This window comes from Eublepharis macularius, chromosome 2 (genome assembly GCF_028583425.1).
Source record: "Eublepharis macularius isolate TG4126 chromosome 2, MPM_Emac_v1.0, whole genome shotgun sequence".
Classification (NCBI taxonomy): Eukaryota; Metazoa; Chordata; class Lepidosauria; order Squamata; family Eublepharidae; genus Eublepharis; species Eublepharis macularius.
The window spans coordinates 22,119,979-22,264,157 of NC_072791.1; the positions used below are offsets into that span (position 1 = coordinate 22,119,979).

At 43.8% G+C, this 144,179-nt stretch overlaps 1 protein-coding gene and 1 non-coding gene across 6 annotated transcripts; one reads left to right on the forward strand and one right to left on the reverse strand.

Moving 5' to 3' along the window:
* Positions 1 to 2,964: 2,964 nt before the first annotated feature.
* TRAF3 (TNF receptor associated factor 3) lies at positions 2,965 to 41,613 on the reverse strand. 5 transcript variants are annotated; one of them, XM_054971980.1, is made up of 10 exons: positions 41,360 to 41,613; positions 36,900 to 36,951; positions 32,728 to 32,832; positions 30,280 to 30,447; positions 27,484 to 27,564; positions 22,908 to 22,982; positions 19,823 to 19,915; positions 16,182 to 16,322; positions 9,403 to 9,577; positions 2,965 to 3,980 (listed from the first exon to the last, which is right to left on the reverse strand). In XM_054971980.1, the coding sequence occupies exons 1-10, from the start codon at positions 41,599 to 41,601 to the stop codon at positions 3,409 to 3,411; spliced, it is 1,704 nt and encodes a 567-aa protein (XP_054827955.1). In that variant the 5' UTR covers positions 41,602 to 41,613; the 3' UTR covers positions 2,965 to 3,408. The 5 variants fall into 5 exon arrangements, with proteins under 5 accessions (XP_054827955.1, XP_054827950.1, XP_054827951.1 ...); XM_054971975.1 differs by lacking the exon at positions 27,484 to 27,564 and having other exon boundaries at positions 41,360 to 41,601; XM_054971976.1 differs by lacking the exon at positions 22,908 to 22,982 and having other exon boundaries at positions 41,360 to 41,601.
* Positions 41,614 to 81,122: 39,509 nt separating this feature from the next.
* TRNAT-UGU (transfer RNA threonine (anticodon UGU)) lies at positions 81,123 to 81,196 on the forward strand. The gene has a single exon. It is a non-coding gene; the product is annotated as a tRNA-Thr (tRNA).
* Positions 81,197 to 144,179: the final 62,983 nt, after the last annotated feature.

Sequence of the window (144,179 nt, forward strand, 5' to 3'; positions counted from 1 at the left end):
AAGTGACTAAGAATGCAATCCTATGCATTGTTACTTGGGAGCAAACCTCACTGAAGTCTGCTGGATGAATAGATTACACTGTAAGGTTGCAGCCTTAAGAACACCTATTTGGGAGTAATTCCCATTTAACAGTAAGATTATCTTCTGAGCACACACACACATACAGGACTAGAAGAAACATACGCTTGAGTACCAACTGCTCACAAGTTAATGCCTTCCTATAGGGAAAAACTCTTGATTAGGAAGTCACACTTTTAATGTGATTACGGATTTAATCTGATTAACATTTTAGGCCTTGTTTAATCTTAGTAACAGCTGTTTTACTTAAATACGCTGTTCCTAATTACAATATGGTCTCACTAAATTTAAGCTTTGGAAAAATAGGAACCTTAGGGTTTATCAAAGAACTAAAACTCAACTGAGAACAGTAAACAGATGAAAACTGAGCTTTGTGCTCATAAACCGGAATTCTTCCCAGCCATTTCTGCAGGCTTGGGAAAAGGCAGATTACAGTGGATTGTATCCTACCGCCTCACACAACTCAAGGATAGCTCATTCCATCACTGCACGGTGCATTCTGCTCATGCAAATATCTCTGGAGTCAACTGAATACACTATCCTTAACTATGTAAGATGGCAGGCTATAACCTACCATGCAATGCTCCCAAGACAACACTGCCTAGGGGACCATAGGGTGGCAAGTTTCAACCCACTGGACTTTATTCACATTTCCTAGGATTTTTGAAATAAGAATTCTTTTAAAAGAATGCATTGGGCCTGGGATTACAATAAATTTCCCAGCAGTATCATATTCAAATAGGACATAAACTGTTCGTAGAAGATCGTACTTTAAAACTGTTTCATGGTAACATGCAGTAGCGATGGGTAGGTGAGCCCTTTGGACATTTCCACTAGGGAATCCTGTTTTCAGTAAAATTCTGTAATGCATATACAAAAGCTCAGCTGCCTACAGTCATGATTATTAGAATGAGTATCACAAGCCGAGTTAAATTATTTTCCCCTAAAGCAGAAAGTGATGGGTTTAAATCAGCCTGCGTAACACTGCGCCGTGTATTGTCTTTGGCAGGAAGTCCTCCTTTCTGGATCACAGCTAGAATTCTGCCTTCTTACTCTAATTTGTACCAGTTGACAGCTAAGTACCATAAGAGAGAGTACAGTACCTGGGCGGTGGAAGGCAGGAAGAGGAAGACGTGTTGCTACTGGATGCCTTGGCTGCCAAAAAGCAGGCAGTATTCGAGCAGGTGCCTGGAAAACCCATGAGGACCACTCAGCATGCACTGTATATTTATTAACAGAAAAATACTTCTGGCAGGCACTGCGTGGGAAGGCACAGCCATAAAAGACAATGGCAAGAGCAAGGAAACTTAACTACAAGGACATGGACATTCAACTGAGCCCTAGACACAAACCCCGGCAACAAACACCCGACCCTAAGAGGGAAGCCTGGCGGACGCAACGTGACTAGCTAGAGAACACAAGAGCACACAATTCCCTTTTCCCATTGTGCATGTCAACTTTTGTCTAGGGGAGCACTCCGGTGTTACACAGCACCCATGCAATAAAGCAGCACCCACATGGTTGGTGTACAGTCCAAGTTATGCCATTAGACTTACGAGTCGCACAAGGGACTATTAAAACAGAAGTCAGTAAGTTCTGTGGGTTGCAATCAGCATGATTCAAAGGCTGGAAAATGCTTTCTAGTAAAGCTCAGGTAGTCATTTATAATAGGAAGATCCTGCAGATTTCCGTGCAGGGAGGGGCATGTGTTGATCTGCCAGAAAACCACCATCAAGAATGTACTGATAAAATATATACTCCCTCACAATCCTGAACTGAGCCAATCTGGAATGATGTGAGCTCTGTCACCAGCCACCCATAAGCATGGTGTTGAGCAGCGGGTCTTCTACTGCATTAAAAACAGGGGGCGCTGCCAAAAGTCCCAAGCTCCATAGGAGCATCGTGCGCAAAATATAGCACCTGAATAAGTAAGTATTCCATGACACTGAATCAATGGAACCTCTGGTAAGCCAGAAGCACGGGGTCTCTTGGCTTCTATGTCCACATGCTGCAAATATTCATGGGCTCAACAGACCAGTCAGCACATTATGCCTAAAGTCCAGTTAAAATGACTGTTTCAGGTATCTGAAATTAAAATCTGAAATACAAAGCTATGAGCTATAAAGCAGCACGTCACAGCTAAGGCACATGAATGCATGCAAGCCACCGTCTTTCCATTAAGACACTGCTTTCCCCTAACGGGAGATCCTCTATAAGCGACACTAAGTAGAGGATGAATCAGCAGGTTTTCTCATATAGGTATTACTCAGCACTACGCCTCCTCTCTCAAACACCAAAAATATGTTGCACATTTATGCTTTAGCAAAAAATAGATATTATATATATATACACACTATATAGAGCTTGGTCTGAGCGCATGAGGCAGAACTTTAAAAACATACAGGATTCCATTTAGAACTCCAAAGTTCAACAAATGCCCTATTTTAGGGTGAAAATTATAAATCTGATAATGATGCACAGCATCCATGAGTGATTATTTTTCCTTAGTTTTGAAATAGTGTCATTAACTACGACATATATTGTAGGTTTACATTTCTAAAGAGAAATAACAGCAGTAGTTGAATAGTTTCTTTTCATATCACAAGTGATAACCTGTAGTTGATCTTTTTTTTTTCTTCCAAGAAATATCAGTCTATCAACAGTTTTAAAATAAAATGTTTTCTGTAGCAATTAATAGAACTCTAAACAAAAATATGACTCTGATTTAGACACTTTCAAGAAGATCTGGACAGTTTTGTCAAGGTCTTCTCACAAAGTAATTATTTTAAAACAGAGACCAGATGAGGCCTTAAAAATAGACAATATACTATATTTCAGACAAGATTGCACTTAGATTTTCAAAGTAATAATATCTTAACTGCAACATTACTTCATAATTTCTTCTTCTTTTTTAAAAACTTAACATGCTGACAGTTTCTAGCTAACCCACGTATGAACTTCGTCTCTTGTTTTCTAGTTAAAAAGGAAGAAAAGTCTGATGTTTTGTCTTTTCCCTTCCAATTGATTTAGATTATCAATAAATTAAGAAAAGCTTTTCTGACGTAATCTTTATCCCCACGGAAGATCAAGTCAGAACTTGAAGCGTTCCTACTAGTTTTAATTAGAAAATATACCATGGTATGATTTCTTTAATGGGTTGCTACGGTTTGCCATTGGACCCTATGCAAGTTATATGCCTCCAATCTCTTCCTTCTGGTTAACACACGGTGATCCCTCTGACCTTTAGGGACCTCTTATTGAAGACAGATTGATATAAAAAAGAGCTCCAAATGGAGTTGTCTTCTGTTGATTTGGCCTCACTGCTATACGTCAGGGGTCTGGTAGGTCAGATGTATCCACTATGACTTTAATAAAAATAGTATCATCTTTAATATAGGTTCCATTTTCTAGAACAGTTTGTGCAACAAAGACTGGGCAGCCAGAAGCAATATTCATTTCTCCGGTGGGTTTCTTGAAACTACTGCTGTTTGGATCTGGCTTGAAAGCATCTCCTAAATGACGCCGAGACGGTCCCTGATCCATCAGCATTAGGGTAACTTTCTGCTTAAACGGCCATGGAAGCAATGCATCGTATTCTCCCCGCATTATGACAAAGAACAAGGACAGGTGCGTCCCTTTGCCCATCCCATCGCCATTGAGGTAAACTCTGGCACACATCTTATAGCCAAAGTATCCTGTATAAAAAGGTTGGCTGTATAAGGACAAAGTCTTTCCCATCACGGCTTCTTGCTTCCGACGTTTGTAATCTCGGATTTTCCAGATTAGTATTCCATTGTAACTGGCAGTTTCCAGAACTTGAAACCGGAGGTCCATGTCGGCTAGTCGGATGTCATGAACACTCAGCATCTGATCGTGCCTGGACAGTTGTGATTCCAGCAAACCTAGAAGGGAGAGAGAGAAAAATCAAGGAACCCGTTTAGATTTCTTACAAGATACAAAGGCTGCAGTCCTAAAGTCACTTTCATGGAAATAAATCAAGATGGGTAACTGTGTAAGTCTGTCTGTAGTAGGAGAAAAGAGCCAGTAGCACCTTAAAGACTAACAAAATTTTGTAGTAGTGTATGAGGTTTCGTGAGTCACAGCTTGCTTCTGCAGATACTGGGATTTATTTCTGAGTAGACTTGCTAAGAACTGCACCCAAAAGCTGGCTCCCTCGGGGCTGTTTCCCTCCACTTATAGGAGCTGAAGGCGCAACATGAACCATATGATACACAGGTCTCCCAGCTTAAATATTATTGCTCATACAAACAGTTACTCCAAGATTAAGGCTCATGCCCACACCATAACCTAAAAAGCGCAAAGTTAAATAAAATTTACAACAAAAAAATTAATGAAATGATGTATCCAAAATACTTTGACCATATGTTTGAATGCTGCCATAAAAAAAAAGCGCATCTGGCCATGAATCTGTTGATGTTTGGATTACAACGAATCAATTGTTACTCTCTTCCCTATTTTAACTTTTTACTTAGTTTTGCAACTGTAACTTCTCCCAATCCCTAGTATTCTAAGTTTTCAAAGGAAGTGCGTGCATATTTTGTTCAGAGGGAGTGAAGATGTTCCACAACAGACAAAAATATGCAGGGCATGCCCACTTTAATAAGACTGTGGTGCCTCCCTAATATACATAAAATCTTTTTTTTCTTTCAGAGTCATTTTCATGCATTTGTTCTCATGGATTTAAAACATCCATCTACCTCCCAATAAAATAAATTCACTATCACTACAGGCTGTTTGTTAACATGTGAACAGAACTCTCCACCAAGACTCCTCACAAGGAAATGTCCAACTAACCTATGTAACTGAGGCTAAAAATCCCTTCTCAGTTGACATTCAAATTCAAAATGCAACATTCCTCCTAGAATCCCTTTAATCTGGCAGAACATAGTCCAATGGAAGGAAATAGACTGTAGACCCAAACCCACAGAGGTAGTACACAATTTATAAAGAATCCCCCTCTAAAGGCTGTACTCATTTCTTCCAACTCATCCATGGGAAACATTAGCTCATTGCAAGTGGAGGATGGAGAACCCCACGACTTCTAGGTGGTGACTGGTCTCTATTCCACCTTCTTCAAAGGCCTCTGACTTGTGAAGGGTTAGACAGGACTCAGAGCCAAGCTACAAGTGACGCCTGACACAGGTTGGACACTTGTCAGCTTCCCTCAAGTTTTGATGGGAAATGTAGGTGTCCTGGTCTTACAGCTTGGCTATCCATTTAACTGAAGTTTACAGAACCCCCCCACCACACACACACCCAGCAGAGGGGAAGGGGGGCACCTGGCGAGAGCCCAACGCCTGCACTCCCCTCCCAACCGCATGTTCTCCCTCCCATAGACTGCTGCTGTGTAAACTTCAATTAAATGGAGCCAAGCTGCAAAAACAGGACGCCTACATTTCCCATCAAAACTTGAGGGAAGCTGACAAGTGTCCAACCTGTGTCAGGCGTCACTTGTAGCTTGACTCTCATTTTCAGTATGTCAGCTTCTCTGGAAAGTATGAAGCTATCCATCTACCACAACCACCAATGACAGTCTCATGTGAGCTCTGGATTTACTGGTGACTGCTAAGTAATAAACGAGCAGCTCACATACAGAAAACAATTCCAGGTGAATTTGCCAGAATTATCTTAATATGCAAATTAAGAATGATCTTTAATATGCTAATTTGCCTTTGAACCAAATAATATTGTGTGAGCCTCTCAGAAAGGGTCCGTGTCATGTTGCTAATTTGTGGTTTCATTACTTTGTTCATTGAATAAGGCGATGACCTTTTGATTTTACCAAGTCTCATTGCACTGCTCAGATGAAACACTCGTCTGAACTAGACATGAAAGACTGTCGGCTGTACAGTCAAAGTAACCACAAATTGCAAATGGGAAGAATATTAAGCAAAAAACCCTTCAAATAATCTTGATTTTTTTTTTTTAAAAAAAATATCTTTTAAGTAAAGATTACTATTACAGGTTTTTTAAAATTCCATTGGGGGGAGGGGGAATCCACAAGCAATCTGAGGTGACCTAATGCTTACACTGGACAAACATGAACACTGATGGGGAAAAAGAGCCTACAGTTTACTCAAAGCATCTCTAATGGCCAGTCCGCGTGAAAGACAGCACAACATCTAGCGTCATCTAAGATCTGGATCCCACGTGGCAGTGTGGGCTGAAACCCTCACCTGATGACTGATGGTGTGAGCTAGAGGCCCCTTGGCTGTCTTCTGGGCCGATATCTGATCAATTCAGCCCACTCTCCATGGAAGAGGTGGACAGGATTCTGCAGACAGTGAGGCCTACCACATGTCTCCTAGACCCATGTCTGTCGTGGCTGGTGAAAGCCAGTGCCGACGGACTACGGGATTCGCTGGAAACTATTATTAATCTGTCCTTGGGCACCGGGGTCTTTCCTGGTGCATTAAAGCAGGGTGCGGAGAGGCCCCTTTTAAAGAAACCTACATTAGATCCCGCTGACCCGCTCAGTTACTGCCCAGTTTCAAATCTTCCGTTTCTGGGTAAGGTGATTGAGCGAGCGGTTTAAAAACAGCAGCAGTGTTTCCTGAAGGAGACCTCGGCCCTAGATCCCTTCCAGTCCAGTTTTCGCCCGGGACACGCGACGAACACATTGCTGGTCACCCTCATGGACGATCTTCGCAGACACCTGGATTGAGGTGGATCGGCACTGCTGATATTATTAGACCTTTCAGCAGCATTCGATACGGTCAACCACGATCTTCTGACCCACTGCCTTGCCGACATGGGGATACAGGGGATGGCACTACAGTGGCTTGTCTCCTTTCTCCATGGTCGGGGACAGAAGGTGGTGCTACGGGAAGAACTGTCATCCTGCCACCCACTGGTCTGTGGTGTGCCGCAGGGGGCAGTGTTTCCCCATTATTGTTTAACATTTATATGCACCCCCTCACCCAGTTGGTACAAAGTTTCGGACTTGGGTGTCCTCAGTATGCAGATGACACCCAGTTATACCTGCTGATGGACAGCTGGACTGGCTCGGCCCCAGATGTCCTAGAGCATACTTTTGAGGCCGTGACTGGATGGTTGAAGCAGAGTCGGCTGAAGTTAAATCCCACAAAGACAGAGATCCTGTACTTGAGTCGTGGGAATGTGGATTTGGGACCCCAACTCCCTACTCTTGATGGGGCGGTGCTTACACCAACCCCGAGGGCGAAGAGTCTGGGAGTGATCCTGGATGCCTCCCTGGGAATGGAGGCCCAGGTCGCTGCGGTTGCCAGGTCCTCGTTTTTCCATCTTCGTCAGACCAGGCAGCTTGCCCCCTACCTGTCGACCCGCGATTTAACTACTGTGGTTCAAGCAATGGTCACCTCTAGGTTAGACTACTATAACACGCTCTATGCAGGGCTTCCCTTGAGTCTGATTTGGAGGTTGCAACTGGTCCAAAATGCAGTGGCGTGGGTCATCACTGGAGTGCCGGGAAATGCACATATAACACCAGTATTGCGCCAGCTGCATTGGTTACTAGTGGAATACCTAATCAGATTCAAGGTTCTGGTTTTAACCTATAAAGCCCTATGTGGACTGGGACCAGCGTATCTGCGGGACTGCCTCTCCCCATATGAGCTCCAGAGGGCGCTTCGTTCCAGTGAAAAACTGCTATTAGTGGTCCCTTGTCCCAGGGAGGCCTGCCTAGCGTCGACCAGAGCCAGGGCCTTTTCGGTCCTGGCTCCAACCTGGTGGAACACTCTGTCTGATGAGACCAGGGCCAGGCAGGACTAGCTATCCTTTCGCCAGGCCTGTAAGACAGAGCTGTTCCGCCAGGCGTATGGTTGATGCTGGGCAGGGCCCCCCACTGGTTGAATAGAGGGGATCGTCCCTCCCTATCAGGAAATAGCTACCACCCGACCCTTTGTGATATTCTTTTAGGGGCGGTTGGATAATGGATTATATGAATTGTTTTTGTGCTGCTGCTGCTTTTTGTACTCTGTATTTTAGACTTTAAATTATATATTATTGTCTATTGGTTTTAAAGTTGAAATGTTAACTTTTTAAATAATGTTTATGATGTAATCCACCCTGAGCCCACTGATGTGGGGAGGGCAAAATATAAATCAAACGTAAATAAATAAATTTATTTATTGAATTTTTAGCCCGCCCTCCCCGCAAGCAGGCTCAGGGAGGGTCACAATCATAAATAAGATACAATAAGTAAAACCAATAAAATAACATCTCATGGATATCCACATTCCAAATGGGACACCCTCCCCCCTTCCCCTGCCCGCCATACACAAGGGAAGAAAAGGGTGGAGGTGTGGGTTGGTGAACTCTTCATGCATGGGGAGGCAGATGGACCGTATGCTCCCCCCCACTGACAGGAGACCGACAGGGAGGCTAATTAGATGGATCCAGTGCTGGCCTCAACCATATGCCTGGCGGAACATCTCTGTCTTACAGGCCTGCCGAAAAGATACAAGATCTTGGCGGGCCCGAATGTCTTCCGACAGAGAGTTCCACCAGGTTGGGGACAGGACAGAAAATGCCCTGGCCCTGGTTGAGGCCAGCTGAGCCTCCCTGGGGCCAGGGACCACCAGTAGGTGTTTACTTGCAGATCTAAGAGCTCTCCGAGGTACATATGGGGACAGGCGGTCCCTCAGGTATGCTGGTCCCAGTCCGTTTAGGGCTTTATAGGTCAGAACCAGAACCTTGAACCTGATCCGGAATTCCACTGGGAGCCAGTGCAGCTGCTGCAGAGTTGGAGTCACAGGTGCCCTGAATGAAATTCCTGTCAGGACACGAGCAGCAGCATTTTGGACCCGCTGCAGTTTCTGGGACAGGCCCAAGGGAAGCCCTGCGTAGAGCGAGTTACAGTAATCTAATCTGGAGTAATCCAATAAATAAATGAGCAGAGCTCTCAGTGAAAGGAAACAAACGAATCCTATTAGGCATGCAACTCTCATTTAACTGCTTCATTTATACCCCACCTTTCTCTCCAATGGGGATCCATAGCCGCTTAGCTTGTCCTGCCCTCCTCCATTTTATCCTCACAACAACCCTGTAAGGTAGGTTAGCTTGAGAGAGTGTGTGACTGGCTCCAGGTCATCCAGCAAGCTTCCCTAGCAGAGTGAGGATTTAAACCTGAGTTTCCTAGATCCTAGTCAGACACTTTGAAGTACCACTTCAGCACAGCGGCTCCTTTCAAGAGGCAACTGGGTTTGCTTTGCTGCTGTTTGAAGGAAAGCATCCTAAGAGGAAACTCTGCTCCAGAATGTTTAATTTCTCTGCTGACAAAACCTGCTAAGAGAGCACACTTCACCGCACTGTGTTCAAACTTACCTGCATTTCTACCTCCTTGCCCGGTACTCTTATCAACACTTTCCAGCTCAGTCACTCTGTTCTGGAGGGACTCCACACTGCTCTTCATACTATCTGCTTCTTCCCAATTCTGTCGGAAGGGACGTATCTCTTTGTCCAGTTCTTTCAGCTTCTCGGCTTGGCTGTCTATCACCCGCTTTATGAAAACAGTAGATAATTAAAAAAAAAAAGATCTCCAAGAAACCAACAAACAGGTAAAGCTGGTTACGTGTATTACATAAGAAAAACTATTATATATAAGCAGTTGGAATAAATAAAATGGCCCTGTCTAGTGCCAAACAACTGTTTAACCACACTGCAAGACTTCATAGCAGCATAACATGGTTAAGAAAATGTAACCGTTCTATGTGGGCCACACCTCTCCAACCGGATGTGCAGCTTTGGGTATGTTGAGCCTTCATATACAGAGGAGGCAAACCTTTGAATATCAGAGCTGGGAGGCAGCACCAAGGGGAGGGCCTCAGCTTCTACGGCAACTGTTTGGCCCTCTAAGGCAACTTGTTAGCTGGTGTGTAATAAGACGATGGACTAGATGAAGCACCGGCCTGATCCCCGGAACTCTTTTCATGTTCTTAACTCTAGCCCTCTATTTCACACAGCTGAAACAGAAACATTTATACAGTGCAAAGCAAATCTTAAATGCTACTTTGGCCACCACCTTCCACCCCACACTCACGACCACAGTGTTTATTCTATGTCTTCCTCCCCTGCCCCTTTTCCATTTCTGTGATGCCATCACACCATGCAACAAAAGATAAATTTTTGCCAGAGGTGGGCCAGGCTATGTCAGCAGAAGCAGTTATGTAACGTTCAGCAGGAAACCGTCTTGACATTAGTTATGTAACGGCACAAGCAGCAAAATGTGTCCAAAACGGCTGGGGCTGCAGGCATGCCCTGCCAATACTGGTACATGATGTGAGTGCATCTCGCTGTGCAGTTCGTTTTTAGGAACTCCTCCCACATCATCCGATTGGATTGTCCAATAATGTTGCAGAGGCAACTAAATGCAGCCGTCACAATCTCCAGTGTCAGCTAGTGTGCACCCTTGGTCACTATGCTGTTCCCCTCAACTGTGTCCCTGTAAGTCAAAGTATTCTGGGGAAAGTTTGGGGATTTTTTAAATGGACAATAATATCTAGCCATTTTAATACAATACAAAATAGTCTGAATCGCCCCACACAATTTGTAAGAGCAGGAATTTTAGCCAGAAGCAATCATAACCACACGTTTTAAATTACAGCGAATACAGTAATCCTTGCTACCAGCAAGTGTAATTCAAAACCAACTTTGTTATTTCATACACAATATCGAGCTTTAGATGCAAGCTTCCGTTGGAATAAAATCTGAATTTGAATTGCAGGCAAGAGAAGAACAATTATTGCACACGGGAGAGTTTCTCTGTCAGGTCAACGATTTGTCCATGGGGAACCATTGTGAAATATTTAAGAGATTCGAATACTGATAATAAACAATAAATATGAATACTGACAATACACCTGTAAACACGATCATTTGTGAGTCTCCTTTTAGAAACTGTATACTGGAAACTACAAACAATGGGCTAGATCCAGAAATAAGCTTGCAGAAAGAGTTGGTGGACTGGATCTTTCCCCTTTACCCAGAAGCCCACTCCTTGTTCTAAAAACCTTCTCCAAAGATCGAGGAAGCCCCGTGAACAACTACAGGCTTCAGTGAAGAGGAATGGGACAAATTCATCTCCTCTTCCCCCTTTCACTGGCCTCTTGCACCAGCGGAGGAAGCAGCAATTTTACCAATTCTCCCTCCCTAATGTGATGTGTTTCGTTCATGAGAGTCCCCCAGTTCTCAGAGGATTTCTGCTACAAGCAACAAGCTGCTGAGGGGAAGGCAGTAAAAGATATGCTCTACCATCTTTTCCCCACAAGTGTTTCTGCAGGATCTGTGACATGCTTGAGATCTGGCAAGTATCTGGTTTAGATAGGATGTAAGCCTAAGAGTCCCACACATACATCTATTGTCCCTTGACTAAGCTCTACCTAAAACCAAGCCTAGAAGAATTTTTCTCGAAGTGCCTAGAATTATATCCTATTATCCCCCCCCCCACAAAAACATATACATTCTTAAGAGAAACTATCACTCACCAGTCTGCTGATTAACCAGAGAGTACTCTAAAAACCCCTTCTAAAACAAACCCTAGTATTATTTGCCTATACTGTAACAATGTGTACAACATGGATTGAAAAGCCCATGTTGTGGTACTTAAGTATAACTGAACTTGTTTATAAAAAGAAACCAAGGTTTGCATGCCATTGAAAACATAAGCGAAATTAACTCTAAAAGTGGCCCAAAAAAAAAGGAAAGCAGAAATATAGAAGATTCTTTAGGAAAACGCATTTCTATTCTGCCTAGCAAAAGATACTATGCCATCCAGGAGGGGGTCGTCAATGTGACGCTCCTGTTGAGGACTCCTCTTGGCTTTTAAATGCCGGTTCAGCAGCAGCTGCCGTCACAGCTTACCTTCAATCACACAGTGAAGATGCTTGAGCACTGTGGCTGGCTCTGTCATTTTGTGGCTGTACCCACCGTGCTGTGTCAGAGTTCCAAAGGGGTTTGCAAGCTCAAAAATGTGGGGACCCCTGCTCTCCAGCATCCTTAAACTTGTACACTGCTCCTCTGTTTTCAAGGCATATCATAGGATTTTCGGGTTCAGAGGAAGCTGTCAATTGCCAGAATAAACCAAACAAGCAAACAAAGGCTTGTTTGGTAGGATGCTAGAAATGTCCCAGGACTTAGAATCATAGGGTTGGAAGGGACCTCTAGGGTCATCTAGTCCAACCTCCTGCACAATGCAGGAAATTGCCCTTTAATGGAAAGAAATGGCCTATAGGAAAAGAAATAGCCAAACTGCTTTTACAGCCAGGCTAATTCATACTGGATACAGCGATGCACGATTGGCTCTAACAAGCCCATGGGGAAAATGGCATTACTCAGGGGTCACTTTTCCTCATGGAAAGAAAGGTAAATTTGAACTAAGCACTGAACTTTTAATTAGACAATAGACATATACAGGGATACTGTTAATTCTCAATAATTTAACACAGCCATCTAATAAAATACCTGCTCACTGTATTAAAAACCATATAGCATCTGATGGAGGTGGAGGTGCAGCTTAACCATGCATGGTCACTCATATATGGAGAGTAGATGGTCAATACCCCCCTTAGAGACATAGGGGAGACCAGGAGAGAGGCTCATTTGATGGAATCTCTGATGCCCTCAACCATACACCTGGTGGAACATCTCCGTCTTACAGGCCCGCCTGAAGGAGACATGATCTTGGCAGGCCTGGGTGTCCTCAGACAGAGAGTTCCACCAGGTCAGGGCCAGGACCGAAAAGGCCCTGGCCCTGGTTGAGGCCAGTCGAGCCTCCCTGGGGCCAGGGACCACCAGTAGGTGCTTACCAGCTGATCTCAGCACCCTCTGGAAAGTATATGGGAAGAGACGGTCCCTCAGGTATATTGAGTGGCAAACTCTGATTCACACACATACACAAAATCACACACATACCAGAGACTTAAGAATGGGGTGTTTTTGCAATGTGTATTGGGAGAAAGCCTTAGAAAAATAGGAATGGTCAAGTCAGGTTGACCAAGGCCTTGGAAATCCTGCCAGTGTTAAGTAACTTGCATCACAAGCTCCAACCCTGCTCCGAATAATTATATTTGTCAGCTTGAGAAGCCAGTTTCTTTTGGGAGGAATGCATTTATACACAACGTTGACAGCACTGAGTGCCAGCCCCGCAAAAATCTTTTACTCATGTGAATCAAAGCAGAGAGGGCATCAACATCACCTGGCTCCTGGCAGACCTCTCAAATTGGGTTGAATCCACAAGAGTGTTTCTGTGGATGGAAGGCTGTCTAGGGAATACGACTTTCCTGCCTCTGTCCTACCAGTGTAACCAATCCCACCTCACCACATTCTGGTCCTGGGGGACAGAGGATCACGCTGGTGGATCTAACCCATTCTGAAAAGGGAAACTACCACTGCTTGTGAAAAAATTTGTTATAGGCGCAGTTCACGTGTAACAGCCAAATGTTGGTTTGATTGTTTCTGCCTCAGGCTCACACACTCCAGCTTTACAAACACACACACACACACACACACTTCCTCTATCTCTTCACTGGTTAGTTCGCCATTCAGGGTGAGCAGGGAAAGCTATAGTTTGCTTTAGAGATGGGCACGATCCACATTACGATCGAAAAAAACCCACGATAATGGCGATTGCGCGATTGTGACCTGGCGGATTGTGATCGGCCAAGGCTAACGATCCGGCGATCGGGAGAGGCCTGGATTGGGGCGATCGGGCTCGGATCGGGGATCCAGACACTCAGGTGCCAGTAATCTATTCCCCTGGCAATGGAGCCAGGGGAATGCCTGAGCTCTGTTTGCCCTCCTTCTGTAGCCCTGGAAACCCGAATGGAAGCCCAGCTTTCCTTGATCAACAGGGCTTCCTTCCAACCATGGAGCAGCAAAGCAGTCACAAGTTGGGAGAAGACACCCAGGGGAGGGAGGGGGAAGGGGGTGTTCTGTAGCCATGGTCACTCCAATCTCATCCCTGCAAACTCTGATAGGCAGCTCTGACGGCCAAACACAGACGGCCAAACACAAACACAGATGCCGCCGGCATCTCCCACCGTTCCTGTATCGCTGGGAACAGTGGGGCGCCTCTCCGCTTTTGCCTCCATGATCCACAATCCACGGCTCGGGAATGGGAGATGATTGGAGCGGATCATTAATTTGAGATCGTCGTCAGCGCCGATCCACAATCCACTGGATCATTAAAATTGTTTGGATCGTGCCCATCTCTAGTTTTCTTAGAAACCAAAATTACAAACCATAGCATGAGGCAAATCTTGCTTTCAGGCATGCCCTCTCCCCCTCTGCTAAGACCCTTTCCATCAGCAGATGAGTCAAGGGATGCAGTCCATTACGATTAAAAGTTCCCTTTGCATTTTTGCTCTTCTTAGAACTAGTGGTTTCAAGTACATTTTATTTTTCTTTAGATTATGCTTGCAGGGCAATCCTATTGAGAGCTACACCAGCCTGAACCCACTGAATTCACAGGATCGCACTGTGCCTTACTCCTCGGTTTTTATCTTACAAGATGTTCTATAAAAGATTAGTGATGTAAAAATTGCCCTGAAAAGCACCAGCTTTGCAGAACTCAATTTAACACAGCTGAGGATAATTTTGTTCTTCCTAATTACAACATCTGAAAATTCAGAAGACGCTCCACATCCACATTTTCGATGTGCTCATTTTCTTTCTGTTCTGGTGTCCGACCTTTACAGATTGCTGACCTGCTTTGCAATACCTAATGTGAACTAAGCCCGTCTTTCTAAAAACTATTTTTTTTTAAAAAAAGTTGCATAAATACTCAATTGGAATAGTTTATTTTATGTGCCAGCCACACCTACTAAAAACTCGCAAACAATCTGATAAAAAGGCTTTTAACCAACTGTATTAAGGGAAGGAGATGCTTGACAATTATGATGTTGGCCATGGGTCAGTCTGGATACGTTGGTCCCAATCTTCTAAACCACAGGAATACACTGTGGGCTTGCGCTCCCTACTTCTCCCTCACAGGTTGTAATTCTGTCACTCCCTTCCTGGTTCCCAGCAAACTACGGTTTGCCATTACATGAAGTATAGTTTGCCTCTCCCTAGGAGGAAACAAACATAATTGGAGCAGTGCATCTCCGTTTCCCAAGGAAGGTGAGATGAAAAGTCATGGATCTCCATTGCAATATTGACAAATATTGATAAAGGTTAAGTTTTTTGTACTCTGTTATTTTAACAACTCTTGTAGTGAACAGTTGTAAAATCCCCTCGAACTTATCATTTCCTTCCCTCTCCTTTTTCTCTCTGTACCCTTTTTTATTTTGATAAAAGAAGAAGAAAAAAGAAAAAGTCATGGATCATGCACAGGAAAGAGAGAAGAAACGTTCTTCTAGATCAGACCACGGGTCCATCTATCCAGCACTCTTTTCCCCACAGTGGCCAACTGGATGCCTCCAATCATTCCGCAAGCAAGAAAAGAAGCTATTGTCTTTCCCCTGTGGCTGCCCATTTGTTCACAATGACACCCCCAGTATCCAATTGGATTTCACAGTTTCATTATTTGTCCTAACAAGTAACGCACCTTCTATGGAAACACTTGGGTGGCTTGGGTAGCGTGGCCAACCTTGAGAACAGAAATACTGGATTAAAAAATTGAACTGAAATTTAAAACTCTCTTCTTCTCAAAAGCCTTCATATAATTCTCATATTTTTATACATAGCTTTTCCTTTTTTTTTTAACTGAAATGCAATTTTCCAGGTGACAAGCACAAAACATATGTAGTGGCTTGGTTCAGATGCAATACGAAAGCACGGATTATTTTAACTCTGGTTAGTTTGTGAAACTAGAATCCAACTGGCAGACCATCATTCAACTGGTTCCCCTTGATAAGCACAAGTTCTATTGCCTTTGTTGCTTCCACCACCTAGTCTACAGAGACCCAGCCGAAATCTTGGCCTGTACTGCAAAAGGAATAAAAATAGGGAGGAAAGAACTCATTATCCCAAGGGAGGGAAGTAACCATCAACGTGTGTCCCTGTTTTTAAACCCATCAACACTACTAAAAATGCTAATAAAACGGCAAAACAGGGAACACTCTTGCGACGGTTGTTTAACAGGCGGAGGAGTCTTAAAATCTTACCTGCAAGTGATGTATTTTAGATTCATTACTCCGTAGCATTTCCTTTTGTCTCTCAATTTCTATTTCAAAGGTACAAATTTGATTATGTAAAGTTTGTATACTCTTGTTCTTTTCCAAGCTTTCATTCTGGAGCATGGCCACCTGGAAAAAATTCTACAATTACTCCTGCCAAACTTTACAAAGAAAAGAAAAGAAAAAAGAAAGGAAAGGAAAGGAGGTATCTGCTGCTGTCTCCCAAAAGCAATGGAGAGAGAGACCCCATACAAATGTTATGTGTAGAATACTGCCTCTCTCTTTCTCAAAGTGTTTTTTTCCTCTCTTCCTCTTAGAATTAAATGGGAAAAGGCACACCATTTGTAATAAAAATCTTACTTCTAAACATGGTGCGCTTTATTAATTTCCTCCTGAAACAGAAATTTATTGAATTTCAGATGGGGGGAGGGGGGGGAGAGACAACTCTGTTATTCAGCACCAATTCACGCTGTCCATCCAAGGCGTCTGTATTAAACGGGCCAGTGGAAACAGGCCTTATATATGACAGAGAAAGATTAAAAACTGTCACACTTCATTTGGAACTGAAAAGAACAAGCACACCATTTGAGTGTGACTGCAGTAAAGGAAGCCAGAAACAGCCAATAATGATAGTTGTAGATTAAAGCAGTACATTTAAGAAACAATATGAAAGAGGAAATGTATCCTCTATGAGAAATAGAGGTTTTTGTTTTTCGTTCCCCTATAAGACTGGGGCCATGAAGAACTACTAACTAGCGTGTTTTATTCGCTGCAAGAATCTTTTACTCTCTTCATCAGTGCTTTTGTTCCTTAAATGTCTCACATCTGGAACACTGTCCTCTTGACCCTAGCAAAATGTGCACTTTACAATCATCATTCATCAGTAAAACAATAAAGATAACAGCTAGAGAGGATGTTCGCATATCTGAAATAATACCACACACTGCCAAGAAGCACCAATGATGGGTCAATCCAAAAAAGGAGGAGAAATGGCTCAAAATACATTAAGAACCCAGTTTGGACCACCACGGGTCTAACCCTCGGTTTGTATTCACGCCACTCTCCTTCCTCCCCTCAGTAATGTTGCCTCCTTTTCGTTGCTCTCCCAAACTAGAGTTACTGCATAGTATGTTAAAAATGATAGTCTAATCTGAACTTTCTCACTGTTTCTTAGGCATATCTTCTTCACAAGTGAATTCAGCATGCACTCCAAAGTCTTTCGAGGTATCACTAGAGGGGCATACCCATATAACATGCCATGGAGTATTTGCATGCAAAACCGGGGGGAGGGGGGGGAAAGAAAAATTAAAAATCTGACTGACTCTGGCTCACTATAACAGGAGCTATTTTTGCATCTTTTCAATAATGCCAATCAGAAAAGAAGTACATTACAAACTTATATACTTGCTGTATCCATTTCTTAACCCAAACTCTATCTTTAAATAACCCTGGAAATTGTATTTGACAGCGCACTGACAGAGATACCCCGCTGTGCTTACGGAACTACAGATCCCAGATTTTCATGGAAAGAGGGAATGACTGTTAAATTAGCTTATTATGTCTATAAGCAACCAACCAACAGAGGTTTCTGCTATTTTTCTGGAATTATTAGCATAATTAGATATTAATCAGAGACCATCATAATTGTATCATTCTTTTCTAGACACATTGTGCAGAACTAGTAATCCTAGAAACTGACAATCTTCCTGGATTTCCATTGAATCAGTTTGTTTATGATACACTAGAAGAGATCAGAAAGGCAAGAAGTGCCCAATTCAAGCAGAGTTTAATCCAAGAGGCTGTTTCCAATCAATAAAGTCCTTCATGATCTGGTGTCCACATGTCTGGAAAGCTCTTCTCTGAGAAGCGTTTCTCCTCAGTACTCATCACCTGAAAAGTCTAAATATCTTCAGTTACTTCATTTTTCTGTTCCAGTTCTTTGGAACAAGCTTAGTGTGGAATTCTGTAAGGGTTCCTCTTTTGCGTGTCTTCCAGGAGGCGACATAAGACTGTTCTTTTGTTTTGCTCTTCTGTTTCTTTGTTATAACTGTATTTTTATCATCCTTTGGATAAGGATAAGCTATGGTGATGTTTTTTTTAACTGAAGTTATTGCAATTTATGAAAATGAATTCTAACCCAATGTTATTTGTTAGCTGCTGAACATATGGAGAGGAAGGATATAATTTTTTAAATAAACAAATGTGAAAGGATAGTGTTTTCAATGTTATTTAAAATTCACTAACCAAGGTTCGCTACAGCACCAAATTTGTTGCATTTGGCCTACAAAACTTCACATTTTCAGTATAAACAACTCTCCATATATGGTATGTATGTTTTCTGGATGCTTGGCCAAATCAGCTTGCATTAAGTCCAAAGGACACGGCACCTTACCCTTAAAACAATGCACTGCATATACCATAAAAACAACCCACCACACAAAAGAGTCATAAGAATCTTTTGGCCGTTTATTTTTTTTGCTCTAAGCAATAATGTGGACTATTGTTAGAAATTAGCTCCCAAGTAGAAAATGAATCAATTTATGCCTTAGAGGAAAATCACAAGTCTCAACAAACTTCTCTGAGAAAAAAAACCCAACCAACAAACAGGACCATTGATTAGATAGAGCTGTTCTCTATTCCCGGATCACAAATAATTTTTTTAAAATCCAGTTATCAATGTTGTATCTAGTCCTGCAGTATTTTTCATACTTGCTTTTCTTTATGAGAAATGGAGGAAAACCATCATTCGCCAATTAAACATGCCAAGGATATACAGGTAGGCAATCAATGAACACAAGCCCTTTCCAAGATTGTTTAAATTTAAAAAAAAAATTCTGTTTAAACTCTGAAGCTAAAACTTTCTCAGGGGGAGGGCCCAGGTGTGTAAAGGAACTGAGCTAATTATGAAGTGAGGTGGAAGAAGCAGGCACAACACATTCAATTGTAAGCCACCATTTTATATTGTAAACTGCTTGGAAATAGTTGGTAGAAAGGCAGCAGACTGGATTAGAAGGATATCATCTGCTAACAGCTGTACTTTCCCCTGGCCGAAGGAGCCTTTCCTTTGCGCATGAGGCCATTAGCAGAAGAGATCCACAGGATCCAACACAATACAAAAATATAATTAACTAAGAGCTAAAATACACAGGATGAATTACATGAGGAAGCTCAAGTGAAGGGAGAGGCAATGTTAGCTGGGAAGCCGAGTTCTAAAAGACGATCAGAAGGCTTTGTCAATTTCCTCTCTCTACAGAGCCACCCAGATGGCTCCTCAGAGGGTTTATTTCATCTTTGCCTCCAAGAAGGGGAGGTGAAACTGACAGAGGCTTTGGGAGGCAAAGATGAAATAAACCCTCTGAGGAGAGTTCTTCTTTGACAGCTTGGTAGAGAGGGGAAATTGACAAAGCCTTTCCCATTGTCTTTTAGAACTCAGCTTCCCGGCCAACATTGCGACTCCCTTCACTTGAGCATCCTCGTGTAATTCGTCTCATGTGGTTTAGCTCTGAGTAAATAAAAATATTTCAGTTTTTGGACCCGAAAGGATAGTGTGATCACAATTCCCAGCAATGTAACCCTGCTATATTTATAAAATAGAAAGCAATGAAAGATAAGAGGAGTATGAGAGGTACCTTATTTTCTAGACAATTACTCCACTCTTTCAATAAGTCTACATGCTGCACTGCTGATGTGGCTTCATGTGCTTTAACTTGCTGATTTGTTCCCTGTGACAAAGAACGTAAATGTTTTAGCCAACTTCATTTCTCATTCGTCTGCATCACCCCACATCACCCCCAAACACCCATAAAACAATAATGAATGCTTGAGCCACTGATCTAAGGACCCTTTTTTAAAAATATATATATATATATGCAGAATGAACTTTCCAATAGGAAGGGTTGTGAAGAAAATTCATCCTACATTTCTTCCAAAAGCAACTACTGTACACGGACCCATGTCAAGAAACAAAAAAAGTTCATTTGTGGGTTTCAAAACCATTCGTTTAACCAATGAAACAACATGCACTTTGAAAACTCCTTCAACACAGTAAAGACTCCCTCCACCAAACCCTGCCCCGTAACAAAATCCTATTTGTTTCACAGGTCTGGGATGCTGTACATTAAAATGTGTGTACTAGAAACAGTGGCACCAGCCCTACCTTCCCAATGTGTTTCATATATTCCTTGAGAAAACTAGTCCCGTCACCTGTCCTCTGCGACATCTTGGGTTCTTTCCACCCCAACTCTTCCTCCCACTCCCCCCACCCCCAAGTCCCACACTGCTCTTCTCTACTGCAGTCAGAATGGTTGCATTTCATGCAGCCCAGCATTCTGGAGTTTTTGAGAAAAGTTTCAACTGTGATGATCCAAGGAAACTGGATGCGGGACTGTCTTATATCCTCAGAACCGGCTCAGAGGTTGAAAGGGACAAAAACAACAACGTGCATAGCATGCACTAAAGAGCCGCTGACCCTTTGTCCTGGTTGTCTTCTAACCTTGAGTGAATTGTTCTTTAAGGTTAAAGGGTATTGTAGAGATTAAGTTCACTGTGGAAGAGGGAAGCCGAGAACAGTTTGCCTGGAGGCAATTTTGTTCTTTAGAGGCAACCCCTCTATTTGCAAACTGTCTTTCCAAGTAACAGAACGTATTAAAAAATGAAAAAAGTGATGACATCTGTATTGTTATTTGTAAGTAATTATTTTTCAACATGCCACATTGAATTCATTTGCTTTTCTACTACCTTCCATCATTGCCCTGTGAAAAAAAGGAATGAGTGTGAGAGAGAACCATAAAATGGAAACAGTCATCTCTCTCAAGCCAAAGGAGACGGCAGCCATAGCTCTGAAGTCCTTTCCCAAAGGCCTTGCTTGATCTACAGAGCTAATGCCACAGAAGCAGAACTTGGTGGATTGTACCCTAAAAACTTTCAGAGAATCAAAAAAGTGTTCCAGATGCGCGTGATGTTTATATAAAGGTGATTCCCCCGTTCCCGAGTGAACAGAAAACAAATATTGGAATTGAATTAATCATCCTTGAAAAAGGCAGCACTGCTTTAAACAGAGAGCAGAAGAATTTTTCCATCCTAGAAAGTTCGCAAACCACTTTTGCTTAACATTTTAAGTATTCAGAAATGTTGCCATCCTAGCACTAACTACCGCATGGTTACACACAAAACATAAGCAATATGTATGGAAGACGAAGACCACACTATAATTCATTTCATTCACACTACTTTTAGAGTATTTATCATTTTTTTTTTAAAAAAATTTAAAATGGTCACCTATATTGCATAATGTTCTAATGATCCTCGATAGACATGTTCTGATTAATGTTTTCAAATTCTATAAACACACACACACACACGTACAGATACATAAAAATAATGAACAGAGATGAGACAAAAGCAAGCAGTGCTACAAGACAAAACTATTTCTAAGAGTGAGAGCGATTGTGTTTGTGTACAAAATGTTGAATGCTTTTGGTTCATCGCTAAACAAGTTCTCAGCATCAGATCCAAGGCTCCCTGGAAGCAGGCAGTCCAGTGATGCTCTTCACTGAACATTCTTATGGCTCAGCGGTACAGGACATGCTTTACATGCTGAAGGTCCTGTCCCAGGCAACTCCAGTTAAAAGAACTCTGACAGCAGGGGATAGAAAATACTCTTCCCTGCCTGAGCCCCCAGAGAACAAAGAACATTGTTGAGTTAGAGGGACCAGCGGTCCAAGCTTCATAAACGTATCTTGGTCTAACGATCACGGCTTCTTCTAACTCCAGCAATGAATTCTGGGAATTGAAGTTGTGCAAGGCACTTGGGAGACTATTCACAGAGCCTCGCCCAGAAAGTCCTATGAAATAGATTGGGGCAAGGTGAATTAAAGGGCTCATCTCTGGACAAGTCTAAGCCAACAGAAGTAGCAAACCACAAGCCTGAACCTAGATGGGTTTTTCATGGCATTGTCCTGGTAGAAAGGAACAAACATTTTATAGCTGTTCCATTCGGACCTACGGACCACACAAATCCGCTCTTAATATGAATTTCTTGCTGGATTAGGTCTGCCATTTTAGACAAACAATGCAGGGAAACGTGATATTTCATGTAAAAAAACTACGAGAGAGAAATCTTGTGTGCTACTTCCTGCTCTGCACATGCTCACTGACTTCATTTTTATGTGCCAGGAGTTAAACAATGAAACTACATCTCCCATACAAACAAAGAATGCTACGTGGCAGAGCTGGTATATTTCATTTCCTGGAGCTCAACTAGTACTCACATGGAGCCTCTCCTCGTAGCCCGGCAATATAAATGCAGAAGTTGCATGGTAGTGTCTCAGTGGACATGCTTACTCCAGATTTTGTTGTACACGAGCAGTGGGGTTTGGAAATTTTCATTCCAGAAACAGTGGAAAGGGATCTCCAACTACTTTCTCAAGGGGCAGGGGGGGGGGGACCCTAAGTGCCTTGCCTTTCCAAAATTTGATAAATTCATTACGTAGGAGACATATACTGAAATCCCAACACACCATTATTCTTGCGCAAGTCCTTGTTACACATTTTAAGGTAGGCAAAAACACATCCGGTGCATAGTTTTTAATCACTCAAGCAACTGGATGAGTTTTCTCTTAACAGATAACAAGAAGCATCGGTCCAGAGCACTACCAAAATATTAAGCTTTCTTATTGCAGACTTTCATCAAGTATATAATCATTATATACTGACCTGAAAAATGCAGCCATAACGCTTAAAACTACAGGTACTTGGGGCATTAATACATTCAGACAAATGTGCATTCAACTGTAACAGGAAAAAAATGTGAGTTTTTTTTTTTACGGCAAATGTATGCACAATTAAGTTTCAAAAAAAATATATAGGGCACACAATACAAATCTGAATTTGTGTGTGCTTTGTTGTTTTTTGGTTCTTAAAGACATGTGTTCATATTACCTCCAGTTGTACTTGAGGATATACATATACACATGTAACCACATGAATGTTCCAGTAGAATATACGAAGCAACACATTTACAGTGGAACCTCAAAGGACCATTTCAATTCGATTCAAGGGAACTCGAAATTTTGTATGTTCTTCTGATTTCTCATAAATTGCTCATTTCTCAAAAGGCAAATTAGTTATAAATTCTCCACCAACTGGCCAACTTCAATAGTAGTTCCACTGTATTGGTGTGCATTTTCCCCCTTAAAACTTTTTTATTAGGAACATATATTTCCTTCCCCCAAAACGTGTCATGCAAAATTTCAGTGATAAGAATATAGAACAGAAGGACAGAGACTTAGAACAAATATTGAATGAAACAAACATATAATTTGTAATAAAAACGAAACAGGTCTCATATTTACAAAAGCAGCACATAGAGATAAGAGTCACTTAGGTAGCAAAAAATTCAGCATATACAGCACTCTGAAATGCAGCTAGCTTTGGGTTATAGGACAGCAACTAAGAGCAAAATCAGAAAAAAGGAAGGAAAGAGGCAAGTAGTAAATAAAAAAAATGACCACTATCACTCCATACAATGCTTGAGGATCTTCCAGGGACTGTCTGAACATTGCTCTCATACTGCTTTCACAATCCCCTACAGGAGACAGACAGACAGTTTCAAAGTGACTGGGATCCCCAACCCACAGGTCGGGAAAATCTACAGGACGAAGAAAGCTATGCCCTTCGTAATTTTTGCTTATGGTGTCCAATAGGTAACAGTTTTCGATGTCCTGTATGTGTAATAGGGTTGACTCTATAGTACCACAACAAGAGGCTTGTGAATTTTTTCTACCTCCCTCTGCAGCCTCCTGAAATTTTACCGGGGCGGGGGGGGGGGGAATTAAGCAACCCACAAGAACAGTATGAGGCCCGAAGTGGGGATCTGCAGTAGGAGGGGAGAACTAGCAAAAATGGCCCAAGTGGGAGACGCTAATGGAAGTTTTGCTCTACTAGCATAAATTTCATGGTGCCATTTTTAATCTCTCTCATTTATCATTCAAAAACTTGTATGTACTGGAAGCTGCAGACAGCTCTACGAATACATGGCCTCTCTTTCTCTCTGACACATACACAAATGTTTTCTAAAAGAGCAACGGAAATAGAATAACCATGCCATGTTTCCCAAGAAATAAGTGCTTTCTAAGTGACATGAGGTCAGCCCCGGGGAGAAAAACTGTATTTGGGGAGAATGCAGTTTACCTGGATTTGTTCTCTATGGCCCAAACTCACCAAAAATGGTAAGCTGTTAAACAAATCATCCTAGCAAGTAGGATGGCTTTACTCCAAGAGTTTTGGACAGGCCTCCATAAGTCCACTGACGAGCTCGCCAATGCTCTCTGGCAAGCAGAACGCCAAGTAGCACATACACAGCCCCTCCCCGGAGTTTTCATTTGTGCTGTGGTTTGAAGGAGTTCAGGGGTCTCTTCTGCACACAGAGAGACTCCATCACCCCTTTTTCAAACACTCTACAATATCTGTGCCAGAGAATGTGGGGAAGAAAGGGGAAGAGGTTCATGGAAACCACTAAAACAAACTCAGTAGGGTGCAAAAGAGAAAAATTCCAAAGCTTCAATGCTTTTCTTCGGGGGAAGCTGTTCAACTGTTAAGTGAGCATCTTATCTGGAAAGACCTGGGCCGATTCCAGACGGCCCTCCCCATGCCGAAACGTCGCGTGTTTCGACGTCGCGCAAAACTCGCGCGAGAAAACGCGGTATTTCGCATTTTCCGCGCGACGACGCGCGACGTTTTGGCATGGGGAGGGCCGTCTGGAATCGGCCCTGTAGAGGATCTCTCTGTTCAAACATGACAGCCAACACTGATGGGCTGTTGATTTCAATCATCTGTCCATTTCAATGTAAATCAAGTTCCTCTGTGCTTAGCCTTGGCTGTCGCTTTTGTGAAGCGCTGTCAAGTTTTATGAAACTGGGGTTGTCCCTTCTGAACTGAGTGCATCACCTGCATATCACTCCCTCCAGCCCACATACTTAGAAACACCTAAAGCTAATTCCCTCTCACCTTTTCTTTTAACCACCAAGCTCGCTCCCCATTGCTGCTGCTTCCCCTGACTTCTACGTGCCATTCCCTACACCACTTCAGCTCTAGGCAAGAGTAACTGGCTACACCAAAAACCTACATCCCTCCTGCCTTCAGAAATGAACCACTTTTGGCCCCATAATCCCATAATCCCTGCACCCCAGTTTGAGAAACATTTCTTTGGGTGCTTTAATTATGTACATTATCACTGCTTATTAATATATGTGTAAAGTAAATATTAGTCATTCTTAGATGGAAGAAATTATTTGGCCCCATTTGAATCTGGCTTCCAACCTGTTTTGGAACTAAAACTGCTCTGATAGATGACCTTTTCCAGGAAATAGAAGGGTGAAGTATGAGCCTGCTGATTCTCCTGGACCTCTTGGCAGTTTTTTGAAACCAGTGACTATGGTATCCCTCTGGACCACCTAACTAAGATACGTATTGGGGCAACCAGATCTATCAGGCTGACTGGTTACAGAAGAAAATAGAAACAGCTGCCTGCCTCCATGGCATTTGTGCTATGGAGTCCCATAAAGTTGACGGAATGCTTGGGTTGAAGTTCCATCAACAGAATGTTGAGGACTCCCAACTTTGTCACTTGTGTTAGGTTAGCCAACAGATATTCTGAACAAACGTCTGGAGCTGGCAGCAGACTGGATGAGGGGCAATACACTGAAGCTCAGTCTAGATATGACCGAGGTGATCCTGCTTGATAATGTAGCTGATCAGGGATTAAGGAGTTGGCCAGTTCTATATGAATTTGCACAGCCCCTAAAGAAGCAGATTCTTCCCTTGGAGATATTCTTAGATCCATACTTACAGAAAAAGACCCAGGCCTCCTCTGCGGCGTGCACTACCTCTAACCAATTTTAGTTGCAGCTTTTCTTTAAGAAGCAAAGGTTGTTCATTGTCATCTGTGCTCTGGTAACACCTAGACTACAGGTGGGTCTGTCCTTGCAGACCATCCTCATTTTATGCTTAGCAAGTATTATTGATGGCCGAATAGTGGTTATTATATTTTATACCTTCCTTTTTTATAATTTTATCAATTATGTTTTTGAGGATGCTTATGTGTTTTTATTCTGATTTCATTAACTAATGTTAAGTACCTATTTCAGGTATTTTTGGGAGAAAGCGCCTAATAAATAAATTTAAAAACAAATTAATTCTCAGAGGACCCCCCTCTTGCTCATTTCAAAACTACCTAGGACGCATCTTCCTTGGTCCTATTCCAAATTAATTAGTGGAACTTAATAAACAAAGCATAAGGATTTTATACCAGAAGAATGCAACAGGATTGACATCTAAATAGGGATCATATTTAGAAACACAAATATAATGTTTCATATAATACTAAATGTAAGTTATTTGCTAATGAGCACCAATAAACTTGGCTATACGCACTAAAGAGATAACCATAGTTTACAGTAATGTGGGAATGGGGGCACAGCAGTGGACAACTGATGGGTGGGATTCTTCCTCTGCCCCCACCAATTCCTCCCCCTCCCCAACCCATCTACTCTAGCCTTGCTGCTTCCAGCCAGGGTTTCTTCTAGTTTCTAAGCTGGCTGGTTGGAAAACCAGAACAAATGGTAATGAGTTAGTGGTGGTCAAGAGAATTACCAGGTTGCAAAAAGAGCTAAGCACCCTCCGATACTCCTCTACAAATATCTCCAGATAAAAAAGTGTAGGGAGATCACTCTTCCCATCAGCTGCAGCTGAGTCTTTTTATTCCCAAGAGTGTAAGATAGAAGAGCTAAGGCTGAATATCCTCTTTAAAACTTAATCTTAAATTAGATGTGCATTCGTTTTGAACTCGGTGATAACACTTCATGAGTTGCAGAAGAGGTGCCAATGTACAATGTTAATCGTCTACATTTTAGACGTCGCCTAAAACACAACACAGAGAATGCTGCAGCTTTGGATTTCCCATGCTAGCTAAATGTGGCAAAAAAGACTACATGATGCCCGTAAGTTCTTCTCTGATAACCTGCAATAAGCACTGCAAATTCAGCATTCACTAAGACTGAAGAGGAAATTGATGCAACCAATGCAGGATATTTTCAAAGAAGTCTGAAATTACAGCTTCCATGAAATCTAGAAATGTATTTAAAGTTGATTTTAGTAGTAAAGGCTTTTTTTTAAAGTATAACAGAGCGGCTTCTGGCAAATTTCTTGCACAATATTATTTAGAAGAACATTCTAAACTGATAAATGTATTATTTAATTGTTATGCATGACTGCGCACAATATGGTCTCTTACCTCTTTTCTCAGAAGTGCAGAAACGCTACATTTATGAGGACATGTAACCATAACACAAGGACAGTCAGCATCTTCATGTTTCTAGGAGAAAGAGAATCAGAAATTCTCAGAGGGCAAAAGAAAAAGCCACGATCTTTAAGTGGAGACATACATCTAAGTACCCTGAACTTAAAGGGAAAAAATACGGTCTTACTGCAGTTCTCAAAGGAGAGAGACACTTCCACAATGTCCTTTACAAGCAACCTTTCTCAAAGCATGAAACCAATGTTTCATAAAAGCACTTCCCAATTTGCCAACGGTGAAGATGTTTTCCATCCCAGCAAATGCCTTTTTAGGCAAAGGAATGTGTTGCTTGCTCAGTGTCCTTAAGGCTTCATAGTATGAAGCTCACAGCCAATTTTTACGTTCATTGTCAGCTGAGGCTTTTCTGTGTCTGCAAACGCAGTGGTGGTCATTCGCTTCCCTCTTCTGTTGTTATCTCCTCAGTCAGAAAGCAGCACTTCCAGAAAAAGGACCCCATTCTGCCCTCGCTCTTAGCTACCAAGCAGATAAACACAGACAGGTTTTTTTAAAATTGAAACTAGATCTGCTACCAATTTCTATTTTTTTAAAAAACCCAGTCCGGAAGTTCAGTATAGGTTAATCTGATCATACACATGCTTACTTGGAAGGAATTGGCAAGTGAGCATGGGATTGAAATCTTGAATGTATGAAATCGCCTTATACCAAATCAGGCCACCGAGACATCTAGCCCAAATTCATCTACTCTTTTAGAGTTTCAACTACTGATTATTCCAGCTATGCTGTCAAAGACCTCGGATTCCTCACATACAACTCGCCCCCACCCCCAGATGCTCATTTTTTAAAAATACAATTGCCAAAAGTCACATAATTTTTTTTTTTTTAAAAATTTCCCTTTAAATAAATTTTATACTTGGTAAACAAAATAAACTCTACCTAACTACTCTTTATACACCCGTCTTTTGACTTTCTTGCAACAGAAGACCAGCTAGCTAGTATAGGTAGTTTTATACCTCTTTAAAAACAAAAAAAAGTTATTCAAATGAGAACGTTAAGAATTGAGGCAAAAGAGATCTGCTCTAGAAAAAACAACTGCTTATTCCTTTAATTGAAAATCAGCTCACTGCAGCCACAAAGGGGATTTCCTACCCTACAAGGCACACAGTCTATGAACCCTTGAGCTACACCAGAACAAAGGAAATGCTTCAAGTTCTTATTTGCATAGCTTTGATTCCCCCCTCCTAGGCAGAGACAATTTTTGCTTTCATTTTTACTTTGAAAGTCACAAAAAGGCTCCCTGATTTGTCAGTATACTAAAATATGGCTAGACAATCTTGTGACTAGAAAAGTCGGCTTTCAAGCAATAAATCTATTTCCTGTAATTAAGAGTGGAACTCACTTTTATCTGCCTAAAGTTTTGTAAAAATGTTAAGACTCCCAACCAAATGAAATTTTGGCAATATTTTTGAAAAGGTTGGATGCTTCCTTGAATTGGTGCTCTATTTAGCATTGGTCCAGAACAAGATTTGATCAAGTGACTGATCAAGTTTTTGCTTTATCAGAACCCAAAAGACACCTTAATCACTAACAAGTTTGATACTTAATGCAAATTAGAAAAGTGTTAACTATTACCGTGAGTTAATAATTTTAACTTTTTAAAAATGTAATGTATTGTTATAAATTTTAACAACATCAATAATGTTTCTAACATGAATGATTCATTAAAAGGTTTGGCTTTTATTGTGGATCACAAGGGTATTTTTTTAAACTGAAATTAAAACAGCAATTAAGCAATAACAGCAACGATTAAAAAAAAAAGTCTATTTTCACAGGCAGTTGTACTAGGTAGGAACCAACCAATTTTTCCTGCTTGGAGATACCTGCTGTTACAGCAGGTGACCAATAGAAGGAGCACTGCTATGCTGCTAAATCTGACCACGACTGCTGCAGCGTTCAGAACTGTTGCCCTTGCTAGTAAGTGACATCACAATAAAAGAAAAAAAGACAACTATCACCCTCACAATGACATTCTAGACTTCAGGAATATATGTAGCAGCAATATAACAACAACAACAACAACAACAACAACAACAGCGCTTATATACCACTCTTCTAGACAGATTAGTGCCTCACCCCGAGCGGTGAACAAGTTAGTGTTATTATTATCCCCACAATACAGCTGGGGAGCTGGGGCTGAGATGCTTACCCAAGGCCACCTACTGAGCTCATGGCAGTCATGGGATTCGAACCAATAGTGCTGATTCGCAGCCGACCCACTTAAACACTGTGCTACAGCAGCATCGTGGTAGAAAGTGTTGTCAAGTCATAAGTTGACTTATGGCAACCCCTGCTAGGATTTTTAAGGCAAGAGACTAACAGGGGTGATTTGCCATTGCCTCCCTCTCCACAGCGGCCCTGGTCTTCCTTGGAAGTCTCCCATTCAATTGCTAGACAAGGCCAACACTGCTTAGCTTCAGAGATCTGACAAGAATGGGCTTGCCTCTCAAATAGCAAATAGTCAAATTAAATAGTATTTGACCAGTGAATTGACTGGTATAACAATCTTAGTTTCACCGAACCACATCATCTATGGTACTTTGTCTTTATTATATATTACTTTGTAAGCCACCTCAAGCAGGTTCTCTGGAAGAAGTTTTCTAGATTGGGCTTTAAGAAAAAATGGGATAGTTCTGATGCCTGAAAGAGTTCCATGGGACAGATGTCATTTTGTGTTGTTTTCACTGTAGGTTTTTTTAAAATGAGAACAATACTCACCTGTATCATAATCATTGGAACTTGGCTGTTACAATATTTACATGTTGTTTCCCTATATTTACAGTTTTTTCCTACATGATCAGGCAAGTCTTTCCTCAGAATTTTCTCTTTACAATCAGCACGAGGACATGGAAGTTCTTCAAACAGACAATCATTTTTCAGATGGTTCTGAAAAAGATATAAATAGATCGGTGATATTCTTTGTTCCGTTAAAGATGAATCTTGCTAAGCATAAAAAGAAACTTCCACTGCACAAAAATGTTACACCCTAGAAGTCTACTAATGTTTCTGTACGTGATTACACTTTAAAAGAACAACAGAGGAGCCAATCTTTCAGGAGCCAAGAGAACTGATTCATCAGATTATGTTTCCACTTCAGATCCATCAGTACATCTGAAGGCTTCACAAAACCCAACAGCTAGAACTACTCATTAAGTTTGACACAGGGGTGCTGGCAAAAAGGGCATCTTTGTGTCAGATTTATATTGCAGCAACAACCACACTGCAAGCTTCCCCAACTCCCTCTCTACACTACCGGCTGCGGCTGGCAGGGAAATCCACATCATCTTAATATTGTAACTGGGACTGAGTGAACTTAAAACATTATAGGTGGGAATGGGGAAATTTGACACAAGGATCTCCTTTCCATTACATCCCTGTTTTGAAAGTAACTCAGCTGCAGCTGAAACAACAAAAATGATCTGCCTCTATTATTTGCAGATTGAGTTGCCAACAACTGGTTGGGAAATTCCTGGAGATATGGAGATGGAGCCTAGGGTGGGCAGGGTTTGGGTAGAGGAAAGATCTCAGCAGGGTATAATGCCATTGAGTTCACCCTCCAAAACAGCCATTTTCTCCAGGGGAACTGATTTCTGTCTTCTGGAAATCAGCTGTATTTCTGGGAGATCTCCAGGGTCCATCTGGAGGTTGGCAACCCTATTTGCAGAACAGAATCAGGAGTGCTGTATTTAATTATTATAAACCTGTCTAAGAGACTGTTTTCCTTGGGCATATAGTCTGAAAAACCTAACATCCTGTAACTCCTGGTTAGGTGTTAAACTTTACCTTGATTTGTGTTTTTTTCTGAACCAACCACCGAATTGTGACGTATCTCCTAGAGACTAGACACCGTTTCATGGGATTTTCACACTGCCAGAGTTTCCTGCCTACCCTACTCCACAAGGATTTCCAGAAAGAATTTAAAAAGTTTTGAGGGGACAGAATCTGTGCCTCAGAAGATACCTGTCCAAGCCTGGATTGATAACTGAGGGCTAACTAACATTATCTACTTTTTAAAAAATGAACTGAACTAAGATTATTCAGAATGAAACGCACAACTGAAGTAAATATTAACAGTGAACCAGGAGTTGTGGAATGTTAGATTTCACACACTATGCATCCAAGGAAAAAGTTCTTGTCAGTCAGGTTTATAACATAATTAAGACAGCAGTCTGCTGCAGCTAATTCAGATACCAGACCCAGTGAACCCTGCTGGCGTATTTGTAACACCTCAGTTACCCTCAGGCAGGGAAGATCCAGTATCATCTCAGATCTTTACTTCATACTCCTGGTAATACTTCATACCTCTTTGCTTTCTTCACTCAACCTCTAAGGCTCCATCTTCACATTAAAAAGGCCTTGTGTTCGGGAACAATATAAGGACTTTGTATCACATTTGCGGTGGGAGTTTTGTGCCTCCAAGATGCATACCAGCTCTTTTCTGTTTGTGACCACAGCACGCAGGGAAGTGGCTGTAGCCCTCTCCCCCCACCCCCAGTACTGTTTTTGCATCCTCAAACTGCTCCATGGAGCCAATCGCAGCTGCATGGGGTGGTTTGAGGATTCAAAAACAGCGTGTGGATAAAGGGGGGAAAGCCTGCGTGCTGCCACTGCAAGGTTCAGTGTGTATCCGGGAGACACAAAACCCATCACATATATGGAACAAACACAAGAACTTTGTACTCCCATCACATATATGGAACAAACACAAGAACTTTGTAATGAATAGATGGAGCTAACTCCTAGCTCTCAAAAATCTATCTCCTAAACCTTCCTCTGTCAGATCTTAACTTTTCTCGGTATTGGTGAATTCAGAGTGCTGCGTTGATTGGCTCTTGTGTTGCTGGGATACCTGTCTGTGCTCTACCTGTCACAGCATCCAACAGTGGATTTTTTTTCCCTATTGAACAACATTGGGTCAGATCAGGTCATTCAGTAATCTGGGGAGAAAAGTCATTGCTGTTACTTGTCTGGGGAGACTATTCTACCAAGGGCTGAGTTCTTCCACATCTTGGTCTCACCCCACAGCATCTCTTTTTTAAAAAAATGTTGTGCAATGGTCATTGTTTGGTTGTTCGTTTTTTAAGTTCTGTAAGCTGTTTTGAGGATTGCTTTGCAAGAGAAAAGTGGGGTAAAAATATTTAAATAAACAAATGTCCCACTACTTACAAGCAACTGTCCCAAGGTCAATTGTTCTCGGCAACCTTTATTTTCATTTCTGCAGAATATCTGAAGAGCAAGAAGCTCTCTCCTACAACAATTATCCTTAAACACCTAGGACAAGGCACATTTAAGAACAAATTATTATAGCAGTAGTCCGAATTTTTTATACCAGTGTAACCATACTCCATTCACCAGGGTGAATGGCTCACCCAACTGACTTCTTGATAAGAGTTACACACACATTCACATGAAATAAGGAAAAAATGTTTGAGAAAATCTTTGACAAACAATATTAGCGAACTCCAGCACAGCTGCTGCTGTGTTGTCACTGCAGGATGACAGGTTATAAATCAACACCACAAAAGCCTCTTGATTTCTGCATGCACAGCAAGGCGACACTGCTGCGGTGATGGCTGACGGCATTTGAGAAAAAGAAAACGTTATTTGTATCGTGTGCCGTGTACACAAATCTGATGATCCGTGTGTGTGTGTTTTGCTTAAAGGTTTTCTATCATTTCTAGCAGTATAAAATATGAACGCTTACTCACTAGAGCATTATGTTCTTATTTTTGCAAAGCTGTAGGAACAGAGCCGTAAGTTCTCCACTGCTGTCCCAAGAAATCAAACAGAGAAAATACAGTTTAACATCCTGCTTCACAAGCAGAAATTTCCTGTTGAATACCCTTCGCAGCATTCCTTGAAAACTCACAACGGATACAGTTTTGTCCTTGCCAAAGGCCACCTATGAAGAAGCCTTATAGATCAAACAAGTTAAAGAATGGCTATCTACAGTCCAATGAACTCTTTGGCAACACATGACATAATGACTTGTACATTCACAACTTGTGTCTTCATCATAAAATTTTCACATCTGAGCCATGTTCTCCCCCCCCCCCCCCCGCCCACAAACATGTAGTGTGACTTTTATTGCAAACTGGTCTATTCTTCACTACATTCTTCCTCTGATCCCAAAGAACAGCCAATAGGTGACCACAGAATACAACCATCTGCAATATTATTTTGAATGCCCAACAGTTCTCTGGGCACCACGGAGCCAAGAGGATGCCAGCCAAGTGAAGCAGCATGAATTGCTGCCAACTGAGTTGATGTCCTCCTCCATCAAAAGGGCACTCCAGTCTCTTGTGATACCCCTTCACAGGTCTAAGGATACAAATTATAATAACATCATTGTCATTGCTAGAAATGTAAACCGCAGTTTTAAAATTTCACGGTCCTTAGGAGACTAGGGAGAATTCACCTTTTTTTAAGGAAAGGAGGCTGACGGAGAACAACTTGCCTTTGTTCATCTAATCAGGGTTCATCAGAGATGGGATCTAACCCCGTCTGCCAGGCAAGCATTCAGCCCTCCAGTCGCTGTGCCACACTAACTCTCAAATTTCAATTTACAGAAAATGTTCACAAGAGCATGTTTATTTTATAAAGGGGATTAGATACATTCATGAAGAACAGGTTCATCAGTTGCCCTGAGTCACAATGGCTAAACGGGCATTCTGCGTTCAGCGGAGCTTCGTGACCCGGGTCCGTCAGATTCTAGTCCAACATTTTGAACTGCTATGCTACACCATTCCACCCTGGTTCATATTCAGGAGGGCTCTTAATTCCTTGTGACCAACTCAGTGCGGAAACCCCCGAGGATATGAAATGATTTTTATTTCATCATAAAACCTTACATAGAGTAATGAAAATCTGCTGTGAGAAACCAGGGAGCGGAGAGGTTTAATAAGAAGAGCGCCGGTGTGCAAGAAGCATTGTGCAATGCAACGAGGACAGCAGCTCTCTGGCAGGGCCAGCTAAGGAACAGGGAACAAGTGGAAGGAGGAAAGGCTAATGGAGCCGGATAATGAAGAGAAGGAATACCGCATCGAGAAACAGCAGCGAAGTTCTAAGTCGTAGCTCCGAAGTGGTTATCCTTCCTCCTAAAGCTGCCAATTGGCTCCGGAATGGCCAAGCATTATTGAGACTTCTTTTTCTTCACATATTCTTAGGAAAGAAACTTACGCCACCGAGCAGGTGCTAGTATACTTCCATAGTAGCTAGAGTTTGATCGCTTTTCCCTAGAAGTTCAGAATACACAGTCCAGAATGGTACACACCCATGGGGAATAAGGTTTATCCATGGGTATTAGCCATAATCGATTAACAGACCTCAGTATGAGGTCACAGACACGGTAACGCTGAATATCACTTACGGGGAGACAAAAAGTGTGTGTGTGGGGGGGAGACTGTTTCATTTCACAACCAACTGTGGCTTTTCCCGTCCATCTAGCTAACCCCTTCTGGAAATGAATTACCAGGGTGGATTAACTCAGATCAAGGAGATTTAAATAATAATAATAATATTTGATTTATATACCGCCCTTCAGGACAACTTAATTCCCACTCAGAGTGGTTTACAAAGTATGTTATTATTATCCCCACAACAAAACACCCTGTGAGATGGGTGGGGCTGAGAGAGCTCCAGAGAGCCGTGACTATCCCAAGGTCTCCCAGCTGGCTTCAAGCGGAGGAGTGGGGAATCAAACCCTGTTCTCCAGATTAGAGTCCCGCACTCTTAACCACTACACCAAACTGGCCAGTGTTATTTAGAAGTTTCCTAAATAAAAAGCATATTTGCAGCACAATCCTCTGGCCATGCCATGATGTTGGTGCCTGCATGCCCATGTACCTTTGGCACCGCTTGTCTGTTCCTTAAGAACCTCTACGGGACAGCTGGCGGGTGAGCCCAGCAAGCTGTGTCGAGGCTGCAACAGGAAGTGCCCGCCCCACCGTTCCCAACAACCCTGCCAGCATCCCTCAATGGCCACGCTGCCTGCACGACAGGCCTGCGAGATGGCAAGCAAAAGCACAGCCGATACAGCTCCATCCCCTCTGCCAGAGGCTACTGAGGATCACATGCCCCTGTGGCCATGGTGCCCGCATTCAGGCACCAAGCCAGGGGAAGCTGTCCATGAGGTGGGGAACCCTGGTTCCAGGGTGGCAGGACTCACAATTGTTCGGGCAGGTCATGGTCCTGCGCCTCTCCTGGCACTGCCAAGTGTGCCTACCTGCCCCATACAGTCCAAGTAGCTGGACCATCAATGCAAGGGGGCACTTGCAGCCTTGCGACACCCTCCCGTGCCAGCATCGTTCAGTCCACTGGACAGAGCCAACCTCCCCCACCCAGCAGCTACTTCACAAACCCTTCTTTATACATACATGATTTACTAAAAACTGGCAAAACACTGGCAAAGACCAGAAGCATGAAGAGGGGACAGGCACAGAACACCAGCTGTGCATATGCTCTGTCCCTTTCTTGCAGAGCACCTTTTAAAAGTGTAAGCCTGCCTAAAGGCTCCTGCCCTTCGACTCTTAGCTTGTGGTCCTGCCAGCTAGGGGCCATCAGGGAAAGGAGCGAGATACAAATGAGCCACTGACCACCAGGTGAGGAATAGAGAATGAGAGGCCTGAACTAGTTTCTAAATGGCCCTACATCTCCAGAGCAGGAAGCAGGGACATACGAGCCAGGTGAGAATGCTACACAGTTTGCTTTGTTCCAAGGAGGACTATATTCTTTTCACTGTAATTGTACTTCGTTTATTGTATTTTGGTAATCTGCTTTGGATCCCCATTGGGGAGAAACACAAGACAAAAGCCCTTAAATGAAAATGCATGCCATGGTCGTCATGTGTATACCTGCCCATCATTAAACGGGCACATGAAGCTCCTGTACATTGCATCAGACCAACCACCCATCAAGGCTACTCAGACTGGCAAGTGGCTCTCCGGCATCTCAGGTGCCTTTCACATCACCTGTTATCAGATCATTTTAACTGGAGGTGGAGGGGATTGAACTTGGGAACTTCTGCAGGCCAATCCGACGCTCTACTGCTAAGCCATGGCCCTGCATGAATGAATGAACAAATGAAAGAGCGCGATCACAGAAGTATGAAGAACTCTGTCCTTGAGATTTAATGGAACAGGATAAAAGCCAAAATAGTACAAATTCTGAAATGGAATCACGCATGAACTATATTCACGCAAAGCTTCTGTCCAAGAAAGCTAGAGAGACATGGATCAATGACATTTGAGATCCGGAATAAAGTGGATTTGCAAAACAACTACTGACAATTATTGACATAGTTTAATACACACAAATAATTGCAGAGAGGGGAACTGTACCTTCTCTTTCGCTATTATTTCTTGACATGCTGCACACTTTGGACTTGCGGTACTAGAAGAGGAAAAAGAGACACCTTGATATTACATTCAAGAACAGCTTGCTTGGATATTACATTTCATAAAAACTGAAAAGCACAGCGAACAAATAAAACAAGAATCACAGAATCATAGAGTTGGAAGGGGCCATACAGACCATCTAATCCAACCCCCTGCCCAGTGCAGGATCAGCCTAAAGCATCTCTGACAAATATTCGTCCAGCCTCTTCTTGAAAACTGCCAGTGAGGGGGAGCTCACCACCTCCCTAGGCAGCTGATTCCACTTTTGAACTACTCTGACCGTGAAAAAGTTCTTCCTAATATCCAGTCGGTACCTTTGTGCATGTAGTTTTAGCCCATTGCTTCGCGTCCTACCCTCTGCTGCCAACTGGAACAGCTCCCTGCCCTCCTCCAAATGACAGCCTTTCAAATATTTAAAGAGAGCAATCATGTCCCCCCTCAACCTCCTCTTCTCCAAACTAAACATTCCCAAGGCCCTCAGCCTTTCCTCGTAGGGCTCAGTCTCCAGACCCCTGATCATCCTCGTTGCTCTCCTCTGCACCCTCTCGATTTTGTCCACATCCTTTTTGAAGTGAATAAAAATGAGTGTTTGAGGCCATGGTGGCCATAAAGACTTTTCCCCCCAGCCCCCACAAACCAGTTATGGTTTTATGTAAGCTGTCTTGCACTCCTTGTGAGAGGATAAAATATAAGCATTTTAATAAAAATAAAACCCTGGACCTCGTTCTACTAATGAAACAAAATAGGTTCTGTTGTGAATATCCTGTTGATGCAGAAATGCATGACCAACCATTTGTGTGCATCAATTCCGTGTAAAAAGCCACTCGGTAAAACTCTGTTTCTGCATATACTTCATCAACCCAGAAGCCATCCTCCTCAAAGCTAGATAGTTATTGATAGAATTTATGCCAGAAGGGAAAGAAAGTAAGAAATGCTGTTCATGCCACAGTTCGAGATAGCATTTTGGAAAGGGAATGGATTAGTAGTTTTAAGTACTGCACGTATTATGGGAATATTCATCTGCAAAGGCCCTGCAACGACAAACCCCTCTACAACACGATCTGTAAACTCCATGCTAAATATTTTACTTGCTGGCTGGAGATGCAACATGAGGACTAACTTAGAAGAGCATCAAATCAGTGTGTGCTTCCTTCTGCCTACAGTGTCCACACATAGTAATAACTGTGCTTATATACCGATCTTCTAGAAAGATCAGTGGCCCACTCAGAGCAGTGAACAAAGTCGAAATTATTATCGCCACAATACAGCCGGGGAGCTGGGCTGAGAGGAGTGGCTTACCCAAGGCCATTAGTTGAGCTTGCAGCAGTAGTGGGATCTGAACCAGCAGAGCGCTGATGTGCAACCAAACTACCATGCCACAGCAGCTTTCTGTAGCTCTGCAGCCACGGGACAGGACCTCCAGAGAGCATTGCTGAGCCCTTCACCGTCTGCCACCTCCTCCCCTGGCCACTCTCCTGCTGGACGTGCATCTTGTGAGGAGCGCTGCTATGCACCTGGCTATTGTATCTTTGCTGGGGCACACATCCAGAAGCCCACAGAGAAATCCAGCAACCAAATTCCTCTCTGCAAGGCCCTGCTCATACTGGTAAGTCAGGCAGACTGCTTTACCGGAACGGAGTGGAGCTTCTGTATTTGCACAGAAGAGTTGAGCTTCTTTGCACAAAATACAGCAGCCACTGTGGTCACTGTCAACAGACTTTATTGTACTGGCTACCTCAATCAAACTCTCCGGCTACATCAGCCAATGTAATCCTTATCTTTTTAAATTGTGGTCCATGCTGACGGCTGCACACTTCTAAAAACATCTCCATTGGCTATCTTCAGATTTGTTATAGCTTTCTCTCAATACTCCCCCCCTCGCCCCTGCCTTGAGGTGAGCACAAAGATGGGAACTGCATTAGGACATATACGATCTGAAAGAGCATCATTGCTCTTCGTTCTTATTGAATGCATTCAAGCATCCTGTTTGCTCTTGCACTCTTAAAACGGCTGCTGCATACTGAGCAGTAATCTTTACTGAGCTCTCTTCAAAGATTCCTGTATCTGTATCCTCAGATAACCCAGAGACAGAGTGTTAAAAAGGCTTCCCAGCAAAATTGTCATATGCTAACAAGTAGATGGGGAAGGAACTGGCTTTGTGCCTCCTTTTCTATCCATGATTCCACAGCGGATTTTTCATTTTCTTACTCCTTTGAAAAGTCAGAATGAAAGTCTAGTTTACGCAAAATTTATGAAAATAATGGTTGAAGAAGTGGGAGGGGAGTTAAAAGAAGTTTTAGGATGGAATTCTGTACGAAAAGCATTAACATAGGAAATTTTCCTTTTTACTTCCCCTCCTAAAGTCCACCCACAGCCCTTCCAGGTTTGGAAAGCTGAAACTGACATTTATTTCATATATCCTAATACTAGCCAGGCATTTGAGTATCAAATCACGTATTTGAACATTTTACTGCGGCAGAAGGTGAGAATGCAGCTCTTCAGACCAGTGGGCTTTACTGAAATGGGAACATCTTTTCCTCTTTTATTTTAACACATTTAAACCTTTTTATTATTCTGTCTCTCTGTGATCATCTTTTAACTATATAGATGACAGCTTCCCACTTTTTAATCAATATAATAGATAGCTGAGATGAAAGTTATCAGACTTTTTCCCCTTGCGATTTTTTTTTTAAAAAAAAAACGCTTATCAGTAGCAATCAATAACATTGCTTTCTTGTGTCTGTATATTTAGATTGATCGAGCAAGAAAGACAGGAACGTTGAATCCTGGGCAATGAATTTCGAGATAGTCACCTGCAATTAACAACTGCCCGATAGAATATTAGTTTTCCATTTCAAATGTACAGCGCCACTAAACACTTTCATGAGAGTAGCATCTTCACTTTCCCTTCTTTTACACCTGAGTAACAGCAACACTGCTACCTAGCTAGCCTGGAAATGTCAAGTGCCTGTTCTTTCAGCATTATTTCAGAATTGTCATAATTTACACCGAGTGTCATCAGCATCAATTTATCAAGAGATAAGAGTTTAAAATTAAACTGCTCCCAGGTAAACTATTTTCAGCCTAGGAGGCTAAAAAAGTCTGAGGCTTTACAGTTTAGGTTGGGGAGGGCAGGAAATTAGGTTTATGCGCAAGGCTGAAAGAGTGGAGAACTTCTTCTCTCTCTCCCATACTAGAACTCCACAGGACCCAAATGAAGGGCAATAGGTCCAGGAAAGACAAAAGGAAATGCCTTGCTCAATAAGCAGTTAAATCTGTTGACTTCACTGCCAGTGGATGCAGTCGTAAGAAGGCTCTAAAAGAGAGTTAGGTGGATTCGTGTAGGAAAAGTCCATCAAGCCACGGAGAGTAAAGGGCACCTCCGTATGCAGAGGCAGCAAAGCTCTGAATCCCAGCATTAGGAGGCAACATCAAGGGAGGGTCTTAGCCTCTCTGCCCTGTTTACTAGCCCTCCATGGCAACAGGCTGGCCACTGTGTGAAGCAGGATGCTGGACTAGGCAACTAGTCTGATCTAGCTGGGTTCCTCCTAAACACTTATATTCTTGCACAGGGAGGAGGTCACAACCTTCATGCCCAGTCATTCAAAACAATTGGTTGGCTACTCTCCCAGACAGTAAAGAGTCCAGTAGCACCTTTAAGACTAACCAATTTTATTGTAGCATAAGCTTTCAAAAACTACAGCTCTCTTCGTCAGATGCATCTGACAAAGAGAGCTATAATTCTCTAACGCTTATGCTACAATAAAGTTGGTTAGTCTTAAAGGTGCTACTGGACTCTTTACTATTTTGCAACTGCAGACTAAGATGGCTAACTCTCCCAGACAGGATGCTGAAACACTAGGGCTCGATTCAGCCTAAATTTTTCATCAGGAGAACAGAACAATTCCCTCTGGATCTCCATAACATGCCAGCCCTGGGGGATAGGGAACCCCGAGGAATGACATGACAGGGGTATTAAGTGGGAAGGGGAAATCCGCAGAAATTGCCAGTTTAGTCTGGATCCAACCCATAGGCCAATCCAGAAGGCTAACCTCTAGAAAGAAATCTCATCGTTCTACTGAGCTGAGGGAGCATTCCAAACGCAGCAGTCATTCTTGCTGCTTTCCAAGGGGCACTGAAGCCTAGCAGAGTCCAAGAGCCCCCCCCCTTGCCCATCTCTTGAGATTAAAAAGATGGACTTGCCAGAGTTGATCTAGTGAAACCACTTGGGAACCGCTGAATATGAATCAAGACTACGTAGGTACTCTGAACTTTGTTTTTTTTCCCTTTATCTGTGAAATTATTTTTTTGTGAAAAACAGAAAGTACACCGATTTGCAAGATATACAACCTTCACCACTTTCAACCCTGTTAGTGCAACTTGGCAACAAGGAAAACACTCACCTTAGTACAGTGACCATGCAAGTCTCACAATAGCGATGCCCACATTCCGTCTGTCTTGGATTGCACAAGATGAGATGGCACTTTTCACACTTGTATTTGTCCTCCACGGCATTTACAAACTTCTCTTTGTAACCACCTTGCTCTGGTACATAAATTGATGTTATCGGGCTGCGTTCAGGGTTGGCCTTTTGCTGTACTGTTTCCACTGACACTGGGGGATCAGTCTTCTTGCTTGTGTCCATGTTGCAATTGGTTTATACTATAAAACAAGGAAAAAGATACACAAAAGAAATCGCTTATTAACTCATCAGCTTGGAGAAAAGAGGCCCAGCCTTACATGGGCACAAGAAAACAGATTTGCACATCATGGCCCAATTTACGTGCAGTCTACCTCTCATGTGCAGTCCACTCTCATGAATCCAGTTTGAATACTAAACTTGAACAGTATACTGCAATACTTGGGAAATGTGTCCAAGCGCTTCTTTTCCAGCCCTCCGCCAAAAGAGTTCACACATGCATATACATCGTTCAGGAAGTACAACATCAAAGTACTTGGAGCCCAGGCTACCACCTCAACAGCACACTCAAAGCTTTTCAATGGCGCTAGCTCATGTATTCAGCCACAAGTGAAATTCACTATCATGAGATATAGTGATAGCTGCCAGTTTGGTCGGCTTTGGAAGAAGCTTGGACAGGGCCATCTATGGCTATTAGCGGTGATGACTAAATGGCACTCCATATCTAGAGACAGTAACTATCTGAATAACAGCAGCAGTGGAGAGGGGGAAGCTTTGGCCTCTGTGCGCCAGCTTTTAGGAGCATTTGCTCGGCCAACTGGTGAAACAGGACGCTGGACGAGATGGATCTTTGTTCTGCTCCAGCATGGCTGGTCTTTGCTCAAATTCAAGTATTTCTTCAGGCCATTCATTCTCTTAGTTGCTCAGAGTTTCATCATTGTAAATGACAGGGAGGAACTATGCCACCTGCAGCCTGTTACAGATACCAGATGTGCACATTCTCTATGATGCAGCCATCTGATTGCATGAAAAATCAAAATGCAGCACCTATCAACATACCGCTGGTACCTTGTTTCCCTCTTATTAAATATCTGTGCAGTATCTTCCTCACTGGCCTTCTTTTCTGCTTCCATTTCTATGCTTTGCTCAATTCAGTTCAAACCTAAGATCAAGATGAGCCCATTCCTGAGAAAACACGTAACAAGATCTTCTTCACACTGACAGCTAAATCAATCTGCTGTCATCTTGCGTCTTCCCAACAGCCTCTGCAGACCAACACAGCTACCTACTTGAAATGATTTAGAACCGCATTTAGAACTCAGCTGCATTTAGAACTCGGCTGTTTCCTAGATGTCTCTTCTCCAACTCCAGCCTAGTAAGCAACCTTGGGGGCACGCTGTATATTTTGGGGATGGCAAATCACATTCAAGACTAAAAAAAGAACGGCAGCAAGGCACATCTCCTCTCTTACTGTTATCAGTACAATCTTCATCACTGATTTCTATTCTCTTTCTTAAACAGCTCGCAACCCAACCTTGGCCACAAGCTGCGAGTGAGCACAGATTCACTCTCCACCCTTCCAGGTCTTGGCATAGGATTGGGATGCTTGTCAAACTGATTACATTTCTTTTCAGTATTGATCCATGGTCATACAGTCCACAAATCCAAGAATATCATGTATCCGAATGATAGCGAACATCTGAGTGTGAAGGCAAGAGTTGGGGATTTTTTTTCACTGCAGCCCATCTGCAAGACCTTACATGTCACTAAGGAATAGGCAACTTGTGCCTGAACCAACAACAGCATATAAATCTACTTGCATTTATTCCCACATCTTACCTCTTCACATATAAAGCAGAGGGTAAGAAGGTCATTTAAAAAGAACATGGAATGGAATAGGAAAATGAACAGAGCTACTCCTTCCCCCTTTACCAGCTTTACCTCACAGCCGTCCATGCTCCCAACTCTCCTCAGCTTGGTATTAGCCCAGCTTCAGAAGTACCTCATTTACCAGAACATAAGACTATTTTTTTCCATACGTGCCATCAAAAAAAAGAGGGGGCCACCTTAACTTCACGTACAAATTACATTTGTGTACTGTAATAAAAGGCCTTGTGTATAACATTTAGGGAGATGTCTTATTACATTCAGGGTTCTGTTCTTCTGTGCAGAATCTAAACATATCTGACATTTGACGAACAGATATTTCTCGAGGAAAAGATGTGGGTGCAGCAATGGATATCCAGAAGGACAGATAGCGATAAATTTAAGCTTTCTGTAAAACCCTTCATATACCATGTATCTAATGGACCACCTCTCACTAAACAGATTGTTGTTGTTGTTGTTGTAATTCATAGTCCACCCTCCCCGCGAATGTGCGCAGGGCAGATTACAACATACAAATAAAATATAGATAAATTACAATAAATAGGGTGAGATCCTCTCACCAACCCAGCTCAGCTGTCCAGTGTCTCTTTCAGGAAATGTAACTGGCCTCAGCAAGACTGGAAGCTGCCACTAGCGCAGAATGCTGTGGCTAGACTTCTGTTTGGGGCCAGCTCTTGGGAACATGTGACCCCAATATTACAGCAATTACACTGGCTACCAATCAGCTCCTGAGCCCAAATCATGGTGTTGGTCTTGTCTTACGAAGCCCTGTGTGGCTTTGGACCAGAGTTATCTGAATGACTTCCTGCCTGGGAGAATTAAGATCACAGAGAGAGGCCCTCCTGACTTTTCCACTGATCAAAGATGCTCGTCTGGTGGGTACAGCTTTTTGGTCGAAGTCTAATGATTATAGAACAACCTCCTCAGGGAGGTCTGCCTAGCCCTCTCACTTTTAATCTTTGGGAGGTGGCTAAAGACAGTTTTATTTTGAACTGTAGAATCTGAGTCCAGTGGCACTTTAGAGACCAACAGTCAAAGCTCCCTTCCTCAGAACTTTGGCACAAGAAAGCTTAAAATCTTAACTGTTCTTAAAGGTGCCACTGGACTAAAATCCTCCTGTTCTACTGCAGACCAACACAGCTACCTACTTGAAATTATTTAGAACTGCATTTGATCGATAAATTTAAACAGAGATTTTAAATTGAGTTTTTAATGTGTTTTTATGTCTGTTGTAAGCTGTCTGGGTGCCATAAGGTAGAAAGGCACCTAATAAATGTTTTAAATAAATAAATATGACCATCTTAAGGCCAGCATCCACGCTGCAGAATGACCTAGCCAGAGAAGGTGCCTTCTTAACAGCAAGCTTTCAAAAGTTGTATATGCCTATTTTGGTCCAAAAACCTTTTATAAATTACGTTATATTATCAGTGACCTGTACTGCAGCACAGATTACACTGTTTTAGGACTGCCGTTGACACTGGACACATAATTATTTATTTAATTTTTTTCTGCCATTTAACAACCACTGAATTTAAAAGTATGCTTTTGTATTGAAAGGGTTGGGTTGTATTCTTGATTGGATTTTATGATGATGGTGGTTTGCTTGCGGTTTTTTTTTTCATTATTGCCTTTTTATTACTGTTGGAAATCATTTTGTATACAGCACTAGCAGGGTATAATTTTTTAAAAATAAATAATTACAATGCCTTCTTTTAACACAAAATCCCCAGAACTATGACACCAGTTTTACAATGGCACAATTCCACACCCCAATGGGCATCCATTCCTAATTTATACCCATAACTTGATAATACCTGTGGGAGAGGAGAGAAATATGACTAATAAGAAGCACGATGTACGTAGCAAATGGTTAAAACCAAAGAAAAACCACAAATTCTTTTAATTGTTTTCAGTTGGTCTTTTCTCTATTACCCTTTGTAAGAAAGAGATGGTACTTAAACAAAGCTACCTCATAATTGTCCGCTGTCCTGCTCTATCCCATACGGCAAGATATCAGCAGACATAATTTTCCTACCTCTGACACAGAAAAAGTGAGCAGAGCATCATTATTACAAGGGGGGAAATCCTACCGAAGCAAGAGTTTCCATGAAAACTGGAAAAAGAATATCTAGAAACCTATGTCCCTCACAGTAGAGTTCTATCTAGTATTTCCCAGTGCTGTTGCCATTTCTTATGCCTTTCCGAATCTGCCATATTGGGGAGATGGGAAAGAATGGAGGATCCTGGCCCAGGGAGAGCTGGCCCTCTTACGGGTGCCTTGGCAATCTCACCCAATCTGTGGTGCTTGAAGAGAGAGGGGGGGAAACAGAGGGGGAGCTCTTGCCCTCTCTCCAATATACACAACAGCTAACTAAGGTTCAGTAATGGTAGGGACAGAGAACCCTACATGCTCAGAAATAATCTATTTAAAATGTAATCGCGACCGACTTAATATCAATCGTTGGTTTTTGTGGATTTTCCGGGCTGTATAGCCGTGGTCTTGGCATTGTAGTTTCCTGACGTTTCACCAGCAGCTGTGGCTGGAATCTTCGGAGGTGTAGCACCAAAAGAAACATCAGGAACTACAATGCCAAGACCACGGCTATACAGCCCGGAAAATCGACAACAACCATCATTCTCCGGCCGTGAAAGCCTTCGACAATTAATATCAATAGTTTTACATTACTGTAAAAGAGCAAGATTCGAATCCAGTAGCACCTCAAAGACCCACAAAATTTCCAGGATACAAGCTTTTGGGAGTATAAGGTAAGAGCTTTCAATAGCCTGGAAATTTTCTTAGTCTTTAGGTGCTACTAGACTTGAATCATGCTCTACTACTGCAGCCCAACACAACTACCCTTCTGAAACTATACTATTCTATTTAGTGAGATGGTAGCCAGAGCATACAGTAGGCATGGGGCTTTTTTGGTTGATTGTAACAGAGAATGGAACACCAGTTTCTCCCACCAACCTCAATTGAGGGAAGCAAGTATAGGACATGGTTTGGTTAACAGAGGGGTGCATGTGAGAGAAGGAATGGGGAAAAGAAGAGGAAGCAGTGGTGCTTCCAGCACACTGGCTCCTTCCAGTGCTCCTAGCCACAGAGGGAACTACCATTAGGCAAAATAAAGGAAAATATAATATCCCCAGCCTCTCTAATCATCTTTCACCCTTTGAAAGTAGATCTCAAAAATACAAACAGTGTTTACTCAACAAGGAGAGATGAGTACTTAAAGTAGAGTGCACATATATAGCATTCAGACTTAGAAGCACAAAGGAAAGTTGAAACAGCAGAGGAGAAAGGATCTTTTACTCTGAGGCCTTCTCCAAGCCTCTCACACTCAGTCTTTCCTGCAGCTTGGCTGGCTCTCTGGTCTCTTTCTGCTTCGCTTGGGCCTCCTAATACTGGAGGCCTCAGCTCTCCTTTAGGGTCCTCACCAGGTTACGGTGTTCTTGCCACACAGTACTAATACTTCTCAGATGGCTTCTATCTCCCTTTCTCCTCAAAAAGCTCTCCCCTCAGAAATCTATCCTCTCAGATGCCACATAGGGCTCCCTCAGAGACAAAATGTTCTTTCTCCCCCAATCAGAACAGAGTGCCAAGTCCATAAGATGAGAAGATTGTGGGTCTACGCTAGTTGAGGAGTGGTGGTACCGCTGCTCTAGTCCTTCTCAGAATAAGGCAGATATTAGTAAAATGTGGTACAGAGACTGAAAGAACTGGCAGTCTTTCCAAGTATGATTTTGTATGTCAGGCTGAGGTGGAAACTGGAAGATTCTGCTGGCCTGCTGCGGCTAAGGTCCATGTAGGTTGACTTTTCCCCTTTTCTTTGTGCAGGTATGTAATCTGGTAGGGCTAGAGAGGCACAACCCCTTGGGCTTTGCCTCTTAGCCCAGACCTTGCAGCCTGAGACCTATGGAAATTAGTTTGTTAGGCCCAGACCGTCCCAGATCTGTTTGTTTATTTGGCTTTTTGTAAGCTACTTTGAATCCCTCAAGGGGAAAAAGTGGCTTAAAATGCTCAAATGAACAAACAAACCAACAAACATGAGATTAGAAGCAGCTTGGCTAGCTCTGTTTGGTATGCTTCTAAACAAATGTGAGCAGCTATTGGTTGTGATACTTGTGCTTAAGCACTCCTTGCCTTATTATTATGCATCTTTTAATTAAGATTCATATGATTAATCAACCAGCACTATATAGTGTGGGAGGCACTACTGCTAGCCCCAGAAAACAAGTCATCTTCTGATCTATTTACTATATTTTTATTCTACCCTTCCTCCAAGATACTCAAGGTGACTCCTCCCACATTTTCCCTCGTAACAACAGTGTGATGGAAATTATGCTGAGAGAACGTGACTACAGTGTCCCCTCTCCTAGTCCGACACCAACCATTACATTAAAAATTCAGATGGGAACTGGCGCTGCTAAAGATTGCATCAAGCAACTTTTTTCCCTACAGGAGGGGAAAGCTTGAACGAGTGGGTAGAGAGATCTTTCACTGGAAAACAAGGGAAGGGGGAATTTCAAAACCCCACCACCACCACTTGCTATTCTGCTCCCAATTGCAGTCTTCCAAGGATATTTTTCATTTTAAAAAAATGGAAAGAGAGACAGAACTCCATGTCATGTCTACTTTGGACCAAGAAGAGGCGGGAAGGTCAGCAGTTGATTTAGGGACTCATCGCAGGAGGTTGTTGAAAAGTCACCTGAGAAGATGAGATCACCAAAAGAAATAAATGTGGGCTTAACAACTCCTGAATGGAGCACAAAGAAGGTTACTATAGCCGGTGATAAAGAAATGGTTTGCAATTTAAGGAGAGTTAGAAGAGCACAAAATGTCAGGGACTGACATCAGACAAGTATTCATGATTTAATAGACACAAAGAATTCAAGGGGAAAAACAGACCCAAACTAAAAGGACAAAAAAAAAACCCTTTCCAACTAGCTGGATTTTGACATACAGAACTGAACAGCTTCCTTTACCAGGGATAGTGGTAAAAGCTTAAGATTCACAGAAACAAAGAAATGATTTCAGAATGAACAGCACAGAAAGGCTTCTCACACATTAGGAGGCCAGATTGTGAGCTGGTAAATCATGATCAACTCAACATACAGCTCTTCGGGATTCCATTTTATCAAATGACAGATACTGGCTATTGCTTTTCAAAAAGCTGACAGAAAATATGTCTCGGAGTCATCTCTTAGCAGGAAGCAATGCTCACATTCTAAAGGGTTCACCTGGTGAATAGGTAGGGGGCAAAAGAAATATATATGTTTCCCATAAGGAAAGGAATTGTGTCTTGGTCCCACACCAGATTTCTGATTGCAGCATGAAATCAAAAAATAGGTGACGGAGAACTGATTTTAAATATGAATAAGCAATTTGTTATGTACTGAAATATTATAGTTCCTGTAGAGAAGCCACAAGACTGCAAAACGATTAGCCCTGTTTGTGCCGGACACCGTTTTTCTTTTCCTGACTTCTAACCATGGGGTATTTTCACATGCTGGGTCTACTCAACTTCATATAACACAGGTGAAATTAGGGCTCAGATACCATACTTCTGAGCACAAGAATGGACTTTCGGGATCAAATGAAAGGTCCATCTAGTCTTGGGCTACATTTCAACAGGGGATCGTGGAACCTCTCAAACACTTGGCCACAAGGTGAGAGCAAGCATCAGTGTGCCACGGCATTTGTTCACTTATACGTGTTCACCAACATCACACTGATCCATCATTTTCTAGCAGAAGACTGAGATCATGCAGAACTGGCATATCATATTTCTCTATAGCAAAAAAAGTAGATACTTGCCAATGCCAATCTTTGCTTATTCAGAAGGAAGATGACAACATGAATCCACCAAATCATTCTAGGCACCCTGATTTAAACAGTCATATTTCTAGGAATTATTAATTGAATGTAAAATGCCTCTCTCTTGGTGAACAGGCCACATTAATAAACCTCTTCACACATTAAAATCAAAATAAAAAGGTTTTTTTAAACACTGCTTGAGAAAACAACTTTAGATCATGGACCACTTCAACCTAATGTTTTCAGTTGCTTGTCCTGTGAAAAAAATTACCTGTTTGTTTATCATTCAACACTTGGAGCTCATGGTTACTGGAAAAAAACAACAACAGTTTGGTGCTTTTTTCCCTACTACTTTATGAACTGGAATGTATTTCTTCTGCAGAAACAGAGAATCTGTGGGATAACATTTCTGATCTCCTAGAATCCTCTACATCTTCCTTAGCACAGACACCGTTAAGCCAGCAATCTACTATTCTATACTGGAATATTTAGTTCCTTGTCCTTGCGGTTATTCATTCATCTTTAAAATCTACAGCACTGTTTTCAGTCGAACCCTCCAGTTTGTGGAAAGTATTTTAAATTCTATTCTGATCATCCAGTTTACATCAAGCCCAAAGTGGCTGATGACGCAGAGAAACTAATAAAAACCCATCTGTAGTCTATTGCTGGAAAACACTGACGGTGCAATACTAAGCCAAGCTGCACCCTTCTAAATGGCGTGACATGGTTATGTCCATACTACACAATTCCATGCTCTACATGTCACCAATGTGAAATGAGGTTCAGGCATGTGGAAGTCACACTTCTGCTTCTCTAGCAACACTCTCATTCTCATAGTTTAACTTTCATCAGGTGTATCTGAAGGAGTGCCTATTCCCATGTTAACCTGCTGAGTGACGGCAGTCGTCATCATCTGAAGGCTTACTCCATTATCTGAAATATGTTGGGTGGCCATGCAAGAAAAGACTAGGGAGATTTGTCTGTCTCATTCCGTTGCCACCTTCTGTTAGCAGGTGAAGACTTTTTTTTGTTCATTTGGCATTCCCCCCCGCCCCCTCAGTGATCCATCCTTCCTGCCCAATGTTTTAATGGTTGTTTTTATAAGTATTTTAGCCCTGGTTTAAATTGTTTTAATGATGTATTGGGTTCTTTTTTGTTTTTTGATTGATTTTAATGGCTTTAAAATGTGATTCTACTATGTATGCCTTGGGTGCGGGCAGAAAGGCAAGGTAGGAATTTTTATAAAACAAATAACTGATTTTGTGAGGCTCCTCCCTCCCCGGTGCCCCCACCGGACGGCCTGCCATCCTGCCAGCTCTCCTGGCAGGTGTCCTCTGGCCTCAGATAAACAGGGAAGGGGGTTGCACCACCATGTTCCTTCTCTTGCCCTGGGAGTGACAGCATGTTCCTGCTGCCCCTCCCTGCAATCCTTCTCCGCCGTCACAGGAACCTGACTTTAAAGGCCTACCCTTGTCCCACCTCCCTGGATCTTCTCCCAATCGCTGCCCTGCCTCCCTGAGTGGCCCTTCTCCCAGCCTATCCGATGGGAGGACTGGTTAGACTCAGCAGTCTCCTGGCCCCACCCACTCCATCCCAGGTTAGGGCGTGGCATTTCTTCTGTTCTCTGCCTGGCTTGCCCCTGCAGCTTCTGGAGCCTCTCCAATGGGTAGCTTGGGGCTTGTGCCTGCCAGGCTTGTACTGACAACAATCTCCTGTGGGCCTGGCTGAGGTGGAGCTGCCTGGGAAACTACAGAAGAAGGGTGAGTCTGCTGGGTGGCTGCAGGCTGTTCCCCAGGGTTGTGCCTGGGCATCGGCTGCTGCTGGTCTAAGGGTAAAGGAGGCCTGGGGGTCTGCAGAGGCACCTGTAGCTGAGATACTGCCAGAGGCGGCGCTGCAGGGTCTGAGGATGGTGCCTACTGCTGCCAGGCTGGTGGGAGGGGTGGACAGCAGGACGGCAACACCACATAGATTTTTCCCCCTGAAGACCTTTTTTCAATTTTTCCAAAATAAAAATTAGATATTTTGGCGAGCAGTGAAAGATTCCTATGAAATATTCTGAATGAGAAAACATTTCACAGGAATTTTTCAGCACTCAGTTTTTCTACTACACATTTTGAGTGAGAAAACCTTGTCTTACAAAGTATTTCGCTCATTCTAGAGTGAAATACTTTGTAAGACAATGTTTTACAATTGTAAATTCCTATGCATATCCCTATGTATATTATTCCTATGTATATTATTTGACACATGCAATCTGTTTTCAAGGACACGTCATTTAAACATGAATAATTTTGGCTATAATACACTATAATAATAGTACATTATAAATGATTTCAATGTTATAAAGTTTATATTACCCAAATATTGCTAAAATTTACAAAAATAAAATATTAGTTGCTGAAATCATGTAAAGGATACATAAATAATAATAACAACATTCGATATATATACCGGCCTTCAGGATGACCAAACACCCACTAAGTGTAGCTTACAAAGTATGTTATTATTATCCCCACAACAAAACACCCTGTGAGGTGGATGGGGCTGAGAGAGCTAGAAGCTGTGACCGACCCAAGGTCACCCAGCTGGCTGCAAGTGGAGGAGTGAGGAATCAAACCTGGTTCTCCGGATTAGAGTCCTGCGCTCTTAACCACTACACCAAATGAGCCCTTGATGGTTATCAGAAATCAGTCACTAACTTAAGGCACCTTCCCTCCATCACTCAAAGAGGTGTCACCAGCCCACTATTTAAAAAACCATCCCTAGACAACAATGATGGGGCCAGTTATCACCCAGTCTCTAATCTGCCCTTTCTGTGCATGGTGATTGAGAGATCAGTAGCAGACAAGCATCAGGTCTTCTTGGATAACTAGTGCTCTGGACCTATTTTCAGTCTGGTTTCAGGCCAGGCTATGGGTTGGAGATGGCTCTGGTAGCTTTAGTGGGCAACCTATGACTGAATGTAAACAAAGGCCGTGCTTCTTCGTTGCTCCTCCTGTTTCTGTCTGCAGCCTTTGATACAGTAGACCATGCCATCCTACTGAGGCATCTGGAGGCAGAAGTAAGTAACAAGGGATGTGCCTTGGACAAGTTAAAGTCGTTCCTCATGGAACGGAGTCTGTTGGAGACCACTATGGAAATTATCTTGCAGGGTTCCACAGGGCACAATCTCCTCCCCCGTGTTATACAACCTTTAGGAGAAATCATTTGTAGCTAAGGAACAGGATGTCATCAATATGCAGATGACACACCTCTGTACCTTGCTATCCAAATCCCCCAGTGATACAGTAGAGATTTTAAATCGCTGCCTGAGTTGGCTGAAACCAACAAACTGAAACTGAACCCAGATAAGACGGAAGTGATGATGGTTGGTAAAGCAGAAATATTGAAGGAATTGTGCTCCCCATTTTCATTAGGGTTCAGCAGACCCTGGGGATTATCCTGGATCCAGCACTGCTGATACAGAAGCAAGTTAAGGCAGCTGTAAAAAAAAGGCCTCCCACAAACTCAGTCTAGCCAAAAAGATGGCCTCCTACCATGACTCCTACCTCCTATCTTGCATGAAGTTTCGGACTCGGTTGTCACTAGTACATGGATGACACCCAGTTATATCAGTTAATGGGCGGCCGGACCGGCTCTGTCCCAGATGTCCTTGTAAGACCCTTGGAGGCTGTATCTGGCTGGGTGAAGCACAGTCGACTGAAGTTGAACCCTGTGACGACGGAGGTCCTGTATTTGTATCGTGGGCCATTAGATTTGGGGATCAGGCTCCCAGACTTCGGTGGGATGCTACTGGTGCCTCCTCCAACCGTCAGGAGTCTGGGAGTGATACTGGATGCCTCCTTGTCAATGGAGGCCCAGGTTATAGCAGTGGCCCAGTCTGCTTTTTTCCATCTTTGGCAGACCCAGGACCTAACAATAGTGATCCATGCAATGGTCACCTCCAGATTGGACTGCTGTAACTCGCTCTACACATGGCTTTCCTTGGGTCTGATCTGGAAATTACAGCGGGTCCAAAATGCTGCTACACGCATCCTCACCTGTGTTCCGTTTAGGACACATATTACTCCCATCTTGCAGCAGCTGCACTGGCTCCCTATGGAGTTCTGGATAAAATTCAATGTGTTGGGTTTGACCTTTAAATCCCTTAGCGGATAGGGACCAGCATACCTACGGGACCGCCTCTGACTATATGTGCCCCAGAGAGTGCGGAGATCAACCAACAAACATCTACTGGTGGTCCCGGGCTCCAGGGAGGCTAGCCAGGGCCTTTTTAGTCCTGGCTTCAGCTTGGTGAAACTCTCTATCAGAGGACACGCGGGCCCGCCAGGATCTTCTATCGTTCCAGCAAGCCTGCAAGACTGAGATGTTCTGCCAGGCATATGGTTGAGGCCGGTCCAATAGTCATTGGAAAGCCTCCCAACCAGCCTCCTGTCAGGGGGCCATATGATCATCTGCCCCCTCCATATGACTTACCGCTGACTGAAATGCCTCTTCCCCCTCCTTTTTGCCCTCCGTAATTGGGCTGTGCTGTAAGGAAATGACTCAGAGGGACAGTTTGGAAAAGGGATAGGGGCTGTAGATTCTATTACTGTGTGTTTTCCATTATTATAAGCATGCCCCTACCAGGTAGTTTCCATGTCATTTAATATATCATGTCAAATTACTTATTTTTTGTTCGGCATTCTTTTCATCTCTGAATTCAGATTTATGCTTGTTTTTCACATTTCTGCTCTCCATACACTATTGTATGGTTTATTAAATGTCCCAGCTGTTGATCATATTGATTTACACTGTATAATCTGCCTTGAGACTCAGTGAGAAGGCAGACCATAAATAACATTGATATTGATGATGATGATGATGATGATATTCTGGTAGTCCTACCTTATTGTATTTTGAGTGTTTCTGTCCAAATAATATACTCTCTTTTGTTTACTACAGAATTTTCTACCTTCAGCTTTTTTTCTTACCTGTCAAATGGCAAAAAAAAAAAAGATTCATGTACTAAAGTAGTATAGGGTGCAGCAATTTGCATCTCTTTCAAGCATTGGATATATTTCTTCTCCAGCCCTGCCCTGCCCAACCCCTAAGTGTTTCCATGGTTTATAATGTCCAGAAATTTTACATCTCTAGATGACACTTCAATTACGGAACACTCTCTCAACAAATAAGCAACAGGCCGAGAATATGCTTCCATTTCCAGCATCAGCTAAAGACACACTTCCTTGTTGAGGCTGTTGATTGTGCGGCTTTTGGTGGAGAGGGCAGGGCGCAAGTTATCAAAATAAATAGACAAATCAGAATCTAAATTATCACTGTTACTGCTTATTGACCAGAATATAGCAGCTTACCTGTATAATGGAAGCGGAAAAACCCAATGACATCGATGTCTGAACAGAGAAGAAAAGGCAACAGAAAACTGAACAGTGAAGTGGTTCTGATCTGATGCTGTCACTTGTGAACTCCTTCAACCTACAACAGGCAAAACAAAACCAAAATTTTAACAAGTCACAAACTGGAAGTCACAGTGTTTGAAAAAGCATGTTTCATAGGATACTCTCTGGAGACTAGGATAATAGGACCACTACGACACCTTATAATCACTTAAATCTGCAGGAATAGCTGTTTCCTACCATTATATCTTAAAGAGGGATTTTAATGTTTTTTAGTGTTTTTACTGTTTAGTGATTTTAGTGTTTGTTCCCGGCATAAACAGTCCACAGCACAGTTTTTTAATAATTTGAAATTTTCTCCAACTCATTCTTTGTTGTCGTTATTTTATATAGCTATATCTTATGACACTCTATGGGCACTTCCATTATAATTGCTTCAAAATAGACCCAAGAGTCTTTTTTATAGATCCCCTCACACAGAAAAATTAAAAATACAGCCATTTCGAAGAGGTATATGCCACCATGAAAACCCCTAGTTATAACCAATGAAAATTTATCACAGAGACCCTTTCTGGGTGCTACTGTACACACACACATGCACACTGGATTTGACTCAAAGAACTGAATGGAACAAGTTCACAAAACATCTCTCTCTCTCTTTCCCACTTGCCAACCCTGGGCCCACTGAAAAGCATTTCATGGGTGCTGGGGAAATGGGAATAGTCAGATGTGACAGAGGTGGGGGCAACGAGAAGCGTGGGATCAGCAGAAATAACCCCTTCCCCCTTTCCCAAAGTATTGCATGAGCAGAGCAAGAGCTTGCATGAGGGTGGGGTGCATTTCCTGCCAATTCCCCCTTCCATACTGTATTTCCCCCACCTTTCCGTCCTGTTTCTGAAAGTCCCACAACCTCACACTGGTTTTTCAATGAGTACAAGGGAAAGTGTGAGAAATCTATTCAGTTAATTGGATCCATTCACTTGTTCCATCCACAGCTCATGGGAGGGGGGGGGTGCTTATCCAGTCCAACCCTGCTGCTCAATAAAAGACAAGAGAAAGGTAGAGCATTCCTGACAGCTGGCTGTCCAGCCCCAGCCTGAATACTTCCAGCAAGGAGAGCTCACCAGATGACTAGGTAATTGGTTCCATTACGGAGCCACTCTTACCCTTTGGAAGTTTCTCCTAACATTCAATTCTCAGCTACACTCCTGTAATTTAAGCCCATCAGATCTAGCACTTGCCCTCTTCCATGTGAGAGCATCGAAGGGAATTTCAGAGCATGTCTCCCCCTCCTTCTCTTCTCTGGACTAAAACATAAACAGATCCCTTCCTTTTGTTTCAGACCTCTATCTTTTCTGCCCTCTGCTGCACCCACTCCAGTCTGTAAAACTGTAAAACAAGGGTTGGAGGTCTCCCATCCGATTACTAACCAAGGCAGACACTGCTTAGCTTCTGAGATCTGATGAGATCAGGCTCACCTGGGCTATCCAGGTCAGGCCAACTTAAGTAATATGAATGGTCAAAAAGAATAAACAGAGATTCCTTTTTCTCTGTGATCTACAAAACTCTTAGGATCAGGAGAAATTCCAGCACTGTTTACAAATTTATCTGAAGAAACTTACACCATCAAATAAGAATACACTGTAAATCACAGATGCTTTGATATCACACTGTTCCTTACATTTCAGATGAGAGTAGCATCCCTTGGTAAACAGTAAATGCCAATTTGGATTCAGGCATTAAATGCTGGAAGCTCTCTAAGAGGAAGCAGGACATGGTGATGTACCTGCCCTCTGCCATATTTTTCTTGACCTTTCCCAAATACCCTCTTCATTAGCCAGCCCATGGAAGGCAGATTATAATTTTAGCGGTTTAAACTTCTCATACATATACATATATATGTAGTTTCAGGTAGGTAGCAGTGTCGGTCTATAGAAGAAGGGCAAGATTTGAGTCCAGTAGCACCTTAAAAATCAACTAGATTTCCAGGGTATGAACTTGATGAAAGGAGCTCTAACTCTCGAAAACTCATACCCTGGAAACGAAAACTCATACCAACTAGATTTCCAGGGTATGAACTTGACGAAAGGAGCTCTAACTCTCAAAAACTCATACTCTGGAAACGAAAACTCATACCCTGGAAACGAAAACTCATACCAACTAGATTTCCAGGGTATGAACTTGACGAAAGGAGCTCTAACTCTCAAAAACTCATACTCTGGAAACGAAAACTCATACCCTGGAAATCTACTTTGTCTTTAAGGTGCTACTCGACCCAAATCTTGCACGTATATTTTTGTTGTCCAGTTGCAACCGACATGGCAAACCCAGCAAGGGGCTTTCAAGGCAAGTGAGAAACAGAGGGAGTTTGCCATTGACTTCCTCTGCAGAATCTTCCTTGGTGATCCCCTGTCCAAGTACTAACAATACTTAGCTTCCAAGATCTGACGAGACTGGGCTACATCATGCCACCTTCCCTCCCCCCACACAGATGCTTCTGCCAAAGCCTTCTGATGCACTTCAGTTTGAAATCTGTAGTATGTTTATTAGAAAACACACACTTTTTATTTTTAGTGTAGCTTGCCATGTCAAAGAAACCCCGTGTTATAGAAATGCAAACATTCTGGTTTGGTGTAGTGGTTAAGAGCGATGGGACTCTAATCTGGAGAACAGGGTTTGATTCCCCACTCCTCCACTTGAAGCCAGCTTGGGGCAGTCATAGCACTTCAGAGCCCTCTCAGCCCTACCAACCTCACAGGGTGATTGTTATGGGAACAGTAATAACATACTTTGTAAACCATTCTGAGAGGGTGTTAAGTGGTCCTGAAAATGAAATGAAATCCGGCCCTCAAGTCAGAGTTGACTTATGGGGTTTTCATGGCCACAGACTAACAGAGGTGGATTGCCATTCCCTGCCTCTGCAACCCTGACCTTCGTTGGAGGTCTCCCATCCAATTACTAACCAAGACCGACCCTGTTTAGCTTCTGAGATCTGACGAGATCAGGCTCTCCTGGCCTATCCAGGTCAGGGCAGTTATCCTGAAGGGCGGTTTACATAAATCAAATATTATTATTATTTACAAACACATCACCTAGGGGCTAACATTTCATCAGTGCTGGTGGATTTTGTTGGCATATTAAAGGAGTCAAATCACAAGCCCATGTCCTGACACCTACTGTTGCCTTTAGTTTCAGCCACTATATTCTCCCACTGAATAAGCCTATGAAGAGTGGCAGGAACAAGTCACAAGTTTGTGTGGTGACGGGTCACCAAATGACTCAACTTGCTTTGCCAGCACCTTTCCCAGCTAGAGAATAGTGTTGATCTAAGTAAACCTGGTAACCTACGGTAATGTATTTTGCACTACTTTTTAAAATAACATTTGATAAGTGTTCTTGGATGACAAGAACTTCTTCACATCATAAAACCTGAATGCAAAAATACTAGATGATCTGGGAGGGGGGAGTATTTCAATAGTATGTCAAAAATGTACCATACATTTGGAAAGTACTATAAAAGTTATTTTAAAAGTCTATCATTAATACAGTCACTGCCTGCAGAGCTACAGACAATTCAGGTGATAGGGAGTTTTTATGCTATATGGGAAAGGAAGTCATAGGACCAGTGAACTCGGCAGTGCTTCATTTATCTGGTTTGCAGTACCCTTAGGGGGAAAGTCCAGAGTTAAGAAATAGCAAAAGACAGCCTGCAGGGCTGGCTGCACACTCGATACCTAGTATTCCTTAACTAATAACGAAACAGAAAATGGAGCCACTGGTGGTTCTAGAAAAAAAGTCAGAGTTCACAAGGGCTCACTTCAGAGTATCATAATCAATTTCTCCCCATTTCCATACTCAGTTTTCAAATTCTGAACTTTTTCCGGCAAGATGAAGAACTTGAATCCCAAGAGTGCCTTCTGTATTTTCCTTACTTCCTTCACAAAAGAGGAGGAGAATATAAAAATGTACAATCTTGATCAAGAACACTATCAGACAGCATGTGTATTTAACAGCAGGAGGGAAAGCAGAAAGACAGTGAAAGAAGAAAGCTGGAATACCGTAAGAAAACACTTTATTTAGAAATTATATCTAATTCTGAATGGCACCGTAAAGGATATGATTAATAGACCTGCAAAATGCAGCCAAGGACATAAAAGGATTTCTCTACAAACCTGAAGGAAGTCCCAGGTTTGCAGAAAAACCTGAAATATAAGCATCATCATCATCATCCTTCTCCTCCTCCACAGGATTAAAACTCCCCCAAAATAATAGAAATAATACCTATAGCTTTAAGAAATGAATGCCCCCTGAGATGCCAGTAGCCATTTCTGAGGTAGTTAGGCAACCACAACAATATTACTGAGCCTTCCAAGTTCTGTTTTTTGTAAAGCAAACGGAGGGGGGACACTCGGACATCAAAACAGCCCTGCAAAGGTCCTGTCCCCCTCCCCTATCTCCCCCCTGAGAGAGGAGGACTCGCTGGGGACAGACCTTGTAGCAACCACTGAAGACTCACTTTCACCACAACTAGGCACAACCTAGGTCAGCACTACATAACTAGAAGCTGCTCACCCACCGGCATCCAGAAACTCAGCTAGACTTTGCCAGGGGAGAGGCTGCCAAAAGAGGGAAGAAGGGAAAGCTGAAGTGCTTAGTTCTTGTGGCCCCTTCTTACATGCCCAGGGCAATGGCAATTGCCACTCTGAGGTCAGGAAGCAATTTTCCCCAGGCCTATTTGGCTAGGGATCCTGGAGGTGTTTTGCCATTTTCTGGGCATGGAGCAAGGGTCACTGTGTGTGTGTGTGGGGGGGGGGGTAGTTGTGAATTTCCTGCACTGTGCAAGGGGTTGGACTAGATGACCCTGGAGATCTCTTCCAACCCTATGATTCTATAAATCGGGGGGTGGGGAGCAGATAAAGATAGGTTGGCTGGTGGTTGGGAAGGAGAGAAGGAAGCAGGAAAAGGGGAGAGGTTATGGGATCTTTCAAATAGGGTTGCCAGCTCTGGGCTGGGAAATTCCTGGAGATTTGGGGGGGTGGAGCCTGGAGAAGGTAGGGTTTGGGGAAGAGAGGGGCCTCAGCAGAACAGAATGCCATAGAATCCACCCTTCAAAGCAGCCACTTTCTTCAGGGGAACTGATCTTTGTTGGCTAGGAGATCAACTGTAATTCCGGGAGATCTCCAGCTGCCACCTGGAGGCTGGAAACCCTACTTTCAAGATACCAATTATACAAAAATTAGCCATACAAACTTTCATGTGACTGAATTTTTATAGTCATAAAAAAACTGCTCTCCCAGTGGCTGACTGGCATCTGGTGTGATATCTTCAGTTAACATAATGATAAAATAATTTGGTTGTATTTCTCAAAACAATTGTGTATGTGTGTGTGTGTGAGAGAGAGAGAGATCTTGAAACGCCATTCTTATCCTCTCACCCTTCAAAGAATCATGCTATACACCAGGCCTACACATCTGTGACCCACTGGGCCTGGTTAACCACCCCTCTGCAGCCTACCAAGGTATCCCTCATTTGGGCAGTAACATGTGTATCATTTCTATTTCTTTTCAAGTTTGTGGGAGATGCAGCAGCCAAAGAAACCTGGAATATTCTTATTATGTACACCAAAACTAAAAAAAAAAACCAAAGGTTGCTAACTAAAAGTGAATAAAGAAATTAGCATAGAAGACTTTGCTACTGACCAGTATTTTAACCTGGAGAGGGGAATGGGAATCCATTAGGCAACTATTCACCATTGAGTAAATAAACTGTGCAATGGGTTGAAGGCACATGGGGGGGGGATGAAAACACGAGCAGGTAGACCAAACAGAGGTAGTTTGAGAGAAGAAAACGCTAAAGGGCATTCAGACCTCGAGATTACTGAAACTGTTAGAATTGATAGCTCCATCCACTTTTACAGGTCTCTCAGTGCCAGCATCTGCTGCTGCTGATGTACTCATCTTGCTAGATTCTTCTAATAGCAGAAAGGAGCAACGAAATCGATGTAACTTCCTTCACTGTAACTTTATTGTTCCTGTCTTCTGTTACCAGGACAGGATACAGTGGGTGGGTGAATGAGCGAGTGCTGGAACTCAGGAATCCATGAGTGCCAGTAGTTGTCATTCTTGAAAGCTAACACTACTGTCAACTGGAGGCTTCTACATATTTGTTGGACAGTTTGCTTGAAGTAGGGTAGTGTTTTTGAAGCTTCATCAAATGAAATAACCTTAGTAACTATGTTAGTACTTTTTTATACCTTACTTCTTCGAAGGAACTCATGGTAGCATGCATTGTTCTGCAGCCATTCTCCATTTTATCCTCATAATCTCCCTGTGATACAGGTTAGGCACAGAGAGTGTAATAAGTGGCCAAAAGTCAGCCAGTATTAAAGCATGAAACAGAAACATGTGTTGTGAATAACTAACTTTGCAAGCACTTCCTAACCTTTACTATACAATAACTAATAATGAACAACAATATATCAAAACAGATTTTTAAAAAGTATATTTCAGTGCAAAATAAGGAATTCATAAAGTGCAATAGTGTCTAAAAGTGCAAAGTACATTTCTGGCTGAAACTGTTACAGAGGCTCCCACTCTCATAACAAGTTGTTATACATACATCTCCTTTAAATCCACAGTTGATAAAAATGTAACCAATGTTAAACTAGTCCATCTGGACTTAGTCAGTAAATACTTGGACATAAAGTCCACAAAAATTAAAGTCCACAAAAAATAAGAATGTGAGACAAATGTAGCTCTGGAGAAAAAGCTGTAGCTGGCATGTAGGGTAGCCCCACGGTCCAACAGGTAGCAATCTTGTGAGCCTGTTTCAGTCAATACCTTTTTCAAGAAATTTGCTGAGTCATCAGTAATTCTTGCTATGCATGTCCTATGTCAGTTACATTCAACTGGCTGGCTTAAAGCATGGCAGATTTAAAATATTAAAGCATGGCAGATTTGAACCTCAGTGTCCCAGATCTTAGATACTCTTCTCAGGTTTTGGTTCCACCCACCCAAGCCAGAGTGCCCAGGCCCCTCCCCAGCCTGCTGCTGCGTGTCGCTTACATCCCCCTCCCACGCTTGTATCCTTCTCCACCAGCTTGTGCACTTGCCCATGTTCTCAACTTTATACACCACACTCACACATGCCCTTCCCTCAACACCACCAAACAGCACATCATGTCAGGAGCACATGTGGTGGAAGGGCTTGCAAGTGACTGGGTGGGCAGCTGTGAGAGTGAGTGGAGCGGCAACAACAGTGGGCTCCACCAGAAGTCCTGAGCGTCAGCTGCTCTTCCTCCTACAGAGGGGTTATGTTGGTCACTGCTAGACAGCCAGTGCGGTGTAGTGGTTAGAGTGCTGGACAATGATCAGGGAAACCCAGGTTTGAATCCCTACACCGTCATGGAAACTTGCTGCCTGGCCTTGGGCAAGTCATACATTTTCAGCCTACCCTACCTTACAGGGTTGTTGTGAGGATAAAATGGAGAGAAGGATGTAAGCCGCTTTGAGTCCCCATTTTGGAAAAAGGAGGAATAGAAATGAAATGCTTTCTCAGTGGCCGCTCCTGTTTTACAGAAAAGCCTTCCTGAAGTTGTTAGGACAACATCGACATTGCTGAGATTTGCATGAGTTGTGTAAGGCGGAGTTATTCAGGAGGGCTTTTTAACACTGACACCTAATAGGTTTTTCAGGGGATAGTTAGATCTGTTATTTCTTATGTTTTTCAATTGTGTCCACACATTTGTGCATGAATTTATTTATTATAATTCTAACTCACCTTGAGATAAGTTTTGGAGAAAGGCAAGCTTTAAAAAGCTTTTTTTTAATTAACCCATGAGCTTTTAAGGGACAACAGTATGAAATGCATGAAGTGGTGTTAATAAGGTAGAAGGTATATACATAGAGGATGATGTTTTTCTTAGTTCTTGTCAAATGACTCTCTTTAGTAGAACAGAAGCAGGCAACTCCTGCTTCAGACCTTGGAACCTAAGCAAGGTCACTGCTTGGCAGGGGGACCACCAAGGAAGACTCTGCAGAGGAAGGCAATGGCAAACCACTTCTGCTTCTCACTTGCCGTGAAAACCCCTTGCAGGAGTCACCATAAGTTGGTTGTAACCTGACGGCACATACACACATACGTTAACTCCTGGCAGGCAGTCCATTCTGTTTGGTCACCAAACAAGAGGGAAAGAAGAGATAATCCCCTCCAGTCCTGGCCATACCGTAGTTCGTACCACTAAGTTAAGCACAACCCTTCTCTCCTCCTCCCAACTACCCACCATTTTGTTTCTGGCACAGCAGCAGCTTAACAAGTAGACATTTTTTTCGGTAACTTTGTCTGCCCACACAGAACAACTTTTCACACCAATGAAGCCAAAATGCAAGAAGAAACCGTAGCGATTCCTAGTTTGCAAGGCATAGCTTGTCAATTAAATCAAAATGGCTGGTCTTAACCACAGTCTTGAAAACAGAAAAAAAACCCATTTGCTTAATAGATACAGCCAAGCACACACAACACCCTAAGCTTCCACATATTTAATGGCTACCTTGAAAGAACTTTCATTTATGCTGTTAATAGATGCTGGGTCTTTTTCATGCTTAGGCTAACAATCTAGAGTGTTACAGGTCCTATGGCAACTTTATAGTGACCCCAAATTGTCCAGCTTGTTATTCCTAGCCTGAAAATTCAGGATTACAGTCCATTTTAAGAGATGTAGTGATTTTTCTTCCCAGCAAGATGCCTTTCAACATTTCAACTTCCAGAACAAAGAAATCTGACTGAAAAGAGCATGTTCTAACAAATGAAACAGTTGAATTTCTTCAAAAAGAGCCTTGATCTTTCCAATGATTCAGAGAAACCCTACAGAACTATCACTAATGCTTCTTTTAAAAAAAAGTGTGTGCATCAATGAACACAGCACATTAAATTGTGTCCGGGAATCTGTACAGATTTCTTTGCACTAGGCCTAGCAAAAGGGAAAGAGGAAGACCATATTTAACTCATGCCTGGAATTTCTTTATCCCATTTCTGCAAAAAAATATTCAAGGTGACTGACATACAAGCTAAAGCAGTAAGAAACATAATTCAAAAAATAATTAAGCTAAAAAGTTATGAAAATTATAGACCATATGCAACTATAGACCATATGCAAAATAAAAAGCTTGGTAGAACAAGTCTTTTATAACTAAGCTTCTGCATTGTAATAGGAAAAAATAGACGGGAGAGACCTGTTGAGGGACAAAATTCCATATATGCAGAGACACAATAGAAAAGACTCTGCCTTGGGCTGCTGCATCTCCCCTATGACTGGGACCTGGGATAGGTATTTTCAGGCAGAGGTTGGATCCAAGGATGAGGCAGTAGAAAGAAGCTCACTTACTGCAGTTCCACTTATGTAAGCGTTAAATATACTGCAATAAAGACCAGGAAGAACCAGCCAATAATTATGTACAGTGTCTTGCACAAGCAGAAATCTAAGTTGAGATACATTAAGTTTAACTTAACACGAATTGCCAGTAGTCTTGGTACCTGAGTTTGCACAAGGGTCTACCATACATGGAATTCTTCCGCTGTATCCAACTTGGCTCCAGTTTATATATGAGGAAAAAGAGATTCCCTAATATACAGAAACCCTGACCTGGAAAGCCCAGGCTAGAAAGAATTCATCATGTCTTGGAAGCTAAGCATGATAAACTCTGGTTAGTACTTGGATGGGAGACCACCAAGAAAGTCTAGGGTTGCTATACAGAACCAGTCAATGGCAAACCACCTCTGAATGTCTTTTCCTTGAAAACTTTATGGGGTTGCCGTAAGTCAGCTGTAATTTGATGGCAAAAAAAATAAAACAAAATATATACACAATCTCCAAACACTTTAGGATAACACAGTGAGTGCTGGTGATCTAGTATATACATTCTGTACTACTGTAATTTCCAGATAGTCTTCAAAAAGTACCGTGTCAGAGAGGAATTTCTGTGAAGTTGAAGCCCGGTGAAGGTGGTATGAGTCTCATTTTCCATGAAAGAATGCAGCTGGTAAAACAGATGTAGTAATAGGAAAAGGTGTGTGTATTATGGCTTAAAATCTTTAATTCCCAGGCACACCCTAGAGTAATTCATCAAATTTATTCTTAAAAACACTATAGATACATAAGCATGTATACAAAAAAATAATGAAAATGATATATTCATTTGGTACACTTTGCTGGAAGCCAAGTTACTAAACAAATAAAAAGCCCTTCAAATTTAAAGCACAGGATTATTCAACAAAGTTTCAACCATGGGCATCTTCACTATAATGTATGAATTCCGTCATAACGACCATTATAGACACTGATAATGTCACACACAGCTTTTCAGCCCAACTCACAGCATAGATCAAGGCTGCACAACTCAAGTTAACATGGAGTTACTCTACACAAGACGCTTGTTGGTAGTGTAGGGAGAAACAATGTTAGCTGGGAAGCGTAGTTTTAAAAGACAGAGCCTGAGGAGATTACTCCTCAGAGAGTTTGTTAATTTCATCTTCGCCTCCCTGAAGGTTCTGTCAATTTCATCTCTCCAGTTTAAAAATGTGTGGGATCGCAACCAGTGGGCAGCAAGGAATGGAAATGGGCTGGAACTGCCTTCCAGAGCCAGGCTTGGACCTGGAGAGGACCTGAGGGCCAGTTTGATATAGTGGTTAAGAGCATGGGACTCTAATCTGGAGAACCGGGTTTGATTCCCCACTCCTCCACTTGAAGCCAGCTGGGTGGCCTTGGGTCAGTCACAGCGTCTAGAAGCTCTCTCAGCCCCACCCACCTCACAGGATGATTGTTGTTGTGGGGATAATGATAACATAGTTGGTTGTTGGGGGTTTTCCGGGCTGTATTGCCGTGGTCTTGGCATTGTAGTTCCTGACGTTTCGCCAGCAGCTGTGGCTGGCATCTTCAGAGGTGTAGCACCAAAAGACAGAGATCTCTCAGTGTCACAGTGTGGAAAAGATGTAGGTCATTTGTATCTACTCAGGAGGGGTGGGGTTGAGCTGAGTCATTCTGTAAGAGTTTCCCAGGGTGTGGAATGCTAATGGCGGGAGGCTTCACTGTAACCTGAGGAGGTTCTTTTGCATATGGATTGGTGCTTGATGTGCTAATCTTCTCTGCAGGGCTATTGTCGGGTGTGGAGTGTTTTGTTGGCCTGGTGTTTTTCAGAACTGGAGCCCATGCTCTGTTCATTCTTAAGGTTTCTTCTTTCCTGTTGAAGTTTTGCTTATGCTTGTGAATTTCAATGGCTTCCCTGTGCAGTCTGACAAAGTAGTTGGAAGTGTTGTCCAGTATTTTGGTGTCCTGGAATAAGATACTGTGCCCTGTTTGAGTTAGGCTATGTTCAGCCACTGCTGATTTTTCAGGCTGTCCAAGTCTGCAGTGTCTTTCATGTTCTTTTATTCTTGTCTGGATGCTACGCTTTGTGGTCCCGATGTAAACTTGTCCACAGCTGCAGGGTATACGGTATACTCCTGCAGAGGTGAGGGGGTCTCTGCTGTCTTTTGCTGATCGTAGCATCTGTTGTATTTTTCGGGTGGGTCTGAATACTGCTTGAAGGTTATGCTTTTCCATAAGCTTTCCCATCTGATCAGTAATTCCTTTGATATATGGCAAAAACACTTTTCCTGTAGGTGACTGTTTTTCCTTGGTTGTTTGATTCATCCTGGGTTTGATTGCTCTTCGGATTTCATTTCTGGAGTAGCCATTTGCCTGAAATGCGTGGTTTAGATGATTAATTTCCTCATTGAGAAAGCGCGGCTCACATATCCGTCTTGCACGATCCACTAATGTTTTCATTATGCCTCTTTTCTGTCGGGGGTGGTGATTGGAGTTTTTGTGTAAGTACCGATCAGTGTGAGTTGGTTTCCTGTAGACCTTGTGACCTAACTGAAAGTTTGCTTTGCGGATGACCAAGGTATCCAGGAATGAGAGTTTTCCCTCACTTTCTTTCTCCATTGTGAATTGTATGTTCAGGTGGATGTTGTTGAGATGATTCAAAAACTCCCTCAATTCTTCCTCCCCATGGCTCCAAATGATGAATGTATCATCCACAAACCGGAACCATACACTGGGTTTGTGGGGTGCTGATTCTAGAGCTGTTTTTTCAAAATGTTCCATGTAGAAGTTTGCTATAACTGGGCTGAGTGGGCTCCCCATGGCCACCCCATCCATCTGTTCATAGAATTCGTTGTCCCATTGGAAGTAACTGGTTGTCAGACAATGATGGAATAAGGCTGTTACATCCTCTGGGAAAATCTGATTAATCAGTGCAATAGTGTCTTTTACTGGAACCTTGGTAAACAGGGATACAACATCAAAACTGACAAGTATGTCTTGTGGATTGAGTTTCAGAGAACTGATTTTGTTGATGAAATCTGCTGAATCTTTGATGTAAGACGAGGTTTTCCCGATGTGGTCCTGCAGGAGATCTGCCAGATGTCTAGCTAATTCATATGTCGGTGAACCAATGGCACTCACAATGGGTCGGAGTGGGACTGAATCTTTATGTATTTTGGGGAGTCCATATAGTCTAGGTGGCTGTGCTTCAGTCTTGCATAGTTTTCTGTGCGTGTCGGGATGTAGTGAGGAATTCTTGATCAGCGCATTTGTTAGCCTGGTGATTTTGCAAGTGGGATCTCGTTTTAGTTTTTTGTAGGTGGAGGGGTCCAGGAGTTCCTTAATCTTCTTTTTGTATTCCTCCGTTTTCATGATCACTGTAGCATTGCCTTTATCAGCTGGTAGAATGATGATGTCTGGATCTGCATTGAGGGTCTTGATGGCATTTCTCTCCTTGCGTGTTATATTGCTGGTGGGAAGCTTTGCCTTTCGTAGAATCCTGGCTGTCTCTCCTCTTATTTCCTCAGCTTCCTCTTCAGGTAGATGACGGATGGCAGCTTCTACATTTGCAATGATGTCTTCCACAGGAATTCTGGTGGGGGTGACTGCAAAGTTTCCTTTGAAAGTATGATAACATACTTTGTAAACCACTCTGAGTGAGTGCTAAGTCATCCTGAAGGGCGGTACATAAATTGAATGTTATTATTATTGTTATTATTATAATGGGCTGAAGTTTCCCTTCTGGCATTTCACAGCCCCTTCACACAGCTCCAGTGTATATCAAAGCCTTTGCCCTGCTGCCGGCTCGTCTTTTTAAAGTACCCTTCCCAGCTAACGTTGCATCTCCTGACACGTGTTCTTCACATGTTAGATGTCTCATGTAGAGACTCATGGGCTGAAATTGATCTAGTGGGTCAGAATATGAGAGGATGATTATCAGCTGACTCCACTCCATGACATCATCAGGCCTTGGCCCCATGAATTTCAGGGTTTGGAGCATAAGGGCTATGACAACATTTAGAGCTCAAATAGATGAGATTATGATCAATTTGCAGTTTGTGGATAAACTGCAAATTGCAGCCTCAATTTGCCTCAGGTTTGTACAGGGAAAGTCTAGAAAGTTTAACCCTTCAACTTCCACTCAGTTTCACTACTGAAATACAGCTCCCTGGCTTTATTGCGCACATTTTAAAGGAAAAGAATGTCCTGGATACTGGCGCCTCTCTCAGCAGCTGTCAGGTTCACGGCCCCTGCCATAAACTATACTTTACAAGCTTCATGGTCTAGCAGCCCCTGCCATACTTTAGGGACTTAAATGTTAACTATTATGCTGGGGCTTGATATTCATTGACACCAAACAGGGAGCCAGTTTGGTGTAGTGGTTAAGAGCGCAGGACTCTCATCTGGAGAACTGGATTTGATTCCCCACTCCTCCACTTGAAGCCAGCTGGGAGACCTTGGGTCAGTCACAGCTTCTAGCTCTCTCGGTCCCACCCACCTCACAGGGTGTTCTGTTGTGGGAATAATAATGACATACTTTGTAAACCGCTCTGAGTGAGTGTTAAGTCATCCTGAAGGGCAGTATATAAATCGAATGTTGTTGCTGTTGTTATGCTGGGTAAAATCTTGTGTGTAAACGATCCTGTTAGCTGACATGGCAGAAACTATGTTATCCATGTTGGACTTTTAGCAAGAAAAGAGCCATTGTCATAGATACATAACCTTGACTTTATAAAAATATTAGCTCACATTCCTGTAGATATCTACTGTAGCTAGATTCCTTCGCATTCCCTGTAGAGACAGATTCGCTGTAGACAGAAGGGGGGAACGGGGCTGTGCTTAAATGTCTATACATGCTGGGTATTGAGAACCAGACTTTGTTCCTAACAAAGAACGTTTTGGGATGCTGAACTGGGGATCATCAATAAATCTTTAACTCATGCAGTCTTGGACTCTTGCAGTGAAGTTATTGAGATTCAGCTGGCAGATCCTTACAGCCGTTTGCCATGCTTCTGTGGAGCTAGCTGGCCCCTGCCCAGAGCTGCAGCCATCTGGGAGAGACAGAATCCAGCAATGCATGCTGAGTCATCAAACTGGGGGGGCCATGAGCTGTCCAGGCGCTGGGAGGCCACATGCTGACCCTGGGAGGTAAGTTGTGGTTCCCTTGTAAAGACACCATTGTGATTTCAGGTAAAAGAAACACCTTCTAGCATCTCATTTTAAGAAGGAAACAAACACAAAGCAGAGTGCAGAATATGACCTAACAAAGCCAGGTAGCTTTCCGTCCAATCCTAGCAGGTCTTCACTGGTGGACTGAGATATCAAAGCTAATTTCCCTGTTGTTTAAAGACACATTTATGCATGCAAATGCAGCTGAATGATATATATATCTGCTCTGCAGGGAATGGCTTCCAGCTATTCATGAATGAATCAAACGTTCCCTCTAAAAGTTAAGTGTCCATTCACTGGTTGCGATAACAATTTTAAAAATTATGGCAAACTCTCTTCTTATCTGTATACTTTGATGAAAGAGGAAAACAGTATTTCAGATAATTTAGCTAGGAGAGGACAAAATACTCAGTTGGTAATTAGATGAAATCACCTAACCCTAATCAATCTGCATTCAAGGAGAGCTTTGCGTTACATCTCACACAGGTATCAATCAAAGGAGAACTGCAGAGGCTATCTACTGCAGAACAATCCTATCCATTGTGGGAAAATGGATTTTTTTTTTAATCTGCAATTCTCCTGATTCAGAAAACAGGATAGCTACCTAACACGATAGCTATATAAAATGACAAACTGATCAATATAGAAGTACTTTCCTAAAAGACAAATTGAGCTGTAGGAAATCTCCAAAACAGTAGAAGTCTCTTTTTTCACAATTTCAGTCTCTCCAGACCTATGATGATGATGATGATGATATTTGATTTCTAGCCCGCCCTCCCGACAAGCGGGCTCAGGGTGGGTTACGTCATAAAACAAACCATTTAAATACATTAAAAACCAGAGTCCCAAAATAGCAGCTCCCTCCACTCATCCCAGCCAGATAAAAACAAGGGGGGAGGAAGTACGAACCGGTGTCATTCTGTGACTTCACATATGTACATAGTACAATGCCATGGTAAATGAGCTGAAGTTAACGCCACCTGTTTTCATAGTTCTTCTTCTGCCTCTGGATGTATCTGAGCTCCAACTCCCACCGCACCAGGACTTCACGGATCCTCTCCATTTTGAAAAGCTCCCCTTCGAGGTCATCGATGGTAGTTGTGGAGTCAGCCATGGACACTATTTCATCCTCTGGTAATGTAGACCAAGGTTTACCAAGGCATTGTTCTGAATCATTTCACTGCAGTAGAGTCCTGAAGATGCAATGAGGCTCCATTTTTCTGACCAGCCAGAGGAGGTCTATCTTTATATATTGGACATACCTAACCATGTATAATCAGGTAACTAATTATTGGTAGTTAAGAGACTTAACACTGAACACCATCAGGTACATAGAACTGATATACATGGATAGCTAGAGTTAAAACATTTCTCTTGAAACTTAACATTAACTAGCAAAATGCCCAAATGAAGGGAACTTGTACAGGTTTCTTAAGGTCTGGGATCAGGTTGCAAACTGAAGCCTCTAAGGCAGTGACTGCTACCTAAATGCAGGACAACAGTGATATTCTCCATTAACTTAGGTAAGAAGGCATGCTTGGGGGCTCTCCGAAATACAATCCAGCACTGCATTGTAGCACCACTGGAGAGTGAGGAGAAGGTGCTAGACTGTATTGAGGAGAGCTGGCCTGTGTGTGTGTGTAAGATGCCGTTAAGTTACAGCCTACTTACAACAACCCTGTAAGTTTCCTAAAGACAAACACAGGTGGTTTGACATTGCCTGGACTTCCTTAGTGGTCCAGACATAGTGACCTGGACATCCTTGGTGGTCTCTCATTCAAGAACCAACCAGGGTTGACTCTGCTTAGCTTCTCAGATCTGACAAGATTAGGCTACCCAGGGCCATTGAGGTCAAGATTAGCTGGCCTTTACTGCTTGAAATTCAGTCAACTAATTAGACCAGCTCCATATTCCACGAACAATAAGTTAAAAAACTCCTATTTCCAGGTCGCCTGTTTGCTATCTAGAGTTTCCATAGTGTCTACCACCTGCAAAAGAAACCTCAAGTCCACACCACCCCCATTAAGCTCCTTGCCTGCAAACCCACTCCATGGGGGGAGGAGATGAAAGGGCTTTCCATGCAAATAATACACAGCCCTCCAAAGGTTCAAATTCGCCTTCGCATACATCCAGTTTTAGAACATTTGTATAACCCTTCACCAACAGGCTTATTGGCCAGTTTTTAATTATTTTCTTGTTTATTCCACTGACAGAGATGCGCACATGGATTCAAAGAAGAGGTGGTTCAAGCAAAAGCTGAGTTCCAAGCAGTGTTGCTCGCTAAATGTTGCCTGACTTTCCTGATTTGACATCAGGAGCCAAACTTCCATTTTGAAAATGGAGAAACAAAGATCTCCTTATAGTTTTGCGCCCTGCCTGGCTTAAAGTCTGGCACCGAGCAATATGACGTTTATATGTACTACTTCTGCCAGATTTTAATAAATATTTGTATTTAACATTTAATGCCATGAAATTTCTGACCTTCTTCATAGTAAGTCACTTTTTTAAAGGTACAACTCTGAGATATTTCATACTCCTTACAGCCATGGACCACTTTAGTTATACCATCAGGATAAACCCATTTAATATATGAGGATTAATCAAGTGTCTTTAGGATCCAGATCAACGACTGCTTAAGATTTTCCAGGCTTTGGATCCTTGGATGGGTCAGGTACAAGGTGTGGGAGAGCAAGACAAAGAGTTTAAACATGAGTACCTCCTCTGCCCACCTTGACAAGTTCTTATGGGGAACATTTCTCGAAAAGAAGGTGGGAAGACAGACTCCGTGAGAAAGGTAGACTATAAATAACATAAATATGGAATCTTTGCCACCTGGTCGCTGTTTTTACTGCAAGCTGTATTTCTGGAACCACCCAATTCCATACTTTTAGTTTTACTATATAATATTGTTTTAAATTGTTGTAAACTGCTTCGGGCCTCATTTGAGGGAGAGCCAGTATAAAAATTCAATAAATAAATAAACAACATTAAATAAGAAATGTGGAATATTATTATACAAGCTATTTTTAAGTCTAAAGGCACTACTAAAAGTGGCAAAGGACAAGTGCAACTGGGATGGACTACATCTCACTTTGCTCTACACCAGCCCAATCTAGTAAGGCAAGGGTCCCAAAACCCCGTGGAAGTAGCTCCACCAATCCAAAGGGGACTTTAAACTGTTTCTCTTGGAAACTAGTCCCTTGTGCTGCAAGGTAAAGTGCTCTGAAAAATTAAGGGACTTTCAAATGCTGTTTGTATTGCAGAGTATGGATCAGCTACTCAATGCAATAACAATTCTACAGGGTCAGTGCAAGCCTCTTTGCATGAGCCAAAGCAGTTTTTTGGATCCTATCCGACACCTACAGCTGTATGCTGTTGTTTGTTTGATTGATTTATATTCTGCCCTCCCCACACCAGCAGGCTCAGGGCGGATTACAACCATATACAATTAAAACAAAATAATTGATACCAGTTAAAACCATAAAACAGTCAAAGTTACACAGTTAATGGCTTATACAGGAGTAACTCTGCATAGGATTGCACTGTAAATGTGTCATGAAGCTAAACACTTAATTCTGCAGCACTCCCATGCCATTCTTAAGAGCTAGGAGTCATTGCTACCTAATTTTAATGGCATAATAATAATAACTGTGCTTATATACGGCTCTTCTGGACAGATTGGTACCCCACCCAGAGCAGGGAACAAAGTCAGTGATATTACTATCCCTACAATACAGGTGGGGAGCTGAGGCTGAGAGAAGTGGCTCACCCAAGGTGGACTCAAACTAGCGAAGTGCTGATTTGTAGCCTGACCACTTAGCGACTGATGCTGGCTTGCCAAATGAGTTCTGAAGCCTGGATCTTTCTTCCTTTTAACACATTAAGAGCTGTTTGGCATTTAATAATGAGTTTTTATCTTCAGGGCAATCAAGCATGAAGCCCTCCATAAGCTGTTTCAGCAATATAGTTAGAATCACTTAAGGGTCCTTGGGGATTTATGCTGACAGGGATTTGTCTGGTGGCATTATACGAAGTTATACAAGGATGCTAAAGATATTCCAAACTGCATATACATAGCCGCTTCTGACTGGGAGAGAGCCAGAACAAAAAGGTATCCAGAGGACACCCGCCATTTTGTGTCTTTACAGCAAAGCAGCATCTATGAAAATAGAAGAGAATAGATGTGCTGCCTCAGCGACGTCTATTTTAGGGGGCGCTGATCTGGATTCCCAGGTTCCTTCAAATAACCTACACTTTTTAACATGGATAATAACGGAGCTGAATGTTAGCATGGAGATCTAGGACGCTCATTACATTTTTTTTATCAGCCAGCAACACGACTTTGAGCTCTCTGCTGTTTTCCTCATTTAAATGTAAGGATATAGTTATCTTACATAACATCTTGGTGATTCCACAACAGTAAAGTGTTACATAAGGCTACACACACACACACACACACACACACACACACACACACACACACACACACACACACACACACACACACACACACACACACACACACACACACACACACACACACACACACACACACACACACACACACACACACACAATGCCTGCCTACTGTAAACCCACAAAAATTCTTCAAGGGAAGCTTGACTTTACTTCCAACTGCATTATCAGGCAATGCAGCAGGTCAACTTCTATCACATTCTTTAACGTAAGCCTACAATTCACGGCTTGGTGCTGTACATATTACAGCTAGTCTCATGGTAAAATTTAACAGGCTGCTTCACATACACTAATAAGGAACGGCCAATTCCTCTCCTCAACATTTACAACTGCAAAATGAATTACTGTTCACAAACAAGGTAACTGCTGAAAGCAAATGCAGATTTTTTTAAAAGTGTCATATATTAATTCCTTCATGAGGAAGGGGTGTGGCACAGTGATAGAGCATCTGCTTGGCATTCAAGAGGTCCCAGGTTCAATCCCTGGCATCTCCCGTTAAAAGAATCAAGAAAAAGTAGGTAATGTGAATCTGAGACTCCGGAGAGCGGCTGCCGGTCAGAGTAGACGATACTGACCTTGATGTACTGATGATCTAATTCACTATAAGGCAGCATCATGTGTATTCATGGGTGTACAGCCCAAACTATTATAAAGGAGGAACTTTGCAAATTCAAAATATAAAAACATGCATAAAAACATACATAAAATAACCAATAATCCTTTCTCAAAGACCTTCACTAGACTACTCGTCAAGATGGTGATGGCTAATGGCATACTCTCCAGGGAAGGCTACTACACAAGAGAAGGAAAGCCTACCTGAGATCTTCGTTACCACCCTCCCAGATCTCCATTTTATTTTAGGCATTTATACCCCACTTTTCTCCCCAACGGAGACCCCAAGTAGCTTAAATCATCCTTCTCCCTTCCTCCATGTTATTTTGGGGGGCCAGGGAATATTTACAAGTACACGGAAACCACAAGTTGAGTCACTTTCCAGACCGTTTGCGTATCTGCAATAGGTTGATGATTTGACCAATCATAAAAGAATGATCAACTGACAACTCAAATATTGGTCATGTATTTTTAAAGCTTTGACATTAGAACGACAAGAAAAAGATATGTAATCGTCAGCAGTTTTGATTCTTAACTCGTTTATTTTTGTAAACTGCATAGCTTACTGTGATACAGTGACACTCATTTTTTTTTTTAAAAAAACTGTATACTAAATTTACCTAAATGCAATACTAGGTTTTTTCCAGTTATGCCATTAAAAAAACAGAGGGGGTTAACTTACATTCACATACAAATTACAATTCTGTCCAGTAATAACGGGGGGGGGGGATGTTTTTAGGGATTTGTCTTCCTTGTTCTGAGTTATTTTCCTTTCAAGTCAATCAAAGTCACCCAATGAGCTTCTACAGCAGAGGGGTGGTTTGAACTTTGGTCTCCCACATCTTACTCCACTACACTGGCTTTGGGGAGGGGAGGACTTCCGTTTAACAGTAGCACACAGTGAGACCTGGGTAAGTCATGCAAGTCAGGGAGTGGCAAGTTGCCCAGTGGTTGTTTCTGGGTCCAGCCCCAGTGAGTTGTCCTTCAAAGGCCAAAACAGCCCCTGAAAGGGACCTGCCCCTCTCCCTGCCTTGTACTGACAGCAACCAAGCCTGGAATACTGACTAAACTATTATGGTTGCCTAGCAACAACCACTGAGGACATCTGGTTAAAGCTATATGCGCTCCTGTTGTCATTTTGTTTTGTTTTTTTAAATCTCCCAGTGTTTTTTTTTTTAATTTCATATTTTTCTGTAATCCTGGGACATTTTTCAAGTGTTTAAGAAGGAAGATCTGTCTTGTACATTCAATGCTCCAGTTTCTGGATTTGAGTATCTCCAGATCAGGGCCACTTGGCTATTAGTACATAAGATATTAAATGATGCAGAAGCTACCCTGTAGGTTCACAGTAGTACAGTCCACAGGCTCTGTCCCTTAACCAAAACATCTCTCTGAACCATTTCCTTACAGCACAGCCCTCCTACTTGTGTAAAATCCCCTCCTGAATAATTCAGTTTTGCACAGTTTGCAGAAAGCTAGGAGAGTGGGAGCCTTTCTAACCACATCAGGCAGACCATTCCATATGGTGGAAGCTGCAACAGAGCATATGCGTTTATGGGCAGCTGTTAATTTCGCCCATTCGGAGGGTGATACCTACAGCAGGTCTTGTTCAAATGAGCAAAGCTGCTGTGGTGGAAGACCACATATCTATCCTTGTAGATATAAGAGACCAAGGCCACGAAGGGCTTTGTGAGATAGCCAATACCTTAAGCCTCGTAAATTATAGGAAGCCAATGGAGGGAGTGCAAAATGGGAGTAATATACATGCTCTGCCTAGCTCCTGATAATAACTGAGCTGGAGTATCAAGTTGACTCTAAAGGGAGACCCATATAAAGTGCATTACAGTACACTAATCCTGATGTTACTCTGGCATGGATCCAGATGCCTAGATCAGCCATATTAATATAATGATTGTAAGCCCTCGGGTTCATACACCCGCCTCCTTCCCCTCCTACTGCATGCATCTGAGGGCACAACTACAAGTTGATGCTGCCACCATTTTACAACTGAACTTGGGCCGCTTAAAAATCCTGTGAGAGTGATCAGGCCCCCAGTATGACAGGACCAGGCATCATGTTTCCCCCCACCTCGGTACCTTTCCGAGTGCCAAAGCAGCAACTTGTGGATGCCGTAACATCTAGTTGCGCCCTAAGAGACTGAAACTTCCACATTCCCACGTGCTCCGGTCTGTTCTCTCGCCGACAAGCCAGGATTCCAAATGATGACTCAGAAACCTAGTTTGCAGGCACAATTTGTCCAATTCACACCAGGTGTGGTTTGTTGAGAACCAGAAAGGAGTGGGAGTGTGATCCTCATCGCTGTAACAATAGACTATATTTTTTAAATATAGAAACGCATCCTATAAGCAGATATGAGACTTTCCTTTGTGGTCACTGTATAAACCACTTAGTAATCCAGATGCATATACTGTTCTTCCAAGCAGTATGGAGAATTTTATCTCACATCAGGTGCCCATCAGTGCAATTCTAAGCAAAGTTACTCCAGTCTAAGCCCATTGATTTCAATGGGCTTAGACTGGAGTAACTCTGCTTAGGATTGCACAGCAAGGGTAGTAAAACGGCTGACACCAAATTGTCACTGATTACAGGAATCCAAAATATTCAACAGCTGTGGTAACCTTTCTTAGAGTAGGTACTACACTGCCAACTAGTGTCCAGAGCAAAGAAATAAACAATGAATAAATCACACCCAATATTAAACCATGCTATGACTTTTTATTCTCAGACCTCCATATCTTATTCCTTACGCTGGAAAAAAAATGTCTGTACTTACTTGTATACTGTTATATGAATTTCCTCTCCTACTAGTAGTAGCAGCCAACTGTACCAACCGCTGCGTGGTAGGACCACTATTGTTACAATTAGTACGCATTTTCACAAGGGGGGGAAGGATTCATAATTTTCTGTTGCAGTGTAATAATTGCTTGAAAGTAACATCCACCTCCCTGAGCGACTTTAAAATGTGTATAAGGCACTTCATTATTACTGACAGTAAAGTTGATCAGGAACTTGAAATAAAGGCAAAATTGGCCCACATGCCTTGTAAAACAGGTGTGCAAAACAGTTTTAATGGTAGATGATTATGCTGCTTAGATTCTGGACCGATTGTTTCACGTTACTATACAATATGTACTGTTAAAACTACTTACAGACGAGCAGCCCTGCTGGATCAACCAGTGGTCCAGCAACCTGTAATAAACCCATTGCCCTGGAGGGCAAAGCAGGTCACAGAGGCCAAGACTGTCTCCTCATATTGCCTCATAGCACTGTTGTTCAGTGGTTTGTTGTCGCTGATGTTCTTTGGCTTTGTGAACTATTGACAATTACAACAAGCACCACGATTAACATCATTTGCACGTACTTTATACCAACAATGCAAAGACCAACTCAAGAGTACATTCTTAAAAATAGCATATTTGAAATGCCAGGATTAAAAGAGGGGCGTGGGGGCCTTGCCAGGAATTGATTCTTGATAAACCAAATTAAAGCATTAGAAAGGCACTGCATAATTGCTGCAGAACAATCAACATCGCACAAGCAGCCCTCCAGGAGTCCTCAGCACTTGAAGTGGTGCGCCATGAAAATTTTGAGAGGCATTCAAAAGCCCCTTAAATAGAAGCACAGATACTACCTGCTTGGTTCGTTAAGAAACAAGACTCATCCGCTATGCTTGAGGATTCTAGAGTAATATTCAATCCACTCCTTTTGGGGGAGGCAGGAACTGAACTCCAATTAGTTCACTACCCCTCAGAAAACAAGTGAGACACAAATCAAGAAAAGGTAATTTTTTTAAAATGAACACATTCTCCTCACAGTCCAATGGTTGGTTCAGATATCTATCACATTTATCCCTCTCTTCTTCCAAGAAGCACAGGGTAGCAGGTAGGCGTCTCCCCTCCTTCCTTTTATCCTACCTTGCAGGGTTGTTGTGAGGTTAAGCTGAGAGTGTAAGACTGGCCTAAAGTCATCCTATAAGCATCACAGCTGAGTGAGGATTTGATCCCAGAACTCCTCAGTCTGAGCTTGTATTCAATCTTCTACACCTTATAAGCTCTGTTACACTTTTGCCAATGTATGCACCTGGATGACTTCGAACTAGAATGATTAAACTAATTTAAAACGGCGTTTTTCTTCTGACCCCTCACCTCTCACAGTCTGCTTTATTTCTAAACCATTAGATATCAACTTGTACTGCAACTCGGCTCTTCATATTGGATTCCGAAACACGTCTCGCTGATTTTCTAAACAGTCACATGATCTTGAACTAGATGTGCTCTGCAAGAACTGAGGGAATGGGGCCTGCAATGAAGACAAAATCGCTTTATCGTAGAGCATTCAGGGAAAATACCCCATCTGTCAGCAAGGATTAAATTAGAGGGCTGAACTATTAGAGTTCGGAAGCAAATGATACTTCAGGAAGATGTGCCAAGAGTTGGATAGATGGCTAGGTGAGAAAGGCCAAGTCACCAATCCCTGCAGGCCTAAAACAATCTTCATTAATTAAATCTCTGTCACTGCTCCCAAATATCAAAAAAACTGGGCCACAACAGGAGTGTGCTTTGGCCATTGTGTGGACAATTTATCATGTACCTGATTAACACAGCAGGCCGAAGATCTTACCCAAGGAGGTCTGTTGGCTACTCAAAGTGCAAGCCGTTGAGAGTCCCAGAGATTTCAGGGGGAGGCAGTAAGAAGGAACTACAAGTACTACCAAACTGAATAATGAGGGTCTTCTTGTGGAATATAAAAAATGGAACGCACATTGGATTGCCAGTCCCCCTTACCCCTTCTGTCATTAAGGGGGGGGCTTAGAAAGGTGGTACTCACCTTTCTAATGTCCTCATGCATGCGCAAAGCACATGCGCGCACCCAGCATGGCATGATGACATCACTTCCGCAAGTGACATCATTGCTTAAGATACAGGAGTGCTCCCATGCTGATTCCTAAAAATTCTTAAAGAATCGGACCGTTTGGGGCCCAAATAGGCCCGGAGCGAAGCACTCCCACGGCCTGCACAATGACATCACTTTTTCTCCCCACCTTTTCTCGCCACCAGCCAGGTGAGTGGGGGGAGGCAGAGGCTGAGAGTAGGAAATCTCTCACCCCCACTGGAGGACCGGCAACCTTTAATATACATCATCCTTCGATAAACTGCTGCTAGATAGCAAATGGGGGAGATTCTTTTGGTCCCATCAGGTGAGCTTCAGAAATCCTGACAGAAGTAATGATACTGGGGCCATTTCCACACATCCTGGCACAGCGCTAAACTGACGGAATGAGAGCATCTTCCTGGCGCGATTTCTAACATCATCGCATCACAATTCCGTTCTCGTGGTGCGATGACGTCAGAAATCGCACCAGGAAGATACTCTCAATCTGTAAGTTTAGCGCTATGCTGAGACGTGAGGAAATGGCCGGGGTCAGATCCAATTATTTTCAGTGTGCCGGCGGCAGTGCTTGACTTTGGCACAAGGAGCATGCCGTCAACAAAACCATTCTTGCGTTGGCAAAAAGACTCCTTGCTGTAAAAGAACACTCCAATGGAACAAAAGAGTAGGATCTAATCCCTGAAGCATGCAGAATTTAAGATACTACTTGAGTAGTCAATTCCTTCCCACACCTTTTAAAAATAGGAATTACTCCAAAGGGCAATTCTTCTAAAAATGGATTTTTAAAAAAATCTAGAGGAAATAGAGGCATACCTCCTCTGTCTCTAAATATATTCTCAAGCTTCACATGTTTCTCCAAAATTTCACAATAAATAGCACAACTGTTGAGAAAACAGATGCCACAATCAGTCTGTTCTTGGCAAACATTTAAACACTGAAAGCACCTCCTTGACAGTTTAATCTGAGTATTCAAAAATGCACCAACACTTGCTTTTATAGCCAAACAAGATCCCTATTTTAGCAAACTATTTTTTTTTTTAAAAAGTCCTCCTTCTTCTGTGTCGAGTAAGCAAAGCAGATGGCATTCTATCACACTCAAAGAACAAACACCCTGAAGGCATCTACTGGCACAGGAGAAAAAAGGAGGTGCTAAATATTTGAAGCCACAGCACCTAAAAAGCGTAACAGAGCTGAGACACACTCGCCAGCCTGGAGAAATTATGAAAATTTATTGGAAACTCTTTTCTTGTTTCACCGTTAACATGAACATAGTTAACCTCATAGAAATATTTGTATTTATAAACCAAAAAAGATGTGTTCACACCTCTAACTGTCTCAATACTCATGGGAATAAATCCAGTCTAAACTTTCTGCCAACAGAAGGAACTTCTGTGAGCAGAAGAGAAGTTCCTCTCTCCCCCCTTCTGCCTGCAGCCCATTGATCTCCTCTGAAACGCTGCATGAGATGTCTTGCGTCAATAAAGGAAGCCACATCCTCCGATTTGCAAGATCTGAGCAAGGCTGTTAATGATAGGAGGTTTGGGAGGTCTTTCATTCATAGGGTCGCCATAAGCTGGAGGCAACCTAACAGCACATAACACATACATAAAACACACAATAAAAACACATCTTAGAAACCGTTAAAACCCAATGGAATGCTACAAACAGTACGGGATTGTTGTGACCAGAAACATCCAGACCCTTGTAGAGTCCCTCCCTCCTTCCTCGCAACACCTACCACAATTTACTTTGTGACCAAATGTCACTGTGCATAGGTACTTCTTGCCTCTGCTCTACATTCCCAGCTGTCTGAAGGGGGGGGGGTGTCAAGATGCACCCACACAACATAATGACATCAAGACACAGGGCAAGTTGCTTTGCATATTTCAGAGGAAGAACAGCAGGGCAGCAACCCAAAGTCATTAATAACACCTAGTTGTGCAACTGAGATATTTTAATCCTTTTCAAGAACTGTGAAGCTGTGCCACCATGCCAACCCTTTCCTTTCAGCTTTCTGGGGTTCCTATGACTGGACAGAAGAAAGAACACACATATTCTGCACGAGTGCCCCTCCCAATCTCCACACAGCCAATAACTGCACCAGTTCCAAAGGAAGGGAGGACTGTGGCTCAGTGGAAGAGCCTTTGCTTTGTATGCAGAAGGTCCCAGGTTCAATTCCTGGCATCTCCAGCTAAAAGAATCAGAGAGGAGGAGATGTTAAAGACCTAAGCCTGAGACCTCAGAGAGCTGCTGCCAGTCTGAGTAGACAATACTTAACTTGATGGACCAATGGCCTGACTCAGTATAAGGCAGCTTCATGTGTGTAAACAGCCTCGATGTTAGACCACATTTTAATGTCATGGAAGCCATTCACAGCGCTGTGAAATAAGTTTAGGGCATCAGTGTAATAACACAGAAGTAAACGTGACCACTTGTAATCACAGATGCATTTCTCTTTCTATGAAGGTAGCTCCGGGACAAAGCCATGAAGAATAAGCAGTATTCGACATCCTACCACCACTTCTGAGATTTTGGGATCTCTCTTATATAAAAACAACATGTGCTTGAAAAAGTACTACTAAGCGCTTCCCATCTGCAAAGGAAGAGACCATCCATTAAAACAAAATAGCAAAACAAGATGCAAGACCACACTCTGCGATTCCAATGGACGAATACATTATCTCCTACTGTTGAGAGCCAGTCCTGATTTTGTTGAAGTCTAAACATTCAGATTTTCCTGCTGGGATACAAACCGGTGAAGCTGGTTTTTAACTGCCTACTATTAATATGCAAAAACAATTTAAAGCAAGCCCCAGAGGCAGAAAATAAATAGCAGAACTTTGGGCATACATTTAATCTTCTGAAATACGCAAACACACGAAATAAAGAAATGACTATATGGAGATTTGCTCGCTTCCTAAGGACTTCCCCTGTGACAATTGATCTTCCTCTTGCCTACAACAATCCAAATACAATCTACTGAGACCTTATTTTGGATGCAAACCAGCAAACAGTGTGCTAAAAGCTCCAAAGTCCTGAAAATGTTTTTAGACTGTTAACAAATAGACTGGGATAGCTCAGGCAAGCCCAATCTTGTCAAATCTCAGAAGCTAAGCAGGGTCAGCATTGATCAGTAACTGGATGGGAGACCCTCCAAGGAAGACAAGCAATGGCAAAATACCTCTGTTAGTCTCCTGCCTTGAAAACCCCAGAAGGGATCACCCCAAGTCAACTATGGCTTGATGGCAACTTCTACCACCACCACAAGATAGACTTGTATCTTATTAACCCCATGTACTATGGCTCTCAATCTTTCTTGCCTTCTCCGTCCTCCAGCAGCCCTGTAAGCCTCAAAAAGCTTGTGGTTTGGAAGCCTACCATGCAGTTAGATAGGGAAAGGCCTGGGCTGGGCAAATTAGGAAAAGGTTCTTTTCCCCAAAAGCGTTTTGGGCTAACCGAAAGGGACTCCCTGTGGTGTATTTTAAGAACATAAGAACATAAGCAAAGCCATGTTGGATCAGGCCAGTGGCCCATCCAGTCCAACATTCTGTCACACACAGTGGCTAGAAATCCAGTGCCATCTAAAGGACTGTCAGTGAGGCCAGGACACCAGAAGCCCTCCCACTGCCTTCCTTCCAGCACCAAGACAACAGAGCACCACCTCCCCACAAAGAGAATACCATCTATCTCCTGTGGCTAATAGCCACTGATGGACCTCTGCTCCATATATTTGTCCAGTCCCCTCTTGAAGCTGGCAATGCTTGTAGCTGCCACCACCTCCTGTGGCAACGAATCCCATGTGTTTTTCTTTTGGAATGACTGAAATGATATTTAAGACATGATTTTACTCACTCAAAATGTGTACTATGGAAATTACACAAGACGAGCTACTGCATTACAGAATGAAAATTCCTGTGTGTGCTCTAGAGGTATACAATATATTTTCAAGGTTGTTCAAATTGTTTAAATGTAAATAATTCTGGCAACAGTTGATTTGTTATGCTTGATGATAACACACGATTAAAGACTGCAGGCTTTTTAATGCTGAACTGTATAATTTCATGCCCAAATATGCTTGTAGTCCAACCTATTGAGACTATTTCTGCCAAAGTAATACATTTTGTTGTAACAAAACAGTTTTAATTTCAACTATTCTTTTTTACTACCTCTCCGATGGAAAAATCAAAATGCATGTGCTAAGGTAGCACAGGATGCCACTGTTTGCAGTACCCACATTCCCTCTCTCTTGCTGTGATTTATTGGCTATATTCACAATTCTGCTTCCAGAAAATTGATGTGTTTATACTTCTAAATGTCATAAATCTGCCAAATAGTATAATTTTAAATGCCAACTAAGTTACAAATAATGTATTTTAAGTAAAGCAAGTTTAGGTTTGACAGGAGAAAATGGCCTATTTCAATGTTTCTCAAAGTTTTCAGGGTTTTTTTTTTTTCTAGGAAAAGGAAACATTTTCCTCCACAGATTCAAAGTTATTGAAAATTTTACAATTCTACATGCAGTATTGGGGACGGGGAGGTGACATTAAGGAGATGGGATTGGAGCGCACCTCTGCCATCATCTTCTTCTATTAGTAGAAGCATGGCAGACCAGAAGTCCCATCTGCAGGAGGAGAAGCAACTTCACTGGAATAGTTTCAGGTGGGTAGCTGTGTTGGTCTGCAGTAGAACAGCAGGATTTGAGTTCAGTGGCACCTTAGAGACTAATGAGGTTTTCAGGTTGTGCGCACGCGTGCTCATTTTACCAAACACATTTTAATTTGTTCTTTTGCTGTTTCCAATCTCAACAAAAGTTTATACATTTTGGCAATAACAAGATGTCATTTGTATACAGTTCCATTTCAAATACTGTCATGTTCTGATCAAATTCACAAACTTTTATCAGCTTCAAATCGCTCTATTAGTTATGCATAGAAGACCCATTGTATATTCAAGTAAATCACTGTATATTCAAGTCTTTTCTAGATTTCATTTTACATTCACCTTGCAGAAAGTCTAAAATATCTCTATACATCCGCCACTTATATTTATCATTTCTCTTCAAAAAAACACTTCATGAGACAATATCCATAGCGGTGCTTTAGAACACAAGCTAGATTTATATTTATTTCATAGTCTCCAAATGGCATGTCTAATATAGTGATTTCTAAAATCCATATTATCCCACAAACAAGCATGCCATCAGAATCTTAAATTGTATCCCTCTAACTCCAGTAAGTCTATGTGCTCCCTAGACCCCTGCCCTTCGTGGCTGGTGAAGACCAGCGCGAACGGGTTAGAGGGTCAATTGAAGGTTATTATTGATCGATCACTGAGTTCTGGAGTTTTCCCTGGAGCACTGAAGGAAGTCGTGGTGAGGCCTCTCCTGAAAAAACCATCTTTGGACCCCACTGATCTATCCAATTACCGACCAGTCTCAAACTTCCCGTTTCTGGGGAAGGTGATTGAGCGGGCGGTGGCAGAACAGCTGCAGGTCTTCCTGAAGGGTTCTTCCGTTCTGGACCCATTCCAGTCCAGCTTCCGCCTGGGACATGGGACAGAGACGGTACTGGTCAGCCTCACGGACAAGCTTTGCAGACATCTGGACCAAGGCTGGTCGGCACTGCTGATTTTGTTGGACCTTTCAGCAGCATTCAACACAGTCGACTATGAACTGTTGACCCACCACCTCGCCAAAGTGGAGATCCGAGGGAGTGCCTTGCAGTGGCTTGTCTCTTTTCTCCACGGTCAGGGACAGAGGGTGGTGCTTGGGGAGAGCTTATCCACATGCTAGCCTTTGGTGTGACACATCCCACAAGGGGCAATACTCTCCCCCTTGCTATTCAACCTGTATATGTGCCCCCTTGCCCAGCTGGTGCGAAGTTTCAGACTGGGTTGTCACCAATATGCGGATGACACTCAGTTGTATCTGTTGAAGGGCGGCTGGCCTGATTCTGCCCCAGTGGAGGCTGCGGCTGGATGGGTAAAGCAGAGCTGGCTGAAGTTGAACCCAGTAAAGACAGAGGTTCTGTACCTGGGCCGTGGGTTGCCAGATTTGGGTATCTGGCTCCCAACCTTTGATGGGGTGCCGTTAACGTCTGTCTCATTGGTCCGGAGTCTTGGAGTGATACTGGATTCCGCCTTATCGATGGAGGGCCAGGTCATGGCAGTTGCGGCTGGATGGGTAAAGCAGAGCTGGCTGAAGTTGAACCCAGTAAAGACAGAGGTTCTGTACCTGGGCCGTGGATTGCCAGATTTGGGTATCTGGCTCCCAACCTTTGATGGGGTGCCGTTAACATCTGTCTCATCGGTCCGGAGTCTTGGAGTGATACTGGAATCCGCCTTATCGATGAAGGGCCAGGTCATGGCAGTTGCCCAGTCTGCATTTTTCCATCTTCGACAGGCCAGGCAGCTTGCACCCTATCTGTCGACCCACAACCTAACTATAGTGATCCATGCAATGGTCACCTCCAGAATAGACTATTGTAACTCGCTCTACGCAGGGCTTCCCTTGGGATAACCTGGAAATTACAGCGGGTCCAGAACAGTGCTGCACGTGTCCTGATGGGCACACCATACAGGGCACATATTACTCCCATCTTGCTGCAGCTGCACTGGCTCCCCGTGGAGTTCCAGATTAGGTTCAAGGTTTTGGTTTTGACCTTTAAAGCCCTAAATGGACTGGGACCAGCATACCTGCGTGACTCTGGTGAGTCACCCCAGAGAACATTAAGATCAGCAAATAAGAACTTGCTGGTGGTCCCCGGCCCCAAGGAGGCCCAGCTGGCCTTGGCCAGGGCTTTTTCAGTCCTGGCCCCAACCTGGTGGAACTCTCTGTCAGAGGACACTCAGGCCCACCAAGATCTTATGTCCTTTCGGTGGGCCTGTAAGACGGAGTTATTCCACCAGGCATATGGTTGAGGCTAGTCTTTGACTTTCTGATTGCTTAGGAGCCTCCCTACTGGAATCCCACCAGGGGGGCAACAAAGTCATCTGCCCCCTATAAGTGCTGTCACCAGAATATTATCAAACTATGGCCCCCACCCACCCCTCTTGGTTTGTTTATGTTCAGATTGGGGAAATTGGAGGGGGCCACCATCTGATATGCTGTTCTAGGTATTTATGTATTTATGTTTTCTGAATTTTAAAATCTATTTATATATGTATATATATATTAAATGCTCATTGAGCATTTTATTGTACCCCGCCCCGAGCCTATTCGTGGGGAGGGCAGGCCAAAAATCAAATAAATAAATAAATAAATAAATAAATAACCATTCTTTCAGCCAAACCAAACAACAAATATATATTCAAACTAGGTAAACCCAGACCCCCTATTTCCTTTGCATCTGGCAATATTTTGAGTTTGACCCGTGGGTTCTTCCCAAACTTAGATACGTCTTTCTGCCATTGTTTAAACGGTACATCACATATCAATATTGGTATTCTCGGGAACAAAAATAGCACTCCAGGTAAAACAAGTCACAAAATTCTTCACAGACTTGTCCACAGTTGTGCTGAAGTGCCTGCTGCAGTAGTTCTCTTGTATTTGGATACTGACGTTTTTAGATTTCTGATTAATAAATTAACTCCTATGATTTCCATCTCTATCATAATCTTGAGAAAGCATCAATGCCAATGTTTAAAAACATCCTACTTATTCATTTTTAGAGGAGGAAAATTATTAGGCATTAATTTCTCACTCAGCACCAGCACAGATTCAGGAAGGCAATGAATGTCAAGGTATAAGGCCTTTTGAGTCAAGTTTCAGAACATGTATTTTGCCCAGGGACAAGTCAAGTGAATTGTCAAGAGATGCTTCAGAACAAATGAGAAGAATGGGGTCCAGAGGTTACTAATGCTTGTTGATACTCCAGGCTGGAAAATGTCTCCATTCTCATCATCCAAGCCTCTACCTACTATGGAAATATCACCAACAAAGAACAGCGGATTAATTTGCAAAAAGCTTTAAGGGCACAGCTGTTGCTTTTAATTTGCTGTTGTCTCAACAGGGAAAGGAAGCGATACATCTAAATACTGAAAGCACAAAATTCCTTCAACCATTACAATAATGTGCCTTACACTATTTATCTCTGAGGACACTGCCTCTGAAGCTAGTTGCTCACAAAGGACAACTTGGGGTGCACCAACAAAATGGAAAAGGGGGGGGGACTACAAACCATGCCAACATCAATCTGCTTGTCCTGGCACATCTGAGGCTGGAAGTACACGTTATATTAAGTGTGCAGCCTCCACAAATATCATTTGCCTCTCTCCAAAACACAAAGGGTATCTTATTCCTGCCCTTGTACCAGGCATGGAAGTTTTCCTCAACTTCAATTGGCCAAAGACGTTGGTAGTCTCAATGCGTTTATCCACCACACCAAATTTCCCTCCATCTTTCTATTGTTCTAAGACAGTTCAGAAGATGTTCCTCAGGCTAGACTGATTATATTGATTATATTTCATCATGAAAATGGTAACTGTGCATTTAATCCTCTGTTCTCTCCCCTGCCCATACCACTCAGAAGATTTACCAGTGTCGTGGAGAGTTGGAGCTATCTCTCAGTGGTAGAACATCTGCTTTGCATGCAGAAGGTCTCAGGTTCAATTCCTGGCATCTCCAGTTATTAGCAACAGGTAGTAAGTGACATAAAAGACCTCTGCCTAATACCTGAGAGAGCTAAAACCACTTGAGTAAATGATACTGACCCTTACAGGCAATATAGGACAGCTTTGTATGTATGTTCAATGGCATTGTAAGAACTTATTGCAGGAGAGGACCTTTGAGATCTTCTATTTCAAAACTCTTTCACTAAAGGGACAATTTCTGTAAGAGTAATGTGTGGTTACTATACCCCTTTGATCATCTGTCACTCCAGAAGCCAAATAGGGAAAATCAATATTATTATTTTCCTGTAGATCAGAGTATCAGTTTATCAGAAGGAAACAAACCAGAGTTTGTTGTTGTTTTACCCAGCTGGAATTCCTCCCAAACTTCGGTTTGTAGTATTCACTCTGCGCCCCACAGACAAGAGGAAATTCACCAAGAGTCATTAAGGGGGGCAGTTCTCCAATTTGTTGGTGACATTTGTACGCAGCCAGACAACACAGGAGAAAACAATTATACAAAACAAGCTGTGATTAAGCATTTTCTTTAGCAACAAGTGATTAAGATCCATGAACTTACCCTGGGTTTGTCCCAAGACATGGCCCTCTTTGTATTTCAAAAGACTATAGTTCTACACATCTTTTGTGATCTCTGTATCAAAGAAGAAAAATTCAGCACTACTAAAAACAAATACAAGAGGTCTTTCAGTACTCAGACTAAGGATTTTTTTTCTAATCTAATGATTACACATTTCCTTATTGAATCTCTTCTTCAAAATAGAGAGTGGTTTTTTGGCATGACGAGGTTTGCTGAACTGAGAAATTTGAGACAGATCGTCTCACTGTTCAGCAAACATGCTATTTATCAAGGAAGTGAGGTATGCTATGACCTGTAAACCACTAGTTAGTCTCAGGCCAGCCAGGTTATAAAAACAGTCCAACTTCTACAATGAGAAGAACCCATGGTATGTGTTTGTCACAACACAGAATCTCATCAGTCTAACACAGCAGCAAAGCTTTTCTGAACAGGAATAATTAACTGCCCTCAAGTGAAGAACAAGACTTCTTTTGCTTCCATAAAAAAGTATCTACACTCTGTACCTTGCATGGCACAAACAGCTCCTGAACATGTGCATAGTTGCCTCACCATTCAGAATTTAATTTGTACTCCCTGGAGTAGCACACTGTTATACCTAGTTTTGTGTTTATGTCCAAATACTAATTAGGTGCAAATTAACATCACTAGCAGTGCTAAAAGTGCACTGAAATGTATAAAATCATGCAAGCAAAAGATACCTGAAGTGTGTATGTGTCCAATGTTTGCTGTGAAGTGTGGAAGATGATTACACCATCTCGTAGTGAAAACTGGTAAAGGAATCACCCTTTCCTAGAACTTCCATGTCAGAGCGGTGATTCGAACCTGGGATCTCCCAGATCTTAGTCCAATGCTCTACCCACTATACCATGCTGGGTCTCACAATGAACAGTAGGACAGACATATAACATTTCTGACTTTTTATTTTTCCAGGTAGGTAATTTCATCTTTGCATCATGACTGCTATCCAATGATCTTTTTATTAAGAGTTCAGGAATTTGAGCCAAGGCCAAGAAGACGACCTGATCCTGGTGCATTTTTGACAAGCATGGCAAGTCCTAAGAATTGGGATCTGGGTAAGACTTGGAAGTACCACACCAGTCAGGATTTCGTGGGATGCATCCATCACAAGTTCCACAGAAGTCAGAGGCCAAAACCTGGCCATCAGACGTTTTTCAGGAACTACACAAGGAGCAGGGATGCACACCCCCAACAGAGCTGTCTAACCACTAAAAAGCCTTCCTCTTCCTCACTTCTTGACAGCAACCTCAATTCCTTCTTCCCAGAGAGAAACAGGTATTCTTGCACAAGATAAATGAGCAAAGTAGCTGGAACAACTTCAAGGAGGAATTGTCCTCTGCCATGAAACCACCACAACACCCAGCTCCTGTACACTGTGCCAGAAAGGAAGGGTGAGAGCCTGCCAGAGTGGCACCACTAAACTATGGTCACCGCTGGGCCCCTGGTGATGCGTGGGCCCTGACTGATGTCTGACTTTGCCACCTTTTGATGCTAGGCCTGCTGCCAGTTGTTGCTGCTCACTTCTTCACAAAGCCAACAATTCTCTTCACAGTACCAACAGCGTGAAGTTTGAAAGTTATTCACCAAGCATTTTTTGCCCCATCAAAAGATGGAAATAATGTTTCTGTTAACATTAAAACCAATTTATCAATCAAATATTTCTAGTAAAAGAAAACACATTAAACTATAGACAGTGATAAAGAGTTTAAGAAGCCAACAGAAAGGCGGCTCAGGGCTGTCCACAAATCCTGCCCCAACTTGGGGTTTAAAACCACCACATCCTTCACTTTTTTGTTTCGTTTAGACTTTTATTCCACCTGCTTACTAGCTACAAAAGCACACTGCCTCCAGACCACAAGGTATATTTTTAAACCTCAGAACAAAAAGACTGCCCCAATGATGTCAATGAAGCTTCAGGGAACCCATAAGCTTTGAAAAGCAACCGCTGAGTTGGACAAATTGGAACAGTTTATGGTTCAGTAACTGCTTGGAAAGTAGGAGGTGGAAATAAATCAACAGCTTTTGCCGTGAGAGGGAAATAAGCACTCGGGTCAACCAAGGACCTGTTTGGGAATGGTACCAGCTAACATTCAAAAATTATCCTGAAGCAGTGGTGTAACCAAATCTGCAGATGACATCACATTGTTCAGAATTCTCAGATGGTTCTAGAACTCTTCCACCCATAGGTCAGGGCCTCTGGGTGGACTGCCAAACTTCATATGCTGAGTTGCAACTTCTTACAGAGTTAACATATTTTGGTTGAGGGGGTGGTGTTTTTTTTGGAACAATACAAGTTTTTGGAACAATACATGTACTATAATGTACACGTTGTACATTATAGTGCATGTATTGTAGTACATGTACTATAATGGAAGCTTCTCAGAAGATTCCTCTTTAGGACAGACACAAAACCCCTACTGCCACCTATAAAAGGCTCTCTCTTCTGCGAACCAGGCCACCTTCACCCCACCAGTGAGTCCTCTAATGCTCCATGCATGCTTGCAGTGTGCAACCTTCCCTATCAATGACTTATCCTATGCTGCCACCTGGATTTAGAGAGAGTAAATCCCAGGTTTGGAAAGGTTGAAGACCACTGGTATAGGACATATAGCAAGTATATAAATAGCAGGAGATGGAACCTACCCAAGGGCTATTCAGACGCTCGGCCTACTGGTAATTGCCTACAATGGTCAGACATAGACAGTGATCCTTGAGTCTGCAAGCACAATTCTGCTTTCACTGCTAACCCACTGTGTCTAGGCTGTAAGGAGCCATGCTGATCCATACCACGATAGCCTTGAGACTAGGAGTCTCTCTATATGAGACATCTGACACGTGAAAAACCCCTGTCAGGAGATGCAGTGTTAGCCAGGAAGGATAGTTTAAAAAGACAGAGCCGGCGGCAGGGCAAAGGCTTTGCTATACGCTGGAGCTGTGTGAAGGGGCTGTGAAATGCCAGAAGGGAAACTTCAGCCCATTATAACCTCTTCAGGTCCAAGCTCGGCTCTGGAAGGCAGCTGCAGCCCACTGCCATTTCTCGCTGCCCCCTGGTTGTGTTCCCTCAGAGTTTAAGACTGGAGAGGTGAAATTGACAGAGCCTTCAGGGAGGCGAAGATGAAATTAACAAACCCTCTGAGGAGCAGTCAGCTCTGTCTTTTTAAACTACACTTCTCAGCTAACATTGCGTCTCCCTACACTTGATAAACATGTGCTGAGGCGTCTCATGTAGAAAGACCCTCAATTAACGTAATACACTCTACATGGGGCTGCCCTTGAAAACAAACTGGGAAAACTTGAACTGGCACAAAATGCTGTGGCACATATATTAATTTGGACCCATCATTTCCAAACTATCACACTAGTTACAGAAGAGTGACATTGGTTGCTGATTTGTTTCCAATTCCAGGTGCTGTTTTTGATCTTTAAAGTCGTGATATATCTGAAGGGCAGATTCTCCTTTTATGAACCAATGCATGTCTTCCGGTCAATTTCTCTGAACTATCCCCAGTCATAGAGAGGGTGATGGTGGCAGCTCATTCCAGGACCTTCTTGGTGGTAGTTCCCACGCTATAGAATGAGCTGTCTCTAGAGATATGGATTGCTCTCTACTTGTTTTTAATCAAGGTGCCTTAAGTTTCCCCTGCTTTCAGGAAATAAAAGCAGTCTAGATTTTACATTAATAATAATAATGGCCTACCATACTCGATTTGACTTATCACCATACCAAAGGGCCAAGGCTACGATTTGCAGGCTCAAATACACCCTGCAAATACTTGGCAGGGCTGAAATTCAAATCAGAGACTTCCCACGGCATGCTGTTAACTGTTACACTGTGGTAATTCTCATGAATACTACTGTATATGCGTGGATCACAAAAAAATATAAAGTGATCAGTGGTCCTCTGTGAATATTCTCCTGAATATAGGTTCTTCTGAGAAAACCTCCAAGCCAGGATGAATCTTAATAAAATATGAAAAGAAAATCTCAAATACTAGTTCTATTTGTCTCCCATCCCAGCCTGTCTAAATACAGGAGCAGTACTTTGAAGAGCCTTTAGTAGCCTTCATGCTACTAAAATGAAAGCAGGCAGGGAGTAGTGGCTAGAGTGGCAGACTAGGCCATGGGGCAACCAGGTTTGAATCTCTGTTCTGCCATGGCGACCTGCTTGGGCCCATCAAAATATCTCAGCCTAAACTACCTTACAGGCCTGTTGCGGGTATAAAGTGAAGGGAGAATGAAGTGATAGGCAGCTTTAAGTCCCCATAAGGGAGAAAAGAATATAAACAAAAAATGAAACATCATCGGGGGTGGGGGGGACTGAAGAAGGTCTTTCTTGTCACAGGCAGATCACTACTTATTGGGGTTTAGAGTTTCAGGCATACTTCACGGGCGGCGGGGGGAGGGGGGGTCAATGATGATGATCTGCCCTCACAGCCTGATGGAAACAACTGGCTTCCAGATAACATTAGGGGATCTTCTACTGATACGGTTGCCAGTTTTGTCAGTGCCCTGGTTGATCTCTGGAATAAAAAACTGACCCAGACAATTGACAGAATCCCTTCTAGGTGCCCTCTCTCAGGTCTAAGAGCCAGGACAGCCCCTTGGTTTACTGAGGCCAAGGACAATAATAAAAAAAAAAGGGCGACACAGCTAGAGTGGAAGTGGGAGAAAGACTCAGGATGAACCTGTCAAAACACAGGCTAGAGCTTATTTTAAAATCTACTCTGTGAAGTGATGGTGGTGAAGAAACTATATTTCTCTGCCGCTGTTAAGAACATAAGAACATAAGCAAAGCCATGTTGGATCAGGCCAGTGGCCCATCCAGTCCAACATTCTGTCACACACAGTGGCTAGAAATCCAGTGCCATCTAAAGGACTGTCAGTGAGGCCAGGACACCAGATGCCCTCCCACTGCCTTCCTTCCAGCACCAAGACAACAGAGCACCACCTCCCCACAAAGAGAATACCATCTATCTCCTGAGGCTAATAGCCACTGATGGACCTCTGCTCCATATATTTGTCCAGTCCCCTCTTGAAGCTGGCAATGCTTGTAGATGCCACCACCTCCTGTGGCAACGAATTCCATGTGTTTATCACCCTTTGTGTAAAGTAGTATTTTCTTCTATCTGTTCTAACCCGACTGCTCAATAATTTCATAGAGTGCCCACGAGTTCTTGTATTGTGAGAAAGGGAGAAAAACACATCTTTCTCTACCTTCTCTAACCCGTGCATTATCTTGTAAACAAGACATCTTGTTGCATTACACAGTGTAGACCTGTGGAATGCTTCCAGATAGTCAAGGGGTCTGTTGGTTTCCAGCCTACAGGAAAAGGTGGACGCAGCCTGCTGCGATCATTTTGCTCAACACTTTGCAGGTAAAATCTCCTCCATCCATTCCAACCTGAACTCTATGTTTGCAATGACAGGCTTAGATGGTCCCAGGATACTGACTGATCCAGTTGTGTGGGGTACCTTGCAATTTGTCCACTCTGAGGTTGAAGACAGGATTCTTGGAAATTTGAGAACCTCCCACCTGATTTTTCAACCCTTGCCCCCTCTCAGCTGCTTCAATTTGTCAGTGGTGGATGGCAGACTGAGTCTCAGAGACAGTAAATGCCTCTCTGAGAGAGGGGGTGGTTCCCCTACCTTGACGCAGACAGTGGTGCATCCACTCCTAAAGAAACTTCCTCTGGACCCAGGAGAGGCAAATACCGTCCAGTCTCAAATGTTCTTGACCAAGATGAGTGAATGAGTGGTGGCTGGGCACCTTCCTGAATGAAGTGCATTGTTAGATCTGTTCCAATCTGGTTCTGGGCCTGGTTATGGGATTGAAATGGCCTTGGTCTGTAGAGTACTTTGGAAACCAGGAACAGGTGCCTGGATAAGCAGGTTGTAGCAGTGGCTAGGGTACCTTTCAGCAGCTTCCTAGGTGGGAAAAAATCTTGTTACTGTGCTGCATACCCTGATAATATCCAGATTAGATTACTACCATGCACTTCTATGTGGAGCTTCCCTTGAAGACTGTTTAGAAGTGACAGTTGGTACAGAATGCTGCAACCAGAATGTTGACTGGAGCGGGGAGCAAGGACCACATCACTCCAGCCTTGTTCCATCCACACTGGCTCCCACTCTTCTTCCGGGCTCAATTCACGTTGCTAGTATTGTTTTATATACATATATTTTTAAAAAGAGCTTTTACAAAAGTAACAGAACAGGGGGGCTTTTTTCTACTAGTTCAAACATGTTGTGTATCTCGCACTCCTGTTCTGAGCAGCAAGTAGTTTTGAATGGAACATTCCAATCTTTGCTATGGTGTGAACATTAACTCAAGAAGCTACTTCGTTATCATGTCTCCAGTATTCCATTTGTGCAAGGTACTTGAACACACAGTGTTACTGTAGTGATTTTTGGATGATCTTGGTTATTTAAATCCATTCCATTTCTGCCTGGGTTTTCAGACAGATGGCCTTGGTCACCTTTGTGGACTATCAACACTTGGAGATGACTAGGAGAGGAGGTGCATCCTTGCTGGCTCTCTGGGATCTCTCAAGGACTTTTAACATATCATCATCCATGAACTCCCTCTAGATAATCTAGCTGAGCTGGGTATACATGAAGCTGCCTTATATTGAATTAAGACCACCAGTCCATCAAGGTTAGTACTGCTATTCAGTCTGGCAGTGGCTCTCCATGGTCTCAGGTGGAAGTCTTTCACATTACCTGCTCCCTAATCCCACTGGAGATTGAACATTAGACCTTCTGCATGTAAAGCGTGTTCTCTACCAATGAGCCACAGCCTTGACCATGGCAGCACTCTTTTACAGTGGCTCCCTCAATAGAAGAATGTCCCAGCTGGTGCTGGGGGACTACTACACCACCCTACACCCCTTGGCCTGTTTTATAGGAGTAGATTCTATCATCCCACGTTATTTAATATCTACATGGAACTGCTGAGAGAAATCACCAATTCATTGCCTCCCTCCCTATGCTCCTCCATGGCAGCTTTGCTCTTCCAAACAGTCTTTCGTCTGCACATGGGTGAAATCAACAGCAGCCCGTACACGGGCTCTCTAAGTGGTGGCCTCCACCCTGTGAAACAGCCTATCTGAGGAGGTCAGGAGAGCCCCCACTCTCCTGGCTTTCTGCAAACGATAAGACAAAGCAAAAAGACCAAATCTAGGGGATGTGCAGTCAGCTGAGAAAAATAGAGTCCCCTCTGCAACATTAACCAATCAACCAAAAATTATTCAATTTCAAAGTGCATGCAATGCATAAATCACATCTGGTAGTATAAATTCATAAACATATAATTCATAAATAAGTATACAATGTGCAATATTCATACAGCCTCTGACAGATACAGTAACCAATCATTTTTATCTGCAAATGTATATGGTCAATGAATAGTCAATAAAGTGCAGAAAGTGCAAAATAGACGGCAGGTGGTGTTGTGTCCTTCAGCCGGCATCTACAAACGATGCAAAACCGAATTATTTTACTCAGATAAGAGGGCTGTATTGTAGGGAGGCGGGATCTCAGATGCTCCACCAATGAGTTACGAATTATAGACTTCACCACTATGTTGTATTGGATTCCTGCTAATGTGTCTTTGTGAACTTGCATCTATTTACCTTATGGCATTGTTTATGGAAATGTTCTTGATACTGACTGTACTAATCTCACACTGTGTAATCCGCTTTGAATCTCAGTGAGAAAGGCAGACTATAAATGACATAAATAAAAAAAAAATAAGAAACTTGGGCTGTGTTGGCAGTCAATACACAGAAGAAAATGGCTATTCTCCCTTGCTCTCACTTCTAGCTAATCCTAATGAAGGAGTGGAAATTCTAAACTCATCTTCTGAATCAACAACTGACTGGATGGGACAAACAAACTGAAACTTAAATACAGACAAGATAGATGTCAGTCCCTAGCAGTTAAATCCCCAAGTTCTCCACAGTTAACAAACAGGTGTTCCAGTTGAAGTAACTTTACTAGAGATCCATTCAGTACAAGGTGCTCAGACAATGGAATTGGCAGAAGTGACGTATGTGGGGCTAGCAATGTTAGTTATAGGGAATCTTCCTGCCTTTGGGACAAGGGCCATTAACAAAGGGGGGGTTAGGGTGAGACATTATTTTAGAGCAGGCAGTGAGAAAGATGAACTTATCTTTGGTTCTCAAGAAGAACACACGAGCCAGCTTTGGCTAGCAGTCGAGGACACTGGCTCAGCGGAGCGAGAAAGTAAACATCTGCAAGATAACCTACTGGAATTGTAGCAATAAAGAACTTCCCACACTCTCAGAAGCCAGAGGCAGAACCCATATACATTCATGGCAGTTATGCAGAAGGCATATATGACAATAGAGTGCTCTAGCAGGAAAGACAAGCGGTCTGAAGTGGGCACTCTCCCTTGAAAACCCAGGTCTACAGTGACAGTGCGACTGGATCTACAACCACTCCTGAATGACCGAATGACAGCTGCCATGGCCAATAGTTCCTTTGACCAGGGAATAATGCTGTAAAGTCCGCCCTCCATTTCCTCCAAGGGAACTGATCTCTGTAGTCTGGAAATCAGATGTAATTCCAGGAGATCCTCAGGCCCCACCAGGAAGTTTGCAACCCTATAGTGAAAGCATGTTATTTTACTTCTGCACAGTCTATAGTGGTTACCAGTAGGGATGTGCGTTTCGGCATTCAGAATGCCGAAAGAATGCCGAAATAAAAGTGTTTTGGCTTCTTTCGGGGAATGCCGAAACGTTTCGGGGAATGCCGAAACGTTTCGGGTAGCCGAAAGAAAAAAGCCGAAACGTTTCGGGATTCTTTCGGCTTTCTTTCGGCTTTTCAATGGGAAAATGCCTCCGTCTTCCCGGACGTCTGGGGGAGGCATTTTCCCACCGAATAAGCCCAAAATTGGTGGGGACCTTCCTCTAACCCTTCTCTAACAACCATCCAAGTTTCAGACAGATTGGACTTTGGGGGGCCATGTTATGCCCCCCCAAAGCAGGTCCCCCCATCCTCCCATAAGAAAGCGAAGGAGCAGCATATTGTTAGCATGCTGCTGCTAATCTTCTTCATTATTTCCTATGGGGAAAAAATGAAGAAGCAGGCTTCCTTTGCCAGGGGTGGCATTTTGCATGCAAAATGCCCCCTCACCCTCAGGGGCCCTTCTCCCACCCCTCCTCCCACCCCTCACCAAGGCTCAGCCTGCTCCCACTTGGGGGGGCCATTTCATGGCCTCCCCAAGTAGGTGCTCTAATCTCTACCACTGACAGCTGGGGGAGGCTTGTGTTGCCAGGGGTGGCATTTTGCATGCAAAATGCCCCCAAGCCCTCAGGGGCCCTTCTCCCACCCTTCCCCCCACCCCCCACCCAGGCTCAGACTGCTCCCACTTGGGGGGGCCATTTCATGGCCTCCCCAAGTAGGTGCTCTTTTCTCTACCACTGACAGCTGGGGAAGGCTTGTCTTGCCAGGGGTGGCATTTTGCATGCAAAATGCCCCCCAGCCCTCTGGGGCCCTTCTCTCACCCTTCCTCCCACCCCCCACCAAGGCTCAGACTGCTCCTACTTGGGGGGGGCATTTCATGGCCTCCCCAAGTAGGTCCTCTCAGCCCCTAAAGTCCACCCCTTTATTTTGTGTTGTTCTTGTTTTATTCTTTGTTGTGCAGTTGGTTCCCATCATAGGGAACAATGGGGCTGGCTGGCCAGCCATCTCTGTAGGTGGTGGGGGAATTTGAGGGAGGGTGTCTGTGGTTCAGGTGCTCTTTCACAGGGACCAGCTGGCACTCAGAAGTGTGCCCACCATTGTGGCACCCCTGGGCTGTGCAGAATTGCCCAGGGAAAGAGAGTTTAGAAGTTCCCAGCATAGGGAACAAAGGGAGAGGGCTGGCCTTTGCCAGCCTGTTCCTGGGGTTATGGGTGTGGGGCAGGTGGGGGTGGATTTGGGTCTGTGAGGGGCTAATGTGGGGATTTGGGTCTGTGTGTGGCAGCTGGGGGGGAATTGGGTTTGTGTGGGGCTGTAAGGGGTGGACTTTAGGGGCTGAGAGGACCTACTTGGGGAGGCCATGAAATGGCCCCCCCAAGTGGGAGCAGTCTGAGCCTTGGTGGGGGGTGGGAGGAAGGGTGGGAGAAGGGCCCCAGAGGGCTGGGGGGCATTTTGCATGCAAAATGCCACCCCTGGCAAGACAAGCCTCTCCCAGCTGTCAGTGGTAGAGAAAAGAGCACCTACTTGGGGAGGCCATGAAATGGCCCCCCCAAGTGGGAGCAGGCTGAGCCTTGGTGGGGGGTGGGAGGAGGGGTGGGAGAAGGGCCCCTGAGGGTGAGGGGGCATTTTGCATGCAAAATGCCACCCCTGGCAAAGGAAGCCTGCCTCTTCATTTTTTCCCCATAGGAAATAATGAAGAAAGATTAGCAGCAGCATGCTAACAATATGCTGCTCCTTCGCTTTCTTATGGGAGGATGGGGGGACCTGCTTTGGGGGGCCATAACATGGCCCCCCAAAGTCCAATCTGTCTGAAACTTGGATGGTTGTTAGAGAAGGGTTAGAGGAAGGTCCCCACCAATTTTGGGCTTATTCGGTGGGAAAATGCCTCCTCCAGGCGTCCTGGAAGACGGAGGCATTTTCCCTTAGAAAAAAGCCGAAAGAATGCCGAAATAATGCCGAAAGAATCCCGAAAGCCGAAAGCCGAAAGAGATTCTTGTTTCGGCTTTCGGCTTTAACGATAGAGAATCTTCTTTCGGCTTTCTACTTTCGGCTATAGCCGAAAATTTTTGGCTTGCACACCCCTAGTTACCAGTTGTTTCTTAAGACCAATTCAAACTGTTGATCATTGCCTTACAGAACTAAATGGTCTCAGTCCACAGTACCTTAAGGACCACTTTTGCTGATAGTTACCTGCCTTGCTGAGATTATTGACAGAAGCCCTTTGTTATGTGGCTCCACAAAGGACAAAGAGGCAGATTTCTTGAGAGCAGCTCCACAACTTTGAAACATTCTCCCAAGACAAGTTCACTGAGAGCCAAGCTACAAGTGGCGCCTGACATAGGTTGGACACTTGTAAGCTTCCCTCAAGTTTTGATGGGAAATGTAGGCGTCCTGGTTTTACAGCTTGGCTCGCCATTACAGCTGCAAAACCAGGATGCCTACATTTCCCATCAAAACTTGAGGGAAGCTGACAAGTGTCCAACCTGTGTCAGGCATCACTTGTAGCTTGGCTTAGAGTCCCATCCCCAGTGACTTCCCGTTCAGTTCCAAAGATTGCCTTATTTTAAGAATGAGAGAAGAATTAAGAGAGCTGGCTGTGTTTTTATGGACTGTTACACCCCAAAGCTGCTTTCAACAACTCAAAAACTATTTTTATTACAGTTGGGAAAGAAGGTATTGCTTTAGTTCACATCTTATACAGAGATACTGTTACCTATAATTTCTTTTAAAGAGCTATGTTACCTGCCCCAAGAGATCTGTTTTTGGGATAGAAGAGCAGAATATAAACACTTTTAATGAAGAAAAAAAAAGACAAAATACTACTTCTAAATGTAAATGTTCATTTTCTTTCCTTCTTGCCCCGTCTCATTTTAGAGCAGGATTTTAGTGAGATTACATCTTTTCCGGCAAGTATACACACATGTGGAGCCCAGCAGAAGGTGAAAGCAACAGCACAGAAATCAAAAGCTTAACCTTTTCAGTTGACGTGCAGAAGAGTAATGACTTACTGTCGTGAAATTAAACTTGAAAGAGAGACTTGCCCCATAAACCCTGTTATAATTCTAAGAAAGTATCAACTCCATTCCCAGCAATGTACATGATACTGATGCTCCTAAATGGAGCCAACCACTGTGAAAAGCATTCTCTAATATAATACAGCTTAATGCCTATTCTGAAACAGGGAAATGGCAAAAGTAGAGAGTCTTGAATTCTTCTGCATCAGTGGGTCAGGACTCAAAAATGAGCTGCCGTTCTGTTGCAGGTGGATTGCAAGGGCAAGAGGGGAAAGGAGGGAGAGAGTGAGTTGGGAAAGGAAACTCTAGAAGGTTCCATGCCAAAATTTGGGTTAGCACAGACTGTGCAAAATGGTGATGAAGTACAGTCTGTTGCTATACATCAGGGTCCCCAACACAGTGCCCATGGGCACCAGTGGATACCTTTCCAGGTGCCCACCAAGGCTTCTGATTGGCCAATGGAGATCTGATTAGCTATGCAGATTAAAATAACGTTGTAGTAGTAGCTGCTGCCCAAACAGGATTGGTTCTAGTCTCTCTCCCAGTGTAGTTCTTAAAATTACTCATCTTGTCTCCCGCACCTATGTGTATCTGTGTTGCTCTACCTCCCATGATGGCCACTTTGTAGTTGCACCTACTACCCTGGGTCCGAATTCCAAAGATGTTCACACACTGAGGAAGACCTCTGCTATAGATCTATAAACCCTAAAAATGAAGCAAATAATAACTTGTACAGTATTAACTGGCATGGGTTTCTTGCATTTCATAGTGTTTTATATTATTGTCTTGTTTCTCTTTTTTTGCTGGTTTGAGAAACTCCTGTTTCTTACCCTCCTTTGTGTTTCCTTCTTTTCTTCCCTCTCTGTTTCCAAGGCTGCCTCCCATTCCCTAACTCAGCTTTTTCCTGCCTTCTGTCTTCACATTTGGTTTACCTAACCTCCATCTCAGTGCCCTAAAATGAGCCATAAGCAGAATCCAGAAACATCAAGCAACTTTATAAATATAGATACCAATTTTTTTAAAAAATCATTATTATTTTAATCTAAGGATTGCTAACAGGCCCTAGCAAGCCTTAATAAGAAAGCCCTAAGGACACAGCTGTCAAAAAATTAGCGTCTCTTGAATGTCATGCAATAAGAAAAGACTACTTTAAATATGCAACTCTATTAAAATTCATTAAGCTCAAAAATTTCAGCTATTGCTCCACACAGGATACATTACAACACAACGGAAGCTTTCTCTTTTTCCTTTAGTTATCTGTCAAATTCTTCCCCCTTGACTAGTCTCTCTCACTTATCGTTGCAATTCTCTTAATCCAACAGAGAAGAAAATACAGAGAAAAATATAAAGTATTAATATTCACAGTTCTCTTATGGAGATCTAGTGTCTTCATGGTTTCAAGACTTTCCAATTGGCTAGACTGTGACTGGTTGAATAGAATGACCGAGACATCTCAGATTCCATTTTGAATCTCCATCTTAAGAGTGTGGAACCAGCTGGATCCTAGAGGCCACCACACAGATTCACTCACCTCAAGAGGCCTCAAAGCAGTCTTTGTCCCAACCACAGACTCTCTGGGGCAGAAAGCATCCTTCTTGTGGAATAATCCATTCCTTTGGCCTTACTGCCTTCCCTCTGAGATCCATAATTTTCTCAAACAGGTCTGCAACATCCAAAGTTCATCTGAACCAATCTTATCAGCAGAAAATCATAGAATTATCAAGTTGGAAGGTACCTCCAGGGTCATCTAGTCCAACCCCCTGCATAATGCAGGAAATTCACAATCGTTAGTTCAAGACATAATTACAAGCAAGGCTTTGCTCTCTACAGACACATTAATTCCGGTAAATTTGGAAAGTCTGTCTCTCCTGAAAGAACTGAATTTTCTGCCATTCTCCTGGCCAGGCTAGCAGGTTTATCCATGGTCCAAAACTTGAGTTTAAGTATCTTTCAAGCTTCCTGCCTCATTTTCTTGGGATTCCAACTGCCTCCCATGGGGCAATTGTTTGGGTTCTGAAGTCCACAGTTGCCACTTTCTTCCTTAATCTTTTTTTAATTTTCCGTCTTAAATCTTCATTCAAATACAAATCTTATTCCAAAATCCAGCTTCCATATGCTCTCTCTTGGCGACGTTTGCTTGTTTGTTTACTCTGCTGAGCCAGAATTCCTAGAAAGCTCTTCTGTTATCAATACGGCAGGCTTCTGTTCCAAGATATTATTGTAAAACCTTCTTCTCTTAACTTTCCTTCATGGCTGCTTTCATTTTATCTTCTTGACTAGCATTTAACACTGTATCCTCCTCGTCCTCACATTAATATATTTGTAAATTTAAGGGCAGGAGCATGTCTTTTTTTAAAAAATTAATTTTTTATTTATGTTAGTGATAGCCTGCCTTTCTCACTGAGGCTCAAGGCAGATTACACTGGGTAAGTTAATGCAATCAACAGCCGGGACGTTCAATCAACAGTGCAATAAAGTATGGATAGCAGAAATTTGAAAGTAAGCATCAATCCAAATACGGAGATGAAACACCACTGACTGAAACATAATTAATGACATGATGACTACTCGACATGGAAACTAACCTATAGGACAATATCAACAGTGTCCAGTAGTATAGCCTACAGCCCCTGTCCCTTTACCAAGGCATCTCTCTGAGCCATTTCTTACAGTACAGCCCTATTACCTGAGTTAAAAAAGCCCACCTGAATAACTGCATAGCTGCCCGCCTGCAGAGTTTGCAGAAAGGCAAGAGAATAGGAGCTTTCCTGATCTCTTCAGACAGGCCACTGCATAAAGTGGGGACCACCACAGAGAATGCTGCATATGTACAGGCGGCTGCTAATTTTGCGCATTTGCTGTGTGGTATCTGCAGTCTGCAGAAGGCCGTGTCCAGATGAATTGCAGTGGAGCATAGGAAGAGAGGCAGTCCTACAGATATGAGGGGGCAAGGCCATGAAAGGCTTTCTGTATGATGGCCACAACCTTGAACTGAGCCTGGCAACTGATAGGTAGCCAATGGAGTGACTGCAGAATGGGAGTAATATGCATGATACCCCTAGCTCCAGATAATAACCAAGCCGCAGTGTTCTGCACCAACTGAAGTCTCCGAGTTGACTTTGAGGAAGACCTATGCAGAGTGCATTACAGTAGTCTAGTCCTGATGTCACCATGACATGAACCCAAGTGGCCAGATCTGCGGCGTCAAGGTCAGGGGCCATCTTCTGGGCTAGGCTGAGTTTGGAAAGGCCTTTTTTGCCGCTGCATTTACTTGTTTTTCTAGCAGTAGTGCTGGGTTTAGTATAGCCCCCTAGGCTCTTAACTGAACCCCATCAAAAGTATGAAGCACAATATCCTTCAAGATTTCCATCTTCCCAACCAGCATCATTTCCATCTTCTCTGGGTTCCATGTCAAATTGTTCGCTTTCAGCCATTAAGGAAGCTAACAGCAATAAAATTCAAAACCGTGGCAATTGCACGTCTATTCAAAATCCGATTAAAACTTTTTGGTTCAATTAACTCAACAAGATTGATGAACTTGACCCAGTGATACCAAACACTTGGGAAATGACAGAGACACCAAAACAAACATGGTGACAGAAGTTTCTCAAAATGTGTTATACTGGTCTGACTTTCTGCCCTGGCTGGCCCCGGCCTGGTGGAATGCTCTCCCGCTGGAGATCCGGGCCCTGTGGGACCTGTTACAGATTCGCAGGGCCTGTAAAACGGAGATGTTCCGCCGGGACTTTGGCTGAGTGCCAGCGGGTGTCCTCCTTCTTCCATCTAAGACCACCACTTCTTCTGGGGCTGTCCTTGGCCATCTGCTATGCCTGTATACGGACTCCCAATATTTGTTTAAATTCCCTGCTCCTAGACTATTTTAATGATTTAAAAAAAATTATTATTGATTTTATGGTTTTGTGATTTTAATGTATTTTTTAATGTTGTTAGCCACCCTGAGCCCATCTGTGGGGAAGGCGGGGTATAAATCGAATAAAATAAATAAATAAAAAATAATAAATAGATCTCTGGTGGCATGTTTACTAAAAATTCCAATAGTTTCTACCAGATTTCAGCATCATGCAGAGGCAGAAACCTGAAGCAAGGAAGATGTTTCACTCTAGGCTCCAGTCTGGTCAATCAAAAATAAACAACATGCTTGGAGAGGCCCACCTCCAGTGCCCCTTGCCACCCTCTTGCTTCTTGGCACCCCTAGGTAATCCCCCAGGGCACAAATTTATTCAAAGCAGTTCATCGCTCTTCATACTAGGTATTTTTCAAAGTTGCCATCCATTTTTCTTAGATTATTTGTTTCTATGAGAAGATGAATCTCTCAAGACTCTTTTTAATGTAAGATTGAGTACAGACAAGAACGCCAGTCATTCACGATTTAATTCTGGACAAAGGCTGTAAGCACGAGCCAGAGTGGGCCATCTGAGATGATGCTAGCACAAAACGATGCCAGCCGGCTGGATTCCATGAGTGCAACAAAACTAGCTGGATTCAATATGCCCAAAAAGGCAGCATAGTACAACGACTAGAGCGCTGAGAAGTGAAACCAGTTTTAAACCCCTACTCGAGAAGCATTGTAGAACAGCCTGAGTAAATCACTATTTTTCAGCATATCCTTCCACATAGTCAGAATTAAAAAAAAAAAAAAACACCAAAAATGTTGTCTGGAACATCTTCCATAAGGAAAGCAGAATACCGAAGAATGGTACACTCCTATCTGGGATGGTCGTCCTCTTCCACCATGTGCACAGCTTCAGGAGGGACGCACATGGAGCGGTGAGGGAGGAAGGGGGCACCCGCCTAGCCAGCCAGATCAGCCGAATCAACCCTGGCGATCAATGGGGTGACAGATGTCATAGCCAGATCGCCCTCACATCCAGTATACCAGATATCCCAAACTGGTGTCCCATCAGCACATATTTAACACCCCCAGTTCTGATGCTGACTTCCAATCCAGTTGCCATTCTCAGAGATGATTGTGGAAGGGGTGGTTTGTTCTGCAACAGTGGGCACACTTGGGCCACGATCCATTGGCCTTGAATATGCTGCCACTGCAGGTACAGAACTCAACAAGCATCTGGAAGACCACGGAATTTGTTCTTAGTAAAAGCCTACAGAGAGTGGCAACAGCCATGATGCAGACACATTTCTGAAAAAGGAAGGTTCTTCAGATTTTTCAATCTTCCCGCTACCTTGATTTTAATTGTCAAAGAGAATACAGCAGGATGGATTTGATTTAAATCGAATCAATTTAAATCAAATCAATTTAAATCACTAGTCAGTAAGACTAGATTTAAATTATGGTTTTCTACATAAAGACTCCTCACACTTAGCTTCTTGTGCAGATCTAGGCCGATTCCAGACAGGCACAAATAGAGCGAGTGCTTTCGCTTTTTCAGCGACCTCACTCGTAAAAACCCGCAATTTCCCGTCCCGGCTTACCTGCGGTCCACGGCGCTCAGTTGCACTCTATAAGCGGACGGTGTGAATGCGGTATTGCGGGTTTGCACACTTCTGGATGCTTCGTCGCCGTGGAGAGGCCCTCCCCTTTCCCTCCTTCCTTTGCCGGCTGGCCAGCAACAATATTCCCTTAATTTTTTAAAAAAAACCGGGCACCATTTGCGCAGTCGCACGTTTGCGCACATCGAACTGCGCAAATGTGCACAAATGCACAAACGCACAAAAAGGCACAAAAGTCAATGCTGCATATTCGCATACCTGCATGTTTGTGCATTTGCACAAAACACGGAAAAAAAATTTTTTAAAAAAACCGAAATGCGAACCAATGAAGGCCCCCGACGTCAACTGTGACGGGGAGGAAACAACCAATCCCGGGTACCTCAGTTGGCCGTGCGAACATCCGGAAGCGGGACGGCACGGCACGCTGCGAGACAAAGCGGATGGAGACGAAAGTGAACGTGTGGCCGGTAAGCGATTATTTCTGCAGAAAAACCGCAATTTCTGGCCATCTGGAATCGGCCCTAGTCTACTCCCAACATTTTCTATTCATTGAATTTTTTGAAACTTAGCACTTAAAAGGTAAGGGGTTGGTTCTGTATACAAAGATTTGCAAAGGAACAATGGGATTAAGGTCTTTTTCTTAACTGTGCATATCTATTTCATAACCTTTTTGCTGTGAAGAAGAGACGTGATCTCTGCAGACACAAATTCACAATTTTGAGAACTGTAAAACCAAACATCTGTGACAATATCTTCTAGATAGATAAACTGCCCAATAATTTTACAGAATCCTCTGGAAGAGCATGACATTGTGAATGAATTAATGGAATTCGTTTACCAAAAAATTTAAACATTGCATGAATATACAGCCTCATGCTACATAATTAAAAACTAATCCTTATTTCATGATGATATTATAATGTATATTAAACAGAAAACTATCTTTAGATAGATTTTTCCTCAAAAAACATTTTATTTTAAAAAAATCCGATTTAATTTTTTTTAAATCTGATATTTTTTTAATCAATGACTTTTATCCACCCTGAAATATTGAGTGAGATTGTGCCATTGTGAGATGTAGAGGAGGAAGCAACAGGGACAACATATCCAAAAACCAAACCTGAACTCTTCCTGAAAAACGACCAACTGTCCTCTCAATCAACAAAGCAAGGAAGAAAATATGGATGCTCATCATGGAGTATGTTGTTTTTTCGGGCCATTCTCGGAACCAACCTACCTCTATAATTGGGGCTTTCTAGGGACATTCTCTGCCAAAATCAATTAAGAAAGTGACAGGCCTTTCCTTCAGATACAGCCTAGTTATTTCATTCATGTTTACAATGATAGCCCCAGCATGGATCTGCTCAACAACTCTGAGGCATTCTAAGCGCACTAACCTCAATCCACAACTAATTTTGACCCAACACGGCTTGCACCAACAGTACAACAAGGTAAAGGTAGTCCCCTGCGCAAGCACCGAGTCATTACTGACTCACGGGAGGACGTCGCATCATGATCTTTTCTTGGCAGACTTTTTGTTATAGGGTGGTTTGCCATTGCCTTCCCTGTGCCCCGTGGCGCAGAATGGTAAGCTGCAGTACTGCAGCCCAAGTTCTGCTCATAACCTGAGTTCTATCCTGGCAGAAGCTGGGTTCAGGTAGCTGGCTCAAGGTTGACTCAGCCTTCCACCCTTCCGAGGTCGGTAAAACGAGTACCCAGCTTCCTGGGGGTAAAGTGTAGATGACTGGGGAAGGCATCTTCATACAGATACTTTAATAAAAACTAAAAAACAGTAAGATGAAAATTCAAATGGTCCAAATTCATAGGCTGTGGTTAAAGGTGAATCCGTATATCAGACTCAAAATTTTTTAAAAAATGCAAACGGATGTCCTGCAATGACAAAAAAGTTTTTCCTTGGTACACTCAAAACCTTGAGATTTAAGAAAATATTTTATTTCAGCTCAATTTGGTGGCTATAGTATGCAAGCTGGGTGATCAAAAGGAACATTCGTGTGTTTTAGATAATCTCTTCTTCGATACAAATTTAACATGTAGTTCTGCATCTTCTCGTATGTAGCTCTGAAACGTCAAGAAAGTTCTAGGTTATATGTGGGATATGGTCCGGGTGTACTCCATTGAATTTTAAGCCTGTAGGCCCTGTGACAACATTATGTCCACATGGGGACATTTGGTAGGATATTTGTGCACAGAAGGTATGATCTCGCTCCCCCACTATGTGTAGTGGATGAGGTGAGTTAAAGTTAAAATAAATAAGACAATCCATCCATACAATATATCACCCTTGGAGGTTGAAAATGTATTTAAAAGATTACGGAAATCAAAAATGAGGATGTTTTCTGCATTTCAGAATTTTTTCTCTAAATCCTCAAGATTTTAAAAAAACCATAAGAACTAGAGGGTCCATCAAGAACTCCACTGATTAGTATCTCACTGTATTTCAGCCTCTCTCTCAACGTGCATGCTGCTTCCTGATAAAAAGGAAGACGGGGCTAAGGAAGGCCAAATCCACACTACCTATTTGTTTCCACGGCTTTTTCGCAACTGGCGCACTATTCATGCAGATACTCACACGCTTTCCCATTCCGCGTGTTCCCTGCCATCACTGTGCCACTATTGCGCCTTCCCTCCAAACCACGTGATATTCGCGGAAATCCGTTTTCTCCCCCTCTTTTTCACAGTGCATAAAGGTCAGTATACTGGTAAACCAACCATAGTGAGCAGCGGTTTGCGCGGAAAGAAACCGTCACCAGAGTCAAGATATCAGTATACCGGATAATTGACCCTTTTTTTAAAAAAACAAAAAACAGGAAGTGACGAGCGCCGTCAATTCTGATGGCAGAGGATGGAACTGCCCACTGTGACGCTTTACTCAGTGGCATGTGGAGAACTGACTGCGCCATGAAGACGCACCGGAAGGGTGGATGTGAGGATGCACAGCCTGGTAGCAGAATGAAGGCGATTGCCACAACAGCGCAAGATAAGCGGAAGATGAGTGAGTGTGGATTTGCCCGAAGTGCATCTCCACAATAAGGCAGTGTTTTATATTTGTCTACAGAATCCCAATGACACTTCAATGGTTTGTATTTCAAGACATTTTAGATGGACAGGATGATCCAATGGTAGTTTTGTGCATCTTTAGGGACCAGTGTGAAAGACAGCAAGGACAATCCCAGAATTCCAAGTCACTACTTCTGTCTTCCCACAACATAAATTGTTCATTAAAGCAGCCTCAACAAATACAACATTCACCAATATTATCCACCACATTCACTTCAAAGGGACATCCAAGTAGGAGTAGGGGAAAGGTTTTGTACATAGCTGGCATTACTTCCAAAATAACCGCAGGACACATGCAATAAAAAACACAGAATATGACAAGAAATATAATAGCACAAATGTAAAAAAAAATTCTGCACAAGTGCCACAGAACTTTCCATGGAAGTAGAATCAGATATAATTACTCCTTCCCCCTCCCCCACCCCAAAATACAAGGAACACAGGGACGTTGGAATATGCTTATGGGTTTTCTCACATTTATTTTATTTATTTATATTTCAATTTATATACTGCCCATCCCCAGGGGCTCTGGGCGGTGAACAGTTAAAATCGATAAAAACAAGAACTAAAATCAATATACAAACAATTAAACAAATTAACAAAGTGCAGTGGTGGGGAGAACCCTCCCCCACCCCAAAGGTGGGAGGCCGACATGGCACCGCCCCCTTCAATCACCGAATGCCTGGCGGAACAGCTCTGTCTTACAGGCCCAGCGGAACGATAATATGTCCCGCTGGGCAAGAACATGCAATGTTCTTGCAATAAAATCCTGAAAAATTCAACAAGATGTCAAAACAATTTGGTTGCAGAAGAAAGCCTGTAGCCATGCAAAAGGTTGGCCTTAGAAAACTACAGTTCCCATCAGCCACCAGTGCACAATAGGACAGTTCAGATGAATGAATGTCTTAGAAAGAGCTATGCATGATGGGGAAACAAGATTACACCTTCCAGGAACACCTGTCCCACGAGCTGTCCACATACAGACACCACATTCAAAGGGTCTGCAAGCATAAAATCCAATGGAATAGACCTTGATGGTCTTTTTCAGTGTTTCACATACAACAAGGGAATTCCAGAATGGTTCAGGATGCATTTGATTTTATGAGCACAGGCTCAATGCAAATAATATGACAGTACAGATGTAAAATGGACCCGGAGGTGGGACAGGCATGTCCAGAGAGTAGGGTGGGACAGCACAGTCATGCTTCCCTGCCACTGAAGTGGCTTCCTCTCACAGAGAAATTCATATGGCTACTTTCCAGCTGATAAGACATTAACTGAAAAGACCTTGTTGGAGAAAAGGGTAGGAAAAACTGCTCTCCCCTATGTCTGACCAGAATCTGAGAGACCCAGGAGTAAACCCCTATTCTCCCATGGAATCTCAATGGGTGGCGTTGGGCCAGTCACATACCCTTAGCCTAATCTACCTCACAGGGTTGTTGTGAGGATAAAATGGAAGGCGTAAGAGAATGATGTAAGCTGCTTTGAGTCCCCACTGAAAGGCAGGATATAAATGATGTAAAATAAGATCGATAGACAGACAGAAAAGGATGAGCCAATGTTTGAGAGAGAAAGATGGTGGCAAGCCCAGCTATTAAAATATCATGTACTTTACTTATGTAGACAAAGCCTGGTATTTGGAATAGCTGGAATCCAAATCAAAAATGAAATTCAAAAAAATTGTTAAAGTATCACAATATACACATTTCAACTGTTCAACCCAATCGTTGCCTCCCCTGCCCGCCACTCTCATGCCACAAGTGTATGTACTGCAATAGAGAAGTCATTCGAGGACATTCATGCACGTACACAGCAACTTTGCATGCACCCAGATACTCTAGAGTCCCATTTCTACGGCAGTCTTGTTCCGTGAATATATCTTGAAATTCTGTAATTTCACGGATGCAATTCTTCAGCAGTGACCATGGAAATAATCACACAACAGAAAAATGCTGAAAAAGTTAATTTAGCCCCTTGATAGTTTCCTATCTTCTGGAAACGCAAAAGCAACAACTTGTACATTAAACTGATGTTAATGCCTTTTTTAGAGCATCTAGAATTATCTGCCTTGTTCCAGTTCCCTGGCAAAAAAACTGGCATGGGTACCAATGCCATTACTGATGAATTTCAGAAGACGATACAGCCTTTAGCAACCACTTTAAGTTGGGATTAAGGCCTTTGCTATAGCCCAAAAGATGTATTTATATACCTTAGCCTCTATACTGAAATCTTCAACCAAGCTATATTTAAGAAATGCACCTTTTGTGCAGGTGCTAATATAGCTCTTTCCAGTACCACTTACATTTCAAAGCATGTGCACAAACCCTACATAGCAAACATACTTTTGCTGCCTAAGCTAAAGCTAGATCACTGTTTCCATTATTAACCAGTACGCTCAGGGGCTTCCCAACATAACCATGAAACCACGCATGCAAACACAAGAGTCATTTTATCTCATATGTATAACATCTCTGCTACAAGCATTTTAAAAACCACGTACATGTATATTTAAAACCAAAAGCAAGTTTGCAGAATGACCTGATAATATTTTACAGAGCATAAAATGTATTGTTTCAAATATTCCCTGTAAAAATAAAGCCAAAGAAGGCTACCGATCCAGATGTGGTCCTTCATCACCATTCAGTTACCATGACTAAATATCTACTCTGCTCAATAGCCAGCGTCAGAATCTATATTGTAAGCCATTCACAGCACTGCATTCAACAACGTGTATGCTGGGGGAAGAAAAGAAAAAACGAAATCCAACTCCTCTTCCCTTTATTACACACCAGGAGCACAGTACAACTAGCGCAGTCCAAAGAAGCAAAGAGAAATTCAGGCTCGGGGGTCAATACCAGGTGGAATTGAGCTCGACTAAGCTAAACACATCCCACCAAAGCCGTAGCAGTACCATTTTCCTGTAAACTCATTGATCCGGGTGTACCAGATTCATTCCTCGCTATATACCAGCAAATGTTCTCTCCTTGTGGGCTACACAAGAATATCCTCAACACCCTTAAAAAACCACCTTGCTGCTTACTACATTTTCTTCCATTTTGCGACGGCCAGATGGAGCAAAAGACGTTTAAACAAATTTATGAAGCATAGAATTCCATGCAGTTGGTAACCCTCCAAATCGTATATCAGCAATACGTTGGCACCACACTATGAAGACATGACTAGAATGAAAAGTTAACCACGATTTCCCTATTTTTATACCTTTTCCTAAATTAAGCGTGCCTGGTGAATCCGTTACTGCCTTATCTTCATGTCTTTCTCTCTTCTGCCTCATACATGCACACACATACCTTATTTATCGTTTTAACCATTAACAGATACATCTGCAGAGAAATGACTCAGTATAAACTTTTTTTCACAAATTATTTCTCTTCATGGCACGACAACAATGACGTAATCACACACAAATAAATATTCTCTCTGTGTTAAAACTGTGCACATCTAAAGCATTGGGAGTTACACCAAACAAACCAATTTATAATATATGGTCAGAATACCTTCTTGCTGTGTCTTTTTAATAGCACAAGTGGTCCTTCCGCACTGGCTACAAGGCTATCCCTACGAAAGAACAGAAAAGATGTTCCCAATCAGAAAGGATGGACCCATTATGCTCCTGAACTGTATCTCACATGGATGTCCCTTCTTAACTTGCAGCAGACACAGCAATCCTTTACCGAAACTGAAAATACAACCTGGCTGAGCATCTGCACAGCTCAAGCAATTGCCGAGCCTTTGAAGATGCAAAGTTGGCTCAAGGAGGAGTTTGCCACAAGTGAATTAAAGCACCCCCCACCCCCGCAAACTGCTTAAAAAGATGGACACTGTCCCTTTAAAGGCTCCGGCCCGCCCACACTGACTGCATATGGAGGGAGCCAGAAATGAGAAGAGCCTTCTGCATTCAAACAACACATCCAATGCATGCAAGGCACCTTTCCGCGCAGAGTAAGCACGCTCCCCTCTTCTCCCCCCCCCCCCAATTCTGCATTCAAAGACTTACTGATCAGAGCGCCACTGTCCAACCAGATGTGCAAGGAGGGTTTGGGGGGGCTTGCAATTTGGTGTCTCTTTCCTCCCCCTCCCCAAAATAACAGTTAAGCACAGCCTCCTCCTACCCCAACCATCCAGAAGAAGCAACAGCTTAGCCTGTGTGAGCGCCTGGGCAATCCGGAGTCCGAGCAGGGGATCTCTGGTAGAGCACTGGACCGGAGAGCGAACTGGCCCGTCCCTGCGCAGCAAGCAGCCTGCAGAGGGCTCATCTGGGGAAGGGGCGGAGGGAGAAGCAACAGCCCTCTTTTGGACTGGGGGGGGGGGAGAGTGTCCCACAACCTGGCGCAAGGCGGGGCCCCCTTTCCGTCTCGGCGAGCCCGCAAGGCGCCAAGCCCCCTGGCTTGCCTGGAGCGCGCAACGGCCAGCAGTGCCCTGCCTGGCCGGCTGCGTTTCGGCTTCTCTGCCCGGGCAGCCAAGATTGCATGAAGGCAACGCAGACGCACACAGCACCCCACAGACTGAGAAACACACAGCAGAACAGACGCACACAAGGAGAGCCACGCAGCGCCACAGACACGCATTCGGAGGGACACAGCACCGCACAGACTGAGAAACACACGGCGGCAGAATAGACGCACACAATGAGACACACACAGGCTGGGAAACACACAGCAGAACAGACACACAGCGTGAGAGCCACACAGCACCAGACACTCATTCTGAGGGAGCCGCAGCCCCACACAGACACACAGCACCACACCGAGAGGAGCCCCACACAGACAGCCAGACAGCCACACACCCCCTCGGGCCGCGGCTCGCCTCCCTGCCCTCCGCGGACGCGCCCGCATTCCTGCCCGTCCCTCCAGACGCTCCATCCGCGCCCCCCTCCAAAGCCCCGGCAATGCAGCAGCAGCCGTCGCAGCCGCCGCCGGGTCTCCCGCCAGCCCTCCATCCCTACCTGCTGCGCTCTCCGGCGTGCGAGGAGGGGGAGAGACCCGTCGGCGCTGCAGCCCGCCCGACGCAGCCGCCCGGCCCGGCTGGAAAGTCCCTGGTGCGCTGCCCCGGCTCTCTCCCCCACCCCGCCCGGCACTTCCTCTCCCGCCCTCCGAGCCCAGGCTGGAAATCCCCGGCGTGCCGCGCTGCCTCCTCCTCGCGCCCTGCCCGGCTCCTCTCTACCACGGCGGCAGGCGCGGCTCCAGGCGGGCTCCTCGGCGCGGGCAAGGCGGGAGAAAGGGGGACGGGCCTCGGCCGCGCCGCCCCTCGCCACCGCCGGCTGAATGGCCGGCTCCCCTGCCAGGCGGGGCGGGGGCGAGCCAGCCTTCTCCCGGAGGGATTTCATTCAAGCCGCCGCTGCTGCCTCGCTGCGCGCCAAAGCCGGGGAAGGAGAAGCCGCCGGTGCGGTGTAGCGGCTGGAGCGTCAGTCTGGGGTGCGGTAAATCCGGGTTCGAATCCCTGTTCTGTCAGGGAAGCTGGCTGGGCTATTTGGGCCGGTCACGCTCTCTCATCAAACCTACTTCGCGGGCGTGTTGTGAAGGGATAAACAGAGAATGGTGTGAGCGGCTTTCGGTCCCTGTTGGGGAAAAAGACAGGCTATCTGTAAAATAAAATAAAAAATAAATAAAGCATTGAAATCTTTGGCCAAGTATCTGTTACGGAAGCTGGCTGGGCTACTTGGGCGGGTCACTCTCTCATCTAACCTACCTCATAGGGGTGTTGTAAAGGGAAAAACAGAGAATGGTGTGAACAGCTTTCTGCCCCCGTTAGGGGAAAAGACAGGCTATCTATGAAATAAAATAAAAATAAATAAAGCACTGAAATCTTTGGCCAAGTATCTGTTACGGAAGCTGGCTGGGCTACTTGGGTGAGTCACACACTCTTCTCTAACCTACCTCATAGGGGTGTTGTAAAGGGAAAAACAGAGAATGGTGTGAGCGGCTTTCTGCCCCTGTTGGGGGGGGGAAGACAGGCTATCTATGAAATAAAATAAAAATAAATAAAGCACTGAAATCTTTGGCCAAGTATCTGTTACGGAAGCTGGCTGGGCTACTTGGGTGAGTCACACACTCTTCTCTAACCTACCTCATAGGGGTGTTGTAAAGGGAAAAACAGAGAATGGTGTGAGCGGCTTTCTGCCCCTGTTGCGGGGGAAAGACAGGCTATCTATGAAATAAAATTTTAAAAAGCGCTGAAATCTTTGGCCAAGTATCTCTCCACTATATTTTCCTTAAAGAAATAAAGATTCCCTTATCTGCTGTTCAAGATCAAAGGAGCTTGAAAGAAAAATAAAAATAATCCTTTCTTAAAGGGGGGCACAAGCTTTTGAATTGTGCTCAAGAAGGAAGGGCTTCTCTGAGTGTGTGTAGAGTGCCACCGCATCGCTCAGCTCCAAGCAGCCTCTGCCACGTATTTGTATTTTCTTACCTTGTTTAGAAGGCACATCTTTAGCCCCCAAAGTACTGTTGTTGGAGTTGACTGATAATTCAGTAGTGCATAAAATGTAGAGAGGGCTAAATATTGTGCAGCTCTAGATAACGTTGCCATCCTCCAGGCCAAGCCTGGAGTTCTCCCAGAATATCAGCTGCTCTCCAGACTACAGAGATTAATTCCCCTGGCAGCTTCCGAAGGCAGACTCTGTGGCTTCAGATCCCTGCTGAGCTGCCTCTACTAGACTCTGCCCTCCCTAGGTTCCACCCCCCCCCACACACACACACAGAGTCTCCAGTAATTTCCCAACCCAGAACTGGCAACTTTATCCTTAAGTCAGCTTCAGTCCTGGTTTATGTGTGTAAGGAGAATGAGGTGGTTCCCAACATTGCATTTTCTTTTAGAAAGGCTCAGTAAGGAGAAAAGTTCTGCCCCCTCTTTTTGCTTCCTGTGTTGGTTTTCTGTATCTATAGGGAGTTTTTCACAGAACGGAGCATACCAAAACAGCTTTCAGTCCAAAGTGGCGCCGTGCATTTCTCTCGCATGGATGAACTAGGCCTAAACCTGGTCTTAGATTTGCATGCAGTCAAATCACTCCTGTGGCCCAAATACACCCTACTGCTGGGTAAACTGCAACAGGTAAACGGGATTCAGATCTGATGCATATCCTTGCAAGGAACTCAGGGCAGCATGCATAACCTTTCTCCCTGTTTTGCCCTCTCAATAACCCTGTACGGTTGATACAGCTAAGATCAACTAACGAACGTCATGGCTGAGGGCCTGAACCCAGGTTTCCCCAGTCGGGGTCAACCACTATAATCACATCACACTGGCTAGTGGGTCCTTAATGCTAGGGAAGTAAAAATAAATGAGGCCATGCCTCAGGTCCAGGTTCAATCTCCCTGCACTGTCCAGATAGTAGGTGATGTGAAAGACATCTTCCTGGGAGCTTGGAAAGCTGCTGCCCACCAGAGGAGGCAATACTGATGTTATTCTTATTCCGTATAAGACCCCCGCCCCCCAAATCAGAGACATTAAAAGAAGTGACCAACGGATGGGGGCTGACCCCAAGCGATGTGTGAATTACTAAAACCCAAGCAATGATTCTAAAATACTTTCTAAAGACAGAACATGTTTACTTTTTAACATTTCTAACAAATATTGGACATCTACTGTGTGACTAAAATGCTGTCAAATTGCAGCCAACTAACGGCAGCCCCATAAGCAAGAGAGATTCCGAGGTGGTTTGTTGACGCATAGCAATCCTGGACGTTCTTGGCGGTCTTCGTTCCATCCACAAACTAATGAAGGGCCAGCCCCGCTTAGCTTGATCAGGCTATCCTGGGCTATCCAGGTGAGGGCAGACATCTATTAGCCTGTATACAAATATAGGCTATTTCAGGGCTTTTTTTCTGGGAAAAGAGGTGGTGGAACTCAGTGGGTTGCCCTCGGAGAAAATGGTCATATGGCTGGTGGCCCCGCCCCCTGATCTCCAGACAGAGGGGAGTTTAGATTGCCCTCCACGCCACCAAGCGGCGCGGAGGGCAATCTCAACTCCCCTCTGTCTGGAGATCAGGGGGCGGGGCCACCAGCCATGTGACCATTTTCAAGAGGTTCCAGAACTCCGTTCTACCGTGTTCCCCCTGAAAAAAAGCCCTGGGCTATTTGGGAGCTATCCTGGTGACACAGTTGCTGGCTGTGGGTCTTGAACTGCATGGACACATTAACTACATAATAGTGCATGGACACATTAACTACATAATAGTCATTTGTGTCACAGTTCTTTATGAGATTAAAATGTGGAATTTACTGCCAGAGGCGTAGTAATGGACACAGGTATGGGTGGCTTTAAAAAGGATTAGATAGATTGATGGAGGAGGACAGGTCTATCAGAGGCTACTAACCGTGGTGACTAAAGGAGACATGTTGATCAGAAGCAATAAACTTCTGAATACCAAGGCCAGAAGTCAACATCAGGGGAAGGCCTCGGCCACTACACAACATTCAGTTGCCATGCCCCTCTTCTTCTCACCTGCATCACCTCTGCTTTGTCTGGATTGAGTTTTAGTTCGTTAATCCACAGCCTCTTGACCACTGTATCCAGGCCCTGACCAAGGTCATTTCCACACGGCCCAAGAACAGATGCTACAGCTTTGCTTATTTAAAACAATATAAATCTGGGAATCATCAACATACAAGGGAAACCCCACCTCAAACCTCTAAATGATCTTGCTTAAAGGCCCGACATAAATGGGGAAAAAAAGAGAGAGATGAAAGGGTAAATCCCTGTGGAACATCACTAGGTAAATCCTACATTGCTAGTTCACAATGGCCTATGATGACTTCTCTGAGTGTGTTCAGACCAAAACGATTGAAACCACTTCAACCCTGTCCTCTTGATACCCACTCTGGCTTCAATACAGAGTGGTTTACAGGATCAAAGGCAGCCGAAAGATCAAGTGGGACCAAAAGCACTTCCTCTGTCCATCTGCCATCGCAGTCCACTCACACGAGCAACTGCCTAGCAAACTAACAACATCAGATTGTTAATAAACCGACAGATACTGCAATTTTGATACATTTTTCTCAAAGGCCTGCTTTAAAGATGACATTGGCCGGACAAGAGAACTTACCTGCAGAATTCTTCATATACCTTCATATACCTGCTGTCCCCTTTAAACTGGAGAGTATGCAATATTAGTACACTCCAGCTTCGTAGCTCAGACATGTATTGCACTGGGCTGGCATGTTAAATGTTATACTCACTATTTTATGTGCTGGGTGTATGTGAAGTTGCACATGGGTAAGCTCTTCTCTCCTATTGCTTTTAAAACAGGTTTTATACTGATTAACTGCACCACTGTGGTAACACAGAATGTTCATTTGTTCATGGAACCAAATTGTTTGAGTTTCTGTGTGGGAAGGGGAAACTGTGAGTTTGGCTGAGATTAAAAGCCTCTAGGCCGAGGATAGGGAAATGGTCCCAGGATGTAGGAAACCTAAAGGCAAAGATCCTGAATATGGGACACAGACCAGGCAAGAGATTGAGAAAGAGGAATCTGAAGGGAGGGTAGGTGGTCGAGGGGGATTAAAGCAAGAAGGGGCTAATCAGAGAGAGGACTCTGAAAACCTCCATACATCTTATGGCTAAAGAGACAAGTTAGTTGACAGGAAAATTCTGAGAATGCTTTTCTGGGAGTAAGACCCATGGACTTGACTTCAGTACAATTCTGGGTAGATCCGCTTAGGACTTCATTGTAGAAGAGTGGCTTCTGCTGGCTAATTTTCTAATTTTAACTGGGGACAGTTTCTAATTTCTATTTTTAACTGGGGACAGAGTGCTGCCCAAGCAGTGCCTTGGGGGCACCAAATCGGCTAGGGGCAATGGGGGGAGGAGGTGTCAGGAGCTTCTTGCACCTGTTGCTGCCTCCCAGCCCACCCATTTCCAATCTTTTATAGCCCCTCCCCATGCATGCCAGCATGGCTGACACCCAGATCCAATGGGTCTCAGACCTTCTTCCCCATTTGTGCGATTTGGAGCTAATGAAACACACAGGAACAGACATCCCCCCTATACACTCTACAACAGCAGCAAGACTAGGGGGGCACACCTCTAAGCCGTGCTTCTATCACTTGGGGTTTCAGATCTCAGCAGGGTCACGCATTATGGAGAACCCAGGCTGGGTCTATGCAGCCATCATAGGTCAGTTACAGGTTCAGTTGGGTGTAGGGGTTAAGAGCGGCAGGACTCTAATCTGGAGAGCCAGGTTTGATTCCCCACTCCTTTGCTTGAAGCCAACTGGGTGACCTTGAGTCAGTCACAGCTCTTTCAGAGCTCTCTCAGCCCCACCCACCTCACAGGGTGATTATCGTGAGGACACTTTGTAAACCACTTTGAGTGTTAAGTTGTCTTGAAGGGTGGTATATAAATTTTTTATTATTATTGATATTTATGGTGTTGATTGGGATTGTGATAGATATGTGTGGAGCTTCAGCCCCCCCCCCCACTGTTGCATTTTCCTGATCTGTGACAGTCCGGGGGGGGCATTATGTGGCCCATTGGGGGAGCCCACATGTACATTGTGGGTTTCCCCAGAAGACTACATAGCATTTCTGCAGGACCATTGCAGGTCTGGAAAATAGAGCAGGGTGTTGAAATCCATTCCCTATGCATGTCCCTGTCAAAATCTGAATTGGGCACTGTACGCTTGGGAACTGAGGGAAACACACAACTCATGTGTGAGTTTACACAGAGTAGAGATCATGGGTTAATCAGCATGGTACTGCATCCTAGAAGTCGGCCACCAGTGGTAAGGACAGTGGTTTTTGTTCCCACTACAAGGTGTGCCACTCCAGAGTGACATGGAATGCTTCTTACAAATATAAAATTTCCATTTTCCATTCTGAGAAGAGTGGGATGAGAAAAAGTGGTGCTTTCATTATTATTAGACTAGTAACAAAGCCCATTGTGGGGGGAAATACCACGGGCTCTAGAAAGGGGAGGGCGGGCAGGCAGACGTTGGCTCTTCCTCTGTGACTGATTCCAGCTGGGTGAAGGTAGGGGATGGACATTGCCACCTGCTCTGCTACTGATTCCAGCTGAGCACGGGGAGAAGGGCATTGTCTCTGGCTGTGCCTGATTCTGGCTGTGTGAAAGGCAGGCAGGCATTGCCACCTGCTCCTCACCTGATCCCAGCTGGGTGAAGAGGGGTGGGACATTGCTGCCTGCTCTGTGCCTGATCCCAGCCAGGTGAAGTCAGGGGGCAGACATTGCTACCTGCTCCATGTCTGATCCTGACCACATGAGGGGAGGGCTGGCATTGCCACCTGCTCCACTCCTGATCCCAGCTGGGTGACGAGTGTGTGTGAATTGCCACATGCTCCACTCATGATCCCAGCTAGGTGAAGGTGGGGGTTGGGCATTGTCACCTGCTCCCCTGATCCCAGCTGGGTGAGGGGGGGCGGGCATTGTCAGCAGCTCTGCATCTGATCCCAGTGGGTTGAAGGCAGGGGGCGGGTATTGCCATCTGCTCCCTTCTGCTCCCAGATGGGTGAAGGGGAGGCAGGCATTGCCACCTTCTCTGTGCCTGATCCTGATCCCAGCTGGGTGACAAGTGTGTGTGAATTGCCACATGCTTCACTCGTGATCCCAGCTAGGTGGGGGGGGGTTGGGCATTGCCACCTGCTCCACTCCTGATCCCAGCTGGGTGACAAGTGTGTGTGAATTGCCACATGCTCCACTCGTGATCCCAGCTAGGTGAAGGTGGGGGTTGGGCATTGTCACCTGCTCCCCTCCTGATCCCAACTGGGTGAGGGGGGGCGGGCATTGCCAGCAGCTCTGCGTCTGATCCCAGTGGGTTGAAGGCAGGGGGCGGGTATTGCCATCTGCTCCCTTCTGCTCCCAGCTGGGTGAAGGGGGGGAGGCATTGCTACCTTCTCCATGTCTGATCCTGGCTGGATGAAGGGGGGAGGGTATTGCCACCTGTTCTGCTCCTGATCCTAGCTAGGTGAAGGCAGGGGGCGATCATTGCCTCCTGGTCCACGCCTGATCCCAGCTGTATGAAGGCGGCGGGCGAGCATTGCCACCTGCTCTGCTCCTGATCCCAGCTGTATGAAGGCGGCGGGCGGGCATTGCCACCTGCTCTGCTCCTGATCCCGGCCTGGGCTGCCCGCCACGGTGCACTCTCTGGAGGAACGGGCTGCCTCGCCTGGGCTTCCCTTCACAGCAGCGCCCTCTGAAGGCGCACCAGGGTAGGATCCAGTGCTCCCTAAAGAACCTATTCAAATTAATCTTACTGCATTTTAGATTTTATGCTAACCTATTTGCAAATGCAAATATTTTTCCACTGACATATGTGCACCAGACAGAGAAAAATGCTGAAAATCAAATTTTAGAGGATGCCAAACTGGCAAGTGTTAGCATCCTTTCTTTTTTTCCACCTAAAGAAACCAGAGGGGAGAGGGGAAAGAAAGAAATGTTCCATGTAGACATGCCCCCGAGTTAGACATTCAAGCAGACACAGAGTCAGGGAGCTTAAACTAAGGTGGCGATACAACAATCACAATTCACAATGTAAACGGTGTAGAGTAAATAGGGTGCAACCGCTGTGACAGAGGGCAGACAGAAGCAGAGAGATGCCTTCTATTCCAGCATCCAGAAAACAAAGAAGGATGACAAGTATGTCTTCTCACACTATCACCAGTGACACAAGATTTCCAATTAAATAGCAGAGAGAGAAAGAGAGAGAAAGCGAGTTGTGAGAGAGACAAGAAAGAGGCACCTTGTGAGGAGAGACTCAGAAGTGTTATAAAGCGGATAGAACTCAGTTTGCTAGTCAAAAAAATCTGCACGTGAATTACTTTTGTGTGTGGCAGAGTTACTTATGTCAGAGACGTTATATGGTTTTTATACGGTGAGCAGGTATTTTATTAGAAAGCTGTGTTAATTTATTATGATTTTATCTTGTCTATTTTATCTTCTGTTGTAACCCGCCCTGAACCCACTTGCGGAGAGAGTGGGATATAAATATTATTATTATTAATAATAATAATATCATTGATATCGATATCGATATCAATGATATTATTATTAATACTATAATATAATTAATATTAATATTAACAACAACTTGTATTGTGGAATTGAGCGGTCAGTATCTGAAGAGCAAGAGGCTTTAGATGTCCAGGAGCTTGCTAGCTGTGATGAGAGAGAAGGGAGAGGGAAATGAGTTGTCAGGCTATGGGTGACAGGATATGGTAGACAGGTCTCTGCGCCATTACAGCAAGAAGTCCAAGCTCTTGGTTAAATGGTTTTATTCAGAAATCCAATCATTTCCATATATATGTCCATAGAGTTACTCAGAGGCAAGAAAGCATCTAAGCAGTACACACTTCTTTGACAGGAATAGAAACGTGAAGAAAGTACAGCTCTAAATACCCACTCATTTCCCCCCTCCCACTTAGACCACAGGTTTGCGCAGGAAAGGGTCTGGGAATTTCTTTCAGAGTTTATACATCAGCCTAGAGAGGACAAAAGGCATAAGAGTAGACTGTAACATTTCAGACCGTGCAAGGTCACTCCTGTGATCTTCAAAGAAAAGAGATAAGACAGCTGTGTCTTGAGAAATGAAAGCGATGGTTAGAGCATTTGCAAAATGAAATTAAAGTACAGCATTAGCAATGGTTCACCACCTAGAACAATGACATGGATGTAGGGGTACAGACATGACATGAGCTTTTGAGAAGCTTGACTGAAGGCTTGTGAGAGAATAGCTTATAGCAGTAAGGTGCCAACCCCAAGTAGAGCTTGAAATTCTCTTGGGATTATAACTAAACTGATTTTGAGACTGCAGAGGTCACCCAGGCGCTACCTCCAAATCTCCAGGAATTTCCCAAGTCAGAGTTGGAGAGCTTATAGAGCAGTTATTCCCCAACGTGGCTCTCAAGGTCACTATGGTATCCATTGCTGTGTCTACTGGCAGCCATGCTTCTTCCTCAAAACCACTCTTCCCCAAAGCAAAGAGCCAATCCGGGCTTTCCTCTGCCTAGTCGCAGCAGGAGACGCATCAGAAGACCTCAAGAGGCCTTGATACCCGTCTGCAAGCAGCCCTGGTGGAAAAAAAGAAGCCCAAGTCAACACAAAAACTTTGTCCTCAGGAGCAGGAGTATGGTTCCCAACTAGGGTTGCCAGGTTCCCTTATCCGCACAGCCTCATACCAGTGTGATGATGTCACTTCCAGGAAGTGATGTCATTGCTCAAAGCTGGATTTGGGCCCACAGCAAAGCACAGGAGCGATCGCTGAGCTGTGCGTCGATATCAATGATGTCATCCAGCCGGTCCTGGGAGTGCACCCAGGAGGCCCATTCCCCGCCTTTCCCCCCGGCGGCCAGGTAAGTGGGGGGGGGGGCGAAAGGTGGGAACGGGGGATCCCCTGCCTCCACCGGGGAAATGGGATTCCTATTCCCAACCTTCAGGTGGGGCCTGAAGATCTGGAATTGGAATCACAACTAATCTGGAGACCACAGAGATCAGTTCCCCTGGAGGAAATGGCTGCTTTGGAGGGTGGAGTCTATAATATTATACCCCACTAAGGTCCCATTCCTCCCCACAGACCTCCAGATCTCCACGGTGGGGGGGGGCCTTTGGAGCAAACACTATGATGCTAGCATGGGAAGAAAGAAAAAAAACCCTTGCCAACAAGTCTGCTAAAAAATTTAAACCAACATGCTGTGTAATGTTTTCCTGTTTTGAAATACCATCTGCCATTTTATAACTGCATGGCAGAAATGTATCAATGTGACACCCAATTTCTAAAACAAATCTAAAAACGGAGAGCGCAGCAACAAAATAAATGGTGCTGAAAAACTGTGTGCTTTCATTTCTTCGCTACAAGTAGTCTGTGGGAATTTAAGTCTGGCGGGTCTCAGCACTCTTACCCGGAGGCCTCAGAGAACCAGCAGGATTATTCCTTTGGTGTTACATTTGAGAAGCAGTCAAAGACAGCAGCGTTGTGAACTTTGCTCCGCACACGGCTGCCTAGCCATGGGGGCCTTGAACATAAAAGTGTCTTCTCCAAGGCATCTTCAGGAAACCCTAACCACAGAGCTCAGGCAGGCTGAATACAGCCACTGTTCAATTCAGAAAAGAGAAGGTCCTTTCGAGTGTACTCCTGCTCAGGTTCCCAGCACACTGCCTCACCTTTGAAGCAGGTGGTACGGAGCATTGCCAATTGGGGCTGCCTGCCTGCTGCTGCTGCATGAAAAAATAGATGTAGGTTTAGAGGCTTCATATGTGACTGCCTATAAATGCCCTGTGCATAGGTAACGTGCAAAGCACATTTTGTCTTGTTATGGTGCTTCAGGCTGCAAGCCTAAAAACGCTTTCTTGCGAGTAAACTCAGGATTGGACTGGGAAGGGGAAACGGCCCTGGAAAGGGGCCCTTCCTGCTGGCCTGCCCTAAAACTGTCCTCCAGAAGAAAGGAAGGAGAGGCAGCCTGCCCACGCCAAGGATTGCGCGAGGCTCAGGCAGGCTGAGCACCAGCCTCCCACCCAAGTGGCCTGGGCTAGCGAGTGGCAGAAGGGTGGTGTGCAGCCTCAGGTGGGCCATACATTTCCTTCCTCTTGCCACATCAGGCTTTGGCAGGCCGAGCGCCATCTTTCTCCCACTGGGCTAACCCAGCCCAGGTATGGGAAGCATTAGCCCACTGAGAAAAGCCTTGGTGGCTTAGGGGTGCCAACCTAACCAGCAGGAGATCGCGAGGGGGCAGGGATTTACCCTTTGCACCGACAATGTGATGTCACTTCCAGCACAACCCTTTGGGGTGAATGCTAGAGTATCACCCAATGCAATGGCGTCACTTCCAGGCCACACAGGAAATGATGTCATGGTGTTGGAGGGACATTGGTTTACGCCTCTATTTTCCCTAATGCTTTTCCCAGCTGAGCAGAGGCAGGTAGAGCAGGCAGAGGATGGGAGGTCTCCAATGGCCATAAGGGGCCATCACCCCTAGTAAGCCCCACTGAATAACAAGGGACTTGCTTCTGAGTAGACATGTATAGGCTCACTCCAACAAGGCATACCAGGATTAGAGACAGGCATGAAAAGGCTAAGTGATAGAGCATCTGCGTTGTATACAGAAGGTCCCAAAAGCTCCAATTACAAGGCGATGCTGGTTGTAGGTGCTCTGAAAAACCTCTAGCTGAGAATATGGAAAGTTGCTGCTAGTCAGAACAGAGAAGACTGTCTTGGATAGACCCATGCCTAGCAGTGTAGGGCAGCTTCGTGTGCTAATAATGCCTTATTCTCTACCCCCCATTACTTATATTTTTAGCCCATCCTTCTAAAGGGCTCTGGGCAGCATACACGGTCCCCAAGGCGGGACTATGAGAGCAAAAATTCGGGAGTCCCAGTCATTCCGTGGGCCCAGAAAGCTTGGCAAGGTGCTTCTGGTGTGGCATGGATGTATAAATTCAGTAGTGCCTTATACAGGCGAACACTGCAGTCCTGAGCAGAGTTACTCCAGTCTAAACCCAATGGGCTTAGATTTGAGGAACTCTGCTTAGGATTGCACTGTAAATGCCTAGTGCAGGGCTTAGGTTGAACTGTGGGGTGCTGTCCGATTGACTTCCCTGCTTGTGGCCTGAGGCTTTAACCAGATGGTCCTTGTTTCCTTGCCATAACCGGATTCTAAAAGGAATTCACGACTCCTAAAAGCAACTTTGGGTAGGAGCTGGTGTACTGTAGAGGCTAAACTGCTGGACCAAAGAAGCCTGGTTTTGACAAGTAGCTAAGCCACAAGCAAGATTACAGTGTGCGTCTCTTATGCTCATAAGTCTTCAGTGCAATGTAAATTGTCTCACTGCAGCTTATAGCCAAGCCTGGTGAGCAGAGCTTACTTCAGCCTCTTCTCCCTCCCTTGTAGCCAAGAGGCCCAGCATCACCTGCTCCCTTCACTCCCATCTACCTAGTTTTTATTCTCCGCCACCTGCCTTCTCCTCTCCTTGAAGCTCTCTCCCTTGTCCAGTCTATCCATGCTGCTCACACTCTCTTCTGAACTCCCCAACGCAGCATCTACCACCATGCCTGGACTCATTTATGCGATGTAGGGCACAACCTTCTTGCAGAGACTCAGTGCAGATTACAATTAAAAAATAATGCAGCAATAACATTATAATACACACAACTAATACAATTAGAGAACAATGACCTTTTCTTCCATTGATGCTGTTTTAGTGCACAGGAAGGCAGGGCTTCAACCAGTACAGCAAGATCTTCAAATCCCCATGTTCAGTGTGTTTGCATCAGCCTAGCAACCCAACTCCCCCTTCTGTTCTCTTAAGGTACAGGTATTGACATTTGATAGGCCCTTTTGTTCTGCCCTGACTTGGATAGCCCAGGTGAGCCTGATCTCATCAGATCTCAGAAGCTAAGCAGGGTTGTTAATTGGATGGGAGACCTCCAGCAAAGATCAGGGTTGCAGAGGCAGCCAATGGCAAACCACCTCTGTTAGTCTCTTGCCATGAAAACTCCACTAGAGTCATCATAAGTCCTCTATGACTTGAGGGCACCACACACACACACTCTTGCCCTGCCGGAGTGCCCAGAAGCAATCCAGACCGTTACTTGGAGAGATCAATATAGATGAGGGAGAGGGAGAGGATTATGATTTATTGTTTCACACAAGTAAGAGTCAGAGTTCACAGGATTAGGTAATACATTAAAAAACACACAACCCTGCAAATTCATCTTAAGTTTTTGCCAGCAGCAATGGTGTTAAATAAATGCAAAGGGAAAGAATAGTAGGGGAAATTCTGAACCAATTCAGCTGTTTGCTCGGTTCAGTTTTATCAGCCTGTGAAGTTATTTATTTAAGGCATTTGTATGTGTTTGATGTGCTAGTATGTCTGCTCTCTTTGTTTAAGTTAATTGGCCATTTGTTGTGAGGGATGGTTACAGTTATGTTATTACCAGGGGTCATTTTGTAGAAAAAGAGCTGGAGGAACTCATTAGCATAACTCATTAGCATAACGTATTAGCATATGCCACACCCCCTGACATCACCTATCCTGGCTGCTTTGGACCCAATCCTGGTCATTCAGGGCTGAAAAGGGGCCCAAAAGGGTCAGGAATCGGATCGGGCCGCTGCTGAACAGGAGAGTGATCTACTACCCATCAGAGGCCCGATCTGGGCCGTTTCAGCCCCAATCCAGGACGAAACGGTCCCAAAATGACCAAGAGTCAGGTGGGTGGGGCCACCTGACATGTGACCTCTTTGGGGAACTGCCGGAACTGCGTTCCTGTTTGTTCCCCCTCGAAATGAGCCCTGGTTATTACAATTCCTGAAGTGAAAGCAATCCAGCCATGAGATATTTTTAAAAGATCGATATATATGTTTGTTTGCTTTATTTGTGTTATTTATTGTCTACCTTTCTTACCGAGTCTTAAGGCGGATTACAAAGTGTAACTCAATACAATCAACAGCTGGGACATTCAATAAACACTGCAATAGGGTATGCAAATACAGATCTGCAGAGAATTTGAAAGCAAGCAGAAATCTAATACAGAGCTGAAACAATGCTGAAACCTACCACAAGCAATTACAGCGGACACATTAAACAACACAGAAACTACCCAATAGGATCATACTTCCTGCAACATACAGTGCATAGTAGTATAGTCTACAGTTCCTATCCCTTTACGAATATGTCCCTTTGAACCATTTCCCTACAGAATAGCCCTCCTATGTAAAAAAGCCCTCCTGAATAATTCAGTTTTGCCTCGTTGGCAGAAAGCTAGGAGAGTGGGAGCCCTTCTAACATCCTCAGGCAGGCCTTTCCATAAGATTTCCAGAGATTGCAAGTGTGTATCATTTGCAGGGGTGGCACCTGCAGCAGATCCTGTTCAGATGAGTGAAGTTGTGGTGGTAGAACATAGAAGGAGAGAGGCAGTACTGCAGATTTGGGGCCAAGGCCATGAAGGGCTCTTGAATTGAGCCTCGTAACTGATGAGAAGCCAAGGGAGTGACTGCAGAATGGGAGCGATATGCATCCTCCACCTCGCTCTTGATACCCGAGCCGTGGCGTTTTGCACCAACTGGGGTCTCCGAGATAACTTTGAGGGGAGATCTATATAAAGTTTACTACAGTAGTCTACAATCCTGATGTTCCCATTGCTTGGATTGTGTCTAGATAGGCTGTGTCATTTACTGCACTCATTTAATCTCTTTGCAAATCTTTCTGTTAATGCTTCTAGCAAGAAATTCTGTTCACATGAAGTTGCCTTCTACTGAGTCCAACCATGACTCTTATTAAGTCCAGTCTGACTGGCAGCAGATCCAAAAGGTTTCAGCAAAGGCCTTTTACATTATGTACAATATGATCTTTTTAACTGAAGATGCCAGGGATTGAACCTGTGACCTTCTGCAGGACAAGCACTGTAACCCGGGCCAGTGCTAGGTTTTCTGGCGCCTGAGGCCAGATACCTGCACCCGGGGCAGCCTTCAGAGGTGTTGCTGCCCCCATGTGTGCGCGTGCAAAGCAAGCATGTGCACCCAGACTGCTTGATGACGTCACTACACGTGACATCATCACGCAGGGCGTGCCACTGCGAGCCAGCCACCCCATTGTGTGTGTGTGTGTGTGTGTGTGTGTGTGTGTGTGAGAGAGAGAGAGAGAGAGAGAGAGAGAGAGAGAGAGAGAGAGAGACCGACCCATTGTGGAGAATTCAGGGATGGAGTCCTGAGGGAAAGCAATTTATCACCAACAGGAGAACTGGGGGAAATTGGCAAGGAGGTTTGGGGATGTAGATACAGACTCCCAAATGGGCCAAAGAAAAAGGATAGATCTTCTAAGGAGAAAAGATTTTCCCTGCTCAGTCAAACAGGGAGGTAACTCTGGAGAGAGAAGAGATCCTTGGTTGGGCATGGTTGGAAACTGCCTATGGAGACCTTTAGAATCAGTTAACAACTGAAGGAAAGCACTGGTGTTTGGAGAGAAGGGGATTAGGATACTAGAAAGTGGGTACCAGCCCTCCTAACTCCAAAAGAGAATGGGAATACTAAAAGAAAGTCTACTCGAGTGCTTAAGGAAAAGCAAGGGAACCAAAGCCTAAAAACATAAGCCTTAAGTAACAGTGAAGGGCATAAGATCTGAAGTCAGTGCATGTTCTGAATTTTACTTCAGTGATAGTTATATTTGTTGAATTTTACCTCAGAAATTTTCAACCCCTGACTTCACCTGATTTCCCCCCTCTAATGTAAATAAACCAATTAGTTGTTTTTGGAAGTTTAAAAACGCCTCTTTTGCCATTTCTGTGAATTAAGGACGAGGAAATGTCATAAACACGTGCTCTAGCACTGAGTCACAGCCTGTTAATACTGGGAGCTGGGCTCTTGAGGTTCTCAATATGTGTCTGACAAATATGGGACTCCAGTTTAGGGATACCATTCCTCCACTGGGGACAGGAGATCCCTCGCTCCCACCCTCCACCCCCCACCTCCACTCATCTGGCCAGTGGGGAGGAAAGGTGGGGGAACGCTGCCCTGGCGCGCTTCCAAGATGGAGTGATAACATCACCTCTAGGAGTGACATCACTGCGCTGCCCCTGAGAGTGCTCCTGCACTTCTCAGCTAGCCAATTTTGGCTCCAAAGAAGCCAAATCAAGCCCATTTGGGGCCCAAATAGGTCTGTGGAGAAGCACTTGCATGTGAAGACAACCCATGCACAAAGAAAAGGTAAGCACTGGGTCCCCTGCCTCCCACCAGGTGGGTAGGGGGATCTGGCATTCCTACTCCAGTTCCATACAGAGCCATCAAAAGCTGACCCTGTATCCTTTCCGTACTTCCTACTTTGTAGTGACATAAAATGGTTTGGATAAAAGACGTGGGGCAACCTTAATATAATTTAGTTAAACCAGTTATTTTAAAAATATTATAACTTGCTTTTCCAGGAGCTCAAGGCGGCTAACAGCAGATATTAAAACACAGACAACAGTTAAAATTCTAATAAAAGCAGGATAAAAAAGTGTGCCAAAAATCTCTTATACACATTCTGTACACCGCCACAACAATATTAACAGTCGGGAGAATGCCCTTTCAAACCAAAAGATCTTACAATCCCTTCTAAAGGCCATTGCAGAGAGGGTTTGGCAAACATTCACAGACAAGCTGTTCCCAACATCAGTGCAATAACTGAGAAAGTCTGTTCTTTAGAAGCAGATAAGAGCATTAACCGTGCTGATGGGGCAGCTAGAAGATAGCCCTTGTGAGTGACTGCACAGGTCTATTCCAGGGCCGTTTCCAGATGGCTTACCTGAAGCCGCTCCATGCCGCAATGTTGTGGATCGTGCTGGGGAAAACGCGAAATATCGCATTTTCTCGCACGAGTTTTGCGCGACGTCGCGCCGTTCGGTGGCGCAGAGTGCAATCTAAACTCCCCTCTGTCTGGAGATCAGGGGGCGGGGCCACCAGCCACGTTACCATTTTCAAGAGGTTCCGGAACTCCGTTCCACCGCGTTCCGGCGGAAAAAAAGCCCTGCCTTTAGTTATTATGAACTTCCCAAGGATTCTGTTCACATTTTCAAGCATCAATTGAGGCTCATCCACACCAATTCAGGCACATCTCTTGTATAGGCCCTACATTCAGTGTGAGATCTAAGCCAGAACAGATAGGAGCAATTTTATCCATAAACAATAGTTCATTTGTAAACCACTCTTCTGGACAGATTAGCGCCCACTCAGAGCAGTGAACAAAGTCAGTGTCATTAATGTCCCTACAATACAGCGGGGGAGCTGGGACTGAGAGGAGTGGCTTACCGAAGGCCACCTGGTGCGTTCTTGGCAGCAGCAGATTCAAACCAGAGAAATGCTGCATTGAAGCTCAGTTACTTAACCACTATGTTACACCAGCTCAAAGAGCTACGAATGGTTGGATTCAATCAAGACTTAGGTCAAGGTAGGATAGCGGTCACCATTTAGTGAGAAAAGCTCTGCTGGATGTCACTGAATGAGTGTAATGGTGATGAGAAGTGAAAGTTCAAATGAGCTTTCTCCTGTATTCTGAGTTTTCTTCCATAGTTGGTTCAGCCGCTTCATGGTCTTGGAACAACAGAGAACAGAGTAGAATCTAGCCTGCAGAAGAAAGCACCTTGGAGCTAGAGGTTTATGTCCTATGAGATCCATGAGTGGAATGGAGCTCAGGGCTCAGGAATTTCCATCTCTCTCTCTAGCCCTCTGTTCCCTTCCCATTTTTTTCCGAGGACTGCCAGCCTCCAGGTGGTGGTTGGAGATCTCCTGGAATTACAACTGATCTCCAGCTTACAGAGATCAGTTCCCCTGAGAAATGACTGCTTTGGACTCTATGGCATTAAACCCAGCTGAGGCCCCTCCCCTCTCCAAACCCTGCCCTCCCCAGTCTCCATCTTGCAAATCTCCAGATTATGACAGGATAAATCAATACGATTAGCTGTCAACATACCCAAGAGTATTTTGGAAGTCCATCAAAGCCTCTAATCTCTGGGGGAAGACCATCTCAGATGTCACACCAGAAAGGGCCTAAAGTTTTGGTGCAATCTACTTTTAACTTTAATTCATAAACCTTTACATTTGCATAACATTGGAAGTTATGAATAACAATTGATTACCGTAGTATAAAAATTAATTTCATTGTTCCATAAATTAGCCGACTTGCGTTTGTAATTAGCATAAGCCTCCGTGCTTGTTATAGTCCTAATAAATACTTTGAATAATGACCCTTTATTTGACAGTACTTGGCTGTATTTTATTTTTATTTATCACACGTACACCCCACCTCTCCTCCAAAGAGCTCACAGCAGCTAACTCTTGGATGGTCTTCCATCCAGGCAGCTACAAGAGCCAAAGCTGCTTAGCTGATTGCCAAATTACACATGACCTTAGAGACCTATGATTGGACATAATTTAGTTGGGAGTAAAAACAGCCAAGTGGGAAGGCAGCAATGTGGGTCAGGGCCATGGCACTCTTCCCTCCCACAATTTTTCCCTGATAAAAAATGGCACAGACACATCCAGGTTACATTAAGCCCCAGTAAAGGAAGGGAGGCCCTGACCTGGATAGCCCAGTAAGCCTGATCTCATCCGATCTCAGAAACTAAGCAGAACCAGCCTCAGTTAGTAATTGAATGGGATAACTCCAAAGAAGATCAAGGTTGCAGAGGCAGGCAATGGCAAACCATCTCTGTTAGAGGGAAACTACACAAGACGCCCAGGTGTGTGTTGGGGCCTGCAAGGTTCCCTGGGTAGTGTAGTCTTACAAAGAAAACCCGCTTGATGTGATTCTCTGCTGAGGGAAGAGCAATGAGAGGGATTCTCTCTCTTGAAAAAAGCCTCAGCTCAGGTTTTCCTCCAGGAGCTTGGGGGGGGGGGGGAATAACAAGAGGCAGGAAATTCAGGACAATTTTTTTGCAAGAGAGAGAAAGAATCCCTGCAGCTACTCTTCTCCCTAGCAAGGAATTGCATCGAGTTGCTGTTCTTTGTAAGACTACATTAACCAGGGAACTTTGTGTGACCTGACACATGAGGAACACGTGTCTGGTGTCTTGTGTAGTTTGGATCTCAGTCTCTTGCCTTGAAAACCCCAGCAGGGGTCACAAAGTCAGCTATGACTTGACAGCACTCCCCATCACCACCAAGGCGGCGGGGTGAGGCATGTCATTGTGGTATGTTCCTTCAGACCACACTCGCAGCAATATCTGACTGGTTCATTGACTGAGTGGAGTTCTTTTTAACTAATCAAATGACCACTCCTGTTTGCATAATGTAGAGATAACAGAAATATTAACTTGTGACTATGGGGGTGAGGATGTAAATGGAAAGACACAGAGGAGAAATAAAAAATAGCAGTAAAAATAAAGGAAGATGTGATGTTCCTAGAAGCTGAAGTTATGATCATCACACTCCCATTTTGGAAATACACTATTAGCATGAAAGAGAGTGAATTTCTTAGCAAGCAGCCCAGAATTTTACCTTTGTTATGTATAACAGCTGCAGAGAGTTAGACCTCTGGTCATTTCCTGCCTCTCCACACATTTTCATGCCGAAACCCAAAAAATAATGAGAGGCAGCTCTAACAAATACAGATATCCCAGACCTATTTTATCTGTTAGCTCTTCATGTCTGAGCTCTGAGCTGAGGTTCTTTTAACTAGCGTCTGACACAGGCTATCAGCCCTGAAAACTTCTAGAATCCGTAATCACGTACATCAGCACATTACTGCCGTCTGCACTGCCTTCTTTTCAATTTACTAGCCGTGGGTGGGTATACACACTCACAAAAATCCCATTACTTGGATATCACAGCTGCTGCAAGCTCTCAAGATTTGAGCCAACAGAGGGGTCTGGATATGGCAGTGCAATTCTGCAGAGGGGGCTGCAGTGCATTTAGAAGCAAAAATGGGTATCAGGGGATGTGTCTTGGACTGGTTAAAATCATTCCTTGTGAAATAGTCTCAAAAGGTTGCTGTTGGAGACCAGCTATCTTCAGGGAGGAAATTATCCCTTGGGATTCCCCAAGGCACTCTCCTATCCCCCATGTTATTCAACTTTCAGGTGAATCTTTTAGGAGAAATCATTTGTAGCTATGGAATTGGATGTCATCAACATGCAGATGGCACCCAGCTTTATATCTCTTCATCCAGATCCCCTGGTGGTACAGTAGAGGTTTTCAATCACTGCCTGACAGCTGTCATCAGTATGCTAAAAATGAACAAATTGAAACTGAGCCCAGACAAGTCAGAAGTGATGCTGGTTCAGAAGGCAAAGATAACATTGTGTTCCCCATTTTCAGTGGGGTTCCGCTAACCCTCGCAGACTCAGTTAGGAGCCTGGGGCTGGATCCAGCCTTTGCTAGAGAGAAGCAAGTTAATGCAGCTGCAAAAAAGACTTTCCACAAAGATGGTCTCCAACCTTTACATGTCCCATGTGGCCATCTGGATCCACAGCATAGTAACATCGAGACTTGACTACTGTAATGTACTCTGCATAGGTTTCCCCTGAAAGCCAACTTGGATACTCCAGCAGAACACGGCTGCTCGATTACTAGCAGGAGTTAGGCAGAGCGTGTGTATTACTCCCATTCTGCAGTCACTCCACTGGCTCCTCAGTACTGAGCTCAATTCAAGGTTTTGGCTATTACATTCAAAGCCTGTCGTAGCTTTGCTCCCTCATATTTAGAGAAGTGCCTCTCTCCATATGCCCTGCCATGGCGGCTTTGTTTATCTAAACAGGGCCTTCTTCATGTGCCACCTTCCACATGAGCAAAAATCAACAATTGCCCATTCATGAAGATTCTCTTTAGTGCCCCCCACCTTATGAAATAGCCTGAAGAAGTCAGGAAAGCTTCCACTCGCCTGACTTTGTTTGTTTGTTTGTCATTTTATAGTCCGCCTTTCTCACGGAGACTCAAGGCGGATTACACAGTATGAGTTTAATCCAATCAGTATCAAGTACATTTTAATACAATACCATAAGGTAAACATATATACTTTTAAAGACATAGTAGAGATGCTGAAGCAAAACGTAATCAATTCTAGGACTAATATTAGACAGCATGGAGCGATGGTTGTACATAGGAGTACATATTTAAAGCAGCAGATAATATATGAGGCAAAAATGGTGATGAAGTCTATGATCCCCAACTTGTTAGTGAAGCACCTGAGACCCCATCCCTACAATGCAGCCCTCCCGTTTGAGTAAAAAGCCTTTTTGAATACTTTGGTTTTGCATCGTTTACGGAAAGCCAGGGGGGTGGGGGCTCTTCTGACTTCCTCAGGCAGGTCCAAATTATTCTGGATGGCTTTCTTATACAGTTAATACTGCTGTGCTGAAAGGAATGATTCAAAAATATGCTTTGATAAAGGGATAGGAACTGTAAATTGTACTGCTGTGTATTGTCTATGATCGTCATTCATTATGCCGTATCAAATTGCTTATGTTTGTTTCAATTCTGTATCAGCTTTCCGCTTGTGTTCAGATTTCTGCAATCTATGCCTTATTGAATTGTTTATTGAATGCCTCAGTTGTTGATTGTGTTGAATCAAACTATGTAATCCACCTTGAGTCTCAGTGAGAAAGATGGACTGTGACTAACATGAAGGAAGGAAGGAAGGAAATTACTAGTCTGAGAACCACCACCCAACTCTAGCTAAAAACCGGAATGCTGCCGTTTCCACACATCCTTCCCCCTCACGCAAAATCGCACAAAACTCATGCAATGATGGCATCTTCATGGTACGATTTCCTGTCATCGTGACTCTGTTTTGTGGCGCGATGACGTCAGAAATTGCGCCATGAAACAGAATCATGACAGGAAATTGTGTCATGAAGACACCATCATTCCGTGAGTTTGGCGCAAATTTGTGTGAGGGAAAGACATATGGAAATGGTCCAGGAGAGAAGCCCCTAACAGCAATAGGCCAGAGCAAGTCCAGTGGTTTTCCCTGATCTTTATAAAGACTTTCAGATTATGCTAGCTTAATAGTCTGAAAAAGTATGATCTGAGACGCAACTTATAGACTGCCAGTTGCATTCGTCTTCCACCCTCAGCCTCAACTTCTGTTTATGCTGGAGTCAAATGTCGTGAATTTGCCAAACCAACCATGGTATGAACACATAAGAATCAATATAAGAATGTTCTTAAGGTCATGTGCAATATAAGAATGTTCTTGACATCATGTGCTCTTCCTCACAGAGGATTTGGGGGGGGGGGGGCTGAAGCAGACATGCTCTGTCGTCTCCCGGATGAGTCACGACGTGCCTGCAAGGGAAAGAGACATACGTGCTGCAAGTAACCCAGCCTGGTCCATGGCCAAGGTCAAGCTCACACTCCAACATCTGAGAAGATGCACATAGTAAAGAACAGCAGCTGCAGCCCCACAGGTGCAGCTAGCGACCAGCTGATGCAAGACCCTCTGGCGACAAAGCGCTGTGCCTTGGACTAATTTTACCTCTAAGGGAGACAGTCAACAGGTAGTTAGAAACACCCAGTCAAGAGTAGAGATGGACATGAACAGCAATATGAACAAAAAAAAGCCATGAACAGCCCAATCAGCTGTTCGCAAACAAGCTGTTCATGAGGCCCGATTCTAAATGAACAGGTGGTCATTGCAAACCTTGTTCATTGCTGTTTGTTGCTGTTCATCAAGCCAGACAGTCTGGCACCTGCAATCAATTCTCTTGGCAACTTAGGCAGGGATTGTCTGAACTCTGTCTGAACTCTTGCTATTGCCCTGGAAACCCCAATCTAAGCCCAATTTAGCTTGATAGGCAGGTCTTCCTTTCAAATGTGGAGCTCCAAATTTGTTACAAGGGAACAAATACCAGAGGGGAGGGGGGCTCCCAGCTCTGGCTTTGGAGAGGGAGAGACAGCTGCTGTTGGCATTTTGACAGAGTGCATTGGAGCTTGAATTTTCTTTGTGTGTGGTGGGATAGGGATCTACCCCTTCAATTTCCAGGGCTGCTGCCAGGCTCTGGGCCAAGCTATTATTTATTATTGGTACCTTTCCTGCTGCCTGCTCAGGTCAGGTTTCTAGGAGTGATGCAGTAGGAATCTTGACTTGGATGATGGCTGGAGGAGAGCCTGCTGGCCTCCACAAACAGCCAACGGCGAACATGTTTGTGAACAGCACCATGTTCATGGTTGTTCGTGAGTCCCTGTTCATGGATGGCAATGAACAACAAACATCATGTTTGGTTTTTTTTCAGTTCGTGCCCATTTCTAGTCAAGAGTAGTTTTCTGGGCAACTGCCTCTGGGGCAGATAGGGGCTGCTGCCACTGTCCCCTACCCTGCCGAGCCTCACCTGAAGAGGATAGTGGTCAGGCGAGTTCAGGTGATGGGGCAGCCAGCACAAATCAGCGAGCCGGTTTAGCCACTGCCCCATCTCCTTCTTACCTGTAAGTTGTACCTCGCTCCTTACTGAGCTGGAACTTCAGAGTCAGATAACCTGCAAGGAGACTTGAGCAGTTATTGTTAGTTAGCCAGACATTCTGGACTTTGCCCTTCTTCCCTTAAGCGAGTGCAAAGTTCTCCATGTTTTCCTGCTAAGTCCCCTCCAGTGCACTCTCCCATCTCATGCACAAAGTCCGCACAGCAGCTGGCTGATGGGCAGAGCCTTCGGCCGTGTGCTCACCTACTTGAGGTCATGAGCAGTGCAGGCGGACATTTTGTAGGATGCATGAGCAGGTGTTTGGGTGCAGGGAGGGGGGCTCACCCATCCTGGAAGCGCACGCAGATTGGCCCCTGTGGTCGTTCCCATCCTATGCTTCTTCAGGCAGCTGAGGTGGGGCTGGGTGTCAGGAGAGGGGCTCGAGTTTTCCCATTCAATGGGTGCCTATGGGCTACACTTCCTTTTTTGCTGGCGTAACTTTCCACCGCTGTAGGGGGAGTTTCCAGGGCTGGAGTGGCTTTGGAAGCGGACTAACTCACCCCCCACCCCCACCCCACGCCCTCCCATGCCAGCGTGGGGATTTGCACCAGACTTGCGCCTCTGCCTGGCTGCCAAGCATGCCCGCTGGCGGCAACCCATCTGCAGTAATGCGACTCGGGCGGGCACTGGTGGAGAGGGGTTTACGTTGAGGTAAGTGCCATTTACACCCGTGCAAGGCTCAGTTCTCTCCCTATGCGGTTTCCAACCTGCTGCTTAGGATTGCACTGTAAATGTGGGAAGTTTGCATTCCATTTTTAAATAGTGGGCATGGTGTAATGGAGAAGGAATTTGGGTAACCAACCTCCAGCTGGAGCTTGGAGTCCTCCCAGAATTCCTGAAACAGTAGGACACGGCTGGATGAAGCAATGGTAACACCACAGGGTTGTCCAAGTAGTTTTGCTTCTCTGTTAAAAAGGCACATTGGTATTATTGCTAAACTATTTCAGTGAAATCCTAAGCAGAGTTACTCCAGTCTAAGCCTATTGATTTCAATGGGCTTAGAGTGGAGTAACTTGGCTTAGGATTTCACTGTTTGTGTCCCACCTTCCTTCAGTGACTCATGGCAGTAAATGAGCGGAAAATACAATTAAAAACCCAAAACAGAGATCTACATCAGCCTGACAGCAGTAATTCATTCCCACCTAGCTGATTTCCTCAAGTTTAGTCACCAAAAAGAAGAGCCTTCTGAACAAGTGAATTAAAAATACTTTTAATTATTATTTTGAGGGGGAGAAAGTGATACAAAAAGAAACCAAACATACAATTAAACGCACATTAAAATGCCTAATCACAACGTATTCAGTAGAAAGAACAGACTCAGTTACTGCTGTCAGAAATTATTTTAAAAATGTTCCCAAACTATCAAGAATACCCATTTTTGCATATATATAATTGGCATGAAATGGCACAAACATGCCAAAGAATGAAACTTTCACTCAATACAGTGACAAGTGCCTGTTATTTGATTGATTTTATTTAAAGTAAAACAAGAATACAATGACAGGTTAAAATAAATTTTTAAAAAATCAATTAATACAGCCCGATTCAGCAGACAACTTTGGAAATACAACAACCCCAAAAGAATCAGCAACATAGAACACATTAGAAAGAGCAAGAGTCCAGTAGCACCTAAGACTAACAAAATTTGTGGTAGGGCATGAGCTTTCGTGAGTCACAGCTGTGACAGACTAACACGGCTACCCGTCTTGATAGAACACATTGTAGATGTAAAAGTAGTAATATATATTCCTGTCTCTAGTCCTCCTGTTCCAACATCCAATAGGAAGAACTATTTCCCCACTACCATCAACACAGGTTTATAGAGATAGGCCAGTTTAACCACTCAAGAAACAAAACCATTTCTCCGTGTCCTTTAAATAATCTTCTTTGAATTCAGACCAGTCCCGTCCCGGGCATCTCCCTACTACATGCCTTGTATTTTGCTATGCGTGGACCAAATTAGGATTTTTGTGTGGGTGCAAAATTATTATAACACCAAATTCAGAAAAAGAAAACACTTAAATTTGCTTGTCATTAAAGTCATTTATTATAACAAGAAAGACATGTCTTCGAGCAAGCAAAGTACTGCTGATATCATCCTCCCGATGAAACAGGATAAAACTTCTGTTGGTAGGGTTGCCACTCAACCAGTAACAGCAGCGATACTCCCTATCACGCACCCTCGCTTAATGGAGATGCAATAGGAAAATGAAGGGGGGAACAATGGCTATTTTCACACGTCTTACCGGCTGCGCAAAATCACGCAAAACTCCCGGAATGACGGCATCTTCCTGGCGCGATTTCCCGTCATGATTCCAGTTTGTGGCTTGCGCGGCCGGTAAGACGTGTGAAAACAGCCAGTAACTTCCTCTTTCAGTTTAGGTGCGTAGCCAACAATAGAACACCTCTGGCAGTCATTTACAGCTCTCAGCTCAAACCAATTCATCGCATCTTCGATGACAATGTCACTCCTCTTTCGCACGCATCGGGAGGCAAACCTTTTCTTGGCCCTAACCTTAAACAATTTCTCACTCATAATAATGTACTTCCCAACATGGACTCTGGGACCAGAGCCTGCAATAAACACAGATGCCAACTCTATCCCCATATTTACTCTGACAGCACGATCACTGGACCGAACAACACCAGTTATACCGTCTCAGGATCATTCACTGGTTCATCGTGGGATCTTGCCCTATCACTTCTAAACTCATTAAGGGGATGTAGGATTACGGTCGTAAGATATTATGACAGCAGCAGATCTCAGAGAGTGAAAGAAATCAAGCCCCTACCCATGTGAGACAGTTCTCATTACTCAAAGTGAACAGAAACAAGTGACAGCAAGGAAGGAGAAGATTGCTCTGCCAACTTCTATATATCACATTTTATGCCACACTTTCTCTAAGGAGCTTAGCGGTCTGTATGCAGTTCTGCTTTCCTGCGCTTCATCCTCACATCAGCCCTGTGGGGTAGGTCAAGGCGAGAGAAAAAGTGACCGTCTTGAGGTCATCCAGGAAACGATGGCAGAGAGGGGATTTGACCTCTGATCCCCCCCGGCCTAGTCCAGCCCTCTAACTTCTACACCACACTGTTTCCTCACAGGATTCTCTCTCAGAAGCACGTACTGAGATTTATTCTAAGTACAGTATTATGTGGCATTCTATGAATAAGAAACTGGCTTGGTCAAAAGCTGAAATTAATTTGAAAGTGGCACCAGGCTGAGCAGTCCCAAAATAATGATTTACATCTATTTGAGGGACGCATATCAGCTATACTTAGGGAGTGAAATTTATCTTATTGGATAAGCATGATTCCATCATCTACTCTAAGGGACCGGTCAGGAGGATATTCCTCCGACGCCACTCTCAAAATATTTTGTTTACTTTAAAGGGGGGGGGGGGAAACCCTGTCCATAATGCTCAAATTTTGTTTACTATTGTTTTTATATATAGTGCTTTAAATGTGGGAAGCAGCCAAGTTTTCAAGCGGAACAGCAAAGCAGAAATATTTCAACAAAAACCAGAAGAGGTTTAATGAGATTGTAGAGGAAGACACCAGGAGCAAAGTCTGCGTGCCTCCGAGTCTGCTTAAAAATAAACAGAATTCAGCCTCCATGACCTCCAACAGTTGCCAGAAGAAAACAGATGCACTTCTTTTGCATAACATGACCAAGGGAATTATTGCAGAGTAGCGTGTCAGTGTGGATAATGATTTAAAATGTTGGATTCAGACCCCCTACTCTACCATAAATCCCATTTGGTGACTTTTGGAGAATCTCTGTTTTACCTGAACGTGCCTCAATGAAAAGAGCAAGAGTCCAGTAGCACTTATAAGGCTCACAAAATTTGTGGTAGGGTATGAGCTTTCGTGAGTCTCTCAGCTCACTTCTTCAGATACAGCTAGAATGTGAGTCCACCTGTCCTTATATCTTGGAGAGAGGAGTGAGTTCAGATGCTGAATGAAAATAGCAGGTAAATGACAATAGCAGGTGCAATTGGATAGGGTGGGGTATGCAGAGGGGTAGTGGGTGTGGAGCAGGGCTTTTTTTCAGCTGGAACGTGGTGGAACGGAGTTCCAGAACCTCTTGAAAATGGTCACATGGCTGGTGGCCCCGCCCCCTGATCTCCAGACAGAGGGGAGTTGAGATTGCCATCCGCACCGCTGCGGCGCGGAGGTCAATCTAAACTCCCCTCTGTCTGGAGATCAGGGGGCGGGGCCACCAGCCCTGTGACCATTTTCTCCTAGGGCGATTTAAACTTTTAAAAACTCCCCCCTTGTTCCAGCTGACCCAAAGTGATGTCATTGGCCCTAGGAGCTTGCATGCACTTTGCGCGCACACATGTGGTACCAGGGGCACCACCTTCCGCCAAGAGTTGACCCCTGTGCTGGCAACCCACTGAGTTCCACCACCTCTTTTCCCAGAAAAAAAGCCCTGGTGTGGAGAAATCAGCATTGGTAATGAGACAGGAAGCCTAGATCTCGATTTAATCCAGGTGGATGCATTGTACCTCAAAGAGTTGCTGTGAGGATAAAATGGAGGAAAACCCTATATGCTACCCCAAATTCCTTAGAGGAAGGAATGTTACTAATAATGAGATCCAGTGTGGTGTAGTGGTTAGAATGCCAAACTAGGATCTAGGTTCGATTGCCCACTCTTCCATGGAAGCTTGCTGGGTGACCTCAGGCTGGTCACATCTCTCAGCCTAACCCACCTCACAAGTCTGTTTTGAGGATGTAAGCTGCTTTGGGTCCCCACTGGAGAGACAGGCAGAATAGAAATGAAGTAAATTAATAAATACAAGTCATTTCCCTAGGGTATGTGATCACATACCCAAATAAGGATTTTTTAAAAAAAATACTACCTTCAAAATATATATTTCCCTACAAACTAGAAAACACATGTTCACATTTATCAATGTACACTGATGTCTTTCCCCTCTTTTCATATTGTGGAACATCTTGGTTTAGAAATTCAGTACATGCTTGCAAAAACTATGAAAGACAGACAGAGACACCATTGTGTCATTGGCAAATTACAAACAGGTGTCAAACAACCTCCCAAAGTAATGACTAAAAATAGCCATTATTAATATGAAAACAACAATGATAGTAATAATCCAGACTGGCACATTCTATATTACAAAATTCATTATTTAGCACCAAGATAATTCAAATTCTTCACTGAGGAAAACTCCGTTCTGCAATTTTATCTGTATACTTGAATTTATTAATGGCTTTTCCCTATATGTTTGACATCAAGTGGCATGCCTTGAGAGAATCAGAATACATGGCCATAGGAATGTTAGCGTGTTGGGGTGTAGAGATCTCCTCTTTGACAGGCCTTGAGAGTCAGGAAATGGTTTTGTTTGGATGTGCCTCAGGGCTGGAAGAGGTGAGTTTCCTGCATAGCTGGAAGTAGGGAGCAGAGGAGTGTGTGTGCAAAAAGGAAGTACAGTGTTAGGTTCTAGTAAAGGTAAAGGTAGTCCCCTGTGCAAGCACCAAGTCATTACTGACCCATGGGGGGACGTCGCGATCCGACCTCGGAAGGATGGAAGGCTGAGTCATCCTTGAGCCGGTTATTTGAACTCGGCTTCTGCCAGGATCGAACTCAGGTTATGAGCAGAGCTTGGGCTGCAGTACTGCAGCTTACCATTCTGCGCCATGGGGCACAGGGAAGGCAATGGCTGTACCTGTACCTTTGGAAATAAAGCAAGTACTATGAACACATCGTGTCCTGATCTGGATAGCTCAGGTGAGCCTGACCTTGTCAGATCTCAGAAGCTAAGCAGGGTATGCCTTGGCTAGCAATTGGTTGGGAGACCTCCAACGAAGATGAGGGCTGCAGAGGCAGGCAATGGCCATGAAAACCCTGCCAGGGGTCACCATGAGTCAGCTTTGACTTAAGGGTACTCCCCATCACCATCAACACACCATAAATCTCATGTGCTCTCTCCTCCAAAGAGAACTAACCGTACGCACTAATCCAGAATTTCTTACTGCTCAGAGAAACAAACAATGTGCAATAATTGCCAGTGCCAACGATAAAACCAATTTTTCAGTTGGTTTTTAGTCAGTTTGGCTGTTTTGAACAGATGAAGCCTGTTTGGTAGGTTACTTTTCTTTGCATATTATAGCAATACAGTAGAGCAAAAGGCCACGGGCATTATTTCATGCATATGCAACTCTCACAGAGCCTGATGAGAGTCCTAGTTTTCTTTCTCCTCCACAGACCTGTCATTGCTGCTTGCTGCTCTGCTGTGGTTAAGTGGTTGGGATGTGAATAAGCGCTCTGCTGGTTTGAATTCCACTACTTCCATGAACTCAAAGCCGACTTTGTTCACAGCTCTGAGTGGGGCATTAATCTGTCTAGAAAAGTGGTATATAAGTGCAGTTATCATTATTATCATATAAATAGTAAGTAAATTAACTGGTCAGCCAATGGCCTGAATAGCCTAAAATAGCTTGATCTCATTAGATTGAGGAAGCTAAGCAGAATCAGCACTGGTTGGTACTTGGATGGGAGACCACTAAGGAAATCCAAGGTTGCTATGCAGAGGCAAACAATGGCAAACCACCACTGTTTATCTCTTGCCTTATGGCATCACCATAAGTTGCCTGGCCGGGACTTGACAGCACTTTCCACCAGTGATTTTAATTCCAAAATTTAAAAAACAAATCTTCCTGTTGGGCATTCATTTAAGTCAAGGTTATATTGCACACGCGTGTTTTCTTACAGCCTTACAAGACTTGTACTACCCCCTTCCCATCAGTTAATTACCTTATCCCACCCAGCCCCTCATATCGCTCAGGAGGAATCGATTGCGCCTACTGCACAGAAGCTAAAACAGCTGATCAATATGGCACATTTGCTTGTTAGACGTATTTGTGACATCTATGTTTGGAGGAAGGGCCATGGCCCAATGTAGAGTATCTGCTTGGCATGCAGAAAGTCCAAGGTTCAAACTCTGGCATCTCCAGTGAAAAAGAACAGACAGATCAAGATGGGCAGCCGTGTTAGTCTGTCTGCAGCAGGAGGAAAGAGCAAGAGTCCAGTAGCACCTAGAAGACTTACAACATTTGTGGTAGGGAATGAGATTTCGTGAGCCACAGCTCCCTTCTTCTGGAACAGACAGTTTGTTGATGTGAAAGAAAGATCCTGGAGAGCCTTTGCTAGTCCGAACAGACGTGACTTCGATGAACCTGAATCTGTATAAGGCAACTGCATCATTACGCGTGCATAATTTTTGTGCTTCTCTGAGCAACTGAGAAGAGCAACTAACTGCAAGGCATGGAGGCCCCATATTCTGACCTCTGGAAACCCAGGGCTTCAGTCACTTCCCAGTTCTGCAGCATATTGCCCAAACACTTTCAATCTTACTTTGACATCCTCAGCTGAGATTCTCGGGAGGCTGAGTTCTGTACTCAATACAAATCCCTGCTCCTGTGCAGAGCAGTGACAGGATTCTGGGATAAAAACATTTCCCAGGGCACTTTCTCCTTAGACCTTTAATTACAGAGGTTGTCTTGTAGTGAATGGCAGCATTTTGGATTCATTAAAGCTGCAGCCCCAGGTGTATTTACCTGGGTGGAAGTACAATCAACCTGATTGGGAGTTACTTCCACGAAAAAAAATGGATATGGCAGGGCTGCATAGAGGTCTCTCTCGCTGTCCAGCTCCCACCTGCCCTCTCTCCACCTTTCCCTTCCCTTCTTCCTTAATACTGGAATGTTACAAATGACGGGGCAGCCACTAGGGAGGGCTGGTTTGCAACCCACTTTCAGATAATTTGCGACCCGCT

Excerpts from the sequence above, each read along its gene's own strand:
- TRAF3 (XM_054971980.1), bottom strand. The coding sequence starts at position 41,601 with ATGGACACAAGCAAGAAGACTGATCCCCCAGTGTCAGTGGAAACAGTA. Across the intron at positions 32,833-36,899 it reads AAATAATAGCGAAAGAGAAG|GTGTTTAAGGATAATTGTTG; the intron begins GTACAGTTCCCC and ends GCCTTGTCCTAG. Across the intron at positions 9,578-16,181 it reads CTAAAATACATCACTTGCAG|CGGGTGATAGACAGCCAAGC; the intron begins GTAAGATTTTAA and ends GTTTTCATAAAG.